This window comes from Xiphophorus maculatus, chromosome 18 (assembly GCF_002775205.1).
Source record: "Xiphophorus maculatus strain JP 163 A chromosome 18, X_maculatus-5.0-male, whole genome shotgun sequence".
In the NCBI taxonomy this organism is placed as follows: domain Eukaryota; kingdom Metazoa; phylum Chordata; class Actinopteri; order Cyprinodontiformes; family Poeciliidae; genus Xiphophorus; species Xiphophorus maculatus.
The window spans coordinates 17,500,555-17,642,366 of NC_036460.1; the positions used below are offsets into that span (position 1 = coordinate 17,500,555).

Consider the following 141,812-nt stretch of genomic DNA (forward strand, 5'->3'; position numbering starts at 1 on the left):
CGCAGTGCGCTCATCCGATTGTTGCTACTGTCACATCAGGATCCCTGAGTTCAAAGGACTCTCCACGTGAGTCTGAGGTTATTCTCTCCACCCTTTTCCCTAAATTGCCTTTAACACGTCTCAGATTTGCACCGTCATGTAGAGTCGAATATTTATTGATAAGGAAGAAAGCTGCAAAAGCGTTTACCTTCCTGATTTATTTCCTGTGAGCAGGCCAGACGCGTGTATCTTGGCACCGATGGCTCTGCTTGTGTTATGCAGAGAGGATAAATGAGTGATATGTAAATGCTTTCCTGTTTGGAAGGAAGATGCAAACCATTTCAGGAGAGAACTGGTTTTTCCTTTGGGATGAGAGCTCTGTGTTCCCAGGAGGAGCATCATTCTCTGAACTCCTACGTTCCCGCTTACTTTGGTTATACCATCAAAGGGAAAGAACACGCGTCAGTGGATAAAATAGGGGGAGAGGGCTCTGTTTTCTGAATAATGCATTAACAATTGGTTGTATTTGATCTTAAAGCACAAAAATGAATAAAAATAAAAACTGGGGCAACTCTCAACTTTGACCAAATACACCCTCGCTGTTTAAGCTCCATGAATGAATCTGTTACTTTGTATGTCTTTGTTCTGGCAGTTTGTCAGGATGTGCTCCCCCCAAACCTCTCCAACCGCCCCTCCGCTTGTCCTCATTTTCTGTGTGTGCCTTCCTGCAGCTGCCAGTGTGATAGACTCTTGACTGAGCTTATTCTGAAGTGTGCCATGATATGACATAAATGGAGTTTACACTCACAAGCTGAAAAAAATCCCTTCATGCACCGCAAAGGCGACGGCGCTGCCAAGAGAGTTTGAGCTGCAGAGTCATCTTTGTGTGACGGCACCGGTGGGAAATGTGACATAAATGCAGCAAGTAGGACGTAAAGTCAGACTTAAAGACTTGTTTGAAGTCCTAAAATTAAAAAAAAAAAAAAAAGCTTTTTTTTTTGTTTGTTTTCTACCAGTGGTGGCTGCCTAACACTCAGTTAGGCCTCAATCTGACAGTCAGATGGGCTGCGTAAATGAAGAAACATCCACTGTTATGTGTTAAATCCTATTTATGCTGTTTAAATTCAGTTAGTTTAAGCTGCTCCAACTTAGACTAAAACCATCATAGTAGACAAATGAAAAATCTAATTCCACTGATTTAAATTTTATCAAAGTTGCTTGGTGTAACAGTGACTCAAAGCAAACAAAAATGCAACGCTCGGGCGTGCCGTGGTGTCGTAGTGGTTAGCGCGACCTGTATTTGGAGGCCTTGAGTCCTCGACGCGGCCGTTGCGGGTTCGACTCCCGGACCCAATGACATTTACCGCATCTCTTACCCCCCTTTCCTTCCCCCCTCTCCTTCCCCGTTTCCTGTCAGCCAACTATCATATAAGGGACACTAGAGCCCACAAAAGACCCCCTGGAGGGGTAAAAAAAAATGCAACACTTATTTTGTTTCTCTAGAATTTGTTTTAGTCGCTATTTACTTTGCAAACATACGGTGGAAAGACCGGGCAAGTTCTTTTTCTCGTAAATATAAATCAATTTAGTCTGAATTAAATCCCTAAATTAAATCCAGTTTAACCAGATGATCTAAACCAGGGCTTGCGTGTGGGAGAGCTATCAACTATTATTTTCATATCTCCAGGTAGCAGGCATGCTTCAGGACTCTTGGATGAAGCAGGAACACAGAGGAAGAGACCACAAGCTCACATGGAGAACATGCATACTCCAGCCTGATTCAAACCCAAGACCTTCTTGTTGTCCTAACAACTGCCGCACTATGCAGGAATGTGTACAACTCACTAATGTGTTGACTAAACCTGGTTAAACCTCCTTATTCAAACGCACAATAAACCACTTAAAGCAAAACAAACTAAAATCTTACAAATTAATATAAACTCTTAATAGTTTTGGAAAACAAGAGTCCAGGAAAGACAAGAAACAACCTAAGCACAACCAGGTGAAATCCATGAATTCATTCACTATGACCAACTTATTAGTGTTCTATGACAAGATCAGAGTCACACGCTGCTTGTCCCTCATCCTGACCCGGACAGGACGGGCGTAAATATTTGCGGAGTGATTTGCTCAACTCAGATGGTCCATCGTCCTCACTGCTGTGAGTGGACAGAGTCATGGTATGCTCAGTTTCTGGCAGCTTGTTCTGGGTTCAAAGATCAGCCCGCACTCTGCTGCTGTTTGCTTGTACGAGAGCAACAGCACCTGGAGCGCTGTCTCTGATCTCAGAGCCCCAGCATGTGTGAAGGTTTCCCAGTGTTCCCAGTTAGAATAAGTGATTCTGCGCCATGTGGCACCAATGGTGAGGTAGAGGAAGTGTTTTATTCAGAGGGGGGGCAGTAATGTTCTCAGCAGTCCATACAGTAGCTGCTGAAATATTTCAGTCTGAGCTGCTTTGATGGATGGAGCAGCCCTGCCAAGAGCCATCTGATCGGCGTGGCAAAGAGTTCAGCAAGATGGCAGGATGTTAATCAGCTCGTCCTCAACTCACTGTGGGAGATAATGTCACTTTGTCTTCCTGTTTTGACCTATCCCACTTCAAGACAAGTTCAAGCGGGTTTGGTGTAAAGAAAACATTTCTATTGTCCTCAACGTTGTGTTTTAATCAAGACAAACTAGGAATCGTGATTATCTCCTAGACTGTCTCATTTACAGGAAATACTTCAAGAGAATTAGTACTCCTTCTGGGCATTAACTGAAATGTATTGAAAGGTCACTTCAGCCTTTCAAGTTGCAGGGTCCTGAAAGCAACTGCATTCTTACTTGTTCTGCCACTAATCAAAGCCTGTTCCCACTGACTTCTCACGTCTCTGACCTTTACTCTGATCCTCCGCACCTGTCTGCAAATTACAGACGACTCAAAAGCTGTCACTGCCTCACTGTGAGATTTTTCCAAAGTGGTCCTCCTTGGACTTTCCCAGTGAGTCCACAGCTGGAAGGGTCCACCTAAGCAGGTGCAGCATCTTGGAAAAGTATTTATATGCCTTCTACCTTTCCATATTCTGTCACATTACAACCACGAAAAGATCATATTAGTGTTGGGTGGCACCAGGACCAAGAGAGAAACTCCAGCATCCCCCACCTCATTGGCAATCTCCAGCTCCTTTGAGATGATCTCAAAGCATCCCATGTGCGCAGGCCTTCCCTCAATGCGAAGTGAGGAGCCCAAAAGGCATCAGGATTAGTTTCCCGAACAACCCCAGCTGAATGTTTTTGGTGTTGAGGATCAGTGGTTCTACCTCCTTGTATCCTGGATCTCATTTTCTCAGTCATCCCAGGTCCATAGGTTGAGGGTTAGATCACAAACCGGTAAATTGAGAACTTCAAAACAAGACACCAAGATTAATAAATTAATCGCATGATTGATCAAAATGAGCTCTATAATTTCCATTCTAATGACTAATATATTTTGAAGGTCAATTCTGTTTACAATGCAGTGATTCTTGAGAAGAGGGGCAAAACAGGTCCTATGATTTTGTGTATATTTTATTTTATTTGAATAAAATATACACAAAATCAAATTTTTTAAAATATCTGACTAAACTAACCTGGGCCATGTGAGCACAACAATGTTTGTTTTCCTGGTGTTTGCCAAATCTTTTTTATTTTTTAACTTTGTAGCAGGTGGATGGTGTCTTTAAAAACCCTTGTCTTGGAGCAGAACTCAATACATTATAATAGTTTAAAACAAATAAAGGAATACTTAGATGATATATTATGACAATTAAGTATAAGTATTCAAATAAATAACTATAAAAGTATCAATAAATTTTATTTTAAAAAATTGTTATATATTTTCCAACTCAATTGAAATTTGCCCCAAGTTTTTGTCAACACCGTCAGACATAAAAGAATGTAAAAAAATCAGGCATTATTGGGGGGCATCAGAACTTCTGAGGACCCCATGACATCTTCCTTTCTCTTCCTTTGCTAAGAGGGCTAAGCAGCTCTAGTTAGCTTGTTATTCTTTAGTTTTTTCTTCCGTTTTATTCCTAAGTTGTTCGTCACAACCATAATGTGTCAACACCATAACTGAAAATTTACAAAATTTTGATTACGTTTTGTGAAATAAATGCTTAATTTTAGTATACTGTAAAGATTTCATGGACCTGATGAGCTACAATATGGCCTCCTTCAGAATAACATCATATAAAATGACGTAGTTTGGCATTTTGTCAACTCCTTCAGAGATTTTAACTGACAGCGTGACTCTTTCAGCGATAGTGACTTTCTAGTAACAAGTTTTTGCCCAACCTGTTTCTGTTCAGCTTGGTTTTGCTCACCCAGTAAGCTGTTTTTAATTTTTTTTTAAATCTCCTTGAGATGTCAGCGAACAAACAAAAGGCGACTGGACCCTCTCTGAGGGAAATCTTGTTTGTAGATGCTTTCCTTATTCTTGGAGGACCTGCAAAAGGCTTTTACATTTAATTTTTTAAATATATATATTTATAGTCTATAGCTGGGTTGGAGCTGGCTGGAGGTTTCTCGTGTAAAGGGTAAAGGCCAGAGACCATGGCTCTTCCTGATTTTATTTAGGGAGAGCTGAGGCCCGGTGTCAGGTCGGTCTGACAGAAATCACTGCCATCATGAGATAATGGACTGGGGAGAAGAACGGGCCAGCCTTGATGGCTGAACTATGTCTTTACTTTTTAATAAAAGATTAAAACATTTGTCATTGTCTTTGGTGGTATTTTTGCACTGCAGTTCATTTAATTTGGATCCAAATTTGATAGTTTGACTATCTTTATTATGCATGAAAAAATGGAAATTAGGTTTGTGTAATAACAGTTTGTGTAACATACTAATGCATAGTACAGTATTTCACATTAAAAAAAACACATTTTCTATTGGATTGGATTTTATCTGAATCCAACACTTTGTACGTCACCTTTTAATGCAATTACAGCTACAAGTCTTTTTCAAATATGTCTCTACCAGCTTAAAGGTTTTGCAGATGAGAACATTTTGTTCATTCTTCTTTGTAAAACCGTTTTACCATACTCCAGTTAAGAACCATGGCGGCTACGCTGAGTTCCAGTTGTACTCGAAACTGGGGAATTCCAAATTCCCAGTCGGAAAAATCCACTGGAACGCCCTCCGAAGTCAGATTGCCTCCAGTTACCACTGGTAAGGCGGATTTCGCATTTCAATATGGCCGCTTCGCCTATTAACAATTACATGTGGTGGAAACATGTTTATTTTAAAAGACACGTGTAAAAATTAGTCTAAAATCAATGCTATATGTAGCACCAGCTACTATAAACTGAAGCAATTAAAAGTGGTGTTTGCTTATAGAAAGTAAAGCTTCAAATGTTTGTAAGAGCTACTGCAAACGTTTATGGGCGTAGCCATGTTGAAATTCCGTCTTCTTAACTACACCGCTGTTCCAATTTCCCAGGTAACTGGAACGTAGCATTACAATCATAGAAGCTGCTTACTGGCTAACGTGGAAAAATGTTAGCTAGTGTGGCTAACATACTGGAAAACGGTGGAAGATGTTCCATTTATCAACCTTAACACAACTTACCCACTGAGAAAGATACGGCATGGTGGCACCATCACGGCATGGAGGCATTACCAGAGACAAGGAAGGGGGTCAGAGCTGAGAACATTGTTGGAATTAAATTACATGGGAATCCCGGAAGAAAACCTTAGAGACTGGAGTGAAGATTCACTTCTAAGAATCTGTGAGCAGAACAACGCACATCCACAGAAGCTCTCCACCCAATCCGGCTGAGCTTGGATGGAGCTAAAACGGTTTTACAAAGAAGAATGAACAAAATGTTCTCATCTGCAAAACCTTTAAGCTGGTAGAGACATATTTGAAAAATCTTGTAGCTGTAATTGCATTAAAAGGTGATGTACAAAGTGTTGGATTCAGATAAAATCCAATAGAAAATGTGTTTTTTTTTTATGTGAAATACTGTACTATGCATTAGTATGTTACACAAACTATTACACAACCCTAATTTCCATTTTTTCATGCATAATAAAGATGGTCAAAATATCAAATTTGGATCCCAATTAAATGAACTGCAGTGCAAAAATACCACCAGAGACAATGACAAATGTTTTAATCTTTTATTAAAAAGTAAAGACATAGTTCAGCCATCAAGGCTGGCCCGTTCTTCTCCCCAGTCCATTATCTCATGATGGCAGTGATTTCTGTCAGACCGACCTGACACCGGGCCTCAGCTCTCCCTAAATAAAATCAGGAAGAGCCATGGTCTCTGGCCTTTACCCTTTACACGAGAAACCTCCAGCCAGCTCCAACCCAGCTATAGACTATAAATATATATATATATATTTAAAAAATTAAATGTAAAAGCCTTTTGCAGGTCCTCCAAGAATAAGGAAAGCATCTACAAACAAGATTTCCCTCAGAGAGGGTCCAGTCGCCTTTTGTTTGTTCGCCGACATCTCAGGGAGATTATTTTTTATTTTTTTATTATTATTAAAAACAGCCTAGTGGGTGAGCAAAACCAAGCTGAACAGAAACAGGTTGGGCAAAAACTTGACTAGAAAGTTTGGATGTTAACAGCACTAGTAAAAACACAGCATCTCACAGTACGGACAGGAAAAGAGGGGAATACGAACCATTGCCTTATCGGTATACACAAATATATAAATATATACACATTGGGCATTAATTTAAAAAAAAATCTGATTTACATTGACTTTCTATGTCGACTGGCTGCTGATACAAAGACAGATGTCTAAATGAAATATTTTTAATCCACCAGTAAATTCTGCAGCAGCGATTGGAGGATTAAACGGAGAGGCAGAGCGCCCCCTGGTGACAACACCGAGACATTTTCTGGAACATGGCGTCAATTTTAAACTAAACTGAGTTGTACGTTGGTTACAAAAGGTAAAAATGGTCATTTCTGCTGAGACTTGTTCTCTTTGCATTTATTGGACAGGTTTTCATTTACAATATCAAATAAAATGTGCCCAAAAAGAAAATTGTTTTAAAAAAAATTTAAAAAAAGACACTGGTCTTAAATACTCTATAGAAATGATTAAGCACACAATTTTATTTACGCCCGGTGACGTTACTTTTACAAAGAAGGAGTACAAACAGGAGGATCATCTGAGGTGTTTTAAAGTGGCAGGGCACTACAGACAAGAGGCTCTATGAGCCGCTCTGGTTCCTGAAGATAATCTGCAATCTGAAACTCAACCCAGCTGAAATTCCTGACCAGGAGTATATCGGCAGAAATGAAATTAAAACATCTTGGCAGCTATAAATTACCCATCCAGGACAAAAAGAAAAAAGGTCAGCGAAGAGATGGCCTGGCAACAAAGCGTCAGGATAGTGTGATGATGTCGACGGCAAACTGAAATATAAATTCTAAGAGCCATGACAAAAAGTAATTATCGTAAAAGGTTCATTTTTCTTGGTTGGGACAAAAACAAACAAAAAAAAACATCATTGATATCAAAAATGTTACAAATATAAATCAGTTTTTTTTTGTTTTCCAAAATGTGAACATAAATTTGTTAACCAAAAACGAATCCTTCTGAAATCTGAGTCCTGCTGGTTGTGTGGGGAGAGGAGGAGGAGGAGGAGAAGGAGAGCCAGTGGTCCAGAGATTATGATGGAGAGAAGACACCCTGGGTTCTTCACGAGCGTTTCAGTCTCTTGGAATGTCGCTGCTGATGGCTGGGCTGCTCCTCGTCGCTGCTGGCGTCGCCCCGTCCCCCCCGCAGACGAGTTCTCCTCGTGCCCTGCTCCCCGTCACTGTCCAGCTCCCTGTAATCCTTCCTGCCGGAGGCGCCAGAGGTCCTCTTGCTCTTCCTCCTCCTGCTGCTCTCCTCCTCCTCGCTGTCCGCCTCGCTCTCGCTCTCCTCTTTCCGGCCCCGAACGTTCCTGCCCGTCTTCTGGTTCGATTTGCCATTCTGCATCTTCTTCTTGGGTTCCTCTTCCTGCTCTTCGCAGTCCCCTTCATCGTCATCACCCTCCTCCTCTTCTTCTTCCTCCTCCTCCTCAGATGAAGGAGGAGCTTGGTTGACGCGCTTGCGGGAGCGCCGGCGGAGGTAGCTGATTCCGGGGAGCAGCTTCAGGATGAGCTCGGTGAGCGTCTGCTCCGTCTTGCCCATGCAGGAGAGCACCGTGCTGCCCTGCTGGTTGTACTCCTCCGCGTTGGAGAACACCAGCTTCATGTCCTCCAGGAAGTCCTGGGCGTGTCGGTACGAGCCCTGGCCGAACTTCCCCAGCATCGTCTGGAAGTCCATGGGCTCCGAGATGATGTCCAGGTAGTCCTCGGCCTCGTCCAGGGAAACGGGCTCCCTGGAAGGCAACAGAGAATGCGTAAAGCGCCACATCAGGCTGAAGATCAGGGAGCGAAACGATTCACCAAGGCTGAAGGGGAAATGACTCCCTCCTCCAGATATTAGGCCATTAATTACCAGTTATTAGCCACATTTTACTCAGTTTCACTAGAGTCAGCCAGACCCAATTCAGTTCTGTTCCTTTGTCTTTACCATCTATCCCAAAGCCTTAGCAATGGCTCACTGTCACTTTCCAGACTGAAATATTCCTCATCATTTGTCAGTTTAAGTGGAGTTTCTTTTTCAGGCCATGTCACATTTCTATTTCTTGTTCATAGAGGTGTGAATTCAGTGATTCAGAGACTGAATTCAACTTTTTTTTGCCAATTACATGCAAATCAAGAGCAGGGATTATGTTTTTCCACTTAGGAAACCTTTTTTCCCCCCCGAAAATCACCATAAAAATAAAAAACTAAATGTGCATTTCTTATTTGCTCAGCTTTTCTCTGCCTGATATTAATAATTCACCGATGACCAAAAGCTCTCATGTGCAATAGCATGAATGGAAAGTTTGGAGGTTAAAATGATATCATTTGTCATTCAAAAGTCGAATCCGTAGCTCTTTTGTAGAATCACTGATTACTCTTTCCAAAAAACGGTGCATATGAAGCCAATGTGAAGTATAAGGGACATGTTGCTCCGATGCCTGAACAAGGCATCAGAGCATCGGATGATGATGATTAGCGCTAGCATCGTGGCTGAAATATGGTTACCGTATTTTTCGGACTATAAGCTGCTACTTTTTTCCTACGCTTTGAACCATGCTGCTTACACCCCGGTGCGGCTTTTCTATCGATTTTTCTTCAACCATTAGGGGGCTCTTTAGCAGGAAGTGAATCACTGGAAGTCAAAATTGAAAATAAAAGAAGAAAGTGCTAAATTTCATTTAGAACAAACACATGCTAGCAGCAGGCATGACGGAGAAATGCTTTGAAACTCAAATGATGCAGCTTTTACGCTGAAGGCTATCGATCTGGCAGTTCAGGAGGGAAATAGAGCCGCTGCACGGAAGCTCGGCATGAACGAAACCATGGTTCGCCGTTGGAGACACAGGGCTGCGTCCTTATGGAAAACCGAGAGCGGCGGAGATACCAGCGACTTATAGTGTGGTGCGCTCTATAGTCCTGGAAAATACGGTATGTCTCTTAAGCGTTCCTGCTCCCGGCTCACCTGAAGGGCCAGCTGTAGCGGAACTTCATCAGCTTCTTCAGGATCTCCTCACACCTCTCCAGCTCCAGCGCCTGCTTGCTGATCCCCGTCTGGGTACTCTGCCTCACCTGGGGAAACACCATCACAATGATTAGCTAATGTCTCTCATTGATTCCACTTTTTTTTCCCTCTCCCATACGTTGAGAAGTGATTTCTCACCAGTTCGTCGATGTCTGCGGGGCTGCTGGGCCCGGCTCTCTGCTTGCTGCTCTGCCTGCTGGACACCGTCTTGGCTTTACTTTTAGAGCTCTTCTGTCGTGATGAAGACTGCTTGTTTTTCTTCCTCGGCCTCACTGTAAACAGGAGCAACATGAGGACAGGGAAAGAACAGGTCAGGATGTTTGCGCTTCACTTGTGGTTCTGAAAGCTGGACATTGTGGACGTCTTAAGGCCCACTGATCCAGACTGAGGCCGAAGGGACTAAAATAAGCAGAGACATCTTCTCTGGAACTGTTCTTCGTGGTTATCCACGCCACGCAGGCTGGAGCCGACGGAGGGATCATCGCGCCACATTCTCTGAGTGAAGTCAGAGTGAGACACGGAAAGCTTCAAAGCAGAGTTCAGACCCGAGCGCTGATGAATGACAATACACAGACAATGGAGACGCAGCGAGGACGAGGCCTGGATTTTCCCCATCGGCATTCTTCTCATTCCCAAACATTAGCGACGAGGAAGGCTCTCTCCAAAACCAACTTCTGTAGAGCACTTCACTTTTCCCATTGGTCTTAGTTTTTATATCAATAATTCACGTCCAGATCCTAGATTTCTTTCAGCTAATTTTCAGATTTCCTGCTCTTTTTGACGATTTTCAAAGTTTAAGAAAGATTTAAGGAAAGAGGGGCGACTGGAAGAATGGGAGAATAGAAGATGAAATAATGGATGGTAAATGGTAAAATGGTAAATGGACTGAACTTATATAGCGCTTTTCCAGTCATTTTGACCACTCAAAGCGCTTTACACTAGAGTCGCATTCACCCAGTCGCACTCACAAACACGCACACATTTATACACCGATACGCAGATTGGTAGGCAATTTGGGGTCAAGTGCCTTGCCCAGAGGCACATCGACATGTGGCAGGAGGAAGCTGGAATCGAACCTACAACCTTCCGATCGCAAGACGACTACTCTACCAAAGAGCCACAGTCGCCCCGCATGGAAGCTCTGCACAACAAATTAGTAGGGCAGAAACTATCAATCGGATTACCTGTGATGAATCGATTATAGATATCAACTAATTTAGTAATAGATTAACTAGAGTATAGAAAAAAAAAGGGGGGCAATTTGCTGAAAAAAAAACACACATTCAGAGCAGTAATTAATCCAAAACTGTAATCCTTAAGCAATAAAATATTTTCTTATTTTAAAATATTGAATTGTTTACTTGCATCTGCAGTGTGCCGATATTTATCCGATTAGTTGTCAGAGTAATCAATAGAATAATCAATTACTAAAATAATTGTTAATTGAGTCCTACAAATGACTGTTTGTTGCAATTTTGAGTTTTGATCCGTTTCCATGGTGACACAGTGAAGCCTTCCTTCCATCAGATGCCGACCGCTTAATAAGAGTTTGGGATAAATTTCTCTCAGATACTCACAGCTGTGCCCCATGGCTTTGTAGTCATTTTCTTCCTCATCCTCGTCATCGTCTTCAGAGCATTCCTCTTCAGACTCCTCCTCACTCTCCTCTTCGTCGGTGTCTTGTTTATAATTCCTGCAACCAAAGAGTTAAAAATTCATCCTCCGTGCAGAAAGACAAACAGCCGAAACACGCAGGTCTCTGCAGCTTCAGGTAACTCGGCCGGTTCCGGCCCCCCACCTTGAGCGCGAGCCCCTCCTGGCCACGGTGGGCTGGCAGGCCGGACACAGCCACTCCCCAGCAGGGATGCGGTACAGAGCCGGTCGCAGGCAGAACAGATGGAAGGCCTTGTTGCACTCGTCACACAGGATGAGCTTCTCATCATCACCTGGATACGAAGAGGTTAAAAGGAAAGAAAAGAAAAAAAAAGAAAAGTGAGGTAGGGAGTTTTTTTTCTGTTATTTAAAGAGCATTCCTTCACGTCTTTCCTTTACTGCTCAGTCGAAATCAAACTGCTGTGAGTGTTGCCAGTGCTGTGCAGGTAGCAGATCGCTACAGGGTCACCTGAGGGCGTGCGGAGCTGCCGGCTCTCAACGTAGACCTGCCTGACACATCTACCCTGCTCTGCTCTGAGCTTTCTGATGCCTCCCTGTCTGGGTCTGGTCCTACACTCCATCAGCCTTAGAGGCATGTCCTTCCTGAGCTCTGGACAGGGATGAGACCACTGCAGCATTCAGATAAACCATCTGTGAAAACTTAAAGAGGTAACAGGTAGCTCATCGCGACGGCGCTCTTCTATAGCAACGAGGGAAAAGCCGTTGCTGCTCCAGTTCTGTCAGGGTCAATTTTTCTGAAGTGAGTCTAGCTAGCTCAGAAAATAAACAGGAAGCAAAAACATCGGATGCACGTCTGCACACAAAAATATCAGACTGTGTTTAAAAAGAATAATAATAATAATACAAAAGAAGTAGTACGCCTCCCTTACCTTTCCTGCGACAGACTTTGCAGCGAGCGTTCTCGGCAGACATGTCCCACTTTATGCAGGCGTCCAACATTCCCAGCAAAACATGCATCCGGGAGAAGGTCAGCGCCTCCCTGATGGCCGACTTCCACTTCTCTACCGCTGTTGCTACCTGGCAGGAGGAGATGAACCCAGTTTACTTTTTTTTTATTTTTTTTAAATGATCAACCCGGTGGCTTACAGTGACTCTAATGCAGCAACTAACAATTCTTTTAGTAACTGATTAAATACCGCAACGATTAATCGCATAAATCGAGTGACGTTTTTATACAATCATAAAAACAAATTCAAAAGATGCAAATGAAAACAAACAATTCAATTCCTTTATAAAGACGAAAGTAAACATTTTATTGCCTTAAGTGCAGCAACGGCATGCCTTTAGTGAATTTGAACCAAGCGAAGCTGAAACTGCCACTTAACGAGTTCTGGGTCAAACATGTTTACAGACAAATGCTTTAATGTTTAATGTAAATATATTTTGATATATTTACATATATTTTGAGCCCCTCTTTAGCAGTAATTAATTTTGGCTTAATTACTGCTGACTGGTTTTTTCAGCAAATACTCTTTTTGAGTCTGCATGCTCCTGTTAACGATTAATCGATCACTAAATTGGCTGACGATTATTTCAAAAATCGTTTCAGCCTCAAGAACCCTGCAAATAAAACATTTAATATTTCGTTACAACAGCAAACTCCAAAAGTATTTAAATCTTAGAAATGGAAGATGCACATGTGTTCATAAGTTTTACAAATGAAATTGCAGCCCCGAACAGAGAAACATCTCCGCAACATGCTCTGCTTGCTTTACAACTTTTAGGTGTTTAAGAATAAATTAGGCCAAATACATGCATAAGCCACACTCTAACTGGAAAAATGTTAAAATAAAAACAAGAATTCTTTTCCTTCCACTACACAATTATTTTGCCATTTTGATTTAATTTCACAGCACAAAATGTGGAAAAGTTTAAGGTATGAATACATTTGTGAGACAACGGAAATGGAAACTCCTGTCCTGCTGTGTGGCGGTCTTACCCTGGCTTCTTCTGCTAGTTTCTTCTCCTCGTCCACCTCCTCGGCCTTGCTGCTTTCTTCCCCTGCTTGTTTCTTCTTCTTCTTCTGTTTGGGAGCCATGAAGCCCTGCAGGAACTTCTTGATGACACAGGCCTGAAGCGTGATGATGCACTCACCAAAGTCCTTCAAGCTATCCATGTCTTTCAGCTGAAGCCATCAGAGGGACGCATAAATACAGTTACACAATGGAAAGACAGTCCACTGTGGGACGTTTCTTTAAGCAATGAAGTGACTCACCTGCTCTTCTATATCTACGTTGTCATCCAGGTAGCCCAGTCCTCCCTTTTGCAGCCTGGAGGCTATCTCCTGGATGTCGCTGCGCATGTATTTGAGCAGCTCGGCGTAGCCGTCGCAGCTCCTGAGTCCCAGTTTGGATTTGCGACTCAAATAGATGGAGTGTAGGATGTCCTGGTACCTGAACATGTACAGTTTTATATTTACTTAAATTCTCTATCGCAGCCTTATTGTCACATTGTTCATAAAAGCAGGTTTGTTTGCTCTGCTTCCTGTAGACGTAGGTTTGGTTTTAAGGTTTAAAGGAAGTTAGACATTTTGTCTTATTTCTGCAGCAGGTCACATTAAGCTGGTAAAGTCATAAGGCTGCACGGCCCTGTGTGTGTGTGCGTGCGTGTGCGTTAAAGTAATTATGTCCAATTATAGGAGCCAGTTCACCTGCTTTGGATCTTTAGCTTCAGCTCGCTCTCTCGGACTCCCTGAGGATGAAGACTTTCCACCAGCTCCTCCAGCTCAGCCGGGTTGTCGATGACAAACCTGGAAGAAAAGCCAGAAAGTCAGATCACAGAGAAGATCAAATTTAAATTAAGATGAAATGAGAATTAAAAATCAGAGCGCCGTTGGGAAAACAGCCAATGTAGATGCCCACCAAAGATTCTGTCCCTGTTTGGGAATTGTAGTTTCAATGCAGACGTCTGGTGCTGCCCCCTGCTGGACTCCTTCACTTGCAGCTCCGTCAACGCTCGCGTCGTCTTTTTCAGCTTCTGCAATTCAAACACACAGCTGGTGTACAGGAAACACACAACCGCACATGTGAACAAGCAGCCTAGTCCCAGATCTGATCGTACCTCTACCTTGTGAATCGGGTTGTGAGTCGGGAACTGAAGCTGCCTCGCTGCCTTCCTCCTCCTCTTCCTCCACCTCTGGCTCGGCCGCTTTCTCCTCGGGCGGAGGAGTGAAGCTGTAGTCGATGCCGTCGTGCACCCAACCCTTCTCGACGTACAGCCCGGGAACCACGTCAGAGAAAAGCCAGTATCTTCACAAAAAAACAAAACAACACAGTTGGGACATCTATCAGAAGGCCCTCAGCTGCCGCAGCTTAACGCTGGACGAGGTCAGCACGCAGACGGAGCAGCAACCTGTTGTGGTTTCTGTCGGTGCCGAGTGGCGTCCTGCGCATAACCAGTCTGGCTTTGGTTATGCCGTCCTGGAAGGCGCGCTCTGCTGCGGCTTTCTGCTTCCGCAGCCGCTCCTCCTCGGCCTCCTTCTCCATCCGCTCTGCAGAGCCAACACAGAAACCATCAGTCACAGTAAAGATGGAGAGGCTTGAAAGGCCTCTGCACCAAATGACACATTTTATCACAACATTTAGCACAGAGATGCTCCAAACCACTTCTTTCACTTTCAATACCGATGCAGATATCTGAGTTGTAGAAACAGCCCATACTGATCTAATCCATTTCTTTTATAAAATAGGTATAAATGTACTGAATTACATATTTATTTGGTAACTCTGCACCAGTACACCACAGTTAAATAGCTTCAGAAGCTTGGTCAAACATGGTCAGAAGCCAAATGACTGACCAGCTGCCAGGTTTACCTTTGTTCTGCCGGTCCAGCTCCTCCTTCTCCTTCTTGGCCTGCATGGCCATCAGCCGCCGGCTCTTCACCAGGCTGATCAGGTCCTCAGGTTCCGGCTCTGGCTCCACCTTCACTTCCTTCTTGCTCTCCTTTTTAGCTGCTCCCTCCTTTTTCTTCTCACCTTTGAGCCAAGAAAACGTAAAAGTTGGTAAATATCTTAACGTGTCAGATGATCCCGCGACACAACCGGGACTGACCCCACCTTTGCTCTCCATCTCCTTCTTCATCTTCTTCTCTGCCTTCTTGCGGTCGTTGACCTCCTTCAACATGGCCAGGCGCTCCTTCCACAGCTCCGCCGAGCGCTGCTGCATGGCGTCCACGTGGTCCTCCACCGAGTAGGTCATGAGGATGCGGTGACACAGCGCCACCAGCAGGTCCACCTTCTCCTCCGGGCTCAGCTCGAACACCTCCACCGTCTCCAGCTTCTCCAGGAACTCGCTGCTCACCACGTCGTCGTAGCCGCCAACCGCGCCCGAGTCCTCCGAGCCCTGGCCGCTCTCGTCGTGCGCGTCGCACGGCCGCAGGCACAGGCGCGTCAGCTCCGACGCCGAGTGCATGGTGAGCGGGATCTCCGACAGGGACATGTCCAGCTCGCTGTAGCCCTCGGCCAGCTCGTCCTGCAGCAGCGTCTGCAGCAGCACCACCAGCACGCGGTTCAGGTAGTGGAAGCCGGAGCGCTCCCCGGCCAGCGCCTCCATCAGCGCCACCGCTGTGATCGGATACTGATCCTCAGGCATCAGCAGCCCGGCGTAGCAGTGGAGGAATTCCACCACCATGGCGACGCTGCCGAACAGCGTGTTGGGCAGGCCTTCGGGCATGTCCACCAGTTTGAACGTCGGCAGCGTTTTGCCACCTTCGATCTCCTGGTCCTCATATCTACGCGACTGCTCCTGGCGGACCAACATCTCCTGCTTGCGCTTCTCCTTGGCCTTTTCTCTCAGTTTCTCTTTCAGTTCAGCACGCCTCCTCTTCATCTCCTCGTTCTTCTCTTCTTCACTCATGGCTGCCCATCTCTTCTTCTGCTCCAGCAGCTCCCAGCGCTTCTGAACCAGCTCCTTCAGCTCGTCCGGCAGACGCCCGCGGTCTTCGGCGGACAACGTCTTGGCAGCTTTGGTTATGAGGGAAGAAAGGGACGTTTTCTTATCCTCTTTTCCCTTGTGCTCCTTGTAGTAGCGGACGAGGTGCAACGCCATGGGGTGCAGCGGCTTCCCAAGTTTGGGTGTGCCCAGGCTGGAGCTGCGAGCCCGCTTCTTAGGGCTCCCTGCAGGGGTTCCCTTAGCCAGCTGCAACAGAGTCATCTGCTTCATTTTTGGTGTTTTATCACCAGTTTTTCCATCTTTTTTAGAAGATTTTAGAACATCAAGTTTCTTATCGACACCCTTTCCGCTTTTCTTCCCATCTTTTTTGTCACCGGTCTTCTTGCCAGACCTTGGAGTGGAGGGAGCAGAGCCTTTTCCGTCTCCTTTCTTAGGAGTTCCAGAGTTCTTTACCTTGAGGGGGGAACCATTCATCTTCATCTTCTGAAAGAAATAATAAAAACATTTACTTATTATTTAAAAACAGAGCTTAGGGGTGTACAACATGGCTTAAATTCAAAGTCCAAACAAATAGAAGCTATAAAAAAAAAAAACTCAGTGAGTGCATTGGTGGAAAAAGAATCAATCTTAAAATACCAAAAATCTAATTAATTAACCAAATGGGTTTTTCAATACAGAGATGAAAAAAGTAATTAAGAAACACTTTTATACAATCAACACTTTTCACATACAGCATCAGACCATGTCTATTAATTTTCATCATGTGCAGTTATTCATTTATGCCTGCAGGTGGCTAACGGTGCTGCAATACAACAGTAGAAGAAGAACTACCACAGCAGCACAGAAGAGGAACAGCTACAGGGGTCAAGATGTGCCGTTTCCATTCATGTTTTATTCAGTAGTGCAAACATTACTGCACAGTGCAAGTTAAAAAAATTGCTGCTGTTGCTGGTGTGCATTGCCCCTAAGTGGAACTATTCCCTTCCCTTAAGGACCTTCACACTTTATAAAGTGGAAACCCATCAACTAACCTGCATGTGACCCCATATGGTGGGACTAAGAGGCAACCCTTCTTTCTTCTTTTTCTTCTTCTTCTCTCCCTTCTCATTTCCTGAATCCTCTCCAGGAGTGTCACCGGTTTTCACCTTCTTGCTAGGTTTGCCTTCAGGAGAAGTCAAGCTTTTACGCTTCGTGGACGGGTTTCCTGCCAAGAACTGTCGACAAAGAAAAGGAGTGAGCACACAGGAAAAGAAACTATTGCTCAATATTAAAAAACAGTGTCTTGGGGAAAAAAATAATAATATTCATACGCCTTGAACTTCTTTTTTTCTTCTACAATTGTCATACTTAAACCACAATTTTTAATTAATTTGTGGAAGATTTTATGTGGTCGTTCAGCACACAGTGGCTCAGTCTTGTGAAGTGAAAAGAAATCATGAGTGCATCTCATAGCTGCACTCATGCAGCTTCATCCCTCATCTTTGTTGTGTTCCTTGGGTCTTTTTGATGCCATTTGTTTATTAATGTTCTCTAACAAACCTTCACTGGATCTACACTGAGGTTATGCATTTCCTTCCACTTCCTGTCAATACAGTACTTTGTGTGGGCCTTTCACGTAAACTCTCAAGAAAGACAAATTTCAGTTTGTGGTTATCATGTAAAAAAAACAACTTAAAGGAATATGAATCCCTAAGTATAAGAAAAGGTATATATTCATTACCTTTTGTGGATCAAGGAGGAAGTCGCTGAATTTACTGGGCAGGTTGTATTTTTTCACCAGGTCATCTTCGACCACCCAGGGGGCACTTTCTCCTTTGCCCAGCCTCAGGGCGTAATGTCTGATGAAGTAGCGCATGATCTCCTTGGTTGGAGGTCGCTCTGTTCTATAGAGACTCTCTGCTGGGACATCGCTGATCACCTATTATTAGTAGAGGAAGATGAGAGAGCAGGGTCAGTTTCAGTAGCAACTAAATGACATACTGATGGTTGCATTAAATCAGAGAAAACCCATCAAAAACAGCACAGTACAAGCATACAATTATCAGTAACGAGCTAAGCACCTTATCCTCATTGATGAGCTTCACGTCATACTTATGAGGAAGGAATTTGGGCATGACCCATCTCCTCTTCTCTTCCTTCATGGCAGTGGTAGCTTTCCTCGGAGAACGCCGCGCTCTGTCACCTATTAGCACGCACCGACGACATGTTAGAAAACAGGAAGAGGCTTTAAAACACTCTGAGGGTCGACAACGTACTCAGACTCTCCCTTCTGTTCTCCTCCTCTCGAGACGGGGGCTCCTTCCTCTGGTTCTCCTGGCTTGCGTTCTCCTTGTCGCTGGATGGGGAGTCACAGGCACCTTCAAGCTTCTTCTCACCCGACTCACCCTCTGAAGTCGCCAAGGGGTGAATCTTGATCACTTTCACTCGCAAACTTTGGTCTTTTCCCACCTAGAATTAGCAGCAAAGAAAAAAAGAGTTAAACTAGATCAGAACTGGAGCATTTAATGAAATGATTGTTGAAAGCTTATTGCCGATCTAATGAACTTAAATCCATCAAAACTTTATTATATTTCACAGGAGCTTTTTTTTTAAAGGGGCGGTATTATGTAAAATTGACTTTTTGAGCTTTACATTATTCTATAATGTTATTCACTCATCAAGAAAAATAAATGGACTGTTACTTTGATCCTTTCATGCACGTTTTATGAAATACTTGAATATCCTGTGGCAGCTATCCAGGGGTACCTAAACGCTTGTTTCACAAAGCCCCGCCCATTTCCACAAAGCTCCTCCTTGGAGCTTCTGCCTCACAGAGCACACCTCCCCCAGCCATTCCCCACTTGGCTCCTCCAGACTAGTGGCAGCAGCCATTAGCAAACACCTGGTGGAACTACGAGTCTTCTGAACTTACTATAGAAACTGCTTCTCAGCCCAATGCTCCTAATATAATGTAAATTACGTAAACTGCATAATGAGGAGCATTGTTGTGACGTGCAGAAGGCGGAGTGCCGGAAAGAGCAGGAGCTTCTTAAAGAGACAGAAGTCCAATTTCAAGGCGTTAAATTGCTAATTTCTTTTAAGTCATGTTTGATTTAAAAGATATAATGGTTGTAATTGTGAAGCACTTTGGTCAACTGCTGTGGTTTTAAATGGGCTTTTCAAATAGATTTGATATGGACATGTAGCATTTTTAAAACAACTGAAGGTAACAGTTACTTGGTTGTGCTATATGTGCCTGGAAAATACATAATATTGCCCTTTTAAATGGCTACAAATTATTCATCTGGGATAAAAACGGTGCAATAAAACAAGTAAATAAAAAACAAAACAAACCAGAAAGTCACACTCTTCACCAACAGCATACTTGGTGAGGATTTCCACCCAGGCCATCTCCACCAGTTTGTCTAAGGACACCGTGTTGTGGTGGACCATCTCAAGGACTGGCTTCTCAAACCACAGAGGGTACTCCTCCTGAAGCCTAAAAAAACAAAACAAACATGGTTAGTGTCACACTAAAATTAAACAATTTATGTTAACAATATTAACATTATTATTAATTAAAATATCTTTATTATCAATATGTCGTTCTTGAAGGTCTATGAAGACTTGTGAGGATGCTGAGAAAAACAACACTGACCACTAGGGGGAGTAAACAATCTGGGGATATAATTAGAGTTTAAATACAGCTTATGACCCTGAGTGATCTGAGCACCTCTTTATCTGCTCTGTACTATGAGGCCTTCCTAAGGTCATGTCGTTAGAAAGATGTGGCTAAAGGAACCGTCATCAGACCATTACACATTGAAGTATGACAAATTCAGACATTATATTAATACAATGAGAGGTGGAGCTCATCATTTACCGAGCCGTGACAAAGCAGTAAACCATATGACCTTCGCTGGCAGACTACAGTTCCCTATGACCAGATTCAGCTTTCACATGAATAGCAGAGTCCATCTAAACTGTTTCCAATTATTTATAGAAATCGGATTATTGATGTCTCCAGATATGATGACAAAATAAACCTTTAAAATAAAACTTTTTTTCCTTTTATCATCACAGACCAGCTACGGCAGCCAGCGGAGATTAGATTAAAGCCTTTCGCACTTACAGCTCTGTGACTTCTTGTTCCTCCTCCCAGGCCTCTTTGTGAGTAAGCTGGAGGCTTCCTGTGCTCTTGCATGTCCAGATGCGTTCATCATACCTCTGCAGGCGTGCCTCATACTCTCTATACAGTTTGTCAAGGACAGTGCGATATCTAAATGTGAAGTGATTGGCTTTCTATCAAAAGCCAGATGCAGAGACATAGGGTGTGGTTAGAAAAAGCATTTAAATTTATTTTGTAATCAATATGAACACATCAATGTCTTTTTATTATTTATTAATAAAATAAGTCTTTATTAAGCGAAAGAAGGCATGATGTATGGTCATTCACTCCCAACTTTTTCTGTAATTTACATGAGTCCTCTGTCAAGAGACAGCTTATACTACTACTAAACAGAGACGCCTTACTTGCACACTTCCAATGGATGATGTAAACTAATGTTTTTTTTATCTGCTTATGGTCTGTTGTGAGAAAATATGCTTACATAACTGCAATAATCTACATGACCAGCAGGAGGTCACTTACAGTTTGTATGGTTTGATTAGCAATCATATTCTCTCCATGAGTCGACTGACCCGAACGGAAATTAAAATAACTTTATAAGGCAAAATATTCTTGAATTATTTCACCGTTAGATTATTTATGTGCTTATAATTATCCATCCTTTGTCTACATCTGCTCATCTTTGCAAGATTCCAGAGAAGCTGGTGTCCTTTCCTTTAATTCGAGAAGAGGTCTGGTTCGCCCTGAACATTTAATTTATTATATATAGCCTATGAAATTATTTGACTATTTCTAGAGATGCACCAATCAATTGCCAAAAGGGCAAAATCGACCAATTTGTCCTTAATTGGATCCAAGCAGTGATCAGGAGGTCAAGACTCAAATACAGAAAATTGATTTCCTCCAATTCATTTGTCCCCCCTCCCACAACCATCATGAATGGCATCCAATATTAGCAGGCACTGTGAAGCATTTTATTTGACTTCATTTAAGTAAGATGGAAGAAAATATAACGAACAAGTCTCTTGACAATGGTCTTGTTTATAGTTGGTCCTCTAAAATCTGACAGTGACCAAAGTAAGACATCATCTGTTCAGTTTTAAAACTTTACAGCTGTGTCACGAATTAAAATACTGTCCCCTAACAACGAAGCAGGGAGTCACAGGGGCACCTGGCTACCTTTACTCCCATCTACGTGCTGACAGCTAGCTACACAACCTGCCTGCCAGCTAAGGACTACTGGCGCTTGTTTCAGACCAACAACCCCTGAACAAGAGGCTACAAAGGCACAATTATAATCCAAATAGCGAGTAAAACCTTGAGACAATTTGTTTCAGCGCCCTGTTGTCCTTCAACAGATACGCTATAAGGTTGTTGTGTGCTAACAGGACCAGCTAGCCCCTGCCAGCAGAGCTACCGCTTTGCTCCGTGGAAGCAGCAAGGCCAGCAGCATTGTGACATAATGGGATGCCTAGCGTTAGCAGTGCGCTAACTAGCCCTCCTAGCATCGCTAGCTGTCAGCTTAGCCGTGAAAGCTGAAAGTGAAAGACACTCGTCCGCATTTTACGAACAATCAAGCTAACTTTAGTTCTACATTTAAGTCTAACCCGTTTCAAAGGCCAACGAATAGCTGCAATGTACCAGTTGGAGATGTGACATGGCTAGCTAGGAAGCTTGTCAAACAGTCTGAACTGTGTACATGTAATTGAGACATTAAGGGACAGAAATGACAGGTAATGTCAAATTCCTTAACCACCTTAGCAGGCCTGTGAATAAAAATGATGGAAGCGTCTAACTGCTAACCAGACAACTAAAAGACAGAGCACCAACGTAGCGATTGGCTTGGTGGATCGATTCAAAGCATGATGTTAAAGGATACTCTTTGTTCCTGAAGGCCTCCTTGGTATGCTCGATGATGTAGACCTCTTCTCCCGGGCCTGGTGGCTCGGCTAGCGGCTTAGCCAGCGGGTACGGTTTCCGGCCCAGAAGCGGTGCCATGGCAGATCCAAAGACGGCACGAGTGCCAGAGGCTGAACGTGACTTTCTGGCAACAAACTAGCACAACCTTACTCCGTGATAGTCCTTAGCATGTATCCAAGCGTCGGTAATATATGTACCGAGCGATAGCACGTCTCGCGTTACAGCCGGCAGGCCCCGGCTCTGAGCGTGCCGAAGCTAGCTAATCAGCTAGCAGTCTGGATCTCTATCTCGTTGCAAAACAATAACAGTGCGCTTCTCACCGATGGCCTCATCGCAACATTCTCCGCTTCTGCAGCTGCGGAGACTCGCTGGTTTTAACCAGAATTCCGGGAAGTAAAAGGTATTAAAGCTTTGCTCCGACGGGTTAGTTGGTAAACTTTTAGTTCCTCCAGGTGAACACGAAAGGATGAGAGCCACACCGAAATCAAACTCGCGGCAACAGCCAGAGCTCAATTCGGCTGCAGTTTCACAGTCCTAACAAAATACTTTTGAACTAGAGCTGATCTTTTTTTTGCTGATGAGCTGTGCTGTCGAGGTTTTGTTTTATCAATAAACAATATTCGCAAGTGTCACAAGAAAGTATCCCCAATCAAACAAGAGGTTAATTCCCTGTCGAAATGGCGGGAGTTTCTAGTCCACCGGCAAAAGAAACCCTCAGCCCGTTTCCCCGGCAGCAAGCAGCGCCGCGCCTACGCCCCGCCTCCTCTCAACGCTCATTGGCTGTCTTGGCGTAGCGCCCTGAGTGAATTGCTGAAACTTGACTATCATTGGCTAGTAGAGCCTGTCTGTCATCATCTGTCAGTGGGCGCATTAAATAAACCGCTTCTATTGAACAGAAAATAATAGGAAGTTGCCTGAAGATGATAGAATCGCTAGTTAACAAAAACCAAAACAAACTTGAAAGAAATTATGTAGTTAATCTTCGTTTTTTCCTCTCAATTAATTTTTGAACTCTATATGTGATCCATTTTGATTTTTCACAGGCCTTTCAGAGCCAGTGGCAGCTTTTATTTAAATGCAGAGCCCCTTCTTCTGTATCACATAAGATCACAATGCATGCTGGATCTGCAATCCATTGGAGTTTTTTGATATATCATTTTAAGCAGTAAATGAGGTGGATTTAGCAGTGCTTGCAAGTAACCAATGGTGTTGGTGTCATCTAGCACATGTTACTATATTGTCTCTGCTGCCCAGAAGCTGAGCTTTTAGCATGCTATTGCAGTCATGACACTGTTATACAGCAGCAGTCTTCAGTCAGAGGTTCCATCAGACTGATTGCAAGACTGACTGCTATAGGAGATGGTTCCTGCTCACAGCATCACCACCCACAACTCTGCAGAGATACTTGGATGAGTTTCAGGAACATTTAACTTCCCTTTGTGGTTAGATAAAGCATTTCTAAATTGAATTAAAGGGACTTTACAAGCCAATTCAATCCAGCAAGGTGTAAAAAAGTGAAAATTCAACTACATAGTCCACTGAGTGAAGTAAGCACAACACACATGGAGGGTAGCTATTAGTCTTGATTTCTGATCCCTGGACTTTTCTGTCTTCCCCACTTCTCTACCTGCCTATTACATGTCTTATTACTGTGAATAAAAGGCAGTACTTTAACAAAACCTTTTTATATAATGTTTTTTAAAATTACTTAGAGTTAATGGCAACAGCCTTTCCAATGGTGGCTTAATTTGAGAGAGAAAGACACTGCAAACATTTTTATGTTAAAGTTGTGTTTTAAATCATCTTTATTCAATTATTCTTTAGTCAGTTTTGAACAATGCAGTCCTGATATTCTCAGTCTTCACATTGCAATGTATTAGGAGAATGTAATGTTCTCCTACTACTATTGAAATGTTCTTTAAATAGAATAAAAGTTTCATGCATCTTAAGTTGCACATAAAAAAAAAAATCTGTGTTTAGTCTAAAATGCAATTCAAGTTTAATCGGTTTTGGTATGTTAGATTTGAAACTACACACAAAAAAACAAAACTGAAAAAATTGGTGAAATATAATCTGTTACTTCATCATCAAAATTAAAGTCATCAACTTCTTGAAATGCATCTAGAACTTAAACCAAACACAACTGACAATGTTTCTTCATTTAAAGCACCAGTGGCCATGAATAGATTACATCCAAGGGGGAGAACCATACCACTCAGGATTGTTTACAGAACATATTAATAATTTTTAAAACGCAAACTATTGATTTTTTAAAAATCACTTTATTCTTGAATGAAACAAACCATAAGATTTATCACAAGAAACATCAAATTAAAAACTTAAGGTTACATTTGAACATCAATCTGCATAAAGCTACACATGAAACAAAAAAAGGGCTAGCCAGTATGTTCATAAGAATAGCAAAAGTCTAACTAAAGTACAACTTAGAAAATTCAATGTTTACAGCATCTGAAGTGAGATACCTAGAGCTGCGTACATATAAAACTTTAAAAAACTGTCTTCATTCAATTAAAAACAAATCAAACCAAACAACAAAACACTAAATACTAAACATAAAAAAAGCAAAATCATTTTCCCTAATTGCTGAAATGTAATATCTGAACCAGACATTTTCTGAAAGCTTTGCTAATCTTACATCAACCAAGAACAAGTAAGTTGTCCATTTGGATAGAACGAATAAGGGGGGAAAATAAGCTATCTCAAGCCATTATTTTCCCCTGTGCAAATCCTCTTTAAAGGTGGTGCTCCCGATTCATCTAATTCATCCTGTTGGGGGTAAACAAAAGGGTCAAGTTAGAGTAAATGTTTTAAAATTACATCACACAACAGATGCTCAATATGTAAAGTGTATTTAATTAGGAGCGGTATTTGCATTCTTTATTGAAATAGGTTTCATGTACAAAACCTGAGTGTCTGGAGTTCTCCGCCTGGCAGTTCCAGATGTAAGCGGGTCCTCCTTGATGAGCGTCGGCGGCTCGTCTGCACCCTCCCGACCTGAATGAACTGGTTCTGGAGTACAGTGTTCACAACATAAACGTAGAGATTGTTAATGTGTCAGGTGTACGGCCTTAAAATTAGCACCCGTTGATTAAAGAGAAACTCTCATACCGTCGACCGTCTCCTGTCCGAGCATGGGAGGCTGAGAGTCTTCAGCCCGCAGGCTGTAGGTATGTGGAGGGCTGACGTGCTGCGAGCTCGACGTGCTGCTGCTGTTGTCAAGTTTTGGCTGATAAACGTCCGACAGAAAGCTCTGGTTGCTGTTTTCATCTGTGAGCATATCACATGACCTCTTCAATTCTTGAAACAAGCTTATTTGTGTATAAATATCTATATATGTATATATATATCATATTCCAGTTGATTCGAATCTCAGTGTGCTTTATCGTTACCCTCATTAAACCCCAAAATAAACCTACCGGTGAAATCCAGCATTGAGTTGGTGTTTTCAATCACTACATCTTTGAGACCCCGGACCTCTCCACTAGTGGATTTGGTGCGAAATATCTATTGGATTAAAATAGATTATAAAAATACATTAGATGGAGACAATCTGTGGCAACCATATTTCAATATGATGCATATAATTGAATTTTTTCCTGTAAAAATAAACAATTTAAATTATACATTAAGTATGTCCCTCCATCATTGGCAAAGTTCACTTTTTAAACATGCAACTCCAAAGATTTAACAGCACACTATCCGTATCTAGACTATAGATGGTTGATATAAGTGCTATAACCTTACTTGAAGAAATATACATTTCAGATATGGTGTATTGAAGTGTATTCAAATTCCCAGCACTTTTTCCCCCATGTGTTAACCACAAACCTTAATGTAATGTATTAGGATTTTATGTGACAAATCAACACAAAATAGTCCATATGTATCAAATGGAAGGAAAAATAATATTTTCAGATTTTGTATAACTACATAAAGTTATACAAAATCTTTACCGTACCTCTGAAGCCTCCATCGAAGAACCAAATATTTTATTCTAACCACTTAAAAGTAGCTTCACATGCTAATAATTGAAATAATATTTAAAAACAATTTTATTATAACTAACAAGAAAGACACTTTAAGTAAATGGATCACACAGGATGTGAAATATAAACCATAACTACAAACAACCACACTGTAGATATCAATATGTTTTTGTGTTTTTCAGAATATTCATTTCAGACAGAGAAAAATGTGCATCTGCAGGTACATAAATTGGAGAGGCGAACTCAGCCAAAAGGACATACACATTAATTTAGGATAAAAGTTAAAAGAAAAAAAAAACATAAAATGATACTTTTGATGAGGACAATTGAACTGATGTCTTAAAAATCTATTCATTCTGGTAATTGAATGGATATATTCAATTACCAGAATTGAATCTATCAATTCTGGTAACTGATAGATTGCCAAACCAACAGAATAACCAACATTTAAAACAGCTACTTATAACATATTAAGGAATGGGTCATATCTTATATATATTTTTTATTTCATATTCAAACTACTGTGGGATCTATCATTAGTAAATATATAATCAGTGTTTTTCACCTTATCTTCTATGCATCACAATGTAATGCCTGTAGTTTATATGTGTGACACTGTTGCTATGTGGGATGCTATTACTTGTATCTAATGTGATCAGGAAAAGGATTGTGGATTGACTATATGTAATGACGGCTTGCCATACCACAGTCGGAGCTGTGACTGTTTATGACGGAGGCCCACACACCTGCTTTGTCTCCGTTACTGGAACCCACTTGAAAATACGTAAAGATGTGTCTCCAACTGTAACCCATTTCTTCTCCCTGTGGATCAGATTCAGTTAATTATTATCAGATCAGGCATCAGAACGGGCTTAGCTTTCGCATGATCTGCTCGACGGGTATCAGTCAGTGATAAAATATGCTGAGCGCGTTCTCTCTGTCCACGTCAGATATAATTAAACTTAATGCGCTCGCTGACTGTCTCAGCTGCAGGCTATAAATCGTGACCTTTTCGGTGGTGCAAACTGTTGGCGTTATTCAGAAACTAACGGGGCAGTTCAGTGGATTGAAACCCGCTGCATATGAAGCTGCTGGAGCCATATTGACAGCTCTCAGCGGAAAAACTCAACATGCCCCGCCCCTCCGGCCGACCAGAGGCGCTGATTGGCCCGAAGCCCTGTCAATCATCTAACTTTTCCGACTGAAGTTTGTTGAGCGACGCAGCAAGATAGCAGGCAGCCGTCCACTAAACATTCCCCTCCATATTGTCCTTTAGATAGCCCACATACCATTTCCGCACTTTCTCGATGGCTGCCAGAACCTTTTTAATGTCGTCTTTAGCCCGACTTCGGGTCTCAGCTCGGCCTGATCGTCCCGACATCTTGGTGCTGTTATGATTCATCTACAGATGCATCTGAAAACTTCAAGACCAAGCCCCAGTCTTCTGTAACATTGGTAATCTCGCGAGACTTAATTAAAAGACTTTTACCCTCTCTCCTTTTATGGCTTTTCTTATTACTCTTATCAGCTGTAATGAGAGGGCAAAGACATTTTTATGCTAGTTATTCTCCAGTTTTGTTTGTTTTGTTTTTTCTTTGCTGACTTCTTAAAGGGAAATACATCAAATTATATAGTAGTGCCCTAACTAAAATCAAACACTCAGTTGTGTTGATATAACCCGGTTTCATGTTATACATATTATGCGGGGCACTTTCTTTTTTTTTTCAGAATATAAATTTTGAATTAAAAATTTTAACGTTTTTTTCTTTTTCAGTATGAGAGGATTTTTAAAAAATACATCACAATGAAAACTCTGATGAAAAACCTTGTGGATGTTTCTCTTTTTTAACAAAACAAAAAACAAATAAGACAGAATGCGGTTACATAGTTTTCAGAAATATAAAGCCTGTGGAGTTGTGTTCTGAAAAGATGACATTCACAGTTTATCTCTGTCAAGTGGCTTGAGCTTAGGCTGTGTTGCAAAGACAAATGAGCAATGAATTTAACAGGTGGAGCTGAACACAAATATATGGTACACTTTCCAGATTTACGTTTAAAACAAATTTAAACTTAAATACCTTCAAAGGCATAAGAACTTCTGCTCTTGACACCACTTTGTTAAAAATGTAAATTCTGTTGAGACACCTCCAGGCGCTGCAACCATCTTCTGATGTCTAAGTTTATTTCTTATTTTGTACTATTCATTTCTTTATCTTTGTATATTATGTATATACACATAACCTGCATCTTAACTCGAGTCGAGCAACTCAATCTCGTTGTAATCTGTTGATGACAATGACAAATAAATCTTATCTTATCTATCTTTCCACTTCATAATTATGAGCTACTCTTTGTTTCTCTGTGACATTTGATTACAATAAAATACAACAAAGTTGCTGTAGCATGATAACATGTAAAAAGGTTCCGAAGGTTTAAACATTCTTTGTGGAGCATTGCAATCAGTATCCGTGATGGACTGACAGCCTGTCCAGGTTGTGTCCTGCCGTTTTTCCAGTTTTCTAGCTGTTCAATGTTTCAGTTCTTTTTGAACAACTAGCTGTTCTTTAACAAGGAGTTTCATGACAAACTTCGCCACAGGTGCCTGATCCATGAATTGACCGATAAATGTCCTGGTTCAATCAGAACTGCTGTTCAAACACTCCTTCTCATGATGCTGTTCACATTTTGACATCATGAGACCAAGGCAAGACCTAACAACTGACAGTACCGTGTTCAAACACTCCTTCTCATGATGCTGTTCACATTTTGACATCATGAGACCAAGGCAAGATCTAACAACTGACAGTACCGTGTGATTGCGAGACTTCAAACCGGATGTTATCAGGCAGAGTTGGCACTGAGCTTAGAGATTGCAACAAATAGACTGGAAAACTCACAGAAATAAATAGAATTGACATCCTTTGGCTACATTCTGAGACATTAACATTGTATCTTGTTAATGGCACCAACCCACTGTTTCTGGCTGAGGAAATCATCATCACATGCTTCTACTGCACTGTTTTACTTTCATAATATGTCACTGCAGCATGAACTTTTTTAAATTTTCCATAAATTTTACAAGGTTTCTGTGAGTAGTGTACCTCCTGCTCTTGTACTTTAAACTTAGGGAGCAACTAAAGTGTCTCCCTCGATAATAAAAAACAAACTCACGTTATTGTAGTTTCTGATTATGACCAGCAGAGGACAGCATTCAGTCACGCAAACCAACCAACCCTGTTGTTTGTTGTAAATTGGTGACTCAGAGCAAAGGTTGAAATTACTTGGCACTTCTGTCATGCTACAAAAACTCACATTTTATGACAGTGACCAGCTTACAAAAAATGTATCCGAGGTGGCTTTCGCATATCTTTTTTTTCTCTATTTTTCTTTTATTGTCAAATGTGCTATAAATGATATTTTTGTGGTGTGAGCAAATGTTTAAGCCAAAGGTCAGAAACGTTTTCACAGTAAAAATGCAACCTCCCAACTATATGACACTCTGTGTCATAGTACTTAATGTTTATTACCTTGGTAAACAAAATCTGATGGCTGGGTAGTATTTTTTTTTAACTCATAATCAGCCTGCTGTTTTGTCCGGGCTGAAGCTGGAGTTAATGAGTGTCTATACATGTCTCCGACAGTGTGGGCGGATCCTGCTGGGGCTGCAGCCAGTGGCTGGAAACTCTGGGAGGAGTCAGTGACCGTTGCCAGAGAAAATATCCAAATAACAGCAAGACTAGTCCTCATGCTGCTGAGAGCTTTCAGGGCACCGTCAGTGTTGGCCTGCTGGTTCCTGTGAGGTTTCTGTGAATAATAGCCTTCGTAACTCTGAGTCCCGTGTTTGTGCTCCAGCGTGCAGATCAGTAGCCCATATTTAAGAATGCAAACAGGACACCTCCACACCGTAACATACCAAGAATCAGATTCATGTAAACTGCTGAAGTCAAAATGATCACAAATGATAACAGACATGAAAATGTTTTTTAAAAAATGTTTTATTGAGTTAAAGTACAGCAGAGAATAAGAAATGTAATTCACAGATGTACCTAGCCACATTTAATGTATTTTTATTAAGCATGTGAATTTGTGTTTGAAAGCCTCAAAACATGAAAATCAGTCCAGGTTATATGAGGTGCAAGCATGGGAAAAAATTATAAAAACTAATTGATATATGAATAATATAAAGCCATTTAACAAAATCTCAATTGAAATGTTTAACAGAATTGTTGTCATTATTTAAAAGCCCACTTTATTGAGGCAGATACTGACCACACATTTTCATCTCCTGTGCTATACAGTCTTTAAAAAGTAATCACACCTCTTCAACCTTTCCCCTTTTTACATCACCACAAACCTCAGTAGTTTTAATGTTATTTTATAAGATGGACCAACTTAAAGTTGTGCATATGTGTGAAGTAGAAATATGAATAGACACTTTTTTGTTTTTGTAAATCATTCAGCTGTATTCAGGCTGCTTTAACAATTGTTTTTACATGTGATTTGATTTATCAAATCTAGTGATAAATCTAGTGTTACAACTCCAGTACTTGAGTTTGACACCTGTCTGCCCTGTAACTTTTAGATGTGTCTCTGCTGCTCCACACCTGAATAGACTAATTAGGTCATTAGTAAGGCTCTGGAGAATTTATCTACACAAGGAGGAGGTAATTAAGCCATTTCATTCCAGTGTTTTGTACCTGTGGCACATCTAAAAACTGCAGGACACCGGCCCTTGAGGACTGGAGTTTGAGACCCCTTAACTCAAAACCAAGTTAAAACTGAAACTAAGAGTAAGACTTAAGACTGAGGCTTGTTAATATCACTCAGTCAGTGTAAAAAAAAAAAAAGAAAAAAAAGAAAAAAAAAAGCCATCATTGAAAAGAAAAATCCAAAACACAATTTTCTGCCATATTTATTTTGAAATATGAATTTGTATATTTAAAGTTGATCACATTTAAACTTTACATTTCATTCCTTGACCGCACATCGTGTTTTGGCTTGCGTAAGCTCTTATTTTGAAATGTGGAAAAACAGGAAGTGGTATCCTGTCGTAAATCCTGGCGCTCTCGCTGCGGCTGCTGTCATTGACTGGAAGGCAGAAAGTGCTCCAGTGAAAACGGGACGGGGAGTCCTCCACAGCAGCATGGACGGCTGCCCGCCATAGTTCCTGCTGCTCGGGTTGTACTTCCCACAGCCTCGACCGTTAGTCGGCGGAGAGTTTTGTCTTATTTTTCCTGGTTTTCAACCCGTGTGAGCGTGTTTTTCATGTTGCAACCCGCAATGGATCGAGTGAAAAGCTCCATGCAGCAAGTCCCCAACGCTATCCCCAAAGTGATCCGTCGGACTGGAGGGGCCAACAGCCTGGAGCTGGAGAGGGAAAACTTTGAGAGAGGGCAGGTAGGAAGAAACTCAGAGACGGGAATCTGCTGTGGGGCTGGATGAACGAGTGGGAAGCATGGATGGATGGAGGAGGAGGTCCCATCTGGGAGCCGCTTTATTTGTGCTGTTTCTGGGAGGAGGATTAATAATAGCAGTCATGTCGCGCTGTCTGTTGTCAGCTCAGTTAATGAAAAAAGGTGAAAAAAGAAATTACTCCCAATCATGTTCAGTCATTTTACCCCACTGTCTGTGTTTGAATCCTCATTGTTTTTCGTGTGTGTGTGTGTGAAAGCAGACACAAATGGATGCACTGTACAACAAAAGAGCTGTTGAAATGTGGGTCAATGGCCTTTTGAATTCAGATAACGGTGCGTTGGAGCTTATCTGGTGTGTTTGTTGGGGAACAGGAAGGAGCTGGAGCACCATGAAGCTGGATCATGTACGTCAATTATGGAAGAAGCACTGATGTTCGTGCTACACTGAGAACAGAGCATCTGTACCGCTTAAAGCGAATCAGATAGCCATACTCCATTTGATCTTATGAAATCTACTTTGCATGACCTGCTCTCCCAGTTAGCAGTAGATGCTGTGAAACCATTCAGAGTCAGACCTGCTGGTGCGTTTTGAATGTTATGCCTGCTGCGTAACTCAATTTCTACCAGAGAGCAGAAGATCCTGGTTCTGAAGCAGCAAAGTAGCCCAGGGCCATCACAGAACCATCACCCTGCTAGGCAGTCGGTTTAACGTTATTGTTTTGAAATAACCAGATCTAACAAGATGCATGCATCCTACACTGCTACACTGCTGTCTCATCAGTCCACATAATATTTACCATGAAAAACTCCAATGGAGGCAATTTTTACCCGTCTTTGTCATTGTTGAATGATGAACTCTGATCTTAAACTGTGGCAAGTGAGACCTGCTGTGATTTAGACACTTTTTGGTTTCTCCTATGACCTCTGGGTGAATCATTGATGCACTCTTGGGAGTAATTTTGGTAAGACTTGCTTCTGAGAAGATTGACTGCTGTTCCATGTAAGGGTGGGTGATTTGGACTCAAAACGGTCTCTATTATGAAAATATAATACAATTCATGACACTGCAATCTTTGGTGACAAAAGATTGTTAGACTGTATGAATCAATACAATCGGAGCACAACAAACTATTCTTGAAGTAATATTTTATCAGATAGACTACTTGACTATCTACTTGAGTATGCCAGTTACATGAAGCAAAGTTCTTATACCACTTTGCAACACAGAATATTTTACTTTCAGCTTATTTTCAAATTGATTTATATTTATACTCTTTGTTTTTTGGTTTGCAAACACCCTTGTTAGTGTTTACCATTATTACAATAAATGGCTGTCCTTGTGGTTTGCTCAAGACTCAAAAGCCTTAGAAGTTTCCAACTCTTTCCAGACTGATGGATGTCACTGACCTCATTACTCATCTGATCTCTTCAGATCAAAGTTTTTACCTTTTGTAAAAAGTTTTAGCCTACTTTATGCTGTCAGACATGGTCTGTTTAAGTGATTTCTTGACATATATCAGTATTTCTAAAAAATAAAAGAGGTGAGTAGCAAAAATATATCCATGATTCAACAAGGATGACAATTACTTTTTCAGAGCCCTCTGTCTGCATAAGGCCTCCCTTCCTCTCTTCAGACCAGGCACATTAGTTGGGGAGAAAGTAGGTCAGATGAATCCATGTAGCCAAACTGCAACAACAGTGCTGCAACATGCTTCTCCTACCCAGTCCTGTTACCGCTTCCTGAATGTGCTTCAGCAGGTTTTTATTTTGGCAACTGCAGATCTGTGATTGCAGTCAATTTACAACGTCAGCCCTCTCCTAACGCTCCGTCTCTCGTCCCTGCACTTGAGGGGATGGAAGCTGCTCGGATTAGAGGAGAGGAGAGGGAACAGGGTTGGCTTTAAGTGTCCAGAGTCAAGCTTGTGTCAGTAGGTCACTTGCCAAGCTCCTGAGATCACACCATGTGGACGTGTGATGAGCTCATCAGCTTTTATGTTGCAGGTTAGAAAGACCAATGGCAAGACAACCTAAACAAATCTCCTGTTACTTGGTAATTTCTCACAATTTATTAGCTTTTATTTATTTATTATTTGACTAATAAGCTCAGTTTTCTCTTCTCAGTCGTTAAAAATTAAAATGTGTTTTCTCTTGTGTTTCCCGTTGAGAGGCAATTTTTTCCTTATTCTTTCTTGTGGTTAATGTCTAACTGAGGGCCTGCAGCGGTGCTAGGAGGTGGAGGAATCAATGGATCCGCGTCTACTCCACCGTGGATCAGTGAGAGATAATCTCATGTGATCTGTTGTGCTCCAAAGCTGCCTAAATCTGCTGGGTCGCTGGCTTTCACCTCCAATGTACAGTGCCTTTCACCGGGATCCATATCCTTCAACTGTTAGACATATTTTCACATTACAACCTAAATTCTAATGTATTGCGATTTTATGTTTTAGAGCAATAGGAAGGATAATTTTAAAATGGAGTACAAATTTTTATTCAATCTTCTATTTTACACCCAAAAATGAAATCAGTCGAGCCGATTGTCTTCGGAAGTCACCCAATCCCAACATAAATCCATATGTTCTGTGAGGTTTGCTTGAAAATTAGTGAACAAACAACATCATCACGACCAAGAAACACAGCAAACGGGTCAGGGATGAGGTTGTGGAGAGATTTAAAGCAAAGATAAGTTATAAATGAATATACCAAGTTTGAACATGTCACAGAGCACTGCTCAGTAGATGAACTGCAAAGAAAAACAAACACATGGTATAACTACAAACCTGAAAAACTACTGCGTCCACCTGTCCTCCATCTGGGATTTCTCCCATTGAGCTGGATTTTTCCAGTTGGGTTTTAACAGATGAGCCAATCAGAAAACAGAAGGGGGAGTTGTGAACTATGACGTTGATTTAGAATTGCAGTGTGGCTACAAAGAAATGTAGTTTGGCAATGGCAGCAGAGTAAGTGAATGAAGCCATTCAGTCCGTGTTGGCCACACTTGCAAATATTGAGCAATTAAAATTGTAGCAAGATGAATGTTTAAGACAGTTTATTTGCTGACCAAGATGTCATGGCATTACTCCCCACAGGGTCGTTTACAGGGAACGCAACTATCAGCAAACTTCAAACACCGTGTTCCAAATTATTATGCAAGTGATATTTTCTTAAATGGTCAATTCAAATGATGGTCAGTATAATTTTCAAGTCATGAACTATTACATTATACACAATAACTGGAGTTACAGTTAATAACTGACACACAATACCATCTATAAATTTAATAGCACAACAAACATTTTTATCTTTATGACACTTAAATCCAATTTGCATAATAATTTGAACACTGTGTAGAGCCGGTGCATCACCACCATCACGGCCAAATGTTAGCAATTTTGTAAAATCAGATCCAGTCGTTTAAAACTTTAAGTCCACCTCTCTAGCAAGTAATCGCTTCTCAATAACGGAGCAAAGCGTAGAACCAGGGGCTGTTTTTTTTTTACCAGGCTAGTTTACAGCTAAACTGACTCCCAGGCCAGTAATAACTCAGAGAAGCGTATGCTAACTCTGATGAAGACCATACTTGTGAAAGAGAGAATTTAAAGGCTATGCCTCCTTTTTTCTTCCACTTAAGTTATTTTCTTCTTCTTAATGTTGTCATTGCCATGTAGCAAAAATGTGAAGCGGGTGTGAATCCTTTTATGGAGAACTATGAGAAAATTGCCAAATTTTGTAGTGGAGTTTCCTATCCTCACTTGTTTTATAAAGGAATATTATGACTTTGTATCTGTTTTTCTACTCATGTTTTAGTCTATTAAGAGAAAAAAAGACAGTAAGTCAATCACTGATTGTCCTTAAATCTTTTGCAGCATAAAACATCCATTCTGGGAACTACACGCCTATCTCTCAGGAGAGTTGGGTAAACAACCGTGGGGTGTTTGAAATCCGCTTTGTCATAGAGTCCACGCTGGGTTATAAAAAGCTTAAACCAGGAAAGCCAGATAGCACTCACTTGCTTTTAATGATAGGTTTAGCCCTGTAATATCAGCTGCCTCTCTAATTTAAGAGTTTAGAAGATATTTAATGTTAATGTCACTGCATGTTTTGGTTTTTGCTTCAGATTTTATTCTCTTTGAGAAGCACAAATAACAAGCTAGTATTGTACACCGCTGGTTTTTATTTTACAGCCTTTATCTCTCTGCTCCAGAATGTGAGGGTTGCCAGCTCCCAGACTGGCTGGGTAGGCGGTAATCTCTGGAATGATATGGACCATAATTAGTGCTTCTGGGAAAACTTCTGGGGCACCATTTGGGCTACGGAGTGTGAGCCGCTGAGCGACACCATATTGTATGTTACATAATTAAGGATTTAAATTTAGACAGCCTGACTTTTTCTTCCCATGTTGGCTGGCCATACTGAGGGCACACTGCCTGCTTTAGAATCAAGTGTGTTTGTTTGTGTATGGCTAAGTCTCCCGATCTCATTAAACCGCCAATAATCAGGTTGACTTACAAATGTTTTAAGCCACAAAGAGGAAATTCAGCTAAGTTCTGTTCGGCCATTTAGCAGCTATGTTATCCATGGAAGGAGCATTTCTACAGGATCCAGACACAATCTGCACTCAGACTGCTGTTTTCTTTTTTTTTTTTTTTAATCATCCTGTCCGCTCTACCTCAACCCCCATCTAAGTCTCTCATTGTCTCGAATCCTCTCTGCCGCCTCCTCCACATCCTGCAATTCACAACGCCGGGAGGCTATGGAGGAATTTCCGCATACACGAGGTGCGGGCTCGGTTAAACGTGTGGGGACCTGAAAAGCGAGGCCTCCAAAAGCACCGAGGCAGCACAAACAGCAGGTGGTTGGTTTGTTGCCTGCCGGCGCTGGCTGTGTGTGAAATGATAAAGCTGGACATGACTGACGGGTTTGTAAGCGGAACAAAGTGCGCCAATGAATCCCTGGAGGCTCAAACAATGGCTTTGATTAACAAATTATTTTTGGTCTCCTCTGTTGTGTTTTTTACGGCCCCGTAGACCGGAAAAGGAGCAAGACAGTGATGGAGTGTGGTCTCATTGTCTGCAGGTCATAAGTTAGACTGAAACCTTCTTCTTGTGTGTTATGTGGTATGCAAATCGTCTGGCTTCAATTCAAGTGGTCTCGTAGTAAACGGAGAGACTAAATAAATTTGTTTTGCATAGAATCTGCTACATATGTTAGGATTTGTTAAACATGAACTTGTGCATTGCTAAAGTTTAGATTGTTGTCTAGTCTGCAGCACTTAATATTGAAAATGAAAGCTTGTTTACAACTTGTTAAATGATGGCATAGGTCGTCTGAAAACGCCAATTCATGGAGCTGGTTTGACAGAGCATATTTCTTCTCAGTCTTATAAACGTGCCACAAGTTATTATGCTGAGGAATTTTGTTTAATAATGCATCAGTAATAAAGTATCAACTTGGGTATCCTCACACATGTTCATCCACATCATTATATAGGCACCGAGTCCTTTTTACCAATTATTTACACACAGCAAAATCAAACAAAATGGGAGAAAGTTAATTGCTTAAAAATATTTTGTAACCTCAGAACCTTCCAGGCAACAGTCCAACCACATGTCTATCCAGTTTTAATCCACTCGCAACCAGCTACCCAACTCTAACAAACCATTAATTACAACTAACCAGCCATCCAGTTTTAACCCTTCAATTAACTATCTAATTCAAGAAACTAAGTTAGCTCTATATCCAACCAACTATTTATCAGTCTAATTAATTCTAACCAACAAACTACCCAGTTCAAACCCACTAACCAACCATCTAATTATATATATATATATATATATATATATATATATATATATATATATATATATATATATATATATATATAAATATATATATATATATATATATGTATATAAACTATCCATACAATTAACCAACCATCCAATTTCACCAACCATGTAAATCCAAGAAACCAACCAATCATCCATTTCCAACCAACCATTCACATGCCAATCTGATTCTTACTAATCAACCAATTCCATCAGACCAAGCAACCATCCAGGTCCGTAGCTTGCTATTCTGGTGCCTTAGTGCATGTATCTACTGTATATTCAGTGGGAAAATTACAGTTCAAGATGATGACAGATTCCTAGTGGGATTGAAATGAGGAAATGTATCAAGTACAATGAAATAAATGTAACAATGAAGAGTTTAATGCAGAACTGGAAGTCACCATAAACTGTTCTTAGGACATTGATCTCAAACTGCAGTCCTCGAGGGCCAGAATCCTGAAACTTTTACCTGAACCTGAAACGTGCCTTCTCATACACACTTGCATTAAATGGTGAAACTGCCTCACTCGCATGCAGTCGAGCGCTACAGAGCTCTGCTAATGAGCTAATATTGGAGCCAGGTGTGCTGAAGCAAAAAGACAATTAAAAGTTGCAAGAAACCAGCCCTGCAGGAACACAGTTTGAGACCACTGTCTTAAAATAAGACTTGCTGTTTTTACACGCTGTGCTTGTTTGATGAAACCCAATAAAAAAAAAATCAAAAGATTTGATTTTACAAAGGCAACTGACCCACATAATTATGACAGGTATTGTTTTCTTGAGGAAGATTAATGTGGAGGAGATTATTAAAATCAGAAAATCCTCAAAGTCTGCAGATTTTTTTTTTTCATTAAATAACTATTTTTTTAGATTTACTGAGTAACGCTGATGGTCAGAGTGAATCATTCTTGAAGCAGGACTGCAACAGCTGCAACAGTGCAACTGCGAAGTGTAAAAACCAGACTTGAGGCGAGAAAAGAGAGTGTGAGGCGAGTGATGCATGAAGGAAGCGTAAACATCATCCCGCTGTCCCTCATTTGTCTTTTTTCAGCCCCGACTCTTTTCAAATACAACACAGGTCTGTGCTAATTGAGATTGAAGCGTAGAACGGGCCATTGGGAGGTGGAGCATTTTTTCTGGAATCTCACCTATCCAATTCCAGCCCACTAACCAACTGGGTAATTCCAAGAAACCAGCCTATTCCATACCCAGCCAACCAATCAATTCCAAGAATGTAGCCAACCTTCTTTCCTTTCATCCGGTCTCTATCCAGTTCCAACAAACATGTAAATAGTTAAGGTTATATTATGCAGTTTTAGTGTAAAAATCTGTTCTAGTCGCCATGGTGTATGTACAGTATATACAGTGTTTCCCACCAGGCTTTACTTGTGTCCCCACCAGGCTAAGAATTGTTTATTTATTTAAGTCTTTTTAAAATGTTAGCATTCCTGAAGACTTTATAGTTGGTGTTCAGGTGTTAATCCTCCCAAGTTTTATGGGGTAAATCTTGTATATGTATAATATAACTGAACAATGAAATGTGAGAAATGCAAACACTAAAACAAGTTTTTATCTATGTAAATAATTTTTTCCAAAAAAACAATTGAAGTAGTCTACAGTTGAAGACATGTTTGAGGACTAAACAGTGTGAGAGATTGGCCTAAACCTTGCTCCAGGTGGGTGAACTCTTTAAGGAGGAGTGTTTGAGAGTGAGAAGCCAGACTGAGACACAGTGGGACAGCTGCATGTGAGAAATGCACAGCAGTTGGTGAAGGGCCCACGCCGTACCAGGAAGTGCAGAGACTCAGCGGAAAATAGTTGGCATTGTTTTTAGGCGGTCTGCTGAGTGGCCCGAAGTATAATGTGTAGCATTCCCGGCGGCCTAATGAGAAGCATAATGATCATGGTGGCTGGCTTGGCCTCAGCTGGTCAGCTGTTGTTTGATGATTGTGCAGGAGAGGCTGGCAAGGTTTTTAAAAATGGATCCCTGCGACTTGTTTGGCTTTACGCTGCCTCCGTGTGTTCTGTCTGTTATCTCAGACCCAGCGAGGTCGAATGCCAACCCAAAGTTATGTGCATGATAGTTTTTAGACTGATGCAATCAAGCTAGATTTAGTTATGTTCCTGCTTACATCAGGATGTTTCTCTTATCTTTTCCCCATCGGTTTTAAAATGGCAACAAAATGGTAAAGTCCCAAATTGCTTTTGCATTGGATTTCATTAGATTTTGCAGGTGAAGAGATATAATCAATTTTTGTCCGTTTTTTTTTTTTTATTATGATCTTCATTATATACGGGTGTAAATAGTAAACACAACCCCATTCTTTTAAGACTGTGGTTCTGCATATAAAAATGCAGAATTAAAAGAATACACAGAGACAACACAATACAAATGCAAACATGCAATGTTTTAAAACAGTTAACCTACAAAATGAAAGTAAATATTATATATTTTATGTGTTTTATATTTTAGAACTTGCTTTGGTGTAGTTTTAATTATCAATATCAACTTCAGGTGATCCTGATGTCTTTTTCTTTTTTGTAATATGACATAAGAACAGCACTGAAAATCTTTTTTTCGAAACCTTTTTGTAAGAAGTAAAGGCAAAGTAATACTGTATATAAAAGAGAAGTTGCTGTAAAAAATATACAATAAAAAAGAGAGAGAAAGTTAAGAAAGGTTACTCTGTTGGAATATTATCTTCATGCTAATCATTAGCATGACTAGCCTGGCTAGCATTATTTAAACAGCTGTCTTGCTGTAACTGAAGGTTGTAGTTCTGTACCTTGATTTTGAAATTTCCAACGGTTGCCAAGATTTTGAAGTCCAGAATGCTTCGATAAACAGATAAAAGGGAGCAATTTGGCTGCAATATCTTCAACCTTCCTGTTATCTGTTAGAGGTCTTGCTCTATCTCACTTTCGTCTTTCGTCATTTTGGAGACGTGGTTAGGTCACATTGCCTGATGATTGGTAAGACTAAAGAAAGGGGTGGATCTCATTGAAGTGTTCATGTTTCACAGTACACACTTTTTCATTTCACAAATATGCATCACAAAATAACAGCATCATTTAACTCAACTAGGAAATTATAAATGTGCAGACAGACATTTGGCATGCAACACCTTCAAAAAACAAGACTGGTCTTGTTCTTCATTAATGACGGTTTTCCTCAATCCGCCTCTCTACAATGTAACTGCTTGATATTGTTGCATCTTGAAGAGGTGGGTGAGAGTTTTCCGCTCCACAAATCCTCCAGTATGTTGCAGATATGGTTGCCATGTAGATAACGCTAGCAATTGACAGTATTTTATGTAGAACAGTTTTGTGCTCAGATATCAGTCAAGCTCTTTTTGTTTGTCGCTCATAAACCAAGCCTTAAGGTCGTTTTGCATGTACTGCTGCCGAAGATTTAAGTGTGTAGCTTTTTCTACCAATATGCACTGATCTGCAGAAATCTGATGAGTTGGAGCACTGTGCCCCAGTTACTGCATTTTAAAAAACCTTGCAAGTTGATGAATGACCCAGAATTTAGTTGATGATGGTTTTTACTATATCAGAATAAACCGGTCTGTGTCTAAAATTGAAAAATTAAAGATGGCATAGTGCTGATGCAACTCAAAGATAAAATATTCTTAAGGATGTTTCTGTTTTAGAATGATAAGCTTTACTCTGGTTATAGTGAATATTCTGGAGCAGAATTTGTCTTCTTCCCCATCCCCTCCTTTTTTATAAGCTGTGATTCTTTCTGTGTATGTAAAGCTCTTTGATATTCTGGGGTTGTGACAGATGTTAGATAACATCTGTCACAACCTTCAAACTCTGAATAGTACTGCAATTCATGGTCTCAAAATTGAAACCATCTCAGTTTGACCAGATGGGGGCATCACTTACCCAGAATCGCCTTCATAGGGTAAATTAAGCATTAGCCAATTTTTTTTTTTGTTTTCATCTTTTTAAGTTACTTTTTGTCACCACGAGTGGGAAAATTATTTTATCAAAGTGTCAGACGGGTTGCTATGAAGATTATTTACTAAAGTTAGTTATTCCAGAAATATGGTGTATAAATTCCAAGTATGATTTCTATATGGTGCTGATGACAGAAATAATGCTCACTGAACTTATCTTTCTCTAAATAATTATCTGTAAGAAGAACGCTGTCAAAAAAAAAGTGATTGTATTTCCCCGTATGTTTAACCTGTACTGTGTTAATTCAAGCTGTGATTGCTGAGAACAGAGCTGGTCTACACAAACAGAGCGCCCTTACCTTTGACTTCAGGAAGTAAATGGTTAAGAATAGGGCTGCAAAATATTAGCACATTGGACTCTGTAGCATTATTGCTTTCAGTAATCTCTGTGACCTTTGGCAGCTTTGTTACTGTAGACTGTGTCAGATGTGAACATCTGCTGCAGTGAAAGTTTATCTAACTGGCTGGATGTTGTAGTGACAGTGAAGTATTGTAAACAGCAACATTATCAATCGATGCATTGACAGAAGGAATGATTAAAATAAAAGCCAGTTTTTTTGGAAATATTTTTCTTTCTTTTGTGATTTCTTTTTTTTAAGAAAAGAAAGTGAGAAAAAAAATCTATCAAATTTGGATTTGGTATCATAAAATCGGAGACTTTATTTTTAAGTAGCATCGCCCAGCCCTACTTAGAAGTTGACGTTATTGCTGCATGAGATGACATTGGTGCGGGCAGCCTCAGCAAACAGAAACAGCACTGCAAAATAAAAGCTCCCTTGTCAAAATAAAAGCTGCATCTTCAGTTTTGCCTGAAAAATAATAATCTGATGCACGTTTAAGTACAGAAGTCTTGTTGTCCAGCCCAAGACCTCCAGAGCTGGATGGGTTTTGATTAAAATTCAAATGCAATCTGAATCAGCGGTCTTTTTTATTTAGAAGCTAAGATATTGTTTGTATTTTGTGTCTAGATAAACAATCAAAACTATTGTAGTCGATGCATAGTGTGTGAATACAGAGAATGAGGGTTTTTTTTCTGAGGAGGGGAGTGGGATCTTTTTTTTTTATTTTTTTTGTTTGTTTTTTTAGGAAAAGTTTTAATTTTAATTTTTTTAAGTGGAAGATAATCCTACTATTTTTGTGTCTTGAGTTAGATTTGATTATGTAAGATTACTCTGGGTTCATTTCCTGAACTCTTGTCTCCACCCCGTCCTCCCCTTTCCTAGCCGGACACCCTCGGTGGTCCCCGGACCCCATCTTGGGAACCCTGGGGGACTGAGCCATCCCACTCCGCAGGCTCCATGCTACTATTGTCTCACTAGAGAGCGGGCTATTTGCAAAATAAAGGCAGCCTCCTGTCTCTGTGTTGGCCGCTATGAGGGGCGATACCCGGTGAGTCGCTGCCGGGTTTTACTGTGAGGCTGAGCGGCTAGCATCAGCGACACCCCTCCGCCGCTTTCCCCGGCGCACAGCCTCTGCTTCTCGGCGGTCGGATGCTGGAAGTCCTCGCCGATCAGGGAGCGCGTTGGGCTTGCAGTGAGAGGGGAGAAGGGACGCGGAAGAGAAAGGGGTGGGAGGGAGCACAGGATACAGGGACATTTTTTTAAACATACCAAATCAGGACACATGTTGAGCTAACGGGCCGCTCCACCTCCCTCTTCTCCTCCCAAATGCGTTTCTTGCCTCAGTCGCTTTCCCGTTGCTAATTAATCCGGATTTTAAAAAGAGAGGAAAAGGGAAGCCAGCGGTTCTCCTCTTCGGCTTTTAAGATCCTGGCTCACCGCTTGGACGGACTACCATGGATCTGAGCAAAATAGTAAGTTCTCAATGAACAGGCTATATTTAAAGAGAAACAGCCTTGTGATGAAAATGTATGTATGTATGTATGGTTTTTTTTTAGCGTGGTGTCCAAGAAATAAGTCCTGCTCCACACATGTAGGATCAGGGCTGGTTGCATGTAAGAGATGGCTCTCTGCAAGCAGGGACTTGTTGTCTGCTGATGATTTGTAGCTGGTCGTGGGAAGTTTGGGTGTTTGTTGTGTAGGAGAAATGCTTGAGCTGGTCCAGCTTCTTATTACTGGGTGTAGAAGCTTTAAATCTGAACATCTGGATCTTTAAATGTGCAGCTTTAACACAGCAGAAATTAAGATTACTCTTGTGCTGGAAGGAGAAAATGCTTATAAGCTTATTTTAGGTGCAATCTGCTAACTACTGGATCCTTAAAAGTAACTCAAAACACTTTGTATATATAAAAATCTTTTCTTTTTTTTTGGTCCATATTTAGCCAAGCTGAGAGTTCTGGATGATTAAGGCTCACAAAAAAATATTCACATCCCTTTATTATTTATTCATTGAGGATTTGTCATACATCCATACAAAGCAAGACATAATAGGCGAAAAGAAGGTAAATGAAAGCTGGGTTTTCAAATTGTTTTCAACAAATAAAAAATCTGTATAGTGTGGTGTGCATTTGAAATCAGTTCCTCCTGAGTCACTAGGTTCTATAGCTGCCTTTCGCAGCAATGCAGCTGCAATTATATTTGCCCTCTTTGTATAGCTAGACTGACTTTAATACCAGTTTTTCTTTGTAAAATAACCCAAATTCAAATCTTGTCATAATTTCTAAATAGGTTGTTGTTCTGGACTTTGACTAGATCACGCTAACTCGTACGCTCATGCAAACCATTGCAGTTCTGGCGGTAGCTTTAGGTCATTAGCAGCTTTTGATGTGTTTTTCTCGTAGGGATTATCTGTCTTTACCTCCATCTACCGTCCCATCTCTGACCAACTCTTACTCTGATGAAAATCATTATCACAGAATATTGCTGCCACAGCTGTTAGTTTCTTAAAGGGATGATGTGTTCAGGGTAATATGTAGTGGTAACTTTTGATTTCACATAATATCTGTCATGTAGGCACCAAAAAACTCGATTTTGACCTATTCAGACCCGAGTACCTGCTTCTGCTTGCTGGAAATTGAAAACTAGACCCTTAATGTTCTGGTTTCAACAATAACTTTTTCTCTGACCATTCTTCTGTAGAGGCATGACTATGTAGTCCTGTCATTAGTAGGCCTGTGCTGTGTATCTTTGCAGCCTCCACTGAGTTGCCAAGGACTTCTTGGCTGCTTCTCTTCAAAGTTCTCTTAGTTTAGTTTAGGTAGGAACGTAGGTTTACTGTTACGCCATACATCTTCCCATTTTCACACAGTGGATTAAACCATCTTATTTCATCTAGCCCTGCTTTTATCATCTCTACAACATTAACCCTGACTTGTCTGCTCTGATCCTCTGTCTTCATGATTCTGTTTGCTCACAGAAAAGCAGGATTCCTACAGTTTTTCTAATTACAAACAGGTGGAGTCTAATTAGGCAACTTCAGATGGAATTGTTTCCAGGGGATTTCATTAAGAGGTTTCGGTGTACAGGGGGACGAAAGTGGCTGGAAAGTGACAACATCTTGAATTGGCATGGATACAGGTGCTGAAGTGTCTCACAGACTGGCCAAGCTCCCGGAGTGCACAGTTGGAGCAGGTGTATGTAAGCCCTAGGCAACAAGACGGGCCTTTCACTGCCCAACATGGATGGATGGGTTCACTTTTAGCCCTTGTGTGGATGTGAGGAGGGGAGGGTAGGAGCAAAGCCACCCACCTGTACTTCTGTAATCCCTAACCAGGAGTCACTCAGAAAAGGTTTTAAAAGAAACGGCATACATAAATGAAGTTGTACTCGAGGAGGAAAAACTGATTTTTCTTGGCTGCGAGATGAAACTAAGCTGCCCACATGAAGCAGCCGGGGCATGTAGCCCAGACATGACGTAGGTGTAAAGATGCAGTGTCTCGCTTAGTCAAGATTCATTCAGATACAGTCGGCCTGTTGGCTTCAGATAAACTTCTCTCTATCAGAGGAAAGCAGTTCAGCATTGCGAGTCTATCAATGCTGCCAAGGCTGTCCTGTGAGCTTAACTGCATTGTTTGTTCTGCCCCTGTGTTTTGGCTGTTTTTGGCTTGTAGTGAGACGCAGTGGTATGAAAGCAAAGTTCAGCCAAATTTCAAATTCCTGGAAAACTTACATTCCCTTAATTCATTTACATTGTTAAATCAGTGCAGAGTTAAAAATCCGGGAAGGGTTGTTCAGTATGTTAATTGAGCTGCATTGAAAAGAAGTTTTAGGTACTGATGGATTTATACAAATTATGTCAATGTTCAGGAAAGCTTCATTAGAACCTGCAAGGTGCAGAGTATCAGTGTTTTTTTTTTTTTTTTTACAGAGGTAGATGACATCTCATTAACTTTTCTGATATTTCAAAGATCCTTCATTCAGCCTAGTGATTTTTATTCTGTTTTTAAAATGTCGAACACTCATGATCCTTACCAAGAGCTTTAAAAGTGGAAAACATGAATGTAGATTGTCTAAGCACCTTCTAACATTGTTAAAATTATATGTCACCAAGGACTTTATACTGACTTAAAGATGACCTATTATGCTTCCTTGAATGGGTTAGGATACGTTAGGATAAGTCTGTGGACTGTACAAAACATGTTGCTTACATTTTTTCCACAAAATCATTCTTAGATAATGAGACTTTAGTCTGCTCACTTTTTAAATGAGCTGTTTTAGGGCCTCTTAGCACTTTAAATCCAACTGAATAGCTACTCACCCCATCCCTCAACTCAACATTTATACTTGCATGTAAAAATGGCTGCAAACAGATGCAGAATTATGCAGCCATACGTCTTTGAAAAGCAGAAGTGGAGCTTGCTGCAACAAGTGGTTTCTGAATGGTAGATCAGCTACAAAACACTTGTCTTTTCATTCCAGTAGCCATTGTACATCATGCAGCAGTAAAACCAGCTGACCAAGCGTGCTGAAGCTCAGCTAGGGTTGCTAGGTGACGGGTTATTAGCTAAGGGCGCAGTTCCCGTCAATTGGTTTTTGAAACGGCTCATTTTCCAGACACCATAAAACGTGAATTTATTGCCAAAAATGTCTGGATGTTTTTAGAACCAGTTGAGACCCAAATAGGAAGTATAAGAACGGGCAAAAAGTGAATTTTGCATAATCTATTCCCTTTAATACTAGTTCTAAAGTGTAGCTGCTCTGACTCAATCATTTCTAATAGTTTTTTAATATTGAAACTGAGAGGTTTTATTGTTTCGATGGGAACCCACTCTCACACACACCGATCTGCCAAACAACATGTTTTATCAACACTGGTGCAGTGGGTGGAGTTACCTGCTCCTGTGGGTATGATTTACATGCATGACCTTGTTTTGAACCCCGCAGTGGAAACACACACAGGAAATGGTTAGGATAAATAAAAATTTCAGTCAATAAGACATGGAGGAAATGTTTCAGGTTTCATAGTTAAAATGAGAAGACCTTGTTGTATTTATGTTCGAGACTCTTACTTTGATGTAAGAAAGGAAGTACTGATTGGTCCTTTGAAGACTGTACGTTGGACTGGTGGTCCAAATTGACATTGCGTCCTCTGGGAGTTGTGTTCATGATTAGACATCAAGTTAAAACAATTGAAATATTCCCCAGCCTACTTGCTGACACACCTGCCAGAGTCAGAGCCCCACAAGCAGCAATACTGCTCTAAAAATAAATTATGATCATATAGCAGAAGTCAACAAAATTAAGTAGTGCAACTGTACTATCATGCTGCCGTATTAGCAGACAGTAACTGTACTCAGTCATATTCTCAAATGCATGTTCATTAATGGAATTGAAAAGAAAAAGCAGCAGTCTCAGTCTAATATTACTGTTATTTTGGTTAAAAACAAAACTGATCTTTGACATAAGTCATAATCTTTTTTGCCAAGAATATTGAAAATTACAATATTTGCTCATTCCAGGACTAAATCTGTGATGGGTTTGATTAGATTTTTCAGAAATATTCTTAAATGGTGACTCTTTGCAACTACTTTACTTAGTCACACTGAGGCGCCATGATGGATGTCGTCGGAAGTGAACGACAAAGTATGTGCATGTGAAGTGAAGGACAGGAGTATTGAACAGAGCATAGAGCCATGGTTCTACATGTTCAAGTCACGCTAGTTTATCTCTCTGCATCCTAAACCCATTTTTACAGTGAAATTAACTAAGTAAAAGCGATATTAGCCTTTTTTATGACAAGCTTTACAGAAGTTGACATGCATTGTTTTGACGTCCGTCATTGCAGTGTGGGCTACTTTCTGAAGAACGTGATGTCACATGCAAAAAGCCAATTGTTCTCATAAATTAAATATGGTTTAATACTCATGAGCTGGATAGTTTTCTGAATCCAGAAAATAAACATTCACTGATTTAAATCAGAAATTGTTTTAGCTATGGATCCATATCGGACAAAGACTTTTTCCAGGTACCAGGAAAAGTCATCAATAAGACACATCCAAACATTTCTTTAGCAGATCTGACAATCTGAGCTGGCAGTTTGATAAGCAGATTTATTTGCCCTTATAACAAGAAATTGTTTTCTTTAATAGCTGCCAGCGAAACCACAAGTTTTATCTGACTCTGCAGGAAAATGTGGACTCAAACACACACAGAATACCCTGTGATTTGTTTTCTAAGCAGTCAGGAACTCGTCTACTGAGGAGATCTTCACAGGCGTCTCCTTTATGACATTTCTTCATGTCTCCCCGGTCCTGCAGGAAGTGGAACTCTGTAGCTACACAACTTCAGTCTCCTTCACACTGTCCTGCGGAGAGCTGTCCTGTTAGAAACGGCATGTGAACTGCCACGGAAGGGGGGATGAGAGCTCGACCTTTAGCATACGAGTGTTTGCCTTTGACCAGCTGTGGCCCTCCACCTCTGCCCCCAGCAACAGCAGCCTGGTGCACCAAACAGCCTTGAGCTTTCAAGCTTTTCCTAATAGGCTCTTATGAGACGTCATCATCCCACTGGGCTTATCTAGACCACAGAACGCTGTTATTAATGGAGTGGAGGATGCTCGATGGATTCACTGGGAAGCAAGCAGCTCATGTTGACAGACTTTGAAGTGTTTGCAGCAGAATATCTTTAGAGTGATGGATGGTTTATTTCACATCCTGAAATCATGGCAAACTTGGTCTGTTTGCGTCAACATGTGAGTACACTGGGAAAATGACAGTGTAGGAAGAATATTTTGAGTGCCTTTGATTAGCTCATCGGGCAAGATCTTAAAATTGTCTGCCAATTTTCCAAATCTGAGAGACCACACACCTGACAATAAAAAATATCTTAGTCATAACATGTTTGGCTGTACATTGTGTGGTGTTGAGCCACACAGCAGGAGCAACACACCACATACAAACTGATTTCACTCACCAACGTTCAGATGTCAGACAGGAAAATCTCGCAAAATCTCCTAAGGCCAAACGTGAGTTCAGATTAAACAAACTATTGGTTTGTAAGCTCAGATTATAGCTTACAAACCGATAGTTTGTAAGCTATATTTGACAGAGAAAAAATAAAGCAAGTGCACCAGATCACTCTTAGCACACCACACACACACACACAGCAGGAATATCTCTTTAAGATGACCTTAAGAGCGATCCTGATTGTCGGAAGGGGGAAATCGGTGCAAAAATCTGCATAATAATCTCGCCATGTTAACTAGGCATAAAGTTAATCACAGTTGATATATCATCACCGTGATTTTAAACAATAAGATCACAATCATGTGATTCCTTACATCTTGAACCTCTTGTCTTTAATAACCAAGATACCTGTATCATCTTGGTTTAAAAATATGTATGTATGTTTAATTCCCAGATGCTTTTATTAATTTATGTTGCTGTGTCTGACTTCAGGCCGGCTACAGTGTGCTGTATCCTGTTTTGACAAGAAGTCTGTGTTTGTGCGCAGGGTTTTACTTTGTGGAGATTATTTTTGGCTGCAAGTGTGATCAACCGTGTCGGCATCGCTGGTATGTTTTCACTGAAATGAATGTGCATTTGTGGGCAGTGAAATCTCTTTTTAGGCCAGTGGTTCTCAGACTTTTGAAACAGACCATGCCCTCCTTCTTAGAGCAATAAAATAAACAGCAGCGGTAAACAGCATAAGATCAATCGCAGGTTTCTGGAAGGAATTTTTGGCTCAGGAACTGCCGAGTTCAGCTCTCTGGAACCGGTGTCTTGCATGTGTTGGACGTATCCCTGGTTCAACACTCCTGGATCAAATGAATGGTTCCTTTTGAAGCCTTTGCAGAACCTGATGACCAGTGAGGAGCAGCTGGTAAACACCTAAAACATGCAGGGTAGGGGCCCTTGAAGACTGGAGTCGGCCACCCTGATTTTGAACCATGCACTGAGTGTGGTGTACAGTCAGAAGTTCACAAATATTTTTTATGTTAATTATTTTACTACAGTTAAGGCTCTATATTGACTAGGAACAGGCTGGACAAAAGATTAAAGGTTTTAAAGGGGGAATATTTAAGAGCTAGTCCTTCTTAAAGAGACAGAGGTCCAATTTGAAGCCACCAAATTACCAAGTCAAATTTCTTATCTATTGATATATACACCTTTTTTCTAACTACTAAATGTAACAGATATGCTTAATAGTGCTGTAAAGTGGCACTATGTGCCTGGACAATACATATTGTTGCCCCTTGAAAAGTTACAGTTGTAAAAGTCCGTTTTATGTCAGAGAAAGTGTTTTCTCCTACTGTACAGATACCATTGCAGTATTGCCCCTCCCAAACCTGTTGCTACACACAGCTGGTTTGAAAGAAACTTTTATAAAGGTGGCTCCGTTTTAAAGCTACGTTTGGCAGGTTATGAGTGGAAGAGATTGACATGAAATGTGACGAGGTGACAGGGTTTGGTCTCAGCTGCTGCCTGTCAGGCTTGACTGAGCAAATGCTTTAGTAGAATGGGGGGCTAGTGAGAGGCAGGGGCGATTTTCAGCAAGCAGGAAATGGGCAGTGCAGGGTGTGCCAAGACAGGAAGCCTGACTGAGTGCTTGTACCCTCCTTCCACCCCCACCTTCAGCACCTCCACCCCTCTGGGACTTCGCCACAGTGACCATGCCTCAGCATTACAGTGCTGCTGCATTCACACATCGCCTCATGTTTCCTGTTTTCCTTCCTCTCAGCCTCCCTTTACTAGTCACTTGTCACCCTGCACAGTGCAGCAGCTGGTCAGCTCACATTGAGAGCTTTCCCCTTGGCCATGCAGCACCTGAAGGAGAAACTGGATTTACAGAAGCTCCCACCTATTCCTGCACCCTGCTAGGTTTGGTCATTTTGCAAAATCATCTGTAAAAATGGAGCATGGCTGCAAGATGGCAACGTAGGATTTCCGCATTACTGTTGAATATTTTGATGATAATGATCATGATTAACCCTCATGTTCCTCTTTTTTTCCCCTCTGTGAACCAATCCCTGTAAGCTTTAAAAAACACATCTTGCTTTCAAGAGCAAGGAGTCCCTTTATCTGGTCAAATATACAGCATGGCACTTGAAATATAGCTACCTGTGAATATTGCATCCTAGCAGTCGTCCTTGATCATATTGAAGTACATGCAAGGACCACATGGGGTAAAATCCATAAAATGCTTCACGTATTTGTTTAGTCTCGGTTCTCTGTGTGATAGAGGGAGTACAGAGGACCGTCTGACCCTACAAATCCAGATTTCTCAGAAGAGCACTTCAATCGGATGAAGCATGTTGGAGCTGCACTAGACAAAAACCTTCAAATCACAATTTCATAGCCAGGAAAATATCTCATTTAGTTCATCCTTTTGTGTTATATTTGGTGGTATTGTCAAGCAAGAGCCTGTGTTGTACGGTAGCATCTGTTACAGAGTGGCACAACTATGCATCTGCTGGTCTAATAACCTTGAGTATATACACACTTTCAGTATTTTCACTAATGTTTGAAGCAAAAGTTTATAACTTGTTTTGTTGCTGTGTATTTTCAAGAGAGACGCAATAATTACTCCAACTGTTTCTAAAATTGAATAAGATACCAAATATTGCCTTTATAATAATGTAACTTGTGGCATTTAGTTTTGTTTTATAGTGCAGTGCAAAAATTAAGCCACAATATTGCTTGAAAATTAAAGATCTCAAGTGCTTGTTGTGTTGAAAATTCTTGCTTGCATCCTGCTGCTCAGAGTGTATTAGGAAGGTGTTTTATATTAATTACACCAAATGACAGAACAGCAGACATGCTGCTTCTATGCTTTTACATGAATGTAGTGTCAACAGAAGAAAGATTTACAGGAAGTCAGAAACAAACAAATGTAGGTATTTAAACCTGTCTAAGCATAGCAAATGGCAAATTAGCTGTGCTTTTTAATGGCATAATCAAAGCAATATAATTTGTTTATAAAGATGCATAATCAAACTATATTAAAGCTAGTAGGGTTAGGTACATACAAAGTATGTAAAAGGGGAATTTAGGATCGGCTGAATGAAGGATTGTCCAGTTTTTGTACCGGGCTTAATAGGAAGTAGACATCATGTAGTGATATAGTTTCATCTTCCTCTACTGCTGTATGTCTTTGTTTTCATTGGCAAAGCATCCTAGTGATCTGATTGTTACTCTAGGATAAAGCATTATGAGTGGTCATTACAAATAGAAAAACAATATATAAGCTCAGTCCATTGCCCATACTTCAGCTATTGCCTCCTGTACCTTAAAATTATTCTGGGAAATGGTAATTCTGCTCTGAATAATACACAATGCAGCGCAACAATGTATTTAATAGGAACTGCTAAATACAGATTTTAAAGAACCCAATTATAGACATCACTTGGACTGAGATGCCTCTTTGTCATATATTACTAAGGATTCTGAGACTGACACTTGGAGTTACCACCTTTAATATTAAATTTAGGCTTTAATGAGATCATTTAATAAGAATGAACTAGCTGCGGTGTCTATTATTAGTGCTTTACTCTTTATTGAGCTTTTTGCTCCTCCTTCTTTCTGATAATCAGGGTTATGTATTTAAGATGTCACTTCCCTTCAACAGTACATTGTCAGGGTCTCTCTGGAGGCCTCCCACACCTGCTTATGACATTCAGTGAAAATGTGTCTGTTTTGTTCTTCCTTTTTTCAATTTTATCTATGAAGTATTTTCTCATGATGGGAAAATTAGGGGCCCCTCCTTATCATTAACAATAGATTATGTCACAGCTGTGTCCGGAAATGAACTAGAGCAAAGCATGGTGTACATTTACGGTGAAAAAAGTATGTTTCCCTTTACAGATTTCCTCTATTGTTTTTTGTAATACTTTCAATCATCAAACTATGGTTAATATCAGACCTGTGTACATTTTTCATGTGAAGATTTCAGTTATTAAGGGAAGAAAAGCTATCTAAACCAACTCTACGTGAAAAAATAATTGTCCCCTTAAGCCTAATAACTGGGCCACCCTTGGTGACACCAACTGCCATCAAATGATTGCAACTCCCTACATAAATTTGTTGAATTGTTTTGGGTTAGGCACATGTAGAGCATGAATGGCCTATTTGAGATGTTCTGTGAGGACTTGCTGGGGCATCACTGTCCTGTTGCATAACTAAGTGCACCTCTCAATGACTCAAAAAACAAAAGCAAGTGTTTGGAGTGAACTAAAACCCAATTAAGGTAGTTTTTTTGTGCCATTTCTAGGTACTCTTGCTGGTATGTTTCATTTTGCACCTGAACATCCCTAAACTGACAGCTGGACATTCTTCATCTTACTGCAAGTCATTCAGGTCCTGAAGGAGCAGTTTCAAAACTACATTTTGTATTTTCTTAGGCCGTCTTTGTTTGCTAATAATAACAGTCACTTAAGAAAGCTCAAACTGTGGAAACATGTTTTTTTTTTTTTCCTGGACTGTGTGTTGGACTATTTTGGAAAATCAGAGTTGCACAAAGGAATGCTTTTATGTTTACACGAGAGGCATCATCCCCAACAGCAAAGCAGCAGATGGGGACGAGAGTCAACAAGTGAAGGCTGTTTCATTTTGCAGGCGGGGGACGCTTCCTCTTTTCTCTGAGCGCGGGTCCTTTGGTGGACACAGTCAGGCTGCCATCAGCATATCAATGCAGGCTCTTTTTTTCTTCTCCAACAGAAGGCTTGGGCAAACTTAACATGCTTTCAGCACTGTATCAATAACACTTTGTTGCAGAGCAGAGCTGTGTTAAAAGATGTTTCTAGATACTGAGAGGCAACAAGGCTTTCTGTGCTCGGCCGGTGAAGAATTGATTGAGAACTGGTTATAGTTCATCATATAAAGACATAAATAAGAAGGCATAAAGTTCAAAAACCTCATTCCTGTGGATGTGATGATGTGGATTGAGGTATTACCTACTCATAGGTCCTACAAATCTCACTTCTGGTTTTATTTTGTGTCATTGAACCAAGTGGACTGGTCTGAGTTGCTGCAGTAGCTTAGAGGCCATTGATGCCGGTCGGTCAGCTCAGCTAACACCAGGAGTCTCGGACAGCTGCTACTCCCATTCAACCCAAACGTAGCACAAAGTCTCACTGTGCTACAATTGGCTCATCCTGGTGTGGGAACGATTCGTACTAGTGTTTGCTCAATCATCCTTTGATTTGTTTGGTTTGTGGGTATAGGAAAGAACAAAGGGGGCAAATGTAAATCTATTGAGGCAGCGTCAAAAAAAATATAAGCACTGACATTTATTTTCGATTGTGAGCCATTTGAATGCAAAGAATTCAGGCTCAGTATTATTGTACCCATATGTTACAGGGGCTATTGTACAAATGAAATATGGTCCCTCTTAAGAGGAAATTACACAAAACTCACTTCCCTTGTTGAGACTGCAAAGGAAATGTGAAAACAGTTTGCACTCAATGACGCATCTTGAGGCCAGTGTGAACCAGTGATGTTTATTGTGCTCCATTGATTTTCTTATTTAAGATGATTAAAACACCCTTAGATCCGCAACATTCTAAATTGAATCTTAAATATTATTGTTATGATGTTATTGTCAGCATTGTCTTATTTCTTTTGTCTTCACGTGTTTGTGAAGTAAGAACGTAGGCAGCCAGCAAACTGTTCCCTCTGTGTAACCAGGCTGGGTCGCAGCCTATCTTCAGCGTTCATTGGACAAATGAGTTGCAAACCATGGTTGCTGCAAAACAACATTGCTAACCACTGTTCGCACTGAAGTGCAGCTTTATAGCTGGACGGTAGTTCATTTAAAAAAAAAAAAAATCACCATTTTGTCTCAGGACAACACAGAGACACACAGGACAGACAACATGCACTGTAGAGGTAGAGATGTACATAAGACAAGCCGCTTGTCTTTGGGCTGGCTTCATTAAACCAATAAGTGCTTGTTTTCATAAAGCAAGTGGCCTAATTTAACTCAGTGTGACTGGCCTCTGTGGTTTGGATCAGAGGAAATACTCTGGAGGTTTCTTAGCAGCTTTACTTCTTCTGCACACCCTGAACAGGACAGTGATAGCACTGCTGCGCTCTAAAGTCTGAACACCAAGCAGTTCTTCTGATCAATGTATGGACTGAAGCCCAATCAGTGTGGAGGGTGTGAAGTTCAGAGCCGGGTAGGTGTGAGCGGCAGCAGCCTGGTTCCTCCTGTCCTCATGCTGCATCTTCACCAATGAATCATGCCTACAGCTTAATCTGAATTTCACTTCAATTAGATTTGCCTGAGTGTGTGTTAATCTGTCATGGAGTGTGTGGAAGATGTAACCTGTAGTTGGTTTGTCAGGACAGTAGCTGTTTGTGATGTCAGTAAAAACTTTCTTTTTCCCTTTGATATTTTCCTGGGTTTTGTTTGACTGATTTGAGACCCTGAGCAGCGAGTGCTTCCCCAGTGTTCCCTCTTCGCTTCATCTCTGCCCTTCCCATTCCTCCCCTTCTCTCCCTCCAGTGACTTCCAGCTCATATACTGGAAGAGGAGGAGCAGACTCTGTGGGAAGCGAGGTTATGAAACAGAATCTAACATTCTGCTGACCCGAACTGATCGCAGTACCCTTCCGGTGACAGTGACAGGATATATGTTTTTCTTTGTTTAGCGGACACTAGAGTTTCAGTCTATGTTTGGTGATATGACTCGACTCCGAGTGAAGGACCAGTTGAGTGGTCTGGATTTTTTTTTCTCTCTCTCAATTGTGAAGTAAAATGTCAACCAGAGGCTGTTGAAATACACTTTTTATCTGAAAGCCTTCAGCAATAGTCCAAACTCTGATGCAGTACAGGCACATTATAACTTGTCAAACATTTCATTCCTGGTTTGAGATTAATTAGTAGCACTTTATTTGACGGGGTGTGCATAAGACTGGCATGATACTGACATGACAGACGTTCATACAGACTCCTTCATGTTTATGACAGATTTTATGACTGCTATGATGTGTCATTCGGTAAGTAATGACACTTTTAATCCAAAGTTGCGCTAAAAGTTGCCTTGAAAGTCCATTAAAAGTGCCAATTTTGCATTATTTTGTAAATAATGACACTTTAATGCAAAGTTGGCACTTTTAATGGACTTCCAAGGCAACTTTAAGAGCAACTTTGCATTAAAAGTGTTATTCCTTACCGAATGACGCATCATGACAACAGTCAGACATTCACAAAGACTCCTTCATGTTATGTCATGTTTATGACAATGTCATGTCAGTCTTATGCACACCCCGTCAAATAAAGTGTTACCTATTAATTTCATCATGCATCTTTTTTGATTGTTTGATTCTGATTTTGCTTGTTTTATAACATTATAACACACATAAGATCATCTTAACATGTTCTGCAAGTTTTTTGATAAAGGTCACATTCAGCAACAAACTAGAGAATTACAAGATCATCCCTTTTTAGTTATTAAATTATATCCATAGCCTCTTTCTGATATTTTTTAGGACTGGAAAAAAAGTGCATCAAGAATTATGCTGTTTGTAGACTCAAAACATTTGGAACTATTGGATGAATTGGGGAGGAAAAAAATCCTATATAATTTTAGTATTTGACTTTCGGATCATTAGACCCAACAAAGAAATGATCGGTCGATTCCAGCCTGTGGCGGATCGATTGTTGCATCGCTGTGCCAATTTCTTAAGGAATCTGTTTTTGTCTGTCTCGATGTCTGACACAGACTACAGATTAGCATCAGTCGTAACTATGTGTGTTTGCCAGAGTTAAGAAGAAACCTGAGGTTTCCTCTGCCAGATGAGGCGAACAAGGTCTTAATTTGAACTTGATTTGGAGAGACTTCAGCTTGAGACCTGGCTTTTGTTTCCTAGTAGATTCCACAGCGGAGAGAGATGACACACTGAGATAGTCCCCTGCTCATCCACACGTGGTTCATTGTTGGTGCCATCCCGTTAAGTCTGCCAGCTCACCTCAAGGAAATGTGGCCGCCAGCAATTCTAATCTGTTTGTTTTCTGTTGTCAAATCACATAATTCACAAACTAAAAGATTAGACGTCACATTCAGTGTTCTGCCCTAATGCAGATACTCTGTCACGTCTCCATGATTTAATCTAGAGACTGTTTCCGCGTGGCGAGGTAAATTAGGAGAAATATGACAGCGCGGTTTTCTTTCGTCTGTGAAGCTACTCCAAATCAGCTAGAGGCCCAGGCTTCAGAGCTGCTGCCTTGAATACTAACGCTGCAGAAAATGGGTCAATCAGCCTCTTCTGGAAAATCTCTGCTGCCTCCTATTCCCAAAGCATTACTAGAGAAGACTCTTTTGAAAGCATTCTTTTAGTAGTGGAAGGATGTCAACTTTTACTGGAGTAAAAATCTGTCGGCTGATTTCCTTTTTTCCTCCTCCTTTGCAGGCTGTCAGCATCAACAAGGCTATCAACACACAGGAGGTCGCTGTCAAAGAGAAGCATGCCAGGAATATCCTCACATTGTGTGTGTGTGTGTGTGTGTGTGTGTTAGTGTGTGAAGGATGTGTTTGAAGAGAAGAGCTGTGTTTATTTCTACATGTGTGCAGAGGGTTACATTAGTGCAAAACAACAAACTGTGTAACCCCATCTAGTTCATGTGGTTCTGCTGCGCAGCTGATATAATAAAACAGCACGCTGCACTTTTATTTTTTTATTATTATTTTTTTTTACACTTATCTCTCTTGGAGCATGTTAATATAGTCTATAATACAAACAGTTGTATATGGGATTTTTTAGATTCTTTATTGTGATTTAATCACAGTTTATTCAGCTTCAATTCCCATCTCAAGGCAGTTTATGAGATGAACTGGTCCCAGTTATATAGAAACATTTTGCAAATTCAGCTCAGATCAATCTAGGTTATTCAGTAGAATCAAATCATACAGTCAAAAACACAAAAAAATTAATTCCAATTACTTTTAGGGCCACAATGAATGAATGATTGATTATTCTATTGACTTTTTCTGATGATTAATCAATTAGTGGGGTAAAATAATTGGCACACTTTGCAACTGTAATCAAAGTTAATTGCAGCGAAAGATCCTGTCACTGACGGTGTCCAAGAAAGCAGCTCTGAGCTAAGAATATCTTCTCGATGGCTATTAGTCAATTATTGAATCCGTCTGGGAAAAAAGCTCTTTAAAACTAAAGTGATAAATCAAGACTTTATCTGGGAAAGAAAACCAAAGAAGCACATAAAGTTAATTATTGCAAATTCAAGCAATTAAACACAGCAATCGCTTTGCTAGGTGTGCCATCTATGAAACGAAGGTACACCTGGCCCAGAATAGCAAAACAGGTTTAATGTTTGACCTGTCAACAAAGTTTACACACCTCATTTATTTGATCAGAATCCCACTGTTGTGGACAAAACAAAAAATAATCAACTTACACTGACGATGACGTTTTTCTTATAATCTTAAACTCCCTTCAGAGCAAAAGAAGTTAGAAAATATCCAAATCAAATGTAATGTCAAATATGACTGACATCAACATTAGCGCAAAACCATAGAATAATTGCAAGCTGAGTGAGCTGGTGGTCCTTGACTGCTTCTCCCACCGTGCATCTTGGGAACACATCACGAGAAGGGCGCCCACACTTTCTGGGCGGCCGTCAACCGGCTTCCTCTCTCCAGCAACGCCGTGCTCTGCTGGAAGTTCTGCCACGTTTTCCACAAGCTGCTGCGGGATGGACACCCCAACGTAAGAGCAGAGGACACTCGGGCAGAACGTCCGTGGTTTCTGCCAGCTACCTGTTTTGGAAATCTGTTTGTGTTTCCACCTGCAGGTGATAAAGGACTCCATGAGGAACAAGGCAGATCTGGCGGATATGAGCAGGATGTGGGTAAGCAACTACACTGAGGTGATTGTTCTTATGTCATGCAAAGACCTACGGCAAGCTGTCACAAGTTGGGGTAATTTGGCCTTAAGTCATGACGGGATTTAATCGTCTGCTGAATTTCTGTTAAAACACAGGTGATTACATCCATGAAGTACAAGAGACTAATCGTTTAGCCGAAATCTCCCTTTCTCAAGTCTTTAATTCAGCTTTTTACTTGTCATTCTGTAAAGAATTTAATCTGCGGTTACCTGGAGCATAGATGATGATACTGAAAATAATTAATGTGGTAATAATATGCGACCATTTCCAAAGACATCAGGCTACAGCACAGTTTTGTTTGTAAAATTTTAGTTGCATAATATTTTGGCGAACAGTTTTCAATCCCGTTAACCATGAAATACATATTTTTTTCTGTTCTCTTAAGCAAAACAGCTAAAATGCTGAGTATCACTTCATTTTATCTAAACTTTAGATCTAGATTTGGCTATTCTCTGTACATTTAGTAAAGAAGGAAAACAGCAAAAAATTAATTTACCTGAAAATGCTTCAGACACTATCTAAGATTATATATTTAGATTCCAGCTGCTCAAAGTGGGAACTGAAACTTTTCTTGTTTTCAGTACAAAAAAATGTAGCCAAATTTACATATTTCTATTTATAATAGGTTACCTCAGAAGGTTTTTGTTCCTGCAGTTTAAAACATTTGATTTGAGTGACTGTTCTGGGTTTTTCCATTTGCAGGCCAGCTTGACAGTAAGCTGGAGCAGAGAAGTTTACACTAAACGTCAGGATTTTATACAGACTGAAAGACGTGTTGATTTCTCCTGCTGCTAAAGTATGCTTGCCAGCAGATCAATTATCGTAGATTTACATTAATTTGCAAACAGAGCATTAATGAACACTTAGAAAACATTTTGTCACATCAAAGTGGAAATTGTGTTTCTTAATATATTCAAAGTGCATTGGGGAATAGCAGCTTTTACATTAGGATTTCTTCTGTTTGGAAACAGAATTTGTTCTTACCAGCTCAGCTGGTTTGGTTCATTAAACGTTTAGTAAAAGATCCAGAAATCCACAGGAGCAAGAATTTCATTAATTGGCTTCCTAATAGTTTTTAATGCCTATGTTTATCTTTGCACCTTCATTCCCAGGTATATAAATGAACATTTGAACTGATCATCTTAATGATGAAAGTTGGACAGAAAGTGAATTAAATGCTTTACTTTTTTAGGTCTCTTTTGAACTTTAATGACAAATAAAGAAACATAGATTGAAATTATTTCAACAGGGTGAAATAGCAGAAATAGTAATTTATTGGATGATGCTACAGATGTAAGAGGGCTGGGTGTAAATATAAGTTCATACTTCTACCCACTCCTTTGAACATGTTTGCTTTTGTTTTAAATTTATTTTATATGTATAAAGCTTTGTTTATTCTTTTATTACTCTATATTCAATGAAGTCAAACTAGCATAACACAATCATTCAAGCCTTTCTTCAGACATTTTAAGTTACAGCCTTCAATGTATTCTTTCAGGTCTTACTAACACACATTACTTCATAATTATCAACTGAAAGGGAATAATAATACAATAATTTCTTCAAAACTATCTATCCAGTTTTGAACTAATTATCCAGTGCAAACAACTGTTTCTTGAAGTCGTATAATTACTAACTACAGTCCTTTTGATGTAATTCATCATTAAGCTGTTCTGTGAAAACCTCTAGGGGTTTTATTTGGAGAACGTTAGTGAACAAACAGCATCGGGATGCCAAGGAGAGAATGTTTTGTGGCTCTGAGTGCAGTTTAAGCCGTTATCTGAAAAGAAAAGGCTAAACTACCCAGTCGAAGTTCAGACCTGAATTCAAATGAAAATCTGCTGCAAAACTTGACAACACTCTTTATTCATTCTAACTGGGCTTGAGCATTTTCCCCCAAAAACGAATTGGCAGAAAATTGCAAGAAGTCTCTTGATGCACAAACAGACATGGACCAAAATACTTAGAGCTGTTATTGCAAGAAGGCACACAGTTAGAGTCTGACTTTAATGTTTAACCAGTCAGTTCTGTTTGTTATTCCCAGAAATTCCCAGCAAAGTTTTTGATTGAAAGTCACAGTAAGCAAGAAGCATGTTGATGTGAGCAGATCACTGTTAAATGTTAGTCTGCAGCCATCAGCAATGAGAAAGACAGTTGTGGACAAGAACTGTGTGATTATGATCATCGGAGCGCCGTCGTGTTGTGGTTAACACGCCGACATTTACAGACGCTCGGAGGGCTTCTTCTTCAGCAGTCGAGCCTTCAGAGCGCATTAAACATTATTGGAGGAGCGCACTTCATGTAGATGGCATTCTTTAATTTTAATAGCATTTGCATTGTCCATTTAAATTGTTCACCACAACATCTCGGGTAAATAGTTTATTGGGTAAACTTGTTTGAAGTGAAATGTTGTTTCGCCACATTTATGGTGCAAGCCTGAGAAGCAGCAAGCTGGGCGGAGGCCTTCGCGCTTTGTACTGACTCAGTTTCTGCTGATGTCACCAGGCAGCAGGAGGATACAGGAAGTGGGGTTGCTGTGACCAGGACAGCGGCGTCATGTTTCCGGTTGTTTCGCTCTCACACACTCCCAGGCAGATAGTTGAGGATGCTGAACTGTTTCCTCCTAGGCAGACCGGTTACAACAGGAGTTACGTTGACATTGTTTATATAGCTGATGTATAAAAGAAAAAATAATTTTAAAAAATTCATTCTTTTCTTTGTCATCTCTTATTCTCAGGGTCATCTGAGTGAAGGCTATGGGAAGCTGTGCAGCATCTACCTCAAACTGCTCATCACCAAAATGGAGTTTCACATTAAAGTGAGTCGGCCGGCCAATAAAACCGAGCGTCGGCCTCCCCTAGCCCCCTCTCCTCTTCCCTTGTAATCTTTGCCCCAGACCCTCCTCCTGTGGGGGGAAATTCCAGCTTACTCATTATTATCCTTTGAAGAATCAGTAATGAAGCACTTTTATGAGACAGCTGAGCAGAGGCGTGGAGGTGACATGAGATACTGCTGCTTGCTCTCATGAAGCCAGATTCTTAGCCACGACTGAAGGCAGTAAAGCGACTCTCTGACATCTGAGCTCCTTCATTCTCATTTCTGTTGGCAGATTGTTATAAATTTTGTCTCACACCTTCAAACCATCATGGGCGTAGATCTGTGGGCATTGCTATGGGTTGGACACATTGTCCAGCGTCGTCTTTGTGGACTGACGCGTAACCTGACACACTTACTGCTGTGACTAAATAATTGACAAAGAGCCAATAAGCATTCTAATAAATTAATCATTATGCATCAACAGTAGAAAAAATGCAAAGAAGGACTTGATTCATAAACTGAAGCATAGTAATGTGAAATATTTCAGATGTGTGTGAGGTCTGAGCCTTCCACTCACCCTTCCTATTACCTGCTGAAAGTCTTTCTCTCTTGCAGCCAGAATGAACTGCAGAAAGGTCTTGACGTGTCCTAGAAAATAGCTTTATTTTAAATGTTTTCTCACATCTCTGTGGTTCCTTTCACTATTAAACACCTCAACAATAATGTGAATTCACAGATTTGAAAAAGATGTTTTTAATTTTCCACCAAAGCCGAGTTTTGTGCACTTCCAGTTAATAGTAGATTTCTCGGTGCGTCTCTGCTTTTTATAATTTCTACATTAATTAGTGGCGACTGCGGTAGGAGTTGATTTTCTTTTTTTTTTATTTGATTGTTGTTTTTAAACATGAAGACAGGGTTTTTCTTAGTGTATTGTAAGCCTGGCGGGCCACCAGGCTTTACTTGTGCCCCCACCAGGCTTAGCATTGTTGATTTATTAATTTTCTTTTTTTTAACGATCGCCTTTTTTTTTTTAAGACTTTATAGTTGGTGTTTAGCTGTTAATCTTTCAGTCTTCCAAAAATGCATATCAATTGATATTTTCAAAGTTCCTGTCAACTTTAAACATTTTTTTAAACTTAAAAATCATGCAATATATCATGCAAAAGCAGCACAGCGGTGTACATTTCTAATGTTTACCACATAGGAAGTCACCATTTAATCTTTGAATGCAGCTGCTGGTGGTCAAAGTTAGCAGATTCTGTCAGTAAATTGTATCAAATGGATGTCTGGACTTTGCGGTTTGAGTTCAAAGCTCGGTTTTTGCCCCGTTCTGTTTCAGAACCCTCGTTTCCCCGGCAACCTGCAGATGTCGAACAGGCAGCTCGACGAGGCGGGAGAGAACGACGTCAACAACTTGTGAGTGTGGCATGCTGCTGCCGCTCTGGTTACCTCAGCTTACTGGTGGATTTAACTGGTTGAGCTCCAGGATGGTTGTGTTTTAATGGTGCCTCCACACGAGTGTGACAAGCAAAGCTTCATTCAAAACCTGACAGTAAATAATTAATAAATCAGCTAAAGCTAATCACGATGATCAGTGGTTAATAAATAAACAGAAATTGTTCTGATAGTGACCAAAAAGCTGGAATATTATATTCCAGGTGGGATAAATTATGAATTTTCTCATCTGCAGCTTCCAGCTAACAGTGGAGATGTTTGACTACCTGGAGTGTGAGCTCAACCTCTTCCTTGGAGGTGAGTTTTTCTGCTCCATAGGAGCAGAAACCTCTATGTTAAATACACAAACACACATACAGTACACACACACACAGATACTCTCTAACAGACAGGAAGTACAGTCTGCCTGATATGTGTAATATACACAATGGTGAACAGAAGCAGGCAGATGGGGAGCGCTGAACTCACCTCTGATCTGTTCTGCGGCCCTTTTGTTGCCTGGCTGAGTCACCTGAGGTTCATGTCTGCCGAAGCAGCGGAGCCGGTTAAAAATAGACTGAAGGAGTTGACCGGGAGAGCAAAGTCAGCCTCCAGTCATAAAAGATAAGGAGGAAATTATATTCAGATTGCTTATTACTCGTTCTCATGATGCCATGCAGCCGCCTCCAGATCCCCCGGCTCCACCTTTCCAAGTAAACTAAATTAGCTGCAAAACACTTCACTGGTTCGTCTTTTTTAGGGGTTCCAAGTCTTTCAACATCAAATACCAGGGATCCTCAAATCCAGGCCTCAAGGACCAATGTTCTGCTACTTTTAGATGCGTCTCTGCTTCAACACATTATTTTGCAGATCCACCTCTAGCACCACTGTAAACACATCTCTCACAAATCCATTTTTAAAAAGACCTGAGATCCCTGGAAGTCAGAGTTCTAACATGAAAGCTGTGCCAGTAATAACTCCACTCATTCATTGTTAATACACTTCCGACCATAACTGTGCAGTTCATGTTAGTCCATCCTCTGCTATTGTGTGTTTTTTTTTTTTGTTTTTTTTGAAAGTGTAACGTCATGTGAAAAGTGTGTGTGTGTGTTGCGTGGCAGTCAGTCAGGAAACCACGCCTGCGTCGCTCTGAGGCTCTCATGGCCCGACTCCGTTATGATGGAGGCACAGACTGAGTCAGACAATCCTGACTCTGTTCAGGTCGTCGCTCCCTCGCCGCTCCATTTAAAACTCCTTTCCTGTTTTCCGTCTTTGAAACAACTCTGAGCCATGACCGCGGTTCTCAGACACTCCAGTGCAGTTGAAGCGATGATGTTTGTTTTCAGAGTGTGCTTGTTGATTGTTGACACGGGTCCTCTCCTCCGCAGTGTTCAACTCTCTGGACATGTCTCGGTCTGTGTCGGTGACGGCGGCCGGTCAGTGCCGCTTGGCTCCCCTCATCCAGGTCATCCTGGACTGCAGCCATCTGTACGACTACACCGTCAAGCTGCTGTTCAAGCTGCACTCCTGTGAGTCACGCACCTCTGCCGGGCAAACCGCACCACCAGATCAAAACCCGTTTGAATATTGGTTCCATTTTTTTTGACCTTTCTTGGTCTGGAAAGTGTGTTCTCTCTTACAAAACTTTGATCAACTGAGTTGTTGGATTATTTGGTTCTTTCATGAATACAGGACAGTAAAAGAAAAGATACCACTTTATTTGAAGGGGTGTGAATAAGATGGACCTAACACTATCATAAACATGACATAACACCTGTTATGAACATGAAGGAGTCTTCATGAATGGCTATGATTGTTGTCATGAAGTGTCATTCGGTAAATAATGGCATTTTGTCTGCAAAGTTGTACTAAAGGTTGCATTAAAACTCCGTTAAAAGTGTCAATTTTGCATTAAAAATGTCTATTTACTGATTACATCTAAGATTACATCTGCAGCATAAACTATCGGACAGTAGAATATATGTTTTCTTTTTTACTTGATTATTTTAGCAGAGTTGCAGATAAAATGGTTTCTGGTTGCCTGATCGGATGAGTCTGTTTTTACTATCAACAAACAAACCTCAAGGCAAGTTTTGTGGTTTTAAACTTGTGGCTGTTTGGATCTGTGATTAAAATGAACACATTTGCTCTATTTGGAGAAGACAGGCTTATAATTACAGAATATTTAAATGCAATTCTTGTTAATCATAATCAAATATTGCAGAAAAACTGCAATACTTGATTATATAAATGCCTGTTTGAAAAGTTTTCTTTATATATGAACCCAAAACAATTGTGGATTCAAGGTTTTTAAAAAAAATAAAATCAATAAATAAATAAATCTTGTCCTGCAGCCTAATATTGTCTTGACTCTTGAGCTGAATGTATTGATGCAATGTTGGTGCAACATCAGATTTGCTGAGACAGATTTAGGCTTTTTAAAGATGTTTGTGTGCCACCACCAAGTGTCCAAAGTTCCTCACAGACGTTCTTCAAGATGTGTTTGAAATAGCTTGATTGAATCTTCGCTTTCAAACTAATTCTTGAAATCTGAGAGACTTGAAAGAGGGATGCGTTTCTCTGACGAGCGTCGCTTTTGGAATCTCTCCAAATTCACCCAGAAGCACCAACACATCCAGCTCAGTATCAGGCTGAATCGTTTCTATTCTGACACCGGTGCTTTTATCTTTCCAGCTTTAAAGTGTTTTTGTTATTCTCGGCTGCTGTCAAACACGTTTTACGTGTTCAGGCGATTTTTATGGTGAAGCTGTATATTTTTCTACGCTGAGCCCAGAGCTGTTTGTGTTTGCAGGCCTTCCAGCCGACACTCTCCAGGGCCACAGAGATCGCTTCCAGGAGCAGTTTAAGAAGTACGACTTTCCTTCAGAGCCGCACAGAAGCCGTTCCTCAAAGTATCACCCTGTGTTCACGCATCCTCTCTTGTTTCAGGCTGAAGAGTCTCTTCTATCGCTCCAGTAACTTGCAGTATTTCAAGAGGCTCATTCAGATCCCACAGTTGCCTGAGGTTTGGATGACTCCGACCGCCTTTTATGCCTAATACTCCCACTGCTGTGGTTGCTGATTCACTTTGTGTTGCTCAACTAATTGAGCAACAGCAGCATGTTTACATCATGTTTGTAAATGTTGTCATCAGTCCTGTCGGGACAGGCTGAGCATCTAAAACTGAGCCACACGTTTAGTTTCCTCTGTTTAAATGTTGAATACTTTTCTGCAAGCAGCTTTTAATGCAACACACTGATCAGGTTTGCGATTCTTGCAGAACCCGCCAAACTTCCTGCGTGCGTCCGCGCTGTCAGAGCACATCAGCCCCGTGGTCGTGATCCCCGCCGAGTCGTCTTCTCCCGAGTCGGAACACGTGGTGGAAACGGAGGACCTGGTGGACACGGACGTCCCGTCCCTGCCGGTAAAATCCTCTGCAGTCCTGGATTTAATTCATGGTTCCTGGTCTTTAATAAATCTCCTGGAGCTTTGACATACCCTTATATTCAAATTCATAAACAATTTATTATTTTTTAAGTCGTAGTAACGGTATCATTTTTATCATTTGAAATGATACTCAGATTCTTCCAGTTCACCTTGTTTCCACGGTTACGCATTTTACAACTGTCTGAAAGTGAAAAACTCTTCCAAAAACTCTTCCTTGTTGCAGTTACTCCACGCAAGAAAAATGATTAAGATTTCCCTAAATAGTAAAACTTTATCTAAAATGAACAGCAGGTCTGTTTTCTCTTCCCAGGCTCCCCCTGAGGTTAAGTTTGATGACCTGTTCGGCACTTCGGCTGCTATCGATCCGTTCAACTTCAACAGCCAGAACGGCATGCGCAAAGATGACAAGTGAGTTTCATAAATACACTTTATGAACTTTGTTGTGTACATCACCGTATTTTCTAATTGTGACATCTTGATCGGTGCTTGTCACGAGTTTGGTCAGATTAATATGCCGTTTCAATTTGTAGGATTTTGGTTTAGTTTTCTTTATTCAGTTCCCGGGAAAATAATATGAATGTGATTGTTGTTGTGCATTTGTGTTCAGTCCCTATGAGTTGATACAGATCCTCCTTCAGTCTCTAGAATCTGAATTGTTTGCTTATTTTTTATGCATAGTAGCTGAAGATAAGTGAGTCCAGATGGAGCGTGTCCTTTAACATTCATTTTCTCATTTTGCTACAACTCCACAGCTTTGACTGGACCGTTCTAACTTGATCTTAATGATCAAAATCTGCTGCTGGTGCTGCCACCACCATGTTTCACTGTAGAGACGCTGTTTATAGGACAGTGTTAAAAGTCTCACTGGAAAACCATCTTCAGAATATTCGCTTTGTCCCCAAAATGGCTTCAGTGGAACAACTTGTGTTTTTTAATTTTTTTTTTATTAATGGTTGTTTCACTTGCCTGGCTTTTCGGTTTAGGTCATCAGGTTTGAATGGTTTGGATTGAATGTTCCTCTGTTCACAGTTTTTGTTTTATAGCATAACCCTGCTTTAAGATACTCCTCTCCTCTTTCTTCCTGACCAGTCTGCTGTCTTCCTTGTCCTTCATACTGCTGTTTGTTCTTGAACAAATAACTGAGAACTTCACAGAACATCTGGGATTTATACTGATATTCAACTAATCACAGGCGGATTACATTTACTGACTTCTGAAAGCGAGCTGGTTGCCCAGGGTTTTCTTCAGAGTAGTAGAGTAGAGGGGAATGCTCACCACACTTGTCTGATTTTAATTTGTAAAAATTATTCACTATGTTGTGTTGGTCTGTAGCTTAAAATCACAATAAAATGTGTTTGATTTTATGGTTAAGTGACAACATATAAAAACGTTCGATATTATAGTTAGACAAGGCGATCCACATAAGCCAAATTATGTTTCTGTTGAGAGGTTTAACAGTTTGTTTGTTTGTATCAACTGTGAATATTGTGATTCCAGTTTGTTCCTCTGTCTGTGTTCCTCAGAGATCGTCTGATCGAGCAGCTGACCAGGGAGATCCAGGCCCTCAAGGAGGAGCTGGAGTCTTTCCGACTGGAGGTAAGGATCAGAGGAACGCCCTCCTTACTCCTGTTCTCTATCTTGTTTTCGACCCGGCCCGCTGTCCCGTCTGTCACCAGAGTGGCCGGCTGTGTCAGGCTCTGAGGGGTCGCGTCAACGAGCTGGAGGCGGAGCTCGCCGAGCAGAGCCACCTGAGGCTGCAGGCCGCAGGCGAGAGCGAGTTCCTGAAGGCGGAGCTGGACGACCTGCGGCGGGCCAGGGAGGACACGGAGAAGGAGCAGCGGAGCCTGACGGAAATCGAGAGTGAGGCGGCTTTTATTTCTCTACAACAGCTCAGGCGCCCTTCGTGTTTTCGCACCTGACAGTCCGGTAGACTCGGTTTGATCGGGAACCAAAATTGCAACATTTGCTACATTTTCAGCCGGTGCGGTTCACTTTCACGTTAAACGATATCCACGTCTTCACCTGTGGAGATGCTGCACCAAGAACCACTTGAGGACATGAAAACCTCTGAAGAAGACATAGTTGCAACTTCCTTCTTCACAAAATGTCAACAAAAGTGGAATGGCGTCAGATTTTGCAGCTGCAGGATTTCTTTTATTTCTTTGGTAAAAGACTGCAATCCTTTTCTCCTGCTAGCACTAGACTTGCATGTTTGTGTTTTTTTTTTTTTTTTAATTGAATTTACCCAGAATTCCCTACTCTACAATCCATTTCCTGCTTAGTATATGCATTCGAACTGCGCCAGAGTTCACTTTAGTCAAACAGAGATGAGGCTTTTAGGCATATTAGAGTTTGCTTTATTGATCTGCAGAGTTTGTGCATTCACATCTCCCCAAACAAATCGAACTTTCTATGCAAACGAAATAAGAAATAAAATGGACTAAACAGGGCTGGTGTGAAGGCAGCCTAACCGCTGACCTTTATGTAGTCTGACTGGTCTTGAACTACATTGCAAAGAAAAATAGACAAAATGCCTTGCTGTGCTACAATGTATTGGGGAGAGGTAATAATAATGTAGTCCACTTTTGTCAGAATTTAATATGAGAAACATAAATTAAATAAAATGAGCTAAAACAATGATATGATGTAATACTTTATGTACAGTAAGGAAGTAAATGGTAACGCCTGCTAAGGTTTTTCTAAGCTTTCTGTGTCCGTTTCTATCTCCCAGGAAAAGCTCAGGCCAACGAGCAGCGCTACACCAAGCTGAAGGAGAAATACACAGAACTGGTTCAGAGTCATGCAGACCTGCTGAGGAAGGTGAGGAGGACGTCGTCTCCAGATCCCTCCGTGTCCTTGTTGCAGCTCGCAATCCTTCAGAGTCCGGTCCCGTGCTGTTTTGTGCAGAACGCAGAGGTCACCCGGCAGATGACGGTGGCCCGGGCGGCTCAGGATGAGGTGGAGGCGGTCCGGAGGGAGATGCAGGAGAAGGTGAAGAGCGCGCAGGAGGCTGCGGACAGACAGGTGAGGACCACAGAAAATGTTTTTGTGGCCCCCCCCTCCTTTTTTTTTTTTTAAAGTCATCCGGCTAGAAAGGAACCCGAGCGACAAAATTTGAAATCTGAAGCATCGTGACTCCTTTTGTCGCTCAGGAGAGGGAACAGGTGAAGCAACTTCAGGAGCTGCAGAGAGAGCTGGTTTCCACCCAGACAGACCTGGACTCCCTGAAGACCATCATGGCCTCGTCCCAGCAGGTCAGTCTCAGCAGCTGCCAGAAACAAAGATGGGAGGTCTTGATGATTTACTAATGATCCTGATCGATCTGTAAATAATCTAAACCTTTAATAATCTAATTTCACCATCAGAGTTTGGCATTTCTTCCGCAAACATGTCCTGCTTCAGACTGATTTTATGTATTTTTTATGTTATGTATGGGGCTGATATATGATGCATACATTTGATGACCTCAAATAAAACGGCACAATTTCACATTATTAGTTAAACTGGATGATGCTGTCTAATTGCTCCTACATATAGGAGTTGGCACATGTTTTTCAAGTAATAATTTGCGTTACAGAAGGAATCTTTGATCATTTTCAGGCCTAGATGAGATCTGGAAAAAAAAGACGAGGCTTAAACATCTATAAAACCAAAACATAAAAAAGGAAAAATGTTTAAAAAGAGAATTCTTATTTAAAAAAAGAGTTTTTACAAGCAGAACAAAGGTATCCAATGTATAATCTGTTTAAACATTTACATTTAGTTTCAAATAATCCAGTCAAGATTTTGATTTAAGGATGAAATATTCTGAAACAGAGCTGATCAGAATAAACTAAACAAAAAGAAAAAAAAAAATGAAATAGCCCATTATCAGATACGTTGAACATTGCGCTTCAAGTATTGAACATACTGAAAATTAAACTAAACTTGAAATTGCTGAAATTAGACCTGGAAATGTTTGGCAGCCAGGGCTCTGTACCGGATGTCTTACAGGTTTGATGTCTGCTTCGACAAACCTGAGTAAAATCCTTACCAGGGTTATGTAGAGCTCAGTTTCATCCTGAGGATCATCGCCCAGGTGATGAGGTGTGTTGGAGCAGGAAGGCATCAGAGTAGCTGGTTAATTATTCAGGATGTTTTGCTGACTCACACCTCTCACGCTCCACCGACTCTAGTTTTATCTTAACAAGAGTGACAGGTGGACCCTTTTTTAGCTTCCACCTCATTCATGTCCACGTGGCTGGAAATATTTCTAAGCAGAATGAATTTGTAAAGTGCTGTAGCCTTTTTTTTTTAGGTGGTTGTTCTTTCAGCCAGTTGATCGGTCTCAATTCTCCACCATCTGTCTGGAGAAAACCCCAGTTGTTCTGCCACTTTCTCTGAGATCTCATTAAAACAAACTTGTATTGAAGCTGCTATTTTTAAAACCCTAGGCATTCCTTGATACCAGTAACAAGTCCATTCCTAATAAGGACTGTCAGGATGACTAAATCCTGACTAATGGTGATAACAATGACTATAAATGGGAGAACTGGACTTTTTAAAGCTTTTGTTTGAAGGAAAGACATAATTAACCTTGACTGGAATCAGTACCTCTGTCATTTCACGGGTTTAAATTCAGCCTTAGCAACTTTGTGACTCTTTTGAAGAATCAACCTTTATTTTTGAGATTAGTGAATGTTTTTGTTGTAGCTCTAAGAGGAAGTGAATGTTTGTAGCAGCCTGGCAGTAAAAAAAGAAACGGTAAAATGTTCAAACTGTTGTTGATATTTGGCCACTTATTTGCTATAATGAGACATTTGGTTTCCAGAGCTGACATGTAGCTAAAAATAAAGATTTGGAGGGTGTGTGTGGGTGTGTGACTGAATTAGTGTATCAAATGAACTGTTTACTGGCTTTTCCTCCCAGTTCTTTCCAAGTAGTTTCTCAAATATTCACCTGATTTATTTTTTTTCCCAGCCTTCCATTCGTGACGTCCCCGTTTTGTATTCTGGTCTTATCAGCACTGCCACTCTTCCTGTCTCCATCTAATCCCTGTAGTCTGTTTTTAACACGGCTGACGTCTCTCTGCTCGTCTCCAGCTCCTTTTCTTGTTTCTCTTGTTATAAAAGCGCTCTTCTTAACTTTGCTATTTCTTGTTCCTTCCTCTTTTTCTACCGGACCCACTGACAACTCAGAGCGTAAGTTTTCTGTTCTTTTCTTTTTTCTTTCCTTACATTTCATTTACATTTACTTAAAAGTCTAAAGCTCTGGTATAAAAGATCAGCTACACTGTCATCACTGGTTTCACAACCTCAGCTTCCCACTTTGTCTTTGACCTCAACCCAAACCTCTCTGGAGTTTCCATGGCTCACCACAACCTCTAATCAAGGCAGCGTCACTCAAACTAGTGGCTAAAGATAACAGGCTGTCGGTGCATCCTTAAGAAGTCTTAAAATGTCATAAATTCATAAAAAAAATAGGCAAGATGGCCTCAAATATGTTAATCACAGATCTGAAATTTTGTCGTGGCTGCTCTGTTGAACCTCGTTTTTTTTTCTCTTGGGACTTTTCTGTCAGACATAAGTTTGAGCCGTGTTTATAAATCTTCATTGATTTCTCTGACTCACAATTCACTACTAACATATTTTTGCTAGCTAGACTTTTTTGAGTCTTATCATATCGCCAGCTGTCTGGATGAAGTTTGTATATTTCTGAGGAGACTAGGTCTTAAATTCCATTCATAATGGTCTTAAAAAGGTCTTCAATTTGAGTTTGTGAGACCGGCAAAAACCCTGGATAAAGTGTGTTTTCAAAGTGAGGTCGGACCACATCCTGGTGTTCTCCGTCAGCTACATATCATCCGTCCTCCTGCATGAAAATCACCAGTCTGTCACCTCCTTTCCCTCCATGATGCCGTGTTCCTGGACGCAGTCGAGCGAAGTGCTCGGCACACAGCTGGTCGCCCTGGAGTCCGAGAAAGCAGAGCTGGTGCAGACTTTGTCAAAGGTGGAGGCGGAGCTCGCGGTCCAGGGGGAGGAGCTCCAGCGAGTTCAGAGCTCTCTGGCGACTGAGAGGGAAAGCGGAGTGAAGACGGCCGAGGCCCTGCAGAATCAGCTCAATGAGAAGGTCAGGAGTTGCTCTGGTGAACTGGAAGCGTCACGTCGCTAATGGGCCCAGTCAAATATTTGCCTCTGATCACAGGAGAGCAGGGAGCAGGCGCTGGAGAGCCAGCTGGTGGCGGCTCGCTGGTCCAGCCTGCAGGGAGCCGTGGGGGAGGCAAAGCGGATCATCCAGGACTCTTTATCTCAGATAGACGATCCGGCACACATCAGCTGCACCAGCTCTGCAGGTCAGGTTCATGCAGAGCTCAGCAGCCGCCTCAGTTGCTCATCGCGGACAGGCTCTCATTGTGTCCGTTCATCTCTGCAGACTATCTTGCGTCTAGATGCCAAGCCTCTTTAGACTCCATGGAGCGGCTACAGAGCGCCAGAGAGGCCTTCTTGGCCGACAACACAGGTGAGACGCTGAAAGTGCTAACTGCTTTTTGTTGGGGTTGATTTCAGCTTCTGAAAGCAGAGTTTTGTTTTCCAGTGCCATCCCAGTCTAATAATGTCTCATCCATCCTTGTTGTGCATGTCTCCTTGTTTCTCCATCCATTCATTTAATTTATTCATCCATCAATTGATCTATGCCTGCATTGAAAATGTATTTAATTCATCCATCCATTAATAAATTATTTCATTTATCCATCTGAAGTTCATCATGACATCATTTCATTATGGAAAAAAAGAACTTCATATTGGATTGGAATTTTACAGAGCTACTTAAAGCTGAAGTATGTAACTTTTATAAAGAAAAATATGTTTTTAAATATTTGCTAAAACTGTCTTTATGTCCTGACTTTATGAGACAAATAATCTGTGAACATATTCATCTCCTCTGCCTCCTTTATGCGATTCTACAGCCATCTGCAAAAATCCACCACTCCCGGTCAAAAACAACCAATTAGATCCAAGTGGAAGGTCTTAGCACTGTCAATCATGTTCTTGTATGCGCTGCTCAATGTGCTAAAGCCAGAAAAAAAAACCTCGTACCTTTCTAGGAATACTCTTTTTCCGTTGTCATTGGTAGACAAGCTAACAAACCTGAGCATTCATGACGGGCTCTGTTGTGGTGCACCAGCTGTAAGTGTAGCGAAGAGCAAGGTTCTGGGTATGAGCAGCGCACACATGAAGAATTATTGACGGCGCTAAGACCCGTCAAACCCGTTGTTTGAGTGATTTTGGTGTTTCTGTCTGTTTCTGAAGACAGAGGAGCTCGATCTTTACGCAGATTATTTGTCTCATCTTTGGATGTTAGGACATTGGGACAGTTTTAACAAATATGTAAAAAACCTTTTACAAAAGTAACATGCTGTGCCTTTAAGGGGGCGTGAGTTAAAAAAAAAATTTGATTTCTCAAAGTTGGCTCATGCTAGCCAACCAAGCAACATCCACAAACTCGGTATACTACAGAGAACGACTGCAGAAGTACGAACAATTTTCTGAAAACACCAAATTTCATCCAAAAAGTTCAAGAGTAAAAGAATGAAAATGTACGTTAGTCGTATTCCATTGTAATTTTAAACAATAGTAGCAATAGTATTACAATTACATGCTTTTCTGACATTTAGCAGTCCTAATGCTGCACAAATATGGAATTGGAACTAAACATTGTTTATTACATTTTTTCCCTCTTCCTACATCGTGCTTGGTGCAGCGGTGTTGGAGCTGGTGCGAGTGGTGACCCAGTGTGGCCACCTGGTGGGCGACACCATCGTTCAGGGCAGCGCCACCTCTCACATGGTTCCTGTGGAGCAAGCAGACGGTAGGTGTGTGTGTGTTGCAGTTGTGAGAGATGGATGGTGTCTCCTGATGTGAATCTGTGGGTGAGGCAGATGTTTACATGCCCTGATGTGTCTCTGAGGTTCTTTCTTCACATGGGTTCATTAAGGCTGAGCAGAATAACAGTTGTGTTTATGTAATGCAATGTAATAGGCAGCACCGTCGCGACGCCCACTAATATAACACACCGCACATAGGGCACCAGGTGGCCGGGGGGCACCATTAAATCTGTCCTGTGAAAAATCATTATATTTAATCATAGTAACAACATGTTTAAATAAAAAGAACTTGATAGAAAACTGCTCAGCAATACAAAAGTAGCTAATTTGCAGGTCTCCCCTGTGCTGCACCAAAGTGCAGGACCTGAGAGGTCACAACAAGACATGATCATCTTTTTATTGCTTTGTAAAAATGTTCTTTTTTTATTACAATGTTCACATTGCAGTCAGAAATAGCTTTTGGACGCGTTTCAGGCAAGAAGCTCCTAACCTTGCAGCCAAGTAATGTTTTTTTTCCCCCCCTTCAGACTGCAAGTCTAAACATGCCTGAAAATAATAGATCTGTGGCTGGCAGCCAGGACTTCACACGACTTCAAACGCAGAACTGAAACCGGACTGATATCCGAATCTTCTGAGAAATTCAATGTAGAGTTTTCATTAATTTTAATGATAGATTTTTTTTTAATTACTATTATTTTGACCACAAATGAAAGTAGTCAAAACTAAACAGAGTTCCTGAAAACAAGCAGGTAGTGCAGTAAAACACTTATTCTTACTAACCGTTTTTGAAATCGGATACTAATTCATAAGTTAACATGTAGTTAAGTTTGATACAATTCAGATTACATTAACTGCTCCCAGAGCACTGCTCACCCCATCTCACCTGGATTACGATGTAAGAAAAAAAATGACTAAGTCTTACACACTTTTGAGTTAACAGTGAGAAGGATACATTGTTTATAAGTTATATTCTTAATTGTATATGAAAACAAAAGGATTTATTTTGTAATTATTGAGGAAGGGGCAGGTTTTTATAAGGTTTTTCTGCTTCCTGCTCCGTGTCTCTCATGTAGATGAATTGCAGCAAGACAATGCTTTTGTACATTAGTGATGAAACGTGTTTTGTTGAGTGAATAAACTTATTGATTGATGTAACATGATGATTTCTTCAGCTTCTATCATCAGTACAACTCCTCCTCCTTCATGTTTTATTTTTTATTTTTTAACCAAAACTGTCTGGTATTGTTTTGTAAAATTGATTGTTTAGACTTCATGTTAACTCCTCACTCATCCCGTTCCATAAATCTACCCCACACACTCCTCCGTATTGTACAAACTGTTAAACTGTATTTCTCCCTCAGCCACCAAATATTTGTTGAACATTTGAAACATAAGAGCTGGTTTATATTTAGCCCTATTCCATAATTTTAGTGTTTTTGTTTTAAATATACGAGTTTGTGTGTTCCCTGGAACCTGTATTGTATAGTATTCTGATTGCTGTCCTTTGAAATATATAGAATGGTTGTAAGTGTTATTCTAAACGTCCACACCATAACTCTTGTAAGGAAATACCAGAGATTAATACAAAAGGAGCTAAGTTGCATCAAAATATGTCAGCAGTTCTGATGGAACTTGATTCATTTTGGGTTAGCAGCAGATTTTTTTGGTTCATAAACTTTATTATTATTATTATTATTATTATTATTATTATTATTATTATTATTATTATTATTATTATTATTATCCAATTAACTGAAAAAAACCTCCCCACTAAAATAAATGTTTGATATTTGAATTTATTGAGATGTGCCCTTATGTCTCCAACTTTTGCCTAATTACTAATTACCGTAAATTCAAAATTACCTTAGTGCCACTAGAAAATAGTTTGAATTTGTTGTTGGAATTAATTTAATGCCTTGGGGGATTTTTTTTTTTTTTTTTTACTATTTGAGAATCCGATCAGCAGTCAGAGTCTGACTGACTGATCAGTTCGTCATTAACTGTGACACAATGAAGTGAACAGGGGATAAAAACTGAATGAAACCAGCATGCTGCTGTCCTCCACTCTGCATTTATCATGTCAGGATTTCTGCTGCTTTTTTATGTTCCTGTGTCTCCGAGTCCGAAACATTAACCCGTCTGTCCTGCGTGTTCTGTTTTTCGCTGCAGCGCTGTCGGAGAGCGTGAAGACGTGCGGATCAGAAGCTCTGGCTCTGCTGGGCCAGATGAAGCAGCAGGACAGGCTGGCAGCAGCCGACTGCAGCAAGCTGAGGGCGGCTCTGGAGGCCATCCTGACCACAGCGGAGGTCCGAGTCACTCCGATTATCGAGCGTTTGATCTGATCAGCGTGCGTCGCTATACGTGTCTCATTCTCGTTCCAGAAGCTGCGCCCGCGGGGCTTGGAGCTGCAGCAGGGGGAGCTGGGAGATCTGGTGGAGCAGGAAATGGCTGCCACTTCAGCCGCTGTGGAGTCCGCAGCCGCCAGGATAGAGGTGAATGACTCCGCCTCTTCAGCCACCCCCGATTCACTTCAGAACTGTAATGACTGGAAAATGTCTTTGTTTTTCCCTCCCCTGTGCCTCTGTGTCCTGACAGGAAATGCTGAACAAGTCCCGAGCGATTGATACAGGAATCAAGATGGAGGTCAACGAGAGGTAAATCTCAGATCAGAGGAAGATCGTTGAGCTTGCTGGGAGTTAATTTTTCTTTCAATAAACTGTGGCCCTGAGACATAACTGGATTTATGCAGAGCTCATCATGAGCTGGGAGTAAAAGTTGGTCATTAAACCCTCTGGTCTGAAACATTTTAATCACATTTTACTTCTGAGTAAACGGCTTCAGCACCCAAATTATTGCTCAGAATTTAACATTGTATCAAAGCAGCTAAAACTACCTGGTTCATTAGTTGTCAAGCATTCCTGCTGCATCCCTCACTGGCGTTTTAACCTGGAGTGTTTCTCCAGCACCTGCAGCAGGTCACCGTTCATATTCTGTGCTCTGTCGCCCCCTGCAGGATTCTGGCTTCCTGCACAGAGCTGATGCAGGCGATCAAGGAGCTTATTTTGTCTTCGAAAGATCTGCAAAGGGACATTGTGGAGAGTGGAAGGGTGAGTTTTACCCAAGACTCAGTTGTATGGAATCTAATTCTGTTGTTTTCCAAGCATTTGTGTGATTAAGAAAAGTTTCCACACATAATTTCATATTAATAAATATAGCTGATCACAGATTGCAGTGTAAAGTTGACAAAGTTTGAAAATGCTTTTTGCTAAATTATTTTGAACTGTTTTAAATCTGGGAATCAGAATGGAAACTATAAACTATATTTAAACCTGGTTTAAATAACTATCAGGATGTTAAATTATGTTTAAATTAAGCCCAGATGGCAGCAACTAATTTTAATAGACTCTAATTTTATGCAGTTGCTTCAATATAAGTTAACTATTTTTAATTTAATTTAATATAATTTTATTGAATGTAATTATATTAATGTTAATTTAGTTACATTTAATTTCAGTCTGCTCCTTTGCCGGAGAGTAAATGAAGTGATAAATGTTTCACTGTGTAGCCGCTTTTGCTCTTCTGTCCACCAGGGGGCAGCTTCCATGAAGGAATTTTATGCCAAGAACTCCCGCTGGACCGAGGGCCTGATCTCTGCCTCCAAAGCTGTCGGATGGGGCGCCACGGTCATGGTGTAAGTATGAAAAGACTTCTGTCTGCTCGGTCGGCAGTGTGGGCCGCCGGCCTCGTTCTGAGACTCCTAAATATGCAGAAGCTCATTCAGTGTATAATGAAACGAACGTATTTAAGTCGTGTTGCAAGTATGCTTAATCATTTACCCCGTGTATAATCCCTCTGGTGTCACCAAAGTGCTCTTAAAGCGCCCTCTAGTTCATTTTGAGCTAATTTAGTTGTTTGATTCCCAGTGACGCTGCCGACATGGTGGTGCAGGGAAAAGGGAAGTTTGAGGAGCTGATGGTGTGCTCCCATGAAATCGCTGCAAGCACAGCACAGCTAGTGGCTGCTTCAAAGGTAAACAATCAACACTCTATTTTCCTTTTCTTCCTGCACTTTTGTTTCTAGGTTTTTTTTTGTTGCTTTTTACATTTGGATTCTTGTTGGTTGCTGTCAATATTGCCTCTCCTTTCCTGTAGGTGAAGGCAGATAAAGACAGCGCTAACCTGCACCGACTGCAGCAGGCGTCCCGCGGCGTCACCCAGGCAACCGCCGCTGTTGTGGCCTCCACCAAGTCTGGGAAATCCCAGATTGAAGATACAGGTGAGACGCAAAGCCTCATCTTGTTTCTCACCGGCTTGCTTTTTATGAACTTATTCTTTTATTTTTCTAAGTAAATGTCACACAGTGGAGAAAATGTTCAGTTTAATTTGTTTAAATGTGTGTCTAGAAACAATGGACTTCTCCAGCATGACTCTGACCCAGATCAAGCGACAAGAGATGGACGCACAGGTAACCTTGAGTAAAAATGACACACGGAAAAATCAAAACAGAAATTTAACATGATCTGATTGCTTTTATTTAACAGAAAAGTAAGCATTCCTGTTGTTGATACAGAGTTTTTAGCAAAAATATAGAATGTAGAGGTAATTTTATATAAACATGCTTATTGACTTGAATAACTCTATACATTAATTCAATAGAATAGTCCAAAAAAATCATACTATTATTCTTTACCCCCTAACGATTTTCTGTTTCTGTTTATTTTTTTCACACTTTAATGTTTTAGATCAAACAAATATTAATATAATCCAAACGTAACCTGAGTAAATGCAAGAGACGGTTTTCAAATTCTGATTTCTTTTATTGAGCAACAAAAACCTTCCGTAGCAATTTTTAAGTAGCGAAAAATTGATGAGGAGATTCACCCCAGAATGGCTAAAACAAAAACAAACTAACAGAATGAAAGTTTTAGAGCGGCCTAGTCAAAGTCTAGACTTGAGATCTTGTGCCATGACATCAATGCCTGAAGGCCCTCCAATGTGGCTGAAATGAAAGCAACTTCCCTTTTGAGGTTCTTGTAGTTTCTACTTGCAATAAGAAAGAAATCTGTAAGGGTCCCAACACTTTTTTTTGTTTGTTTGTTGTAACTGCTAAAAACCCAGAACCGAATTGCTAATGAAATCCTGTTTGTCTTCAGGTTCTGGTTCTGGAGCTGGAGACCCGCCTGCAGAAGGAACGGGAGCGTCTGGGCGAGCTGAGGAAGAAGCATTACGAGCTGGCCGGTGTAGCAGAGGGCTGGGGCGAGGAAGAGGAAGGTGAATATTATTTTTTTTTAAAAAAACAACACACGGGGGGAACCACATTCCTGGGAAGATTCCTGGAAGTAATGTGGCTTAAATGTTTGGAATTTCTTCCTCTTCTTCCTCTGCAGGCACGGGATGAAACCCCACTCCTCTTCCTCCTCCTCCTCCACCCGTAGACCTTCTCCTCTCCACCTCCTTTTATTTATAGACACGCTTCTCTGTTTTATTTTCCGCCTTCCCTCAGATTTATCTGCTGGTTAAATCTAAGCCAAATGAAAAGGTGCTTCTTCTTTTTTCCAATCCCTCTCGCTTCTTTGTACACGCCAGCCAGAGTTTCACAGAGGTGCTGCGGCAGCAGGTGGGGGTCAGGATGGAGGAGCGCCGCCTCACTTCTCCGCTGCAACACCGTGTTTGTCTCCAGTCCCTGTTTTAATGACTGCGCAGCATCGAGGAGTCGCACAGGATACAACACGAGCACAAGGGGCCCAAACTCTCAGAGAGTGGGGGTGGATCACGGTGTCTCCATGCAGCTCCGCTGCTGCACTTTCTCTTCTGTCTGCCGGTGTCTGATGCGCGCTACGTCACGAGCTGAATCAGCTGAAGGAGCTTCCTCCACGCAGTTGCTCTCCAGTTTCTTCCTCTTCTGTTCCCACTGTGACTTTTTTAAAGGCCGAACGGCTTCCGGGCTTTCTGCCTTCCGCGTCCGCACCATTGTAACGACCGGGACTGTTAAGCTAAACGACCCTCGTCCCTCCACTTTATTTTTAAAGGTCCTTTTTTACTGTACCGGGTAAAAATAGTCAGCATTACGAGGATATGGAGCTTGGAGGTAGAGGTTGCTGCACAAAACACTAACAAGACGTTCTTTTTTTTCTTCTTCTTCTTCTTCTTCTTCTTCTTCTTCTTCTTCTTTTTTTGCAATGTATTTATAAATCAGAATGATGCAAAGTTTGATATTTCATTGACATTTAATGCATCGGTTCAGATCTGGGATCCAATCACGTCAAGAGATGAAGCTCGTCTTCAGGAACTTTCTGATCATTTAGAGGAATCTGCATAAGAAGCATTTGCTTTCAAACATTTTATCACTGATCACCTCCACAGTACAAAAAGTTGGTGCATTAACGGATTCCTTAAGACCATGTAGCTGTGGGCATAAACTGTAAGCCATTTGTTGTTGCAAAGAACTGTTTGCTTTTCTTTCTACATGAAGATCCGGTGCACCTGAACGCCACACGGCTTTTATTCCCCTGCTTCTCTCTGCTCAGACTAATGAAGCGACTCTTTAAGTTGGACTCTCCGAGAAGAGCAGGCGCTTTTATTTTTTGTTTGTTTGATTCTCTTTCTCGATTCTAGCCAACACCTTTTTACCTTCCTCCTGTGTGTTCACGCCGATGACGATTCTGTGTCTTAACGCTCAGCCTCACTTGATGCTGTTGTTTCTTTTTTGTTTTCTTTTTAACAGGCGCTGCTCGGTTTGAATTGGATCATTTTTCTTCCACGTAAAAGAGAAAACAGGGAGGTAGTCGGAAGAAAAATAGATATTGCCATCTGCTGCTCCAACCAGGTTAAAGCAAGCATCATTTTCTGTACTGTTACTTCCAGGTTGTTGTATTTAATCTCAGTTTTCACCTGGAGAATAATATATAGTCCAAAAAAAATGGGCAGAAATCTCCTTACAGTGGTATCTCAAGTGTCTTGAAAGGTAAAAGTGCACACAACTTAAGTGATGTTTGGTTTTCTTTATTGAAAACCAATAAAGGTTTTATTGGTTTTCAAAACCCTTTATTGAAAACCAATAAAGGTTTTCAATAAAGGGTTAAACCAATAAAGGTTTTCAATCTTTATTCTTTGCTCAGATGCTTTTTATAGACTAACCTTTTTTTTTTAATTTTATTCCTTTGGTCCCTTTATTGTTTTGGGGTTTGTGTCTATAGATCCACCAGCTCAGCCAGCCTTTTTCAAACTGCCTCATACTGTAGTCAGAGACAGATACTCACATAGCAACATTGAAATATGTCTTTGTATATTATACTAAACCAATGTTGGTGGGTGTGTTTTTATTTTTCCAGTTTTTGAAATAAATACTTTGATTCATTAATACAGACTGACGACTGAATGTAGTGTCTCTTTTTCCCCCCCCCCCCCTCAAGTAATTGTTTTGTTACGAGGGGTGAAGTGAGCCAGTGTTTTATCTATTGCGTCTAACATCGACCATTCAACCTTTTCGCTTTAGCTGCCACCAGACTGAAAATGTAGTAAAACTCAGAAATTCTGCTTTTCAGAAGAGAAAAGAAAACGGATTCTTAAGAGAGAAATGTGATGTTATTGCCGATGCTTCATGCGTCACCAAATCTGACCCGCTGTAGCTTTTTACGTGGCTTTCTAGACTCCAAATTGCATCAATAAGACCCTCTAGTTTTTCCACAAATCCACAAAATCAACAGATTCCCAAATTCTTTCTGATTTTACTGGCATTTTTTCCTTAAACTTGGCCAAACTTTGCGTTTGAGTGACACCCACCTCAGCCTTACTTGATGTCAAGTTATCTGTGACCGATACGATGAATAAAAAGTCCCACTTAACATCGCATATTAGCGCAAATATCGTAAAAAGTCCTTACAATTGTTCCAAAATTAGCGCCGCGGAATTTGTGATTTTGAATCCAAATAAAATTTTAAAAAGTCACAAATTCCTGGCTGGACTGATCAGTGGGAAAAGATGTTCAATATTATTTTATTTTAAGAAACACTTATTGAATAGTGAAACTGCTATTTATTAATATTTTTAGCAATTTAATGGGTTTTATCAAAAACATTTGGACATTCAGAGCAGCAGAAATTGTTAGAGCTTCATGGCAAAGGCTTGAATATTTACGTAAATGCTTTCTATTTTTAATAAAACGAAAGCAAAACACCACAATGGTGTATTTGTTTGTAGCATTTTGAGGAAAGAGATTAACTTAATATAATTTAGGATAAGGCTGTAAAACAGAACCCTGTGACTACCGTACTTTGCAGATGAACCATAAACGTGAAGAATAGAGGAAATTCTAGTTTTTGTTTTTTTTTTTCAAATGTTTCACTGAAGAAACAAGAAACGAAGTCAATAAGATAATTGTTTAACTTATAACTTTAGTGATAAAACATTAAGGGAAAAGCAAGGACTCTGCTTGCGTGAAGCAGTGCCACAAAGCAAGCAGGAGGAGTTGGCATTGGTGAATAAAACTATGAAAATGTGATTCAGCTTTGAGTGAGCAAGCTAGTTTTAAAAATCCTCTCACCAATTAACGGTTGCTCGACATTATTCCAAATATATGGACCCGTTCTTCAAACTAACATGTTTTTTTTTTTCTTTTTCTTGATATCTGCTGAGAGGAGGTAGTGTGCAGAGCGGAGCAGTGACGTTTCCCTCTGTGCTGCTGTCCTGTCGCAGGCAGAATGTGCTGGGTGTTGCCTGTAAGGAAGGCAGAGCCTCAACTATTTATAGCCTCTGCAGTCCGGAGCTCGCCGTCCTTACAGCAGGTCTCCTGGCAGCAGCGAGAGTCTCTACAGATTCAATAAAGAATGCTGGAAAAAGAACTATTCAGATTCCTTGAACCTCTTCACCACAAGCTTCAGTGTATTTTATTGGATTTTATTAAGATTTTATTTGGCAGACCAACACAAAGTTTTCAAAAATGTTGCATATATCTTTAATCTAGTCCAGGTTATTGCCTTCACAACTTACCTGATTATTAAATGTTGTAGTATAACCCACCTTTTATGTCGAGGTGTCAGAGGTTTTCTTTTCAGGGGCTCACGAAGTAACGAACAGCATCATAAAGACCAAGAAACATGTCGGGCAGGTCAGAGAGGAAGTTGTGAAGAAGTTTATGGAAACTCTCAAAGAGCACAGTTTAAATCATCATTCTATAAATAGTGTGACACAACTGCAAAGCTGCTGTATCACGGTCATCCATCTAAACTGACAGGCCGAACATCGGGATTAATTATCAGTGAAGCAGCCAAATGGGTCCCATGGTTACTCTTGTGGATCTGCAGGTTGCAAAACATAATTTATTGTTGGGGGGTTGTCGGGGGGAGGCCAAAAGAGTTCCTGTTTGCAGTTTTCCATGAGCCGTAGGGAGTGGGACACAGCAAACCTGAGGAATAAAGTGTTTTATTCAAATGGAACCAAAATGTTGCGTTTTGGCCTACATGCAAAATCCTGTGTGGCTAAAACATGGTGGTGGCAGCATCATGTTGTGGGAATACTCTACTTCTGTTGCAACAGAGAAACACTTACAAAAGACTTGAGTCAGGGGACTATAACACAGTAGCACAGTCTGACTCATTATTGCCAAAGCGTCGAGTTATCCAGGTTTAAGTTTTGATCCAGACCTAAATGGTGCATTTTCTGCTCCAAAGCAGCAAGAATTATTATTATTTTTTTGCTATCTTTTAAATCGAACTCAATCTATAGTCAGGTTTATGAGTTAATCTGACTTTTTGGAAGAAAATGCAAACAAAATATATTTTTAGCCCTCACTGTAGATTATAGTTGTGTTTTTACTGTGAAACAAAGGAGGTCAGTGAACCCTTCCGCTGGGCAGGCTGTACAGCAGAAGAAAACCACAAAACAGTTTATTCCTCTAATTAGCGAAAGTGCATTGAAAAGATTTCTGTGACAAAACCCACCTGCCAGTTTCCTTTTGTGCCAAAGCGTCCCACTGACCTCCAGAGGCTTGTCACAACAGAGTACCCGCCTCATGATCACGTACCGCAGCACCAGGGTGGGCTTAAGTGCTGCTTTCTAAAAATAGATGCTTTACCTTCCAGCTGACATAAAATTCTTCCTGCAGCTGTTTTTGAGATCCAGGAAATGTTTGATGAGAAGGCGGCTCTTCTGGTCCACTGTTGTTACGCTTGATAAAATAGTGGGTGGATGGACCGGGTTCTGCTTCTTTACCTCATATCTGTATTACTTTTTCTGTCCGCCTAAGTGGAGTTTCTTCCACTTGTTTTGATCATGTTGTGCTACAAGGTTCTGTTTTAGTGTCTACAGTTTTTCCATTACATCTGCTTCCACTTTGGCACATTTTGACCATGTTTTGGAAACGATGCGCATCGACGCTAGGCAGATGATACTCTGGTGTACACTCGCATAGCAACGTTGAAATATGTTGCTATGCGACACATCTCTTCGACAGAGAAGCAAATGGACGTCAAATTTTAATTTAATTTGGATCGGATTTAATATTTTCTTTGATAATATTTAGTCATCTGTCAGATGTTGACTCTTTCAACCAACCGTTAACACTCAAACAATCAAAAGACATTTCTTACATCACAGCTTACTGGGAGTTATGGATGAGAGGTCAGAGGATGCCTTGACTGTATGTAGATTTGCTTTGGTTTACTCTGTTGAGCTGAAACTCACAGGACTTTTACCTCTGCATCTCGCAGCTGATTATAAGCTGTGAGGTATTCAAACAGCAGAAAAACAGCTGAGTCACAAGAGGGTTGAGGAGGGGCTTGCATGAGAACTAACAAACAAATCGTCACTGCAGAGTGCAGCAGGGGACCCAGAGTCCTGATGTGTTTCTTAGAGGAGAAAACCTTTCGCTGCATGAGCCGATTCACAAGAAAGCAGAGAAAAAAATCTCCAAAGAGCCGAAGTGTCATCTTTCCAATGTGACTGTCAACTGGCTGTATGGATACAGGATGTAAGTGTCTGATCGCTCCTGCTGTTTGGTGGGGTTTTATTCATCCTAACCAGACAGCCGGCCCTTTGAACAGCAAGTGTCATCACTCAGGCCGGCCTCACTGTAGCTCTTTGAACAATGTTTTTGTGCCGGCCGGCTCATTGTACTCTGGCCTGGGATTGAGTGGCTGACACAGATATGAGGTCACAGCATGAGGAGGAAAAGAAAGCAACCTTCTCTATCCACTGAGGCCTGTGGGCACTTCTGCCCAAGTAAACAAAAACAGCAGGTGTCGCCGCTCAAAAGGAAAAGACTCCTCGTTGATTTCCAAAACTTACTGCAGCCTATGTATCTATGCATGTATATTGTAGCTTTTCAGTTATTTTAAATAGAAGTTGCCCTCAGTTGAAAAGCTGAGAGGATGTTTGTGTTCTTGTGAGCTGTAAACAGACCCCAAGGAAAATAGTTAGGCTGTTTGCACAATGCATCTGGAAAAGTTAATTAAAGCAATTAATCAGGGGCAGAGGCATCATAACAGGGCTAGTAGCTGGTATTGTTGCATTGTTTGTTTTCTCTCTGCAGCACCCTGAAGTGTCAGTCTGTGGTTTTAGGCTTCCATAATGGATGATTACTCTGTAAGTTATTGGAGTCTTTTGAGGTTTCTGTGGCATTCTGCTGACAATCGATTGCATTTAAGGACACCAAACAATATCACAGCAATAAATGAAGTAACAGTAATAATACAACAGTTATGTCCGAGTGTCGACAACTTTAAAAACTGTTCCTCGCTACCTTGCTTTGTGAGTGGCCACAATTTAAAGGTTATAGCTAAAGATGAAAATCCAGCTGTGATTCATCTTGCGTGGCACACTTGTCTCCAAACAGAGAGATGAGTCACGTTTCATTCTGATCTGTGGCTAAAAATCTAATTGAAAAAAAAAAAAAAAAAAAAAAAACAAGACTGGAATAGAAACGTTAAAGAAATGAGGCCTCTTTTAAAAACGTTATGACATTTCTAAAAATCGCCAGTTGATTTCAAATTGGTGAAGCTAACATGCTAAAACTAATTAGCATGCTTGCCTTCACGCGTTACGCGATGGAGCCAAGTGCGTCGCTGCAGCAAACAGAAAGGGGCGGAGAGCAGGAAAACACCTGACTGAGTGATGCATGTCCTTGTTTTTATTTCCGTGTGATTTTGAAGGACTAGTCTGTCTCAAAAGTGGGAAAAACTCAAATTGTTTTACTTTTAACAATCCTAAGAATAAAGAAAATGCTTAACGTACCATGACCCAAATGTGATTTGGGTTGTTTTTTTTTTTTTTGGTTTTTTTTTTTTTACTGCCACCACAATATATGTAAACATCTGTTAAATCTAGGTTAGAAATTACATTTTGCCCATGGGACAGAGGTGGTCATATTCCCTGCTGCCCTGCATCAAATGTAATCATTACACATGCTCCGTAATCCAGACGGCCAGCCGCTGCCCTACTTTTGGCATTAAAGAAGGACCGACATTAAAATAGACATCGGCGCTGTGAGGCGGTCGGGTCAGTCACAGAGAAAGACCCAGACGGTGCACAACACTGGCTCCTCCGCTGCTCTGGTTTGGGGAAGAGAAATAAAGAGAGACAGTGTTGCTAAGAGACGTGGCTCAGTCCAAACACGGCACCACCATCTGCTGCTGCAGTGAGATTTTGTAACGGGTTGTCCGAGTTGGACGGAGAGAGGGACAGGAAAATCAAATCAGGAGGCTCACTGAAAACAAATCTATTGAGAGAAAGGAGAGGAGAGGATGGAAAACAGCTGAAAATGAAAGATGGAAAGAAGAAAAGGCGTGAAAGAGGAGGGGGGGGGGGGGGGGTGAGAGGTGGAGGCAGGGAAATGAAGGGGGCGAGGGGGGAGGAGGTATTAAGTGATCTTGATTAGTACATGACTAACAGGTGTGACTCTTGAAGCACACACTAGAGCCTCCTCCGCACACACGCATGATCGAGTTCTCACAGGAAACATCACACGCGTCGTTCCCCTGGTGGCTTTGGCGCTAAAGACACAAACAGCGTCGAGGATAAAAACACTGCTGTGCTCCAGTCCGAATATAGTAACAGATTGTGGAAACGGAAATATAAAATTAGCAGAAAAGTAAAGGAAAAATGACTGTTTAGCTGATTATCTAATGCTGAATTTTGGTAAGCCTGCTTATTTCCCCCTAAAATTGTTTTATATTACATATTTGTGGGCAGTGCCAAACAGTCCTACAGTTTTTAGTGGAGGGAGTGGGATTGTGTAAGGCGACAATTTCCTGGGGAAAAAAAAAAAGAGATATCTCCATCGTGAGACGGATGTTTCGATGGATGGTTTTAGTTTGTAGTTACCTTTTTCCCTTTACGGCTGTACATTCACCTGTTCCTTGTCTTGGTGTTTAGAGCCCTATTTTTCTGAATCTCTTCTTCAGATACAACCTCGATCCTTTGACTCATCTTAAGTTTGTCAGCTGTAAAGTTATCTTTTAATACTTTCATTGTTTTATGGCCTGCGTTTTGGTTCTCCAGCATAATGAAATGGTGATAAGAAACTCCCATCAATATTGAAAATGAAATAGCAAAACACCCAAATAAACACTATACCCCATACAGATATTAAGGTGCATTTTATTAGATGAAGATCCAATGATATAGTCAACATCAGCATCCTCCTTTTACAAAAGACATTAAAATCGAAACATTTTCAGTAAAAAAGTAGTATCATACAGCCAATGTGGGGTACCAGTCGAGAGAAAGCGTGACGTGACCGAAATCATATTCATTCATCATCATATGGATCATAGATAAAACACAATACATTAACACTATTTACAATCCGTAACACAGAGGTTGACATAAACGGAAATCTTCATGATGAATAGAGTAAATAGAATATATGCATATATTAAGATCTTTTTACAAAATCAAAATGCAGTACATATATAACAGAGAAAGGCTATCCACAAAACTTGGCTTTCAACTAAATACACACCCTCCTGTTTTGCAACATGTTGTCCAAGCAAAGTGAAATCTTTTGTTTGGTCAATTTCTTGTTGATGGGTGGGTTCTTTGGTTGTGCTGGATTTATAGTCGCAGCCTCCAGCTTGACCCCCAGCTGCTGCGAGTTACTGATCAGAGTCAACAGTTTGGGTTTAGCTGGAGAGCGCTCACAAGTTAAAGGGCGACATCTGGAGCAATGTCTACAGGACTCTCACGTTCATGACAAACAGAGAAACTCGTTTCTTTACGTTTCCAAACCAGGATCAGACCTTATCTGCTGCGAATCGATTTCACAGCTCAAACGGACGAAATGAAACTGATTAGATTTTGTATTACAGTACAGGATTTCACTGCAACACGCAATGTTCTTTTCACAAGAAATGTGATGAGGACACAAAACTAGTCAGTTTTATATCATGCATGCGGTGGCGTTGCACTTGCATCGAACGGATCCAGCTGTCATAAATAATCTCCTTTCCCATCAGAAAACAATATGTACGCAGCAGATTTAATAGGATCCTGGCCTTAGCAAAGAAAAGTTAGAAATGATGTATCAGGAGATGGGAGCTCAAATGTAATCCAGTAAAGTCGACCAATAGACATGTGGATAGCAGAAAGGAAATACAGTGGATGTTAGAAGTAGCACACACTCCTACCAAATTGTCAGGGATTTGGGATTGAAAAAAAAAATCTGATCAAAATAAATGATCATAAAACTTGCTCCACATTTATTTTAGCATGCAGCATCTACAATTCAACTGAAAAACAAATCAGAATATTCCTAATATCTATTTATTAAGTCATGTTTGCAGGAATTTTGAAAGCATCAATGGGATCTTATGGGGTCATAAAAAGGGGACAAAATAATCCACACTATTAAATATGTTCGTCATGGCACGCAAAACTGGATATTTCTCCAAAACCCACTGAAACCAAGATAAATACAGCTAAGAGGCAGATTTTCACAGAGATCACATTTTAAAACCTTCCATTATTATGTGTTACAGTCAGATCAAATCAACATCTAAATGTTGATCAAAACTCAAAAAAACAACACTGCATCACCAAAAGAACGCCACACTTACAGTGAAACATGGTGGTGGCAGCATTATGACCTGGGGCTAATTTTCTTCAAGATTCAGGTTAACATTTCGGAATGGCTTGGCTGAGTCTAGAACCAAAGCTGTGGAATTATTTTTCTATTTTTTTTCCTAATCCATTTGCTTGTTTTCCAGTTGAATTGTTCTGGGTGTGTTTTAGATTAAAGCTGGAAGCATTTCTAGATATTTTTGCAATTTGTTTTACATCACAAAAACCTGACATTTTAGGAGGTGTGTGTGATCTTTCGAGGGCAACTGTATGAGTGAGTCAAGTACGTTGCGTATTTATGTTGCCCCGTGTTTTTGTAAGGACAACAGATCAGAGTAACAGCAGTTTCACAGCACTGATCCCAGACAGAAAGAAAACCTAACATCAGTAGTTTCTGAATGCCTTTGTGGTCATGTACCATTGCAATAAAAGTCAATACTTTTCATTTTACATTAGTTATGCACTAGTGACTTTACTCTTTGTTTGCATTACAGCAGGGGGGCATGTCAATGACAGATTACTACAAACCCTGCAGAGCCTCATCACCTTTGCTCTTTGCCCTCCAATGGCAGAGAGATGCTCACAGTGTTCACAAACCTTTGGGACTCCCAGACAGATTTGCTGTCCCGGTACGTAACTCTATATGACCCAACGACAACAGTGGACGCATTGCTGCATCCCCAGATGCAAGACATCAAACATGGGAGGATCAGTAGATCTCTTTATGCCACTAAGGGGTTTTTTTGAAGCAAGAACAAAACCAAGAGGAGATGCTTTTTCTGCTTTGAGGACACATTCCTGTGAGCTCTAAGAGATAGCAGGTGTGCTGTCTGTCTGCATCCGTTTGCCTTCTTGTTTTGTCCTGGGCTGCATCAGTGGCGAGGCATTGAAGGGATCCCAGTTAGAAGCCATGAAAGCAGCAACACCCGGATCTTTTCCACCGTTTTTTGAAGGAACAGCCAAGTGGGTGGTAATCTCTGCACACAGAACCCTTTAAAGGCCCGTGTGTTCAGGCCCATTCGGGGTCAGACCTCATCAGGCCCAGATGGCATAGCCCCAATAAGTTGAGTCTGCTATAGTCATCTTAGGTCTCATTCATGTTGGGGACCCAGTGATCAGCTCTTCAACCAAAACCAAAGCAAGCTGCCAGATTGAGCCAACTGGACGCCTTGCAGCCGCTATTTTTAGACAAGGTAGAATAATCAACACAGCAGAGGGAACGTTTTGCGGAGCTGGTTTTCAGAGCTTGTGTTTTATAAAACTAAAACCAAAACGTAACATCTTGTCTATTGCTGGCCAGTCACCTGGTCCTCCTGTCAAACTGGGATGTCTGGGACCTCGGTGTGTGTTACCGCACGTGACGTGTGTGTGTACATCAAGAGGTGTGTGGATGGGCAGTAAGTTACAGAGGTTAATGGTAAATCAGCCAAACCAAAGTCACACACTCACCCACCGCACACAATCACCCCCACGACTCCCTGCCTCCCTCCCCTCCAACGTGGTCGTCACTCAGCTGCTCGCCCCTCAGTCCCAGCCATTGTCCTTGATCATGTGGGCCAACTCGATGATGAACTTGCCCTCTTTATACTTCTGACTGCTCTCGAAAGCATGTTCCTGGAGGGAGTGGCAGAGGGGAGGAGACGTAGCATCTCATTCAGAAGGTACAATCACAACAGATAACAATGAAACAGTAAGCAACTTTTAGGCTTCGTTCACACAGCAGGTCCTGATGATCAATTCCAATTTTGAGCTGAAATACTTTTTTGTTCTTTTGCGCGGTCGTTCATACTACTAATTAAATGTAAAATCAATCAAACGTCCGTGTGAATGGTTTACGTCCCCAAAACAACCCGCATGTGCAGAAGAAGAATGTTGACGTCACACAGCAGCATATTTATTGTTTGTGGAAGTAACAATGAATGTGTAGTCGGAAATAGGAGTGGTGTGATTGTGATTTGTCATGTACTTCATTCATAATTTCAAAATCATATTTTCAGTCATTGCTTACATGCACGTGTCCTGTCCCTAACATAAAGGTCGGATGAAATGAGACACGACCGCTCAGACTGCAGAGGCTTTGAAAACTATCAGATATGTATCTGAATTAGTACGATATGTGGAAGTGGCATAGATCAGATGTTTTGGGGTGAAAAGATTGGGATTGAACTATTCACTTGCTGTGAAACAGTTGAATATAGATCGCTTTTGGGCCAAAAAGGCAGATATGGGTTGTATTTACCTGATGTGTGAACGTAGCCTTAACTGAGCTTCAGCAGACTTTGCCTGTGGGAGATGCTTGCATGAAAACAACGTATGCTTAAACACAGGAGCGCTCCGACTGAAGAGAATCATCATACATCACATTGACAACAGGGTGTTTCTAACTACAAATAATCTGCCAAGACCAAAGGCCAGCAGGTTTAGAAATGATCACTATGAATGCTGCTGCATCTCTGCAGGCTGAAACATGTATTCCTCCCAGGACAGCAGCTCAAAAACTTACTAGAAATGCAGAAAGATTCATACCTCATGGATTTTCCCATATTTTGTCAAATTACAACCAGAAATGTCAAAGTATTTTATTGTGTTCCTATGCGACAAAAGCAACATAGAGTGGAGAACACTGTAGCTATGAACTGGAAGAAATATGATGCAATCATTATCTTCAAAATAAAAACTTGTATGCAACCCATTTGGAAAAAAAATACAGCTTCAGAAGAAAAGCTTCAAATAGATCTGATGGAGAGGATTAGTGAACAACCATTTTTAAGTATGGCCACTAATTCCCAGTGGGATTTAGGTGTGGACTTTGACTGGGCCATTCCAACACATGAATCTGGTTGGATCTTAGCCAGCCCATTGTCCCTCTGGCTGGATGTTTAGTGTCATTTCTAGCTTCAGTGTCAAGTCTTTTCCAACTTCTAGCAAGTTTTCTTCTAGGATTTTACTGCTCCATCCACCTCCCCATCAACTCTGACCAGTTTACCTGCCTCTGCTGAAGAAAAGCATCCCCAATACATTACGCTGCCACCGCCGTGTTTCATTTTGGAGGGAATGTGTTCACTGCATTGTGCAGTGTTAGTTTTCCTGCACAAAGTTTCTGGAATAAATGTTTTTTTATTATTATTATTATTCTAACTTATTGAATATCTATTGCTTTGTACTCAAGGCAGTTGGTTGCACTGACTTATGTTTGGGGATTTCATATTAAAAGGTAGACGAGTACAAAATGATAGGCGGTGTGAGTTCATGCTTGTGAAGTGGCTTTTACAGCTTGTCTTTTTGTTCTATGAAAAGTGAAAATATGAAAACAGAACAGACTCTTAACATTTTGGGATGTTGCCATAATTTTAAGAAAAAGTTAATCTTGATGAAACTGGAAGCCATCAAGTTTCTGCTTTGCGTCGATGAACAGCCTCCAAACACATTTGCTTTCTGTAAGTCTCCTACAGGTGTGTCACGGAGGAGGAGGATGCAAATGTTGTGGAGCGAGCCTTTGTGCCTTTTTGGGTTTTTTGTGACTTTGACTGGTTTGGTTTTTGAGCTGCAGAGGCATATTCTCAGATTTCTGCTTGCAGGAGAGCAGTGGGTCAAACCTCCGAGTCTCTTTCAACTTCTGCAGAACCGCATTTAGACTGCGGGACTTTTAGTGGGTCCTGACAGGAATAGAAACTTCTGAGAAGAGAAACTACTTTGACTGCCGGTTCAGCCAGTGTTTAGCAGGCTCATAAGGAAAACATTTATTTTTAGGCCATAAGAAAGAAAGTGGAATTGAGTTTAGACTTGTTCTGTGACTGTTGCAGTAGGAGGTTGGTGTGTAATCAATGAGGCCTTCTCAGGAGTCAAACAAGAAGGATGCTGTGTGTTTTAACCCTTTAAGGAAACAGTCGTGTGCACTATAGTCTAAACTCTCCCTTGCATGTTAAAAAGGTTTGCTGATGACAGCAACGCATATTTAGCTTTGCTGATATATGAAAAAGGCTAACTTTAGTGGATCCTGTTCAGCTCACTTACAGAAGACCGAAATAACTCCTGCACTCAGTAAATACATGTTTAACATGGCAGCTTAACACAAACTTCACTCTGAATACAGACAGCGATGTTCCGGGTTAAATAGAGGCTGCTGCAGTACTTGTACACTTAGTAATTTGGTGTTATAAGGTAGTCTGTTGTGTTGCATTATATTTTAATTTCATGAAGGTGCACTAAAACCAAATCTTGAATTACCTGCATCTGAATATTAACGGGTCGACCTGCTTTAATTTAAACGGGACTTTGTTGATTAATTTTGGTCAATATGAGAGAAGCAGTTGCGCTTGTTACAAAACTGCCTGGACTAATAGTTGCTGTATTTTCTCTAAACATTTATAACCTGATAATTATGTAATAAGGAGAACTAAATCAATTTACTGGTCCTGTAATAAACTTATTGAGTCTATCTGAAGCAAGCCTTCCCTTAGGCATTTATTCCTGTAAGAATCTTTAAGCAAAGGTTTTGAAACAATCGCTCATTTTGCTATGCTTTGCTTCTAAGAAGCTAAACCCTCTTGTTGTTCGAAGCTTCCAGATTCTTCATCTGCAAATCTTTTAAACTTTTTCTTCAGACCTTGGCTTTTATGTAGCAAGTTTTCTGCCCCGTCCTTGTTCCAGGCTACCACAACCAGAGTACCGCCACTATGCTTAGAGGCGGTACTCTGTAGTTCAGTTAAGAGAAATTGTTGACAACACAAGTAGTATTCAAACATTCCTCACATCTCTTCTTTGACGCCATAATTAGCCAGATTTTCAGTTTGCCACAAATAATCTAGAGGACATGGTCAGATCAAACCAAAATCAAACTATTTAGTTCACATGCAAAGAACTATGTGTAGAAAACCTATTCTGCACATCAACTTGAATTAACTTTCTGCAAGGTGAAACATGGTGGTGGTGGCAGCAGCATGCTGTGGAGGGGGTTTTCTTCAGCAGAGAAAGGGAAGCTGCAAAAGACTAGAGACAGGAGATGGACAACAACCTTAAAAATACAGCCAGAGCTTCAGTGGAAAGTATGATGCGCTGGAATGGCCCAGTCAAAGTCCAAACCTGACCTCATTCAGAATCTGTGACTTGAAAATAAAGGTTCATAGAAACTCTCCATTTAATCTGGTAGATTTAAAGTATTGGTCACAAAGTTTGGGTTTCTAGATGTGCAAACCTGCTGCAAACAGTTGTGATTAAAGAGGAAAGGTGGGTCTACAAAAGTATTGCTAAAAGAAAATCCAATTTAAAACAACCAGGAAATGAACCGAAACGGTGAATAAAGCGAGAAGTGGAAACTCTCCTCATGCTGAACCAACCTTAATCCAGAAAATGTATGTAAAAATAATCACAAGGCACCTAGAAGAATCATCTGACCTCCATCTGTCAGCTTGGAGCTGAGCTGCTGCAGTGACCCTCTGAGAAGCGCAGTCCAAAAATATAAAGGGTCTAAATGAAATTAGGTTATGCTACAAGAACAACTCTCCCCCCGTTTATCCTCCTCTAAACTTAGACTTGGAATCAGCCAAGGACACTCACATATTTCCAGCCCAGAGTGGTCTTGCAGTTCTCACAGTAGATATCCGCCACAGCATGCAGGCCTGTCAGCAGAACTCTCTCCTCTGCAGGGCCACACCCAACGTTCACCCTGAGGGGCAGACACGAGCAGAGGCAGAGCGGAAAAAGTTTTTAAATCTCAACGCAAGCATGAGAAGTTCTCCATAAATCCTTCAGATGTTCTGAGGTGAGATTTTAGATCAGCACTCACACTGAGTTGAACAGGTAAGCTCTGCCCTGGCTGCCCTGGAACGACTGCAGAGACAATAGTTGACAAGATGAAGCAAATCTGCTCTTAAGTTGAAAGAACTCCTGAAATGGGATTCACATTTTGCAGAAAAAACATTTAGTTAATCATAAGTGATGGCAGGTTTTTCACCAGAGGCGTATGTTCACTGCAAAACCAAAGCTGCTGTTGAAGAGGCTTATTAAGCTGCTGCATTTAGTGCAGCTCAGCAAAAAAGCCTCTGAACACAGGTGATTGTGTCTTCATAATCGCGTATAAAACGTGCAACTGCAGCCATAATCCAGTTCACTCTCCAGCTTATAACATAATCCATCCATGTGCAGCGGCACGGCGGTGGATAATACAAACCTACAGGTGGATAAACCTGCTGTTTAATTTTGTAATTCCTCATTTGCTTTTGAAGTCCTTGATATTTTCCCCCAAATGTAATTATTTTCATGGGCTCTAAACTAAAGGTACTCTGACAGCTCTCTGCTGTGGGAGAAATATCTTCCTTGAACAGATTAGGAGAGGTCTATGAGCTACACAAAACATGTTTATTAAACCTTTTGTACAAATTATTGTTAGATAATGAGATTTCAGTCTGCTCAGTTCTGCCCATTTTGAGCTCCTTTCAGAATGAGCTGCTTTACTGACTCTTGTCACTTTAAATCCAAATAAACTGCCCCTATCTCAGCGTTTACACTCAGATGTGAAAATGGCTGCAAACAGATGCACAATTCCACAACAGTGCATCTTTGAAAAGCAAAAGTAGAGCCTCCTGCACAACCAACAAGAATGAAGCGAGTGCTTTCTGGATGGTAAGTTTGGTCAGCTAACCAAACGTGCTGGAGCTCCTCTTGGGTTTCTAGGTGACAGGCTGAGCTCAGCTATGGTCCCTAAGTAGTTACCATCAAATGCGACTTAACAATTGGAAGGATTCTGAAACGGCTCATTTTCCAGGCTCCGAAAAACGGTTGGGTTGTTTTTAGAAGCAGTAGAGACCCAAATGGAAGCATAAAAATGTGCAAAATATGAATTTTGAGTAATAGGTCTTCTTTAACAAAAATGATTGAATGATTCTGTGGCTTAGAGGCAGCGATGGTACGAGAGCTTCCCCTGGTTACCTTGGAGATGAGCTCGTCGTGGTTGGCCAGGTGAGCTCGGCAGTGAATGCAGCTGTACGTCCGGTGGCAGCTCGGCAGGTACGCCTGGAACGTCTTGGAGCGCGTCATCCGGACCATGGGCGGTGTTGGCGGGCGGTGCAAAAACGGACTGCCGGCCCAGGTCGGCTCACAGGGGAAGCACCGCAACACACAGGTGAGGGCCGTGGTGGGCGGTGGGTTGGGAGGTAAACACCTGGGAGGAGAAAGCAGAGCGGCTGATCGACACCTGGATGAAAACAGAATCACAAGCAGTGCCTTACGCAGCTGAAGTTGAACATCTGCAACTAGTTTCATTGTGCGTGCAGAAGAAAAACCTATAAACTGCATGAGTGTTTAGGGAGGTTTCCAGTGTTAGTTTTTGATTAAACCAAAAGGTTCATTTTGTTCTGATCTGACCAGAACTCCGTCTTTCACCTGCTGGCTGTGTCTCCTCACTGGATTTTGACAACCTGTGTTTATTGCCAATGATGCATCTTTCCAGATCTGTGAACTGCATATCTGATAGCTGTCCTGTCAACAGATTCTCCCACCTGAGCTGTGGATCCCTGCAGGCCCTCTGCGGTTATTATTGGCAAACTGAGTTTACTCACTCAACAGCCCTGAATTTTCTGCAGGTATCAATCAAGGAATCATTTCATGTTTTCACTGCATCACCTTTTGGCCATTTTTTACATTGACAGACTGGTTCTGTTTTTTATGTTGATAACCGAAGTTTATCAACACATCCCGCAATTAGTGGCAGAAAATCATAAGGTATTTCAGCTTTTTGTGCAAAGCTGCCACTGCAAACTGCAGCATGCAGCCCTGATGCAAAGCGACGCTCCTACTTCACACTCTGTGTTAAAGTCTGCAAGGCTGCAGCTATAATCTGCTTATCCCAGCACAACTGCAAGGATCGTGCTCTGCTCCCTTCATGATATCCAAAGGGATCGACCCTTTAACATACTTGCTGCTGCTGCGGCCCGGCGACTTAGAAGATTAACAAGTCGGCATGGGAAGCTGTCCCGTGGGTCAGGCGTATAATCTGAGGACCTGTTGGAGAAACTGTGTAGTGGGCTGAGCTTCACATCAAGCAGCGCAACAATAACTTGGTGTCTTTGGCTCCGATTCTATGAATCACAAATATAATAAATTTTTTCCCCCTTGTGTTTGCTGTCAGGAATGTCCATATATATTTCCACAAAGTCTAAATAAAGAAAGAACATACATCATTTCAATAATGTCTCACTCTGTCTCCTCTCCCTCCCGTCTGCGTTTACAGAAGCATCTGGAAAAGCTCATAAAATACTGATTGGAAGCCAGAGGCCTCGGTGAGCACAGGACAAACAAGAAGAGCGGGGGCCTGCGCTGCAGCATGATTGTTTTTAGAGCCTGATGAAGGCTGATAAAGGCTGATGGGAAGGACTGCAGCAGATAAATAAATAAAGCACTGAGACATGCCCTTGTTTTCTCTCCTCTGACTCGATGCCAACAGCGTAGGTTCAGGGCACAAAGACACGTTACAGTTGTCATAGCTGACCCTTCGCGCACACACACGCACACACACACGCCCACACACGCCCACACACGCCCACACACCCGCACACACACGCATATGGACTGGTGTTTAACCAAGAGCATGCTTTATCTTTTCAGTCATTTCAGGACAAATGTAAGCATCTTGTCCTCCGAGATCAGATAAAAATGAATCAACACGCTGTCACGTACAGTAAGTTATATAATGTGTTAAATGTAAAAATATGCAGTTTGCACTTTGTGTATTAAGCTGCATAAAATCAGCGCAGATATATTCATAGATTTCACTTTAGGCTCTGAGAGAGTCTGAGTAGATGTGATGGATGGTTTCAATGAATGTAAGAATAAAGAACATTTGCACAAAGTAGATGAGCAATCAACTCAATCTACCAGTCTAAGCTTCAGCCATTCTAGCTGAGCTAAATTTAATCTTCTTCCTTTGCAATGAGTCGCTGCACTTTTAACACTAAGAGTGAAAGAAAACAATTTGATGCACGATGCTTTTCCTTAAGTATTCCTACCCTTAAATTTATTTCACATTTTGTCACATTACAACAAACTGTCTTCATTTTTAACCTCCACAACACCTCAGATGACACCACCTCCACAGAGGAACACGGTGTTGGCAGCATCTTGCCTTGGAGATCCCTTTCTTCAGCAGGGGCAGCAAATCTAGTTAGAATTGATTTGAGGATAGAGTTAATTTGGGCTAAATACAGGCCAGGCAAAAAACTCGAGACTGTGGTGGAGAAGATAGCGGCAGGACGTGTGACAATGGACCAGTCAAAGTTCAGACATGATAACATATTTTGTAACTAATAATTTTTCTGTTTTTTCTTTCCACTTCACAACTACGCAGCAGTTTGAAATAGTTCATCACATTAAATCCCAATAAAATGCACTAAAGCGTGAAATATGAATATATTTAAGGGGTATGAATATTTTTTCAAAGGCTGCAGCAATCAATCACAACTGCAAGATGATGTTACAGCTGGTATGTGTGAGTATGTTGACCTCCAGTGCATCATGATAGTGTAATGTTCCCTGGAGGGGCAATATTTACCACCATTACTGCATCACTGTGCTGAATATCACATATCCTCCGGAGGCTCATGCATATGTAGAAATGTGCTGGAGTTTTAGAAGAAAATAGCTCCCTGATAGCCATAGTCAAGAGTTAGTGTGTGTCAGCAGGTTGGGAGGAAACCTTGTAGTCTCTGAATCCATACAGATGAAGCGATAACAAGTGATTAAGCAACTTAAGAAGAGACGAGAGTCAGAGCTGACTTTCTCCCAAACTAAAATACCTTGTCATCCCTATTTTAAGGTGTAAGATGTGTGATTTTTCATTATAAAATGAAATGGTGTTTTAGCTTATAACGCTCCAATTTAACCAGAAATCTTGAAAACCTCTTTGGGCTTCTTGAATTTGTGAGAAGCGTTCACAAAAATGATTTCAAATTCTTTCAAATATACACAGAAGTTAAAAAAAAACGTAACTAGATTTTTGTTTACTCAGGAATTTGCTCCATGTATGAGTGCTTTGAGCATGTAAGCCTCTGCCAGTGGCAATGTTTCTGCTGAAAATCAGCCTGAACGTCTGATTAGATGCATTTAAAACGATTTCTTCATTCATTCATCTTCGACTCTGGATTGTTTTTATTATTTTTAAGATCCTTTAATATCTATTTGGTATTCAAGCTGTCACTTTGGTTTGGTCATTCTAAATGACTAAGCTTTTCTTCAGTCTTAGAAATGACGTGTGCTTCAGTTCTGTGGTTCGGTTCTGTCTCATGACCCAATTCATGAAGTAAGTCATCCAGTCTGTGAGTCAGTTTGGATCAAACTCACGTATTGTTGATGACCGGTCCCAACCTCCTGCTATTTCACACACAGGAACAACAATGCTGTACTTGCATAATTACTAATGTATAGCTGGTCAAATTACTTTTCTAGTTCGCTATTTTTGATGAGCTATAGAGCTAAATATTCACAAGATTGATGAATCTTGCATGAATTGTGCCCTGGATGAGCACTAGAAGGCTGTTTTTGTTTGTTTTCACTGCTAGATTAAAGATTAAATTAACTGCTTTATAGAACCTGTGATCAATGCACAATGATTCAGCCAAGTTCCCAGGCTTGCCTCAATCTGAGGTGGTCCTAAAGCCTAAAACGACTGAAAAACATGCTTTTTGTGTTTTCACAAATAGGAGAAAGGTCTAATCAACATCTGTTTAAAATAATCTCTATTCTGTGCTGATAAATTCACTAAGTAGCTTTGATCTTGAACTGTAAATCATAAAAAGTAATCCAGATTCCAAAAACAAGGGGAAATAGCACTTAAACTTATCACCAAATAGAAATCTATGACAACAGATACCAACCACAAGTTTTAGTCTCCAACAGTGTCCTGAAACCTTTTTAAAGTGTGCTGTAATTATGAATAAAATCTGTTCTGAACAATTTTGTTGCCCACTGACTGAAAGGCACCCTGGGTGGTGAGCCGTTTGGAAAACCTCCACATCTTCAACTGCGTTGTGTTAGTTTCCTACTTTTAAGATCAAATATGTCTCAAAGTTTGTGTATTGAGTGGATAAAAATAGCCGGGTCCATCCCAAACGAGGGGAGTCGGGCCCAAACCATGGATTGGTGGAGTCTTGTTTTTAGAGAGATGGTTTTGTAACTTCTTCCAGACATTTTATTGCTGGCAAAGATGTTGTGCCCTTACTCCCCATGGGGTTGTTTACAGCGCATGCAATTTCTGGTAAGTTTCGTCGAGTTGAGGCGATACTTACGTCATGGTAAAATGTTAGCGATTGGGTAACATCAAATCCAGTCGTTTAAAACTTCTACAGAACCTCTAATAAGCAGTCGTTTCTCAATAGCCAAGGGTTCAGATCCTCTGTACAAAGCAAACTCTGTTAGCATACTATCAAATTGTTGTTTTTCTTAGGATGTATATAACCGTTGCTCTTGTAATAAAGTCTTATCTACAATAAACTCCCGTAGGGGCTTTAAGCCATTGCAGAGTTTGATTCTACCTTAGGCCGGCTCTGATTATCACAGCTTTTCATCTAAAAGTTTTCATACGACTAGTTTATGATGTAAAAGGACTTCCACAAATGAAGCATGTTGCATATTAGGTGAAAGATCTTAAAGAAACAATGTAGACACACTGTTAGAAAAAAGTCTTTAACCAATTTTAGCTAATAAAATATTGTTTAAGCCTTTTCAAACAAACCCCATCGGCTTCCAAACACAGAGAATACTCCAACCTTTTATGTGAGTTAACACATATTTTGCAAAGCAGCACTGTTTGTTGCCATGTCGATGAGCTTCAAAATGCTGACGCAAACAATCCGCCTGAGCTGTTCTGAACTACACAACACAACAGAAACAAACTCCGGCAGGAAAAACAAATTGCATAAATGATCAGATGACCTGCAGCTTGCAGGGATCCAGACAGGGTGAAAAATCAAGAGATCCAAAGTAATTTCAGTGTGTGTAACCTTTTGCATCCTTTTCAGTCAGCCTGCCTCTGCCTTCTCTCCATCTATCTCCGTGCCTCTCAGCCTGTTTGCATATTCATTATTTCTCTCTGCTGCCTCTCTGTCTATTCATCCGTCCTGCGGCAGGTTGTTTGAGGTCAGCGAGCCGTCCGTTCTGGTCATTTCTGGGTGTCATCACAGAAAGGGCTACATGCCACGAGTCCCGCTAACCAGAAAGGAGCCCCCTGCATACACACAACGGCAACAAAGAGGGTTACGTAATGCACCGATGCTGCTGCAGATGCTGCTTTTGACCGTGATCACAAACAGAAGAAAAAGAGTGAGGGCAAATCTGCTGAGTCCTCCATAAGCTGCACATCCTACGCTGCTCTGACACAATTTGTGCACATGATGTGCTTTTCATCCCACTTTCAATTCACGGTTACAGCCAGACCGGCAGCGTGCAGCAGCATGACATCACTGACTCCACTCCCGACTCGTATCAAATCTCACTGATGAAGGGACGCTCCTGCTTCCACTCCTCCTTATGCATCATTTTGTGCTGGGATGCTTGCTTTAGGCTCCATACTTTCTGACAGACAGAAGAAAACAGCTCAGAACTTGTTGAAATGACTTGTGTTTGTGTAATTTGAGAGCATTTTGGGAGTGGCTGAGTGGTAGATGTGTTAGACACAGACTTGTGCAACTTTAGTTTGTGCATACAAGCCCTGTCTGTAAAAGATCACCTTTCAGGGCCTTCAGCTCATCTTCGATCCTCTAACATCGACCCCTTGCTCACATGATCGCTGGCAATCTGCCTGCTTGCGCTGCAATAGAAATAGATCAGTGCTGACCCCCTAAATACACTTCTCAGGACTTTATTCAATTTAACTTAACTTCTTAAAAACATCTCACCATATCTACATAGACTCCCCTTGTTTATTCCATTTATATAGCAGTAGTTCTCAAACCTGATAAGATATGAACACAACAATTTCCATGCATGACTTACTGAAATCAGCACTGAAATTGGACACGGCTCTTTTCCAGCTTTTTATTATGTCACAAAAAAAGAAAATAAGGAAACACTACCTCGGTTGCAGGATGCCGAATATATAAATGAACTTCTGACATACATAAATGAGTCACACGCGATACTTGACAACCTAATTTAAAGCTAAAGCAAGATTTTGAAGCTACAGAGAAATATATAATTATTGGTTCATTTACATTTTTGCTTTAACCTTGCCTTTAATAACAGTATGAAATTTGTTGTGGGGTTTTGCACATAAAAGGTTAGATTTAAATACATTCTGAGCCTCCTAAATACCAAAGCGTTGTTATTATAACACTTAAAGCCTTCTAACTGATAGCAGATGTGCTTTTTTGTATACTGTGTGAGTGGTTTAAATTAGGGCTGCACCGATTTGCATCGCTTTCTGGACAATCGCTGATTACCGATCTTTGACCAATTGATTCCGATTTCGGCTGATACCATTTTTTCTTTTGTCTGAAATGTCACTAAATATAACAAGAAAGTCACTGTGTTTTCAACAGTGGGGTGACTATTGTTAACAGAAAATGTGCAGACATGGCCTTGTGGGTGGATTTGTCAGTCAAATTTCTCTCAGAAGAGAGATGATTAATAAGTTTTAGAACTTATTAATCTTCTATTAAACTGAGGTAGATACGATCGGCCGATCACCGGTGACCCCAAATTAAGGAAATAGGAGCCGATTTATTATTGCATCACTAGTTTAAATAATATATATAAATGATCTACCTGCTCCTGATTTGTATACAAATCAAGGTATGTATACAACATATCTAATGTAATGTAATCGAATCTAATTTAATATAATATGATATAATGTAAGGGATTTCTACTTTGAAATCTACAGCCACAGAATTCAGAAAGGGTAACTCCATGGGCAATGATTAAGTTCATTGTCAAAGTCAGTTGATAACACAATCAACCTAATACAAAATAATAAAATATGTTCTTTAAATCCATATTTTTGCTCCTTTGTGTAGAATACACATCTGATTTTATGTATAAGTGGAAAATATTATATTTACAGGGTAAACAAAGTCCATACAAGGGTTAAAAATGAAGCATGTCCTCCTGGATGTGGGCGCTGACAGATAATGTTAGAGAGAAATCTAATCTCGCGGAGTTACACACGGATTAAAGACATGCAGCCCTGGTTAGTTTACAGTATAAATGTGTAATTACTGGTGTGAATCAGGTCACAGGAAGTGGCGCACTTTATCTGGGGCAGAACTTCAGCCACCACAGATGGCGGGGATGCCTCACCTCACACACACATGCACACACACCTACACACACACACACACACACCCACACACACGCACACACACACACACACACACACACACACACACACACACACACACACACACACACACACACACACACACACACACACACACCCCTGCCTCTGAAAACAATCCGCAATGATTTTGACAGGTGACTGCCGTCAGCCATCACATGACCTGATTATATGATCGCCCGCATCGATCCCGCTGACGTGCAAGTATGGTGGCGCTACGTGCAGGGGTGTCAGCATGAGTTTTTCGTAAAAAAAAAAAAAAAAAAAAAAACAACAACAGACAAATACAGAAGCTCCAATGCAGAGAATATGTCAGCATCCCCACCATGAGGAAACTGCATCAGCTGCTCATACTTATGCAATATGCAAAACTTGACTTGAAACGTAACCGCAAATGTTGCCTTAAGTAGAAGACACCTTAATGGGGAAAATTGTGAATGGCCAGATCGCTTCCTGAATAAGCCTCAAGCAAAGACATGAAAACAGTGCGTAACAAAAATGCACCACCACTACAGTGGGGAAATTAAACGTACCTTTGAGAGGAGTAAAAAAAACACGTCTCTCCACGTAGCCTAAAGAAAACGTCGCAGTTCCTCGTCTTTTTTTTTTGGTGGCGGTGCCAATCCTAAAATCTCTTTCGCATTCCTTCCCCAGGCAAATTTCCTCCGCTCTCCGGACCTGGCAAGTCCTGCAGAGACGCAATGTTTTGACGCGCAGCGGTGCCCAGCAGAGTTTACTGAGAGACGGACAGAGATTGGCGAGGCGCACAGCCGGAGCGAGATGGCTCCCTCCGAACAAATTCCGCGTTTGCAGTTTTGTTTGAAACCTTTTTCTGCTAGTTTTAGACGAATACTACAAAATGAATGATCTACCGTTGTTAACGTATTACCAAAGTCACTAAAAGTCTTTATTTTCTTTCATGACAAAGTCAAGAATTATTATTTTTCTTTTGAAAAATCACGATCCCGCTTTCGCGACCCTTTAATTCACATATATTCTAGAGTGAATCAGACAAACATAATTTGCTTCTAAAGTATGAACAGCTATTTCTACAGTAGGTCCAAACACCAGAACCTGGTTTGATTTTATTTCTGATATTTTTAAAATAATATCGAAAGTTGCAAATATTAAAACAGTCATTCTTCATATTTTATTGACAGTAATACTATTTTTGTAGCTTTTTTAAAAAAAAAAAAAAACAAAAAAAAACAACCAGATCCTATTAATTTAGCAAAACACACTGCATTAAACTTTCCATGAAAAGTTTTATTTTAGGTTCCATTAAATTTGGGTAAAAGCTTAGACAGTAGCGTTAACTATCTTGGGTCGAGGCTCTTTGTTTTGTTTGTTCTGATAATTGATTGACAAGCATATCATCCAATCAGTGAACCGCTACGGCATAGCAACATGGCTCTTATTGGCTGAGGGCAGAGGAGGGCAGCCAATAATCTTCTTAGCGTTAAATATCTGCGAAGTATTTAAGCAGATTGTGCGTTTGTGGAATTGCATCTTTTATTTAATTAATATTTAATTTGTTCTCTTAATAAAGATTTTAAATGTATCAGTTAATTATATATAAAAAAAAGAAAACAGCCATTCTAATTTTTTACCCCGTCTTCGTTTACAACTCATTCAAGTTCTCGTGTAAACAGCGCCCCCTCCTGTCGGTTTAGCAGATGCCTTCCTTTTACACAATGACCTCCCCGCCCCCCCAAAATAAAATTAAAACTAATTGTAATTAATGATTTAACAGCCCGAATACATCAAGAAATACAGACAAGAATTCATGTGGATGAAAATTCACTTTTTATTATCTCTAATCAATAAAATTAGAGATAATATAGACTGTGGGATAAGGCTTTGAAAAAGCCTAGTCCCACAGACTGATGGTGTTCAAACAGAGCAGCTTGTTTGAAGCATGAAGAATAAAAGGACACCAAATACAGCACAGTAATTTCACCAATAGTAGATCGGGTTCAGCACAAAAAAAATAAAATAAAATAAATTGTGCAACTCAAGAAACACTATGAAAGTAATCCAATGAAAGCAGTAAACAAAAGAGAAACTCTGTTCCCACAGCAAAATACCAAACATCTCATAATACATTCAATCATAACTACATTCATTACAAACATGTGGTCACATGTTTAGATCGGAAAACATCATTGGTATATTTATGTGTAGTAACCCTATTACACCCTCCTTACAACATCAGTGCAGGAGTATTTGGTGCCAGGATATCATTGTCTTGCGGTTTTTAATACATTGCAGCTTCAAAAACAGCAGAGAAGTTAAATATCAGAAACATAATTTAGCTCTATTGGGCTGGCATATTATCTAAAGATTAAAATCAGACATATGATTTAAATATGTTCACTGTTTCAAAGACACGAGAGAAGATAAGAGATTCAGAAATTGTGCAAAACTCTTCTCTCAAGTCACGGATGAGCAACATATTCATTTGATGTAAGAAAAAAAAAAAGCTAAACAGACATTTCTACATATCAAAATACAACAAAACCAACAAACTGCTGCTGGGTAGTACAGAGAACAATAACAATGGGTTTGTCTCTTTCAAGTTTCCTGTAACTACAGAACAGTGGGACCTTAAAACTGAGGACTTCTGCTTTCTTTAGGTCTAGCAGAACATTTTTGACTTTCATATAAACTTTTCTTTCAGCTGTCGACAAACTTTTTTTATTGCAAAGGCCAAACAATAGCCTGATTCAAGATACAGCAGCCTAAGAAACCAACGCTATGCCTACTGTTCAATATTCGAACAGTAAAACCACATGATAAGTCGTAAGAAAATACATTTTCACATAATAATGTCAAGACTCAGATCTGATAAAACTAGCTGAATATATTTTGGTGGTCATTTTGTCCCACTTTGTTGAAGGACGCCAACACACCAGTGTTAGGTGTTGACTTCCTGCAACACCCAACACTGTTTTCAGTGCACGTCTAATGTTAGGGGAACAAAACACAACGACTCAAAAAGGGATATGATACAGCAGGTGTAATACAAATAGTTTAGACATTGATTATCACGTAAACCAAGATTTCCCCCTTCAATATTTCTTTAGCTGTCAGTCATGTTAGGGGAAGAAAAGTTTTTATCAACATATGTCAGGGGAGAAAGCTGGAATTGAACCCAAAATCTTTCAACAATGACACAATTAATGTTCCCTAGTTTGAGACAAAGGGAACAGAATGGTCATGTTATTGCCTCTTGGAAAGAGGAAGACAAGGGACACCATGCAGATGAGCCGATGGTCATTTTTAAAGCAGAATTGAATCTTCCTTAACACTTCATCGGCTTTGATGCAGTAATTTAAGGAGTCCATGTTCTATTTTGTACATGAACATAACTTTCAAGAGGACCAACATGTGTAAAGTCAGGTTGAACAGGAATGAACACTTCAAAGGCATCACTCGGAGTCCCACTGAATTTAACTAATGAAATAAATTGACTTAAATGTTTAAAATAAAAAATACAATTGCTTGCAAAATTATATATTTGAAGCTTAAAAATGTGTTTATCTTAATATAGTTTGTGCTACAACATTAGTTGATTGTGAAAATGGCTCAGCAAATGGTTGGTTACATGTGAACCTTGTGTTTATGAAAGCTTGTTTTATAGCAGCTTGACAGATCTAACTGCTTTAGTTTTTTTTTTTTTATAGCTCATAAACACCCTTCACATTTTACGAGGGTTTTATCCAAATCCACGTATCATGTAAGAAAAGAAATGGCTTTTGTCAAATTAATCAGAGACTTGTTGGGTTAAATGTATAAACCCCATAAATCAGCATTGAAGGTATGCAACCATTCCAGGTAGCTTTTTGTAACCACTAACATGCTTAATACCAGGTTTAGTTGTAATTCTCTAACACGGCTGTTGCTACATGATGAATATATTGACAACTCTTATAATTGGTATCAACTCAAACAAAATCTTCTTGGGATTTTCCTTTTACTACAACTATAAAAGTAGACATCCCCAATACAAGGAGAGTCAATGGAGTCTCATACTTGTGCAACACAATGTGGAAGTAGGTCTGCAGGAATGCGTGCAGTAAAAGTGGGTGAATGTGGGGAGCTTGTTTGGCAGGTCAGCGAGCGTGAAGGATAATGACCGTGGAGACAGGCAGAGAGGTAGGAGTTGGCAGGTCACTGGGGTTTAGAAATGCCATTCCTATCCATGAACTCTCTGAGCCTGGTGGGAAAATCTGTCATCACTCCTGTGGCTCCCAGGTCAAACGCCCTTTGGAAATCCTCCTCGTCATTCAGCACCCAAATGTACACCTGAAACCAGACACACACACAGTTAATCCACGCAGAGACAACAGAAGGAGGCATCACCCTCCTCATTCTATATTTGAAACATGTGGGACACTTGGACCTTTTCCTGGTAGCTGCATGTAAAGTACAGTAACATTTCCAAACCAGTAACTCCCAAACATGTAAGATAAAAAAAAAACCCTCATCATAATCAATTAGCTTTGGAACTCAAAGTAAATAGAAGAAAATAGTAAATTAACCTATAAGTTTTATTTCTCTAACACGGCTGTTGCTACATGATGAATATATCGACAACTCTTATAATTGGTATCAACTCAAATAAAATCTTCTTGGGATTTTCCTTTTACTACAACTATAAAAGTATACATCCCCAATACAAGGGGAGTCAATGGAGTCTCATACTTGTGCAACACAATGTGGAAGTAGGTTTTCATAACTGCATTTTTTTTTAGGTTTCATTCATCCTATTAGTTTCATTTGATTTAGTTTTGTGTTTTTAACCCTAAATAGGTTAAAAACCTATTTTAGGACTGAAAAGCAGGTGTAGCCTCGTGTACCTGTATTCCTCTGGCAGTTAAATGTTGGAAAAGAGCTTTCCTCATCAGCAAACTGCAACACACAAATAAATATCCTTTAGAAAATCATTACATCTTGTACAACGCAGGTAGAAAAGCAATTGAACTTATATTAAAATAGGGTTTATTTTTGATTAATCTTTTTCTTTTCTTCACAATTTTCAACAGGGCTCAAAAATATTAGAAAAGTGAAGTCTGTCTATATTTCAAAAACTCTTTGAGGTCATTTCAGAGAACAACACATTCTAGTTAAGACTTTTGCTTTACAGATTAAAGCTGTTGGAGTAAAGAGTTTAAAATATTGTAAATCCTATTGGATTTTTTTCTCAGATAGAGGAGGTTTCCAAATCTTTAACCAGCTGTGAAATCTTCTTCTGAGAAGATCAAATGCAGAGATTAAGATGTGGGATAGGAGCCTCACTATGTACTGGGTCATCAGCTTGTGCGTCTTTTTTACTTCTGTATTATTTTTATTTTATCAGGATAAAATAGACTAAAAGCCTCTTTTTTAAGGGTGTCATAGTCAAGAGGTGGCAACAAATACAGCACAAAAAGTTACACACTTAAAAGAAAATGACAAGCCATCAAAAAAGGTACATGCCATTCAATGTAATTATAATCTCCAAAATAAAGTTGCAAAGTGTTCCGTAAGCATGAGCAAGTCATTTTAACGGCAGGGCCCAGTACCTGGTATAACAGGAAGCTTTTTATAACCTGCCGTTCAGCCGTTACAAATCTCTGAAATGACCAAAATCTTCAAATCTAGAGCCTCAACTCTTTCCTTTATTTATATTCTTCCTTTGAGCTTCATCCTTTGGAAACAAGATTTGTCCTTTCAATGTAATGCAGATGATGGCCAGGTTTGTATCTCATTTTAAAAGAATAGAAGCTACATCTGGAATGCCTCAGGCCTTCAGAGTAGTATGAAAAAGGTTTATCAACATTTCATATTTAGATGAATTAGAGACTTACGTGTCTGCAAGCCAGGCAATCAATCGCTGACTCCGCGTTAATCTGCTGGGATCTTTTAGTCTGTTAAAAAAAAAAAAGAATAAAAATAATGCAAAAAGTTAAATATCTTAAGTGTCAGCAAAATTGATAAATGTTTAAACTGTGTAAAAGTTTGACAGTCTTTCATTTTTAATGACAGATAATGAATGTGGGAGAAAGATGCCACAGTTCAGGATATTCTCAACTCAAATTTTACAGTTGTATCGTCTCTTGGACTTTCATTCATTTGTTAATAAATCCTCAATTAATAGAGTTGAGCCACTAAAATCTGTTGCCTAATCAACATCCTTATTACGGTTCTGTAACAACCACATAAGTAGATCACATAATCTTATGTAACATTGCTGTTTTTTTGAAAGTGGGATGTTAAGATACCCAAAGTCTTTGTGATGTCTGCAACAGTTAGTAAGCAACTCCACAAGATAACGCTGGGGTCAGAATTAGGGACAAAGAATAGCAAACACTGGAGAATCCATTAAAGCATCGAGTTCACAGCTTGGAAGAAAGGAGAAGTCAATCCTAGACAAAGTTTAATGAAGACACAATATGTTTTGACTATCAGAGGAATGAACTTAAAGTCCAACTAAACAACCCCACTCAATGAAAACTCTTCAATACTTCAGCTCACTTCTTGGGATCTTGTCAACATAAGGAGTTTCACCACTGCAGTCAGAAACTTTGGCCTTACATAACACACTAATATGTCTGATAAAGACACATAATGTGACTAAAAGATTAAAAAGTATTTTTTTAGGGATGTGTTGTGGTGGCGCAGGGGTTAAGCACAACCCACATAAGGAGGCCTTAGTCCTCGACGCGGCTGTCGCAGGTTCGATTCCTGGCCTGGCGACCTTTGCCGCATGTCTTCCCCCTTCTCTCATTACCTACTTTCCTGTCAAGTAACTATCAAATAAAGGCCACTAGAGCCAATAAAACCTTTAAAAAAAAAGAAGTATTTTTTAAATGTTGACCTTTTCTAAAAATGTAAAGCTTGATATAGCATTTAGGATTAGATTCACAGGTTTAACTATGGCAAATACAAATGAAACATATTTTTAATAGAAATAATTTTTTTTAAAAACTAATCAATCAGCTTTATTGCAATTTTTTAAAATAAAAAACTTAGGCACATTGTAGATATTTATTCATTGTGCTCATGTGACAGAACAGCTACATGTTTTCTATTTGTTGTCTCAGGAGGAAATGCTGTCATGACCCACTGAAACTTGTTAAACTCGTTATTTTGAATGACATTGGAGTCACAAAAGAGACAAAATGTTTCTCTTTACAATGAGACCGAACCATCTTCCCTTCTTTTAAAATGCTGTTCTCCTGTCGGGAAATTGAATTCCCTTCGTGTAGTTTTCCAGATGGTTTCCCTCATGCAGCTTATCGAAACATTTCCTCAAATCAGCTCTTTTCTCAAGCTCTACAAACACTGCAGCTCATATGCCGTACATGTACTTACTTAGTTAGCAGGGAGGGCATGGGGATCTCCAGAAACTGCTCCTTCAAGGGCACAAAGGGCAGGAGGCCTGTGTAGAAGAGCCCAAGAAGGTGCAGCACCCTGGGAAAACTGAACAAAACTGGAATATGGGGATTCTGAAAGAAAAAATAAATGGAAGAAAAATCTCAGTCAGATTCCATTAATGTAAAACTTTTAAGTCACTGACTGACAAGTAAAGACAGGAGCTTGTATGTTCAAAAGAAGCTGGGATGATTTCAGTATTTTTATGTTTAACTATGGTGGTTTGGACAGAGTTTTATACTACATCTAAATAAAGGACAACTTGATAAAAATAAACAAATATTCATTCAAGCAGCTTTCCACAAAAGAGGTGAATTCCCTAAGATGAGTTTATTAATCTTGTTTTTTTTGTTTTGTTTTGTTTTTTTTAAAAGCTAACTTTCAGGATTTCTGGCAAATTTTTCTGCAAACAAACTATCAGATGGAAGAGTGATTGGACAGATTCAAAGAGAATTTGAAAATACAAACAATTTTTAATATCTATCCAGACACAGAGAAAATTTAAATCGAATTCTTCACATTTCCTTATTTTTTTAAGACTATGTATGACCCCTATATTTTAAGTGCATAAAAGCAAAAAATGGAAAAAAAAAAACATAAGTTAACTAAAACAAGGATATACTTTCATAGCAGTACCTCCTTGTAACATTTTTTGACAATATGGTTCCTGGAGTTGCCCCACACAGTCAGATCCTCCCTGTCGTACTTAACGACCAGCTCAGAAACCTGTAAAAATTAACACATTTAAAACATAAAATATGTTGTTTTTTTTCCTACTACAGAAATCACAAGACAACTTTGTCCTCCTCGTCCTTCGTTTTAGAATAAAAACGTGATTTCAGTCTCCGCTTGTTTATTTACACCATTAATGAATCATTCTTCTAACAACACACAGTTCACTAGTTTGCTCAAACTCAAACTTTTACATCAATAAATAAAGACAAATGTAAGATAATCTACATTAAAATAGCACTGCATTCTTTTTTGCTGTGTGAGAACTTGAGGAAAAAGGAAAGATGCACACACCTTCTTAATGAGTGTGTCGTTGTTGACCTTGATGTCGATGTTGATGGGAGTGTTTGGGAAGGCATCAAACACATCCCTGAGGAGTGGGATACGTTTGTCTTCACCGCCCTCGCAGAAACACTCTGGCCAGATAAAGACAAATCAAAGAACACAATCTCAATTCAACAGGAAACTCAAAACTGTTGGCTGGAAGCGCAATCATCGTTCATCAGCAGCTGCATATATGTACTGTACTTGAGTGCTTAAATGTGAGAAATTAGAATAACTTAGAGCGTTACTTATGACATTAGTGATGGATCTGAAGTTCTTACCCCTTTGAAAAGTTACACCCAGCTTGCAGAGATATGGGGGAAGTTCCTGCAAAAAGCACACAGCAGTGGAAAGTTTGAAGAAATTAAAACTGCAGTCGCAGTGTTTCTCTACGCTCATGACAATATGCGTTCTACGTGGGTCTAAACGTGAACAAATACAAATTAGCATTTTTCAAGCCTGTCATGTCTTTGAAGAGTGTGTATAATTTATAAATACACTCATATAATTTATTCTTTATGTAGATTAAGAAAAATGCGTAAACTGCAGTCTGCTACTCAATTGGCTGTCACTCATAATATTTTTCAATCCCACACTTAATTAAAATTAAAATCTTTTTGAATTCTTCCATTTTAAGTAGAGTTCTTCCAAAAAAACAAAACAAAAAGGTTGTGTTTCACTCCTGTTCAAGAACTTAGGATACTGGGTTGAGACAATGAGATTAAAAACATTATTTTCAGGTCCTTGGTGTAATTTTAGTAGAACTTACTTAAACATAGTAGCAATGGAGCATTTGTTTTGAAGATAACTTTTAATTGCAAAACTTTGTCGTGTTTTCTTCCCCTATATCCACAAAATTTGTGATAAATAATGACCAGCTGGTCATTAGCCATTCACTCACAAGCTAAAGAACCTTACATCTAAGGGGAATGATCTTCAGATCCACAACAATCAACACACAACAATGTCCACATTTGTACATGCATGTACAACAACTTTAAAATACACTCAGATTTTTTGGGAGAAGCAAAATCTCAATCTGAATATACTGAAAAAAAAAGAAATCAACCTTTAAATTTAACGCATTTATTCAGTGAAGACGAGTTCTCCAGCAGTGAGCTTTGGAGATTTCTTTTTAACCATCTTCACCTTAAATCCAGCAGCCATTGGGCAGTAGACCTGGCCAGGTCTTCTATATTAAGTTATTTTATTGAAAACTGTTATATCTTAACACAAAATAGACTTCCCTACTAAGTAAATGTACTGAAGTTAAAGCTTTTATTCTTCTAACATTTTTTTATTGAAATGATGCTGCTGCAACAAAAAAAAAAGATTTTAAACCTTCCAACACTCCTTCACCAGAGTTGATATAACCACCAAATGATACAAATTTGTGTTTTAGCTAGAAGTTCATAAACAAGTAAACAAAGCAGAAATATACTATAGGAAAGAATTAATCAACTAATTCCCATCAACCCAAAGGTCATGATGTTAACCAGCATGTGACACAAACAGGTGGCTTTGTGTGCACCTCAGGTGATTAGGCGCATGATCCAGCTCAAGTCTAAAAGACTGCACACAAAAACCACAAGATACTGTTTTTAATCTAGTTCTTCTTAAAATCGGACCAAAACTAGAATGTTTTAATGTTGACAAATGTTTCTTCAACTAAGGAAGCTATGGGGGGAGAAATATAGCACATATAGAAACTAAACAACAGATGTTGCATGTTTATAGAGAAGCACAACTCACAGCATATGTCAGGTCGCTGATGTTAGCATTGATGCCACAAACCCTCTTCAAGTTGCCATCATGTGAGACCACAACCTGCTCATCCTTCGTCAAGTGGCAATCCAGCTCCAGCATGTCTGTGCCGAGATCCACAGCACTGCATGAACCCACACAGAGAGCACACTGTGGTGAAGTCGTTTATAAAAGTGTTCAGATCAGGGAAACTGGTCCTAACAGTGGCACTTAGGACTCCTCACTGTGATGGAGCGCATTTTCAGTAAACATAAAAACGCTCACATCCCGAAGTCCAACACAGATATAAAAGAGCATTCTACTCACTGTTTGAAAGCTGCCATGGTGTTCTCCAGGTTTTCTCCAGCGCCTACAAGACAATATGCACAAACATCAAGGAAGCTGCAATGTTTTCTCCATCTTATAGACCTAAGATAATCTATAGGGATTCATTCTGGGGGTTCATTGTTGACACTTTCAGTTAAGCCCAAAATTATTCATACCCCGTAGCACATTTTGATTTAAGATAGGGCCTAATGATGGCCTCCTTCCACAGATCTGCTTTCAGATTTAAGTTGGGACTTAACAAATGTAATTTACTGTGCTTTCCAAATGTATTCAAACTTCCCGATGCTGCTTGTACATTCAAATTTCTCTAACACTGAGATTAAATTACACACAGACAACAATCAGGAGTCGATTTCTGAATGCATCTGGTCACAGAGGATTTTGTTGGGTGTATCAGATTAAAGGGGAGCAAACACAACTACATGCCACAATTTTCAGATATTTACTCATAAAATACTTTACAAGGCCTGAACGTTTGTTTTTTTTAATCTTATAAAAATGACTTTAAGTTTGTAGAAATAACATCAAAAATTAAATATGAACATTACCACTGTAATCCTTAATAGTGTTCAACTTTATTATATTGTTTACAGTCTGGTTTTTCCCCTCAGGCACAGTTTGTGTTAACTTTTTTAAATTATTTTACTCAGTTTGTGCATTTCTATACATTTTTTTCCTTTTCATTTGATCTTACTTTAGAGCCCACCTCATTTCTTATTTTTTTTACTTGTAATTTCTATACTGGTATATCCGCCTGCTTCTATTCACTTGTCAGTTTGTTGCTGATACACCTGAATTTCCCCATTAAGGGGCAATAAAGGTTGAACTCACCTCCACGGTGGGAAATGTGCTTGCTGAGGAACCTCTCCCTCTTCCTCCGGTGCAGGAGAGTTGGACATTTGAGCAGCAGGGCCGAGGTGAGCACATACCCCGTCACTGTAGACACTATGTAGATAGCGGCACACATCTCCTATCAGTCCACTGCAAAACAAACAGTTCCCAGTTAGCATCAACAGCCAGGCAAGGGTTTCAACAGACACTAACTCAGTCTGTCTTTATTAGAAGCAAATGATTATTAGATGGAAGCACTGAAGGACCATCTGAGGAACAGGGAGATCTGAACCACTTCTGGGTATTTACTACAGCATGTTAAAGGGGTAAAGGGCTTCAGAAGATTACATTTAAAAACAGGAAAACAGTTAATAGATATTGACTATTTTTGTCCTGATTAAAACCATAAATTTGACCTTGTAATTAAGCCTATGCGTAATCTTTAAAATACACTCAGGCGCTGGTCGAGTCAACCTCATAAAATTATAAACGATTAATTATTGAAAATTATCCGAGAAAATATTTGGTCAGCGTTAATTATATGCTCCGTTGTTAAGTGATGCGACTCAAACAGCATCATAATTAGGTCTTACGCAATAAAGATTATTGAGCAAGGATTGCGCTTAAAGATATATATAAAAAGCCTAAAATAAAGTCAGTCTTATGGACCACATCAGGAACAACTGATGTCGATGTCCAACTAGCTTTGCTGAGCTAATGGTAGCGATGATGGGGTCAAACTCTGTCTGTGGGTTCTTACCTTTGTCATCAATCACTGTGTTGCTCTCTGTTCGTTTCCCTGACCTCCTCGGCTGGGTGCAGGTCAGCGGTCTGTAGAGGTAAACTGATGTGCTGGCCTCTGGTCTACATATGCCCTGAGTCTACAACACAGCTGGAACAACACCAACCGGCGGCTGTCAACGGTACGCGCATGCGCTTTTCGCTTCTGAATATCAGGCAATGAAATAAGCACTTCCGCTAAGAAATTTTTAGAATAAAAGCTGAGTGACATAAGTGATATTATCAAAGAAAATACGCCCATAGCTGTTTAATCTCACACTGAACAGTTTTAACATGTATAACCTTTATAATAATTCGAGGCATACTCAAATATGTAAAGCTAAATTACAAACTAAGGCTTCCGTCAATGTGTTCTTGCGCTCTGGCCTCCGTCATAAACAAGTAGAGGCGCAAACGACACGTCTGCGCCTTCGCCATATTGTGAGAGGCAAGTTCTCTGGTATTATATACTTGGAAACTGGATAACAGCTAAGTTTGTTGAATGTTATTCACCTACTAATTTTACTTATGCCAACTGTGAAAGCTTTAAGAATAAAATAAAAATATAAATTTAACAGCAATTTAAAACACTTATGTTAAAACAAATGGAATACATTGGAACCAACCAGACTTATTTTTGTGTATACAAATTTATGTTTTGGGTCGTCTTCTTAGGAACCCCAGAGAATCAAGCCTGCTTGTTTGTTTTTCAAGTTGAAAGTTGTATCCATTTACTGAAGATTTCAGTCATTACATCATAATAGCAATACATTTCTGGAACAGTGTTCAAGTGCAGGACAGTTCAAAATGCAGACAGACCCGAAGTATTTCTTTTTGTCATTCGCTTGTTAACTGGATTACCGCTGCCCTCATGCTGTCAAACTGAAGTGGAGACGTTATGCCATGTAAAGTTGTATGTAGCACGTGTATATTCACAATGTCTTCTTTAACCCAGCAAGTTAGCCATGTTTAATAGTAAACAATTAGCAAACTGCGTCGTTGCTCACACAGATTTTAATTGTTTCAAGAGGTAAAAACTACAATATATTTCAAACAATGAATTACGGTGCCATTCAAAAATGTACATACTTATCTGATGCACTGGCCCTAATCCTCTTCCGTAGACATGCAGTATTAATGTTGTTTTGTTTTTTTATTTTAAATAATGATAAATTAAAGTCATATCACATAGAAGATCAATAAATCTAAAAAGGACATGCTGTTCAGGCACAACTACAGGTGAAAACCTGCAACTCAGAGCAAAGGTCACACAAAGCACACTTATGTCTACCTACACTCTAGAAACAGGACAATTGAATGACTGAGGTTTGAACAAACAAGTTATATTGACAGTTTAAACCGGGAGAACAGTATAGAGAGACAATTGGCCTGGCTCCTCCTTCTCATGCTGGGAGAGACAGCAAGCTCACCCTGCTGGATGCTGGTCACACATTTTAGTCACACACTGCTGTGGGATGGCATCCTGTTCTTCAACCACCATTTGTGGCAAGTCAGCCAGTGTGATTGTGTTAGTTGCTCTAACATAAACAGCAGCACCTCCTTGCTGAGTGTTCAATTGAGAATATGACTGAAGACACGCCATTCCATCCTCTCCACTCTTCACTCTTGAGTCAAAAGTTCTCTACTTAAGTAGAAGTACAGATACGTATATGAAAAAATATCCTAGTAAAAGTTAAAGTACAGGTTGAACTGTTTTACCAAAGAAAAGGTAAAAAGTACAAGTTTTGAAATGTACTTAAATACAAAAAGTAAAAAGTAGTTTTCACCTTCAAGAATACAAAATTACTTCCAATAAGTCTAAATACATAAAAATACTTAAGAATTAAATGCCTGAATTTAATATGGCTATTACTTTAATAAATAAACTCTGGGCCGTCAACATCTTGACTTTGAGCCTCAGTTGCAGAATTGAGATTCTCCCAGTCCACCAGACCTTGCTAATGTGCAGTTGTGTCTCCAACAAACTGTGTTAAGGTTTTAGATGTGTATGAGAGCAATGTCTAACTTGAAGGTTGAACCAAAGCAAAGGTAACACTTCTGACCTTGCATTGTACGTAGAGTAGAGTCTGCAATAATGACAATCAGACTCAGTGACTGATAGTACAAGTCAAAGTCCAATTTACGTAACATAGAGTCGATGGAGAAATGATTCACACCCAGGTGATAGCAGAGCTACTTTAGACATTTCGTAGTGCGTAAACAATTAGCCAGTACAGCTATTTTTCAGCTGGGTCTTGGTTTAATTTTAGGGAAACAAAATGCCTCAATCACTGATAGAAATTCAGGAGGAATGGAAATCTCTGGAGCAAGATTTTCAGATGCTTCAGGTAAGAAATATCCTGTCAGCTGATAGTATCTCGTCCAATTCTGCAAACTCCATAGCATTCAGTTTTTTATGATGAATTTTAACATCCACTAACTAGCAGACAAGCTAATTGGCCACAAATTATACATGCTTTTTATTTATTTATGTATTTACATTTTCTTTACAGTTATGTCATTCATACATTTAAACCTTTTCTGTTGCCCTTTTCCCCAGGAGACACACAAAAAATATTTACAGAAACTGGATGAAATCTCCAGACTCCAGAGCAGCTGTTCGTCATCTATCGCCCGTCAGAGAAAAAAATTGAAGGAGATGTCCAGCCAAGTCAATAAGTAATTATCCACACACCCTGAAATGTGTATGCATGTGAAGGTAGACACAAGACGTAGGGTCATGAAGATATATTAGAGGGATAAAAGGTGAACCAGCTAAAAGAAGCTGATAATGATAATATTTACTCTTTTTTATGTATCAGGTGTACAAAGGGATCATCAGCAGATGATGCAAAGACTTTAGGTAACATAAAAGAGCAAGTCAAGACCCAAGAACATGCTTTCTCTGAAATGGATGCTTTCCTTCCCAAGAAAAATGGGTGATGACATGAATTTTGACATATTTTCAGCTGAAAACTTTGAACAAGACTGGTCTGTAACGTGGTTTTCAAAAGTTAAACAAATACACCATGGTTTGGTTTCAAATTGCAGGTTATACCTCAGTCTGGTTCTCGGAAATGTGAATGTGACTCTTCTGAGCAAGCAGTCAAAGTAAGCATCCGAGTTCAGATTTCTTTGTTAAATGCAACACATTTTTCTTCTAATTTCATCTTGTAAAGATTCTTTTCTTTTTTCTTTTTCTTAATCAGATAAAATTATGAATTTATTCTGTTGCGCTATGTATAATGTTGTGTAATGTTGTGTAAACACATCATTCCCAGATTTGCCTACAAGGATGAATATGAGAAGTTCAAGCTGTACCTTACAGTGGTCTTACTGCTGCTCTCTTTCATATGTTTTTTCTTCGTGAGCTACAGGTGAAGCAAACACTATCAGAAAATGTTACATGTGAAATCACCCATTTTCAGTATATTTATAGCGATGGAACATTATATGTTCATGCATGATCTTGTTTGAATCTTTTGCTTCAGATTTCTGGACGCAATCTTCAACTTCCTGCTAGTTTGGTTTTACTGCACATTAACGATCAGAGAAAGCATCCTCATCACAAATGGATCCAGGTTAGTCTCAATTCTCCATAGTTATTGGCACTACATGCAAAAACGCATGTATTAATGCGTTTTTGACTTAATTTGAAACTCAAACTGAATGGGATATATCTTAAATCAGGATCAAAGGATGGTGGGTTTTTCACCACTACATCTCAGCCTTTCTGTCCGGTGTGATGCTGACATGGTAAGTACAGCTTAAAAACAAAACCTTAAAAAAAATAAATAAAATTCTCAAACTAAATTTGTTCTCATCAAACCTCACATTTCTCAACTTTTACATCTCCAGGCCAGACGGGATCCTTTACCAGACATTCAGGGGCCAATTTCTTGCCTATTCCTTATATCAAAGTATGTTCAAAGTTTTTACAGAAGAATCACATAGTTATGATTTCATACATGCTCACAGTTTGTTTTTGTCATGGAACCTCCTTTAGATTTTGTTCAGTGTCTGCAGTACTACTATCAGAGTGGATGTCTGTACAGACTTCGCACGCTGGGAGAAAGACACAACATGGATCTGACTGTTGGTGAGATGTAAACACATCAAGGTCACAAAATACAAATTGACGCAGATACACATACCATATGGTTTTAAATATATAATATTAAAGTGTGCTGATTATGGGGACAAAAAAAAGAAACATTTTAAATTGTTTACATTTCTTCTCTTTAAAGAGGGATTCCAGTCCTGGATGTGGAAAGGCCTGACGTTTCTCTTGCCCTTCCTGTTTTTTGGTCATGTGAGTAGAATCTGTAAACCCCAAATGTTTCCAGTTTGCGCAAGGTTAGCAACAAATGACAATTGTGATTTGTCATGGTTTGAATTGAGCAATAATTGTGAAAAGTGCTGGTGTCGTAGAACCAATGCTTAAAGATTAGGGGATTTTGAGAATCTGGGCGAGAGTTTAATGTGGGTGATAATAATTTTGGCTCCTTGACACAATGCTGGTGAATAGATTGCTTCTGTATTTTATTTATTTATTTATTTATTTTATCATAACTCATATTTCCGATCATCAAAGATTTAATATCAGCATCGTAACACGGTAAAATGCAAAAACCTGTTTTTAAACAAGGTTTAATTTATTGCAGGAGCAAATATATCTTGGGCAATTGCTCTTTTTTTTCTGCTTTTGCCATTTTTGAAAAATAAATTGAATCTTTATTTGGAAACCGCATTTTAAATTTTTTATTGTGATGAGTTTTGAAAAAAAAAATTTAATCTAACATTAACATTTGAGTCATGATCTGAAATATTTAAGGGTAACAAAAAAGTAAGATCACAAGAAATCCTTAAGGTTAACTTGGAAATATACACTGAAAGTCCACTAAAATGCATGCTTCTCCTGTTTCCTGCTTCATCTTTTTGTTTTGTCTTCAGTTCTGGCAGCTCTTCAACAGCGTGTCTCTGTTCAGAATGGCTCAGCTCCCAGACTGCAGGGAATGGCAGGTGAGTCTACTCAGTCACCAGATATTGCTGCATCACTGTAGTCCTGCTAAATGTTGCTGTGTCACTCTTTCCCTACTTTCATAACAAACGTATCCTCCATGTGCTCATCATTCACACCCTCAGACTATAATGAATAAATAAAACTGTGTTAATATTTAAATACAATCTAAACACAAAAGGTCTATAAAAATTCAGAGTTGCATGACATTTTCCCACCATCATCCTCTGCATTATAGAAATATATTACAATATTAATATTCACTGCTATTTTGTTGATTCATGTAATGTCAGGTCCGGGTGTGTGGTGCCTGCTTCCTCATTCTGTTCATGGGGAATTTCTTCACTACCCTCGCAGTTGTTCGTCACAAGTCGAAAAGCAGGAATCAGAAACCAAAGAGCATGTGACGGTTAAAAATATACAATGGAATGAGATGCTGTCTCACCAAAGAGAAGACTAATTCTGACCGTGCTTCCTGTCACATCCCAGGATATAATAAAAAAAACCACATGATTTCATATTAACTATGGCAAATGTTAAATCAAAGCTGGAAGCATGTCTATGGTCGCATTAAAATTTGGAGGTATTCGAATAAGAAACCTATGCATGTGTGAAAATGACAATGCAAGAATGAAATAAAGGATTCAGTTTTTACCAAAACACCGTTCTGTGAATCTTTTAAGCCCGCTGTCAGATTTCTTCTGTTAAATCTTAAACTTAATATCAGACAACAAACTGACTAAACACAAAATCTGATTTTCATTGATTATTTTGAGAAGATACTCTCTTTTTATGATTTTACGGTAGAGGGTAAGCAGTCCCATCAATTACGGCAAGTTTTTCAGATCCTGTAGCATCAAGCAGCCCCACAGGATCACACCGCCTCCACCATGTTTCACTAAATGAATATACTTTATTGATCCCAGAGGAAAATTCACATTTTAGTGCAACTCATCCAAGAACAACACACAAACAAACAACTAGGTGCCTGAGGATGCAGCCCTTCATCCTGAGGGGGGCGCTGCCCTGTAATGAAATGAAATAAGAACGTCAGGTAGGATGAGGATAAAAGATATTTAAAAAATTATATCCCACACTGCATCTAAATATATGCAGTGAGGGGTTGCAAAAAAAACCTCTAGACCCAAAGGCAGAGAGTTCAGGGAGGATGTGTTTATAGCAATGAAGAATGTGTTGCTATGATATTCTTTATCTGAAATTGTTTGTTTGGGTTGAATTGAATGTTGTGTTAGTTGTGCACTAGGTGTAATGAGAAGCAACATCTTCTGAGAGATTTCTCTTTAATCTTGTCCGTTCACAGAATATTTTCCTAACAGTCTTGGAGACCTTTGTGAAATGTGATGAACCTTTGCATTCTTTTCGTTCAGCAGTGATGTTGGACTTGGAACCCTCCCATGGATGCCATTTTGCCTGCTTTCTCTGCTTATTGAATTAGAAGACACTGACCTCAACTTAGGCAAGTGAAGTCTCAAAGACTTCAGATGTAGTTCTTGGTTATTTTGCGACCACCTTGATGAGTTGCCAATGAGGTACTTTCTATATAGAATGCCCCGATTTGCTTAGTTTGGAATAATTGCATTGGTTACAGAAGGAGTGGTCTTTTTTGGAAGTAATTTGGTACACATCAAGACCAGCAATAAATAAGTTATTTGATTTGGAAATGCTGACACAAGGAGAACCGTTACCAGAGGGATCAGGTGGTGGCAATATAAGTAGAGGGTAGAAATCCACTTCCCAGTCAGTGACTGTTTTTTTGTGTTTTGATTGTCATCTTTAACCCCAGATTTGTGTATTATAAAGAAGAAACATCTTAGTTCTACATGTCAAAATGTAATTAGTTGACATAATTATTGAGCTAAAGTGCAGAATGAGTTGTACTGAAGAACTTTGGCAAAGGTCAGAGGTGTGACGGTTATTGCATCATATCATACAGTTTCTATTTATGCTCTGTAGTAAAAAAAAAAGAAAAGAAAAGATCCAAGCTTGAATTTGACTTTCAGATGGACAACCACACATTTATTCCCATGCAGTGTGGGAATAAATGCAAATAAAAGAGAGAAGCAGTCTTAAAGAAATGGATTAAACAGGAATGTAAGTCTTACAAAATGTACTTTGAGATGCTGCAAAGTACAAAGCATTTCTTTTAATAATGACTATTAAGTTAGTGTTTGGTTGCATTCTGAACATGTTTTCATATTGCTTATTTGTATGCCAAATCAATGGAAATGGAACCCTCCAGGGGTGTTGTCAGGTTTAAACCCTGAAACACTTTGACAGAAAAAGACAAAGGAAAAAGAGACAAGTGAATTCAATTTACTTGCACAGAGAGACAGACAGAAATGTGCTTTTGTTACAATTTCTTACTGCTCTGAAGCACATTCTGCCGTACTCTCCCTTTTTATTTCCTTAGGGGCGGTCCCTAGTTGCATAGATCATTTTTGTTATCTCAAGTCAGTTACATAGCTTTGCCGTTTCTTCAGTTATTTCTTCTGTTATCTTGACACGCAAAACCTTCGAGCTGACAGTTCAGTTTCTGTTTTCTCCCTCCTGCAACTGCAAGGCAGGAACTGAAAAACTCAGAACAATGGAAGAACAGGACAAACACTTCACACATCAAATACAGCAAACATAAGATAACATATACTAAATATTTCTAACAGGTGTGCACAATGTAGGGCTCCTCTGGTTGTCTAATCAAGCTAAAGTTGACGAGTGATTCTCACCGTCATTTTACCTGCTTTGGACTTTGTAAGAAACCTGAACTATGTTTTAGTTCAAAATCTCAAGTATGTCAGAAGTCCCCCCCCAATTTTTTTTTTTAAATTTTTATGGCAAATGTTAGAGGTGTGATTTTTTTTCTTGCACCACAGTTATACCAAAGTTTTATTTTGTATGGTATATTCATTTACATAAATTCTCTGACCTCCTAACTGGTTGTATTACAAAGATGAAAAAGTTGTTATTGTTTTTTGAATAGAGTAATTTTAAAAAAAATTACCCAATAATTTTTTACCCTATAATTATAGCACTATAATCGACTTAAGTCAAAAGGACAACAGTATAAAATACATTTGAAAAATAAAAAGAAACTATCTCAAAAGTAAAAATAAATGAAGGAAGTTTTTTTTAGATTTTAATGTGTCAGTAAAAAGTGAATTCAATTTTAAAACATCAAAGTTACGTTTTCTTGACAAATTGTTGAAGCAAAGGTTTTGCTTCAAAGGAAAGGAAACCTAGAAAGCTCCATAAGGCTTCCTGGAATGAACTGACAAGCAGATTTGTGAAAGAAACATTTCGCCCATAAAAAAAAAAAAAACCCTGAAAGCTTAAACTCTCACTGCAGAGAGCGTCTCTTTTCACTAGTCAGTGATGGACTTCTTTTAAATTAGTTTTAACGTAATACTTTGCTTGCTTCATGGTTGTTACATACTGTGCTGTACATTTTACATTTTAGCTTAGTAAAACAAATACAGATGTGCCTGCAGGCTGAAGACCTCACATCAGGCAAGCAGGACTGTATCAGCCTCACGTCCTTGACATTGTGAGCATAAACACTGTTTAACTTGGAGAAGGACGCTTTTGATGAATCTGCCTTACAGCTCAGTTCAGCTTGTTGAGTTGCATAACCATGACCCTTTGCCTGCTGCACCTTGACAGTTATTTAATAACATATGATTAGAGATTCCCGCTGATCGCTCCCAAATAACGAAATACTAAAAATGACTAGGAATAAAAACTTGCACAATAACCAAAAAGTCCACCCTAAAACATGACAAAGATATCTGTAACTTCCCTAAAAGGGAAAACATGAATGATGGAGTGAGTCGGACTGGATGAGTCCTCCCCCCCCCCCCCGCTGATTGGACGGAGTTGGTTTGGTCCTTCATGGCGTAAAGTTTCCTTCCGCATTGAGCGCAGTCTGAGTCTGACACAAAGAGGAGAGCTGCAGGTAAGCTTCGCTCTTTGCTCACATTTTCTAGCCTGTTCCGGACAATTTCACTCTGTGGTAATCTGCTGGGAGAGACAACAGTCACCGCAACACCACAGGTTCACATTGCGGAGAAACTTTTGGGCTCTTTAGCGATATGTTAGCGTCAGACCTGAGTGTTACGCAAACCGGGGATTAGTTCCTGGCAGCTCCGGTTCGCTTCACGGGTAAAGCAGAATAATTTACACTTATGTGCCAGGATATAAAGCACGGCTATGCATTTGTTTACGTTCAGTGCCGTTTTCACAGCCACTCTGCACAATCCAGGACTTAGTCATACCCCGATATTTGTCAATTCATTTCAGATGTAAAATGTGATTTTTATTCCCAATAATGAAGACATAACGCAAAAGAGAGTGATTAAAAACTGGTTCGCAGCTCTAAACACGTGGGACCTCACAAAAGCCGATGGAAACCGGTGTCATAACCTGGACTATTACTCAATTGGCGACAAATCAAAAGTTGCTTCTCTCCTAATATTTATAGCTGCAGGATGGCTCTCTGTAAACCGCCTCTGCTTGCTAATAAGTAAATATTTATTATTTCTTTGACAGTAGCTGTAGAAACCTTTTAATTTGAGGTAAGTGATACATTAAACTCTCCACCTCACGATCTTGTGAACGTGTCAGCCAACAGTAGAGATTATGTAGTTGTGAGTTGATCAGGGAGGGTATTGTTGACTTTTTTTTTTTTTTGTCCCTCACATGATTAGGTCATAAATGAAAACACCGAGTTGTATTTGAAATGGGTCTGACTTATCCTTGTTGAACCTCCCTCACTAATTTCAGTCTGTTATGATCCCCATGAATGAAAACCAGTAAGCTAATGGTTTTACCTCAGAGTGTGCAGTTGCTATGGTGCAGCGAGGTTGCCTTTATTGGGCTGGTAATTAATCCAGCAGGGAGAGATGACTAAACTACTCTTGTTGTGCATGAGTGGTGAGGTTTGTGTCCAGCAGCCATGATCTGGGGCCTCATGCATAAACGAGTGCGCAGTTTTCACACTAAAACTTGGCGTACGGAAAATTTTTGAAAAGTGCTGCGCACAAAAAAGTTCGGATGTATAAAGCCTTGCGCACGCAAGTACCTGCGCACCTTTCCTTTGTACGTCCCAATTTGCGGAAATTGAGCGCAGCTACTGGTCTGCCCTGTCGCCACCCATAAATAAATATGGGTGGGTATAAATACCCGGAAGTCAGCCACCATATAAGCAATAACTATGGCAACGTCCTTGTTTGTAGCAGTATAAATATTTATAATAATAATAATAATAACTATATATTTTATTTAAAAGGTGTTTTCAGGACACGTAAGGTCACCTCATAAAAATATAAATAATATATTTTAAAGAAAATAAATTAATAAATGAAGAGATTGTGCAAATGCCTGCGTGAACAGTAGCGCTTTCGGCAGGGCAGACAGCGTGTCAGAGAGTCATTTGAGCGGGAATGTGGGCGTTTATTCTAAATAGTGGAATCATGTGCATAAGTTGTAGATTTACAGAATAGAGATGCTTTACGTCCATAAGGCGCATTCACAAAGCGGGCGGCTCGACTGAAGGATGACTGCAGCTGGACCGGTACTGGTACCGCACGGCTCATTAAGTGTTGCTCAGAGCTCCAGGATGATCAGTCTGGGCAATCTAAATGCTAATAAACGATCATCAACATTTCCTAGCTGATCAATATGATCTCTGATCAATCTCTCCCTCTGAATCCCCTGAATCCTTCCTGATGGAGAACATTGGCGATGTTCTCCACCAGAGCCAAAGCGCTCCACATTTACGCCTTCACCGTCGCGCAGCTACTTGAATACTACACACCTTGATCACTTTAAAAATAATCAAACCTGTCTGGAGTAAATCTGCTGATCCAACCCTGTTTTCTTTTTCAGTCAGAATGAAATTACCCCATAGATGCATTTCATGCGCTTCGGCGCACAGAACACTCTTTATGAGACAAAAACTGAGGAGAAGTACTATTTACATTCGAGTGAGGTTTTCACATCCTTCTATTTTCATTTTCTTTGTTTTGTGTGTGTGTTATGTAATTGTCTGAGGATAAATTCATCATTTACGTTTAAACAATAAAAATATTAAAATCATGAAAAAACATCGGATTTACGTCTTGGTCTAAATAACATTGAATGTAGTCATATTTCAGTGTATTTAGGTGAGTTTTGACGCTTTGTAGTTTGATATTGTCCACAGAAAAAGTTTGCCAGCGAAAAAGTGTGCGTATATTTACGTAAAACTTTGACGCAAAGTAAATTTTTATACATGCGGACTTGTGTGTAAAATATGACGCCGCACATTTTTTGTGCGCACGCACGCTTCGTGCACGAGGCCCCAGGTTATTTGTAGTTATGGTGTTTATTCTATCTCATACAGCGTCTTTGGTTTAAAGTCCTCACAGTGAGTTGTGGTTTTTGGCTATATTACTTCAGAAGTTGGAAACCAATTTCTTTTGAATTTTTTTGTAAAGTTTTAACAAGCTGAGTTCTCCTTTAAAAAGTTGTAAGATGGATTGTAAAGACAATATTCAAAATTTTTTTGCTAGCATATTATTTGTCATTAATTATTTCTTTTTAAACAGGAGCTAATGTTACATCACGTATATGACAGAGTATTTGCTGTATAACAGGGTTTTAATCTTAGTTTGTTTTTTTTAAAGGACAATAATTATGAAGCTTAACAACTTGTATTACTTATTAGCATTGCTAGCATTACTAAAACAATACTCGGTGTGTAATCCTAAAGAATCTATATCCTTACCTTAACTTTGAATAAAAGTCTACCAACTCTCACACCCTGAATGAATCACAGATATGTTCTGACATGTTGTACGAAAATACAATTTCCTCTTTAAATAGCTTCTGTTTCCCATGGTTTTAAGTGCCTGACTGATATGAATTGGCTCACAGCGTAGTTTGGTCCACTTATTGTTCAGAGAAAGGTGAGATTCCGTCTTTTCTTGTGTATCTCTAATTAATAATGTGAAGGTTTGCCTATTTTTCCTCTAAACGACCACAGAACAGATGGAATATATCACATGTAAATCAGAAGATTGCTAAAAAGGGTTGCTGTTGTTCATTAGCTGTATCAATATGAGAGTCAATATGCTGTTCTGCTCAAGCTGCAGATAAGATAACGCCTAAAATATTATCCAGAATTTTTTTTTTTCTGAGGTGAATATCTCGATAGGACGGTCTATACGATGTATTCCACACAGGAATTGCAGGAAGGAGTTGTCTTTTGTCCAAATCAGACGTCATTACACAACCTAAGTCCACTGTGACTTTTGCTCCTGCTGAAATGAACAGCAGGCGGCTCATAAACTGGTTTACTTAATGTTTCAGTGAATCAGCGGCAGTCTGCCCATGTGCAGAGCCAGCACTTTGTCTAACATGTTTCTCTTTTTTTTTTTTTTTTTTTTTTTTTTGCTGTGTCACGTTTTGGAGTAGTGATCAATATGGGGGTTAGAAAAAATAAACCCCTGTACTTATTGTTTTCCCGTCCCAAACTGAAAGAACACAATGTCCTCTCCTGCTCAGCGTGAAAGGAGTTGATGTCGTTGGTGCATGACAGGAGATTTCTCGCTCATCCAGGACACTGGGCTACAATGTTAGGTTGTGCAGAGCCAAATGTAAGGCACATTATCCAGTAGTTTATGCATAAAAGCATTCATTGTGTTTTACGACATATGTTGGCAATCATGTTCCCTTCAGGAATTTCCTGAATCCTCAGGGATGTGTGAAGCTGAAGTAGGATGTAACAAACAAATTACATTCACAGATTACATAATTTTGAGAAATGTGTAGCTTTTAAAAGATATTTCTTTTAAACTTTTGAAATTTATTCTTGCACAATAGTCAGATAAAAAGATATTACAGAGGAATTAAGTGTTTTACATGTATTCAGTATTCCTTCATTTAGTGAAAATATTTTCCTTGTCTTTCGTATTATAGCGCTGAGCGCCAACATGGCCGACATGGACCCCGAGACCACCACCAACACCGCAGGCGAAGAGGAGCCTCTCTTCAGCAACCTGGACCTCTTCCTCTTCTCTTTGATTGTGGGCCTTGTCATTTATTGGTTCATGTCCCGCAAGCAGCCTGAGCCCATCCCCGAGTTTAAGAAGCTTGATACCCCGTGAGTTTGTGCATTTCTTTTTCTGTTAATTCAAGGTAGTGACGAAGATTTTCATCACTACATCATCATGCAATTTACTTTTTATATGCAGCTCAAGGTTTCCCCAGAAAACTTGCTAAGCCTGGTGGTTGGGCGCTAAGACAGTCATTCATCCATCGGCCCGCCATGTTTGAAATAAAATATGTTTAAAGTTGACAGGAAATTTGAAAATATTACTTGATATTTATAAGTTATTGGAAGATTAATATCTAAACAGCAACAATAAAGTCTTAAAAAATGCAAACATAAAAAAAAAGACTTAAATAAATAAGCAATGCTAAGCCTGGTGGGAGCATAAGTAAAGCCTGGTGGCCCGCCAGGCTTATAATACACTGGGGGAAACCATGCAGCTACTATGATGTAAAATTAAAAGTAAAGGTACGTTTTTTTATTGTATTGAAACTTGAGTTTTAAAGTATAGTTTATGAACTGAAGTTTAAAGTTTTAAAACTGCGTTTCTATTAAGTTGCAGTTGGTAGCTTATTAAAAAAAAACATGTTTGACGATGATGAGGCACAGGAGCTTGTTTTTCTTGTTCAGAGATTATCTGTCTGAAATTATAGTGTCCCAACATAGTGATAGTTTTAACAAATATGTAAAAACCATATTTGATTTTAAAAACGGTTCCATCCTGCAGCTTTAACCAGAGTACAGTTAATAACAACTTTTCCAGTTGAACAGAAATGTTGGGAAAGCAGAAGGTGTTTGGATTGTAAAGATTATTAGGACTTCATTCTGGGTTTGATAAACATTAAATTCAATTCAAGTTATTTATATTGCTGCAATTCACAAGTGTTGCCCTGAAGCACTTTACAAAAAAAATATTTCAATTAAATTTCATTACAACTATTGTAGAAGTGGCGTAGACTGTAAATGGTGAGCAAACACCCAAGGTCTGCTTGACACATTTGATGCAAGTGGCCTTATCTTTTAGGTCAGCCCACTTCTAAGGGCAATCCCAGCAAAATTGTGTGCAAAGGCTATTTTGTTCAAGCTGGGACTGTAAAGCATAGAAGCATGTGTGTGAGCGTGCACAGCTTGATGCTTTGGGTAAATGTTTCACCAGCTGTGACCCTTGCTTCTCTCCGCCTCCTCATTTACTTTCAGCCTTTTTTGAGAGAAACTCAACTGATTTGCTTGATGTTTTCTCTCTTGTCCAAGCCTGCGGGTCCTCCTCTATTCCCTCCCGTTGTTCCTTCCTTTATCACTTAATAGGGTGTAAAAGAGGCTTGGCTTTATTACATTGAACTCTCCCTGCACTGGCCACATTTTTTTGGACACTCCTCTTTCACTGAATGATTTTTTTTGTTTGTTTCTATGAAAAGAAAATAAAAACCCTCAACAAAGCCGGTAGCATCTGTTGCATTCTTGCTGTGTAAAGGGTTACAGGCTGAAATAGAAAAATCCTCAGCTGTTGTGTGATGCACGATCTAAGTATAAACAATAAACCTCTAATTTTTACTTTGCACTTTACTTTATCATTTAAAAATGTCAAAGTAAAGAGATTCGTTTGGAAAGTCGACCATCATTCAGTATAAATCGCACCACATCTGCACCAGCAATACTTCACTGAATGAATTTGTGAAACTTTACTTCATGCTTATTGCAGTAGAAAAAATAAGCGTGATGCAAACATCTTTTTGCAAATAAGTATCTGGACAGTGTGGTGTATTTGTATTCACCGATGATGATTCTGCTGCATTTACAGTTGTGAGTGTCTTGGGGCATGTCTCTATTTAGGCTTCACAGTTTTCAGAAAATGTTAGCATGTGGTACCTAAAATTGCAATTTCAATTTTAAAATGTGATTGTCTAAATCATTATTTTGTGTTGTTTAGCACTTGGTGTAGTGAAGAAACCTATTTGAAGTCTACGTTTTCTAGCACTATTTCAGTTTGTAGGATTTTGACTTTATACAGGGAAAGATCTATAGCCGAATAGATGTCATTTAAATTAAGATTATTTATTCATCAGGGATGGAAGGATAGGAGGAAACTGAAATACAGATTGAAGAGTTTTCTGCTTTTATCTGAGAGCTGCTACTGTCTGCTTAATATAAACAAAGAGCTGAGGAAAGAAATAAAGCTCAGGATTTGACAAGATCTAATTAATCAGATCCTGGATATCAGTGGGTTTATTTTACTGAACTGGGTTTATTTTACTGCATGACTGGACCTTAAAGTTTACAAGAGAAAAGCTCAGAGTGGAGCTCCAGCTCCTTTATATCACTACAAGTCAATGAAGGTATTTCAAACATCTGAGCAGATCCTCTGTCATAAATAGATGGATGGATATGAATTATTTTCTCAATCCATCAATCCCATCAAACCAAGGAAGGTAGATCTTCTCGACTGCCAAGAAAAGGTACAGATCTCAGTCAAACTGAAACTAAGAGTGGAAAATGAATAAAGCGGCAGATGACACGGCCCAATACTCTAAAGCTGGCCTATACATGATCATTTTGGAAACTGATTGGTAAAGATCATAGCTGTTAGAAAAGCTAGAGGTGGTTAAGAAGCAAAATGCAAATTTGCTTGTTAATCCGTGTAAAAATTATGTTCCAGTGTTTGGTTTTACAAAACCAAAATGTTAAGATGTTAAATACGCGTATTCCTTGCTGTGGTTTTGGAAAGAAAAAGACAAATTTGAGACTGTTCCAATGTTTTGTTTTGTGAAGGAAACGAGGGCGAAGTGCTGAGACTCTATTTCCATGATTATTTTTTTTTAAAGCTTGATATTTCTTGGACTCTAGAAATCTTTCTAACCAGAGTTAAAAACCAGAGTTGAACCGACTGTACGAGTCCCTGGAGGGAACGGATGCAGGAAGGGAACAAATATCAAGACAAGCAGGGAGCTGGACTCCCCTCCCCTTAAAGGGCCAGTGATTATCTAACTGTTACAAAGGGGGTGTAGTCTTTCATCTGTTTCCTGTGCTTTCTTTTTTTTTCCTCATTCCTGAACCCGTTTTGGAAGTTCTCTGGAGAGCGAGCCAAGTCCTTTTGTCCAAAAGTGGAAAGTTGAGGTGGCAAACAAGCGGCCCTTTCTTCTCCCTGCCTTAGTTTTTTCACTCTTCTTTCCCCAGAGCCACGTTTTTCTTCTTCTTTCCTGTCTGTGTCTGGTCGGAGCTGCACTGCTATTGGGCCATGTCACAAATGCAATCCTTTTATGATAAACGAGGTTGCCATAGCAATGACATTCCCCTCTCTCCTCCAATGAGGTGGGGGCAGGGGAGATAAAAAAGAAAAGAAAAGGAAAAAGAAACGCACAGCTCTTTCCCTCCTCACTGGTCTACAGAAGAGTTTCTCTGATAACCAGTCAAATTTTCAGAATGGATTTTGTGGACGTTTTCCCTCCCAACACCTTTCAGAGCGCTGAGGGAAAGGGGTGGGGATGAGGAGGAAGGCATTTCCAGCTCCTGATCATTTCAGTGTGTGTTTCGCGTGAGTCAGAAACTGTGGCTCTGCAGCTCGGCTGCGTTTTATGGGAAAGTCAGTTTCCCACCATTGTGTTTCCCAGCGGTGGGCAGAGGCTGACGGCGGTCGCGGGCGGTTGTGCTCTCTGGGTGAACGTGTTTCAGACGCCGCTGGTTTCAGAGAGCAGCGCAGGAAGAGGAAGAGTTCAGATTGTGCTGGAAGTGAACGTGAAGGCTGGCTGAGCTTCAGACCCTTGCTGTATCCATCCGCCTGCCTCACTTTTCCATCTTATGTTTTTGGAGTTTTTGGGGGGTTTTTTGGACTTTGAACATTGTGGCTGTTGGCTTGGCCTACACAACAGTGCTAGTTCAAGTGTGTAGCTACAGGTCTGCATGTCATGGGCTGTGTCTTCTCACTGCCAGAGGACAGGAGAGATGCTGCTGAGAGGTCAGTAAAGTTTTTATTTTACCGCCTCAAAGCATCTTTGAGGGATTGTTCAACTAATTTGTATTTCTTCTGTCGAGATTAATTCCACCTCGTAAGCTTAAATCTAACGGAAACGCTACACTAAACATTCAGTTTAACCTTATAAGACTGCGATCTAGAAAACATACTGGATTTCAGAGAAGTTGCATAAGAGATGGAGATTAAATCTGTTCATCTGCAAACGTAGCTGAATCAGCTCATCATTAAGTGTTCTCAGGCTTAATCATTTCCCGCTCTGTTCATTTGCACATTGATTGCAATCAATGTGCAATCATGATTTTATTTTATTCATAAAACAATTCCAGCTTAAATTTTCTCAGTGCCAAAATGAGAGAAATCCCACTGAAATCCCACTGTTCTGGTTTTGCTCTTCGTCCTCAGAGGCTTTGTTCACACAGGATGCACAATTTCTTAACAGGATGCAATTCTGTTGCATTGTTCAATCATATTTTAAAACATAATCACATCATATCGCCAACATTAAAAAGCAGTCCAAACAGCAAAAGTAAGAATCCCAACAAAACCAGTAGGAGGAGTCATTCATTAATGGTTTTCTGTCTTTGTTTTCGTTTTTGAGGGGGTTGAGGAGCTTGCAGAGTTTGAGTTCAGAACTTCTTCAAAAAAAGCTGTCATTACCAGTCATCCCTCTGTTTCTCTGTCCATCCATTAATGACAGAAACAACAGTTAAAAAAAACATCAGTTAAAAATTTTGACAGTAAACCATGATGGAAAGGATTTCATTAATAATCTTATTCAGCATTTGTGTGTTTTATTTTTCTCGTTAAAGACTGCATAAATAAGGTGGACATAAACGGCAACAGCAGAAAAACACAACTTTCAAGACAGGATGACCGCACAATAGTCAATTTATTTTATGACTTTAAAAACATGGTTTTGATGTGTCAGGTGCATTTGGTGTTTGTGTAATCAGGAATCAATACTCTGCTCCAGAGGCCTGCAACTCCAGTCCTTCTGTGTCCTGAAACTTTTGGATGTAAGGCTGAAACAATTACCGGTAATTGAATTAATTAGTTAATGGAATAATCGTGAAACTAATTTAGTAATTGAATAATCGTTACCTGGAGTATACAAACTCCAGAAAAGGAAAAAGCGATTTACTGAAAAAAACGGCACCCTCGGAGAAATGATTAAGCCAAAACTGTTTGGGGAAAAAACATGCATTTTGCATTTAAGACAAAAAACATTCTTTGTCTGTAAATATGTTTTACCAAGAACTCCGATGGTGCCGCAGTTTTAGTTTAACCCAGTACGAATTCTGTAAAATCCTCCTATCGAGCACATTTTTATTAATTGGTTAATTTGGAAAATTAATCAACAGATTATTCCTACATTGTATTGATGTCAAGTCGAACAGAAGAAGCTGAGCTTTTCACATGTTTGTGTTTTAATTTAGCTGTAGAATCATCCTTTGCTAAAAATGATCAAATGTACTCTAAAGGAATGCTGTTATTATGTTTTAGGCAATAAAATGTTGAATTTTTATCTTAAGAGGGATTTGAATAGTTTATTTGCATCTTTTGTGTATTTTAAATATTGCACAAAATAGGCTTAAGTGGTCAAATGAAAAATGTGAAGAATGTGACTTTTTTTTTTTTTGTCTGAACAATCGATAATTGATTAATCGATTGCTAAAATAATATTAATCAGCAGTCCTTTTTGGATGTATCCCTGCTCCAACACACCTGAATCAAAAGACTGAATTACCTCCTTGGCATGTCAGCAGCTTTTCAAAGACGCGGTCTTCAGCTGCTCGTTTGATTCTGGTGTTTGGAGCAGCGATGTGTCCAAACGTTGCAGGACAGTGGCACTCGAGGACTGGAGCGGCTGACCCCTGCTTGAATTGCACGCAGCTTTTCTCCTTTTAAAACGTTCTGTTTTCAAATTTATTGTACTTCAAGCTTCAATGACAGCACAGCAATCTTGTTCTGCACTTTTGTTGTAAAAATCACAAAATGCATTAATTGTGTGTTTTTTGTGAGCCCGAAAGTCACTTTCCTTGTAATCTTTTATCAATGGAGGCGATCCGCAGGTGTCTGCTCTGCTCTTTGATGCTCATTGTAGCGGTGTTGCCTTTTATTCAGCTTTTAATAGGTTTAGCTTCCTAAGCTCCTCCTTACCAACCATCTGCCAGCACACACTGTTTTGATCTGTATCAATGCACTGATTATTTTTGAACAAGTGTAGATGTCTAAATTACCATGACATATACCCTATTGAGATTAGATCACTTCCTCTTCAATACTGAATGCTTATCTAGAACATAGCTAAGCAGCTGAACCAGCACAGTAACACTGTAACAGGTGCTATCTCACTAGTAATTACTCTCCCACCTGTTCTTTCCAGATAAATCCTTATCTGTCACACAGTAAATGTTTCTCATTGATTTTCACTGAACTGCACATGCCTCGGTGTTCCCCAGATGAACTGGGTTTAGCCTGTAAAAAGGTCAAATCTCTGAGAATCAACACGCAGGTCAGAACACGGAAATGAGGTTTACTGTCACTTAGACTGATCACTAAATAAATCTGAAAAGGTAATTCCTACATGTTTGTGAGCAGCAGTTGTAGCTATTAAGGTGTTTAAGAAAATGTACAATTAATTGCACCTCTTTTAAATGTTCTGGCAGCCAGACTCAAAACTTCTTTCTTTTCTAGAACACCCACCACCCGAGAGACGAGTTTTGTCGAGAAAATGAAGAAAACTGTGAGTGATTTCATATTTTTGTTTTGCTAACGCATGTAGCTTCAGATTTCAAAACTCCTGCTGGGACTCCTGTGGTCCTCTGTTCTCAAGCCAGGACTATAAATAATGAGTCTGGTTTTGAATCCTGTGGTTTAGCAACAAATGGCTTGGATACCATGACGGTTGTAGATGAGACTTTAGTTATCATTGCTACATTTAAGCACATGTAAATATTTCTTTTTTGCTTAGCAACCAGACGGAATATATGCAATAATTTGAAGTGCCGATTCTGCCCTTCCATGTGCAAAATGTAAACATCCTTTTGTCGATTTGCGCTCAGGGAAAGAACATCATAGTTTTCTACGGCTCTCAGACGGGGACAGCTGAGGAGTTTGCCAACAGGCTCGCCAAAGATTCTCAGCGCTACGGCATGAAAGGAATGGCTGCCGATCCGGAGGAATACAGCATGGTAACCTGCATCAGAGAATCCACTCACGCACTGCAGGAGTCACATAATATGACGTTCTAAATTTTTAACGCTAGTCAGACATTAAAATGCATGAACTCACTTTCTCACAGTTCTTTTCCAGTTGTACAGAATATATCAATTTTTTTTATCTGCTGTGTTTAATGTTTGCACTTCACGTCGTTTCAGGGGGAACTGGCCCGTCTGGCTGAGATTGAGAACTCTCTCGCTATATTCTGCATGGCCACATACGGAGAAGGAGATCCCACTGATAACGCCCAGGACTTTTATGACTGGCTGCAGGAGAATGATGATGAAGACCTCTCTGGCCTGAACTACACTGTGAGTCTTTATCGTTAGAGTTTTTTCTTTTAAATAAGCTAGTAATGATGCAGGGATGATGCACTGATGTGCAATGCAGCTTGTGCGCAACACTGAACCTCTCTCTGACATCCTTATCTTATTGTTCTTTTACTGCAATTATTAATCATTTAAATACATCATCAGATATTTCTTTCAGTGTTTTGAAGAGGATGAGATCCATAGGATTTAACATACCACCAGAGGCTTTAGATGATATAAAGACTATACTTTACAGGAATGTTTAATTTATGATTTTGTTTATTCTGAAGGTTGTAATATTTGTGCATATAGTAAGTTAATTTTTGTGCTTTTATATTTTTTTTCTTTGACTTTTCACCAGTAACTTGCCTGGACTGACTTTTAAGATAAATCCCACACACCTACAGTACATGCTGGGTTGTGTTACAAAATTTCTTTTGATTAAGCAAATTTAGGCTAATAAAAATGTCAGCAAAAAGTCTTCAAACTTAGACCATACAGCCACAAATTCCTATAGTTCACTGGCATTTTATGTGACAGACCAACACAAAGTAGTGCATAGTTATCGAGTGGAAGGAAAATGATCTATGGCTTTAACATTTTTCCTTTAAGGTTGAAATGTTGGTGTAGTTGCAGCAAATGGTAGTAGTTCAACGTTTTGTAAATTCCTTTGCAAATTCTGCATCCATTTTCATCAGAATCACTGAGGGCTTTCAAATTTAATTCAAATTAAATTCAAAAATACTTTATTGATCCCAGAGGGAAATTGAATAACTACCAAAAAGGTTGTGGTGCAAGACCCAGTTCTAAACTTGTTCTCTAAAAGAACTTGATTGCTTTTCCACCACCAGAGCCAAGTCAGAGCCATGTTATTAAATCACTTTAAATGTCTCATTCATATATTGTTTTATTCAGGGTTTTTGTGGAAAATTGTAGTGCTTGGAGACAATTTTACCTCACAAATATTAGTTTTCCCAGAATCTCTGCAAACCGATTCTATAACATCACCTTCATTCATTAATGCTGTTTTAAAGAACCAGCAGTGCTGGTGTAGGTTTACCAGACCCAATCAGCTGATTTCTGATCAGCTGATTAAAGGTTGTTGTCCCCCCCCCCCCCCCCCCCGGCCCAAAAGAAAACTAATGCTGGGAGTTTCTAGCACCAAAAGCCAGAGTTTCTTTTGGTTAAAAACACAAAGAACTGGTGATTAGTAAGCTCCAGATAAACACTGAAACCAATTTGTTGGAAAAGGCTCCAGAGTTGTGGGTCTTTTGAGTCAGCATGTTTACAATCTGAACAGATCTTTTTTCCATCCTTCACACTAGATGAAATATGGTAAGTCACATAATAAGTGTAGTTAAATTCTGCTTAAAACATACTTTTTTTTTTTTTTACCCCTCCAGGGGGTCCTTTGTGGGCTCTAGTGTCCCTTATATGATAGTAGGCTGACAGGAAACGGGGAAGGAGAGGGGGGAAGACATGCGGCAAATGTCGTCGGGTCCGGGAGTCGAACCCGCGACGGCCGCATCAAGGACTCAAGGCCTCCAAATACGGGTCGCGCTAACCGCTACGCCACCACGGCACGCCCTGCTTAAAACATACTTTTATTAAAATGTTAGTGTCTATATCAAAGTAAATTAAAATGTTAACATTCAGGGGAGAACTTTTTTTAATTAAAAATATAACCTACTGAGTTTTTTTCAAGCATCGCTCACTTAGATATAATTTTTGTTCAACAATATCAAGAGCATTTTCACTTGATTGACAACTTAAAAAAACGTCTTATAAATTTCTAAATTAAAGTGATTATTTGCTCTTAAATGCCAGAACTATGTGCTGATCCTCCAATATCTCTTACTGTCTGTCTGCAGGTGTTTTCTTTGGGCAATAAGACCTACGAACACTACAACGCTATGGGAAAATATGTAGACAAAAGGCTGGAAGAACTGGGAGCCAAGCGCATCTTTGATCTTGGTCTGGGTGATGATGATGGCAAGTGAGTATTCTGGTTAATGTCCAAGAGTGGTTTGTGTACAGTCAGTATATTTAATTATGTTAGTTGCCACTACTGATCAAAAACCAGCCTTTATTGTTCAGGCTGTGGGAAATGTTTTGATTTTTCATAATTTACCAGTTCATGAAAACAACCAAAGTTCAACATTTTAAAAATAAAAACGTAAAAGGTTTCTTTATTTTTACCCTAACAGACAGTAGCAGGCAGCGAGTTATCAAAGGAACACATTTATCACAAAGTCATAACAAATAATTCTGAATAAAAGATATTTAAACTTTCAGAGACACAATATGACTTTCACTGTCAAAAACAAAGACAGTTTGGGGGAATATCGTCTGGTGGGTGACCTCACTAAAACAGCATTGAAACATATTTGAAGTTATTCTGATCAGCAGATCAGGTTCTGGAAGATAAGGACTCCCTTGAAAAGGAGATTCTTAAACTCAATGAATTTTAATCTGTTGAGGCTGAAATAAAAAAAACTGGGAATGACTTTGTATTTCCCTATTTTCTGAACTATAATCTCTATCAAGGAACCTGCTGCACATTTTCTGTCTTTTTGGGTACCGTTCATCCATCCATCCAGAAACTTTAGTCCAGAAAAGTTGAAAATTATTACTTGAACAATGTGCTGAAAACGAGACATTTTTTCCAGTAAAAGCCTGATCCACACATTTCCGTTTAAACTTCCTGTTGGGTTTCTTGGTTTCAGCCTTGAGGAGGATTTCGTCTCTTGGAGAGAACAGTTCTGGCCGGCAGTCTGTGAGCACTTTGGTGTGGAGGCGTCAGGAGATGAGTCAAGGTGCGTTCATGGTCAAATTGTTTTTGTAATATGTTCATTTCATTTTTCCATTATTGTTCTCCTGAGTTGTACTTTTCTCACACTTGGTATTGAGTTTGTTTCTTTCTGTGTGTATGATGAGCCGATATTTAGTCTCCCGTTTTTCTGCCATGCAGCATTCGGCAGTACGAGCTGAAGGTGCACACTGACGTCAACATGAACAAAGTTTACACAGGAGAGATTGGTCGTCTGAAGAGTTTTGAAGTCCAAAAGCCGTAAGTTCAAGACGCGTCCTCAGAGTCCCTCTGAGCGCAGTCATGTATCACTTTTCACCTACAGTAATATATTGTCTGTTGCAAAACGCACTGAAAGTCTCTTAATAAAAATTAAACTTGATGCCCCCTCGTGGTTGCAGAAAACATCTCACAAAGGAAGTTAAAACTTTAAAAAAAAATTTAAATAAATGCTTATTTATTTTCAATATTTTATTTAATTTACAGTCCCTTTGATTCCAAGAACCCATTCCTGGCTCCAGTCACTGTCAACCGTAAACTCAACAAAGCTGGCGACAGACACCTTATGCACCTAGAGCTGGACATCACAGGCTCCAAGATCAGGCAAGGCTGCTGGGAAACTGTCTCTCTGGACAAACTTTATAGTTTCAGGTTTATGCCTGATGGTCAAAGTCTTAACATCCCATTCTGTCATTTCAGATACGAGTCAGGAGACCACGTCGCTGTTTTCCCCACAAATGACTCAGAGCTGGTGAACAAGCTGGGAGAGATCCTTGGCGTGGACCTTGATGTGGTTATCTCTCTCAATAACCTTGATGGTATTTCATTACCTCCGTAGAGAACCTTGGCCACAGAAGCCCTTCACACTATCATGAAATCCTTCACTGATAATCTAGACTTGCTTCGTCATCCTTTTGAATGCATGTGAATCAACTACATGTTGATGTTTTCATATACAGTCAAGGTTTAAAAGGTTGGTGATTAGTGACATATTTACGGAAACTTTGGGGCGTTGGTACATTTTTTTTGTGACATCTCAAATAGTTTGATTTTAGACAAGGATGAGGAACGTGCTACTAAATCTGATAAGTATCCAATTGTTTTCAGAGCGTCTGTAGTATGACAGAAGAAGAATCCAGACGCAGTAAATGATAAACAATGGACATAAACAATAGCTGAAAATTATAATTATGAAAGAATGTGTGTCAGTGAAGCGCATCACAATGCCACCACGTCTGGATCTGACTATGTTGTTGCAGTCAGTGCTCCACAAAAGGCCATTTCAATGTCCTTTCTTTTTATTAACTTCTTTCGTGTTATGATTTTGTGACAATACTATTTGCTAAATAACTTCAAAATCAATCCATAAATGGTTCCATCCATCATTACTTTCATAAATAATGCACTGCTGTGTGATGTCAGCATTCTCCTTCTGTGCATCCAGGTCGCTTTGAGGACATAAACCATGCACAGAGAACTCTGATTGTGGTGGCGATGAATTCGTAGCATGAGGATTTCAGTAAAACATTGAAATTGAGCAGCAAGACCTGCTGTGTTAATGAGGAATGTTGCAGAAATGTGTTGCCAGAAGGCCAGAGCTTGCAAACTAGCAAGAGGAGGCATTCATGGGGACGATAATTCAAAGAGTTTTAAAGAGTTATTATCAAGGACAAGCTGAAATTTTCTAGGAGGTACACAGCTCGACCACTGAACACTGGGGTAAAGTTATTTCCTCTGATTATTTGGGGCGTCTGGTCAGAGTCTGGCTCACAGCGTTCCATCCTGATGTGATCTTCGTATGGATTTGCCTCACATGATGAAGCACCTTGTCACAAGGAAAAAGATAAATAGTGTTTCAGATCAGACTTTTGAAGTTTTGGACCCTCAGCTGGAAAAAACTGTGTAGAAAAGTGAAGTATTCATATATTAAACATATTTGCCTCCCTCTGAAGCTTCTTAATATTTTGAATCCTTCAGTGTAGCGTAGAAACAAGTAAAAAATGAAAATGTTAAACCAGCAAAACACATTAGTGTCCGTACAAAACTAATGGCCATAACTGTGGACTGTTGATTGAAATACTAATCAGATTTGTGATGTGTCTCCAGAGGAGTCCAACAAGAAGCATCCGTTCCCCTGTCCCACCACCTACCGCACCGCCCTCACTCACTACCTGGACATCACAAACCCTCCCCGCACCAACGTCCTGTACGAGCTGGCGCAGTACGCCTCCGACCCCAAAGACCAGGAGAACATGCGAAAGATGGCTTCCTCATCTCCCGAGGGCAAGGTCGGTGATGAGTTGATTGAGAGCAACTTTTAACCCCTAAAGCACCAAGATTTTGTCATGTTACTTTTGCTGGTGAGTAAAGGGTTTTTCTTTAATGCCCACATCATTGTCTACAGGCTCTCTACCAGAACTGGGTGTTGGACTCCTGCAGAAACATCCTGGCTGTTCTGGAGGATATGCCTTCTTTAAAGCCTCCTATTGACCACCTGTGTGAGCTGCTGCCTCGTCTCCAGGCTCGCTACTACTCCATCGCCTCTTCGTCTAAAGTACTGACCCCTTTACAGATAAGACGTTCTTAAAATGAGTTGTCGCTTTGACG

General features: G+C 40.0%; 7 protein-coding genes across 14 annotated transcripts in view; 3 read left to right on the plus strand and 4 right to left on the minus strand.

Annotated features, from left to right (window-relative positions):
- Positions 1-6,106: 6,106 nt before the first annotated feature.
- On the minus strand, positions 6,107-22,908 carry baz1b (bromodomain adjacent to zinc finger domain 1B). Of its 3 annotated transcripts, XM_023351387.1 has the most exons (21): positions 22,155-22,908; positions 20,279-20,395; positions 19,501-19,645; positions 18,423-18,615; positions 18,228-18,349; positions 17,888-18,085; positions 17,199-17,381; positions 15,333-16,650; positions 15,090-15,251; positions 14,629-14,767; positions 14,338-14,525; positions 14,139-14,253; positions 13,928-14,026; positions 13,493-13,670; positions 13,217-13,402; positions 12,147-12,294; positions 11,402-11,549; positions 11,181-11,296; positions 9,742-9,875; positions 9,544-9,650; positions 6,107-8,332 (listed from the first exon to the last, which is right to left on the minus strand). In XM_023351387.1, exons 1-21 carry the CDS (start codon positions 22,271-22,273, stop codon positions 7,666-7,668), a joined length of 4,782 nt encoding a protein of 1,593 aa, XP_023207155.1. In that variant the 5' UTR covers positions 22,274-22,908; the 3' UTR covers positions 6,107-7,665. The 3 variants fall into 3 exon arrangements, with proteins under 3 accessions (XP_023207155.1, XP_023207154.1, XP_023207153.1); XM_023351386.1 differs by having other exon boundaries at positions 14,344-14,525; positions 15,090-16,650; XM_023351385.1 differs by having other exon boundaries at positions 15,090-16,650.
- Positions 22,909-24,457: 1,549 nt separating this feature from the next.
- Positions 24,458-27,645, minus strand: bcl7b (BCL tumor suppressor 7B). Its single transcript, XM_005803363.3, has 6 exons — positions 27,492-27,645; positions 26,949-27,024; positions 25,633-25,720; positions 25,325-25,483; positions 25,122-25,225; positions 24,458-24,982 (listed from the first exon to the last, which is right to left on the minus strand). The coding sequence occupies exons 1-6, from the start codon at positions 27,602-27,604 to the stop codon at positions 24,911-24,913; spliced, it is 612 nt and encodes a 203-aa protein (XP_005803420.2). The 5' UTR covers positions 27,605-27,645; the 3' UTR covers positions 24,458-24,910.
- Positions 27,646-31,280: 3,635 nt separating this feature from the next.
- On the plus strand, positions 31,281-81,586 carry hip1 (huntingtin interacting protein 1). 3 transcript variants are annotated; one of them, XM_023351365.1, is made up of 32 exons: positions 31,281-31,599; positions 57,160-57,223; positions 58,334-58,476; positions 58,562-58,618; positions 61,392-61,472; positions 62,811-62,887; positions 63,162-63,223; positions 64,294-64,434; positions 65,718-65,775; positions 65,855-65,930; positions 66,186-66,329; positions 66,663-66,760; positions 67,876-67,948; positions 68,029-68,212; positions 69,084-69,172; positions 69,260-69,376; positions 69,505-69,606; positions 71,530-71,532; positions 72,266-72,460; positions 72,536-72,683; positions 72,764-72,850; positions 74,093-74,200; positions 76,386-76,522; positions 76,598-76,708; positions 76,812-76,870; positions 77,230-77,323; positions 77,807-77,907; positions 78,140-78,245; positions 78,368-78,491; positions 78,619-78,680; positions 79,369-79,486; positions 79,603-81,586. In XM_023351365.1, exons 1-32 carry the CDS (start codon positions 31,468-31,470, stop codon positions 79,611-79,613), a joined length of 3,162 nt encoding a protein of 1,053 aa, XP_023207133.1. In that variant the 5' UTR covers positions 31,281-31,467; the 3' UTR covers positions 79,614-81,586. The 3 variants fall into 3 exon arrangements, with proteins under 3 accessions (XP_023207133.1, XP_014325845.1, XP_023207134.1); XM_023351366.1 differs by lacking the exon at positions 31,281-31,599 and adding an exon at positions 42,684-43,225; XM_014470359.2 differs by lacking the exon at positions 71,530-71,532 and having other exon boundaries at positions 31,282-31,599.
- Positions 81,587-87,788: 6,202 nt separating this feature from the next.
- LOC102219494 (protein yippee-like 2) lies at positions 87,789-104,334 on the minus strand. Of its 2 annotated transcripts, XM_023351488.1 has the most exons (6): positions 104,126-104,334; positions 101,260-101,483; positions 96,197-96,428; positions 95,055-95,098; positions 94,826-94,934; positions 87,789-90,883 (listed from the first exon to the last, which is right to left on the minus strand). In XM_023351488.1, the coding sequence occupies exons 3-6, from the start codon at positions 96,311-96,313 to the stop codon at positions 90,794-90,796; spliced, it is 360 nt and encodes a 119-aa protein (XP_023207256.1). In that variant the 5' UTR covers positions 96,314-96,428; positions 101,260-101,483; positions 104,126-104,334; the 3' UTR covers positions 87,789-90,793. The 2 variants fall into 2 exon arrangements, with proteins under 2 accessions (XP_023207256.1, XP_005803422.1); XM_005803365.3 differs by lacking the exon at positions 101,260-101,483 and having other exon boundaries at positions 104,126-104,216.
- A 2,927-nt stretch (positions 104,335-107,261) lies between these two features.
- Positions 107,262-115,922, minus strand: gdpd1 (glycerophosphodiester phosphodiesterase domain containing 1). Its single transcript, XM_005803366.2, has 11 exons — positions 115,750-115,922; positions 114,990-115,139; positions 114,138-114,180; positions 113,820-113,955; positions 112,349-112,394; positions 112,038-112,159; positions 111,648-111,737; positions 110,952-111,085; positions 109,445-109,504; positions 108,455-108,506; positions 107,262-107,900 (listed from the first exon to the last, which is right to left on the minus strand). Exons 2-11 carry the CDS (start codon positions 115,123-115,125, stop codon positions 107,766-107,768), a joined length of 954 nt encoding a protein of 317 aa, XP_005803423.1. The 5' UTR covers positions 115,126-115,139; positions 115,750-115,922; the 3' UTR covers positions 107,262-107,765.
- A 2,005-nt stretch (positions 115,923-117,927) lies between these two features.
- Positions 117,928-121,449, plus strand: LOC102220003 (transmembrane protein 120A). The gene is made up of 12 exons (XM_023350954.1): positions 117,928-118,117; positions 118,330-118,448; positions 118,592-118,708; positions 118,821-118,880; positions 119,051-119,146; positions 119,261-119,350; positions 119,460-119,525; positions 119,628-119,689; positions 119,776-119,868; positions 120,017-120,081; positions 120,723-120,791; positions 121,083-121,449. Exons 1-12 carry the CDS (start codon positions 118,049-118,051, stop codon positions 121,194-121,196), a joined length of 1,020 nt encoding a protein of 339 aa, XP_023206722.1. The 5' UTR covers positions 117,928-118,048; the 3' UTR covers positions 121,197-121,449.
- Positions 121,450-124,674: 3,225 nt separating this feature from the next.
- Positions 124,675-141,812, plus strand: part of LOC102220266 (NADPH--cytochrome P450 reductase) — a 20,682-nt gene continuing 3,544 nt past the window's right edge. For 2 of the 3 annotated variants that reach the window (XM_023351477.1, XM_023351478.1), the window contains exons 1-12: positions 124,675-124,759; positions 128,764-128,947; positions 135,561-135,609; positions 135,929-136,057; positions 136,244-136,396; positions 138,268-138,392; positions 139,123-139,212; positions 139,368-139,466; positions 139,692-139,808; positions 139,905-140,023; positions 141,312-141,493; positions 141,610-141,759. In XM_023351477.1, the coding sequence (XP_023207245.1) occupies positions 128,778-128,947; positions 135,561-135,609; positions 135,929-136,057; positions 136,244-136,396; positions 138,268-138,392; positions 139,123-139,212; positions 139,368-139,466; positions 139,692-139,808; positions 139,905-140,023; positions 141,312-141,493; positions 141,610-141,759 (1,383 nt within the window). In that variant the 5' untranslated portion in view covers positions 124,675-124,759; positions 128,764-128,777. Of the gene's footprint in view, positions 124,760-128,763; positions 128,948-132,409; positions 132,846-135,560; positions 135,610-135,928; positions 136,058-136,243; positions 136,397-138,267; positions 138,393-139,122; positions 139,213-139,367; positions 139,467-139,691; positions 139,809-139,904; positions 140,024-141,311; positions 141,494-141,609; positions 141,760-141,812 lie in introns of those variants that run through there. The other variant, XM_023351479.1, reaches the window with a different exon arrangement.

Bases quoted from the DNA above. Each gene is read 5' to 3' on its own strand.
- baz1b (XM_023351385.1), bottom strand. From the start codon at position 22,273: ATGGCACCGCTTCTGGGCCGGAAACCGTACCCGCTGGCTAAGCCGCTA. The intron at 19,646-20,278 runs GTAAGTGCGAAA...TTGTTTTTTTAG, and splicing joins GAACAAGAAGTCACAGAGCT to GCTTCAGGAGGAGTACCCTC. The intron at 14,526-14,628 runs GTTGCTGCTCCG...TTTTTTGTGAAG, and splicing joins ACCGACAGAAACCACAACAG to ATACTGGCTTTTCTCTGACG.
- bcl7b (XM_005803363.3), bottom strand. From the start codon at position 27,604: ATGAATCATAACAGCACCAAGATGTCGGGACGATCAGGCCGAGCTGAG. The intron at 25,484-25,632 runs GTAGGTTTATTT...ATATGCTCACAG, and splicing joins CTCAATGCTGGATTTCACCG to ATGAAAACAGCAACCAGAGC. The intron at 25,226-25,324 runs GTATGAGAGTTT...ACTGTACTCCAG, and splicing joins CGGACAGGAGACGGTCGACG to AACCAGTTCATTCAGGTCGG.
- hip1 (XM_023351365.1), top strand. From the start codon at position 31,468: ATGTTGCAACCCGCAATGGATCGAGTGAAAAGCTCCATGCAGCAAGTC. The intron at 58,619-61,391 runs GTAAGCAACTAC...TCTTATTCTCAG, and splicing joins CGGATATGAGCAGGATGTGG to GGTCATCTGAGTGAAGGCTA. The intron at 72,684-72,763 runs GTCAGGTTCATG...TCATCTCTGCAG, and splicing joins CAGCTGCACCAGCTCTGCAG to ACTATCTTGCGTCTAGATGC.
- LOC102219494 (XM_023351488.1), bottom strand. From the start codon at position 96,313: ATGGTCCGGATGACGCGCTCCAAGACGTTCCAGGCGTACCTGCCGAGC. The intron at 94,935-95,054 runs GTGAGTGCTGAT...TCTGCCCCTCAG, and splicing joins GCTTACCTGTTCAACTCAGT to GGTGAACGTTGGGTGTGGCC. The intron at 90,884-94,825 runs GTGAGTGTCCTT...CACTCCCTCCAG, and splicing joins CCACTCTGGGCTGGAAATAT to GAACATGCTTTCGAGAGCAG.
- gdpd1 (XM_005803366.2), bottom strand. From the start codon at position 115,125: ATGTGTGCCGCTATCTACATAGTGTCTACAGTGACGGGGTATGTGCTC. The intron at 114,181-114,989 runs GTGAGTTCAACC...ATTGTCTTGTAG, and splicing joins GCACATTTCCCACCGTGGAG to GCGCTGGAGAAAACCTGGAG. The intron at 113,956-114,137 runs GTGAGTAGAATG...GGGTTCATGCAG, and splicing joins ACCATGGCAGCTTTCAAACA to TGCTGTGGATCTCGGCACAG.
- LOC102220003 (XM_023350954.1), top strand. From the start codon at position 118,049: ATGCCTCAATCACTGATAGAAATTCAGGAGGAATGGAAATCTCTGGAG. The intron at 118,709-118,820 runs GTGATGACATGA...TTCAAATTGCAG, and splicing joins TTCCTTCCCAAGAAAAATGG to GTTATACCTCAGTCTGGTTC. The intron at 120,082-120,722 runs GTGAGTAGAATC...TTTTGTCTTCAG, and splicing joins CCTTCCTGTTTTTTGGTCAT to TTCTGGCAGCTCTTCAACAG.